The sequence below is a fragment of the Macaca mulatta genome, chromosome 1, assembly GCF_049350105.2.
Source record: "Macaca mulatta isolate MMU2019108-1 chromosome 1, T2T-MMU8v2.0, whole genome shotgun sequence".
Classification (NCBI taxonomy): domain Eukaryota; kingdom Metazoa; phylum Chordata; class Mammalia; order Primates; family Cercopithecidae; genus Macaca; species Macaca mulatta.
The window spans coordinates 60,976,172-61,118,763 of record NC_133406.1 but is presented as its reverse complement, the minus strand read 5'-3'; the positions used below and the strand labels follow the sequence as shown (position 1 = coordinate 61,118,763).

Sequence of the window (142,592 nt, the reverse complement as noted above, 5' to 3'; positions counted from 1 at the left end):
ATGCTGTTCATATAGCCTGCCTGGAGGAACAGTGGGGTCCTAAAAAGAGTCTGTATGCTGTGGACTAAAGGATGCCTAGGCGCTAAGGAGGGAGTGATGAATGGAGAGCAGGAGGAAAGGCAGGGTCAGTATCAAGGAAGTTGCCAGCAGAGGAGACCAACCCCTGTGTAAGAAACCTATGTAAGACCCAAGAGAAGAAAGTCAGCTTTAAACACTGGCCACAGCCAGAAAACTCTGTACTATCCTACAACAGTACCAGCCAAGCAAGACCTTTCCTGCTCCTTGCATCTCCTCCCTCTCCCAGAGCAGCAGCCCCAGAAGACGAGAGGCAGCCTAGTGAGAAGGGGAGGAGGAAGAGATGCACACAGCCGGGAAACAGACGAAGTTCATCACCATCCATAATTCCCCACTGCAGCGCCTGGCCTGATGCAGACAAGGGCTGAGAGAGAGGAGAAGTTTAAATGTCCTAAGAAATTTGGAGTTTTGATTCACTGGAAAGGAAATAACTGACGTTTCAAGAGGGAGAGGGGATATCAGCAGGACCAAAGGTCCTAAGTAGACAGAAATAGATGGGATCGATCCAATGTTTAAGTGGGGGTGGGGGGTGGGGGAGCTGCCTCAATAGGAGTAGGGGCTGTTCGTCCACTGTAGCTGGGGATCGAGGGTGTGGATTGACTAGGGAAGTGTAGCTGGACTTACAGGCAGTTCTGAGCCTCGTTAGAGCCTAAATCTCCCATGATACGGCCTGGGCTTCTAAAGGGAGTGATTTTAACACTTGCACATTTATTCTCTAAGTAAAATCATCTTGTATTCAGGGTAGAATCAGTCCACACGGTTGTGGTTTTCCTCTGGCCACGTTTGCTTGCCTGGAATGGTACAGAATGAGCAGAGAGCTGGATCTACATAAGGTTAGGGTTTTGCTGGGAAAGTATGTCGGAGGAAGACCAGGATATGCCCAAAAGGGTGGTTATGAAGGGCCACAGAATCTATACTGGGTTGGAAAGGAAGTGAAGACAGGAGGAAAATTTCAGGGCTAGGGCAGCAAAGGTCTTAATAAGTAGGAAGAATTGTAGGTGTGATTGTGACTATAGGCAGCAATTACAGAACAACCCTAAAATGGGAGAAACAAATCTATCAACACCATTCACTCCCACTTTCCCACCCATTGACCTCTTCATTTCTGGTTATCTGTTGTTCTGACCCTCTGGTCCCTGGTGTGTCCTGTTCATCCTTCAGCAAACTAGTACAGCCGTAAACCCTCCCCCAGTTCTTGGCATTGCAACAACACTAAGAGGGTTTCCCCTCCAAGTTTCATTTCCTATTTTCCTTTGTCCTATAAATTTCCACTTCTGGACCTGTGTGCTTTTGATAAAGCTCAGTGATTTTTCAGAAGCTCAGAGGTCAGATGCGTAACTTTCCCTGACTCCAGTTGGGTAAAATGTTCTCTCTCTCATATAAGTGTTTTTCCCATGAGAGAGTTCTGGGAGACAAGAAATATCCCAACTCCTCTAGACGGGGTGTAGGAAATAATGGAAAATCTTATGCCCACAGACCCTCTGGCACCATCCTGCTAACCTGGTCAAGAGGCTGGAGCTCAAGACCTGGAAAATGCCAGGGAACTGCAGCCAGAGAACAATCCTTAGAGCACAAGGGTCCCAGAGGAACCAAGCTAGATGCTGCCAAGTTGTTTTGACTCTACAAGCTGAAGCATATACAGTCAGGAGCTACCCAGGCAAGGCAGAACCTGCGACTTGTGTGCCTTGTTGTCTTGGTCAAGTACACATGGTGGGTAGAACCAAAAAAAAAAAAAAAAGTTCATGGTGTTTTTCAACCTCTGTTCTTTCCCAAGCAGGTGTCTATTCCGCCTTCTGAAGACAGAATCTCCTTAAGGAAATAGAGCCCTCACTAAATCTCTCATGATACGGCCTGGGCTTCTAAAGGGAGTGATTTTAACACTTGCACATTTATTCTCTAAGTAAAAGAGGGACTCCAACAGCAGTGCTCCAGAGCCAGCCCATCCTGTCTCGCAAGAACTGACAGTGAAATTTTCCAGAACTCTGAGAGTCAGTTGTTAGAGGCATACGTCATTTGAAAATAAATTATATAAATTTAAAATTATACCACACTAAAAATAAAGGTAATAAATACTCAAAACTCATCACTTGCTAATTATTTTACTGTATTGATTAGTATCTTCCCTCTTGAGGTTACATACCCCCTACTGCATGTACATGGTAGAAATACTATGAAATGGGGTGCTCCTGGGCATCTCCTCCTACCCCCACACTCAGTGACTTCACTTAGGTAGTTCCAAACAGGTCATGGAAATCAGCAAACACTGCAAGGCAATGCCCCACCCCTACCTCCCAGACAGCTGATTGTTAAACCTTTACCAGCATATCACTGGACTCCAGGGGCCCAGAAGGGTCAGTTGGAATAACCACAGCTTCAGCCCACCCTAGGAGCCTGCCATTTTCCCTGTCCAGGGCATGCCCCCTCCTCTGTGCAGGGAGAGGGCAATACTACATTTACTCACTTGAAGGGCATCTTGGCCAGATGGTTTCCCTCAGACAGCAGTGCTAAGGAGCTGGCTAGGAAAATATTTTCCCAACCCTGCCTGGCTTCCTTTGAACAGGAATAAAACTGGTTCTCAGAAATGCAGCCAGTAGGTAAGTAAATAAAGCAGCTGTGCTGTGAGTTCCAGCTGAAATAAAGAAAACTTATGAGTCTGGTTTGCATAAAGCGAAAGCTTATGGATTCAGATTTTCCTCCCTTCCTGCCCTCCGGTCTCCCTCCTACAACAGGACCCCATCTGTGCCTGCATCGCCCTCCCCGCTTCCCCAGGGATGTGATCAGCACCTGGTGGTTCATTGGCTCTAGTACAGGATAAACTTGCAGCTTTCTGGACACTTGTTTCCAATGGTGGAGCTATTTATTTCTCTTTTCGTAGTAGACATTGCCTAGCCTCATGGACCCTGTCAAGGGCCCATGTTCAAGGATCTCCTGTTCTGAGCTGGAATAACCCCCACCCCTGAGTCCATTTGAAGTTAGGTCATTTCACTTGAGGGCCAAGGACAGAAGAAGGAGATGGGGAACCTAGCAGGTTTAGGAATTCAGCTAGATTTCTGACATGCCCTGAAAATAGGTGTTTGTCTACCCTAAAATCTGATGGTGAATTAACCACAAGCAAGATGCACTTTGCACATGCACTTCATGTTAGTATATGCCGGGGGACACCGTGGAAATAGCTCTATTCACTAGTTTCTATTTATTCACATTATGTGTTACAGTGTGGTGTGTATGCGTATGAACGTGTTAGGGTGCGGTCCGTTGTGAACCCAGATGCAGGTATACATGTACGTGTGTAGATGGGCATACGTGAGTGTCATTTTCTAGATGCCTGGTTTTAAACGTGTATGAAATTATGTGTGAGTAGCTGTGTATGTTTCTCTGTCTGTGTCTTTGTATAGGCAGATGTGATTGTGTGCGTGCAGGACTGAGCCTCGTGACTTCTCAAAACCTGGTTGAAATGCTGGGAGAATGTCATCGTCTTCTAAAAATAGAGGAGCTGAAATATTTTGAAGAGAGGATTGAACACACACACACATACACACACACCCAAACACATTTCTGTTTTGAGATTCCCTATGTTCCCTTAAGCCCTGTGTGTAATGGAAAAACACCAAATATTTGCAGTTTTCTGTCATGATAAGGATTGTTGACTTCATCCAGGGACAGAATTTTATCACTCAGTTGTCAGGGGAAGGGTGTAGGAGGGGGCCCTGAAGGGGACAGATTTAGACGAATCAAGTCTAACCTTGCTTCTCTGCAGCTGATTCCATCTGTCTTTAAAACATCTTGGCCTACTTCCCACTGTTCAAAGGGAAGGAGCTTGTCTCTAGCTGTGGATCCGTTTGGCATATAGGCGAGGGAACAGAGGGGCCGTGGTCATCTTCCTTTTGAGGACAAGAAGACACAAAGACATGAGATCCTGTTGTAGCATAATGGGATTAGAAACAACAGAAAATGTCTACTTCTTTATGGGTTGTGAGATATGATAAAGGCTTTCTGAAGTGTTTATGAAGTTTGTTCCAGGTGATTCTAAGAGAAGACTCTTAGTTCTCTGAGATGAATTAGAATCAGAATCATGGAGGTTCATACAATCATCAGAACAACCTCTGGAAGTTTGTTTGTTTGTTTATTTGTTTGTTTGAGACAGAGTCTCACTCTGTCACCCAGGCTGGAGTGCAGTGGCGCAATCTTGGCTCACTGCAATCTCTACCTCCCAGGTTCAAGCGAGTCTCCCGCCACAGCCTCCCAAGTAGCTGAGACTACAGGTGTGCGCCATCATGCCCAGCTAATTTTTGTATTTTTAGTAGAGATGGGGTTTTGTCATGTTGGCCAGGCTGGTCTTGAACTCCTGACCTCAAGTGATCCACCTGCCTCAGCCTCCCAAAGTGCTGGGATTACAGGTGTGAGCCACTGTGCCTGGCCAACCTCTGGAATTTGTAAGAATCTTATGTTTATTGGGGATTTATTATAATAGCATAGATCACTGGCTTTGTGTTCATCAACTTACTTAATTTCCACCACAATCATGTAAGGGTAATTATTATCCTATTCCACAGGTGAGAAAAATAGCACACAGAGGTGGAGACACTTGTCCAAGGCCACAAAGCTAGTAAATGATGAAATAATTTTTGAATTTTAAAACAAAATAAAGAGTTTAAGTAGAAGATTAAACATAGCTGAAGAGAAAATTAGTAAACCAGAAGATAAATCTGAAGAAATTATTAAGACTAACAGTTAGAATATGTAAAGGCATGAAGCAATAATGGAGGATGGAATGAGAAATTGAATAAACATCTAATCAGAATTCCAGAAGGAGAGAAGACAGTGAATATTTGAAGATAATTTCTCAGAGGAGAAACACAAGTCCATAGATAGAGGATACAACATATACCAAGCAGAATAAACAAAACTAAATTCATTACTAGACACATTTCAGAAAACCTGAAAAATAATAGAGTCAAAGAGATCTTATAACCAGTAAGACAGAAAAGAGAAATCACCTGCAAAATAATGGCATAGATTTATTGTATAATCCCCAGTAGTAATAATGGAAGCTCGAAGAAAGTGGAACCATATTAAGAGAAAGAAAAAACAAACCTCTCAACCTGAAATTGTGTACCTAGAAAAATCTGTTCTTTCTAAAAGAGGGTGAAATAAAGATATATTCATAACTCCAGGATTCCAGAACTCATGCTTTTTCCTCTACGTTATACTGTTGCTACCAGTTCTCAGATAGTTTAGATCTGAAGTTTTATAGTCAGTCATGCCTCATTTTATTGTACTTTGCTTTATTGCACTCTGCAGACATGACTTTTTTAAAAACTTGAAGCTTGGTGACAACCCTATGTCAAACAAATGTATTGGTGCCAATTTTCCAACAGCATGTTTTCCAACTTTCTGTCTCTGTGTCACATCTTAGTAATTCACACATGATTTCAAACATTTTTATTATTATCATACCTGTTACGGTGACCTGTGATCAACGATCTCTGATGCTACTACTGTAATTGTTTTGTGGTGTCATGAACCGCACCCATGTAAGATGGCAAACTCAGTTGATAAATGTGTGTGTTCTGACTGCCCCCACCAGCTTTCCCCCATCTCTCTTCTTCTCCTTTGCCTCCCTATTCCCTAAGACACACAACATTGAAATTAAGCCAACCAATAACCTTACGATGGCCTCTAAGTGTTCAAGAGTCACGTCTCTCACTTTACATGGAAAGCTAGAAACTGTTAAACTTAGTGAGGAAGGTGTGTCCAAAGCTGAGATAGGCCAAAAGCTAGGCCTCTTATGCCAAACAGTCAAGTTTTGAATGTAAAGGAAAAGTTCCTGAAGAAAATTAAAGGTGCTATTCCAGTGAACACATGAATGATAAGAAGGAAAACAGCCTTACTCCTGATAGAGAGAAAGTTTTAGTGGTCTGGATAGATCAAACCAGGCACAATACTCCCTTGAGCCAAAGCGTAATTCAGAGCAAGGCCCTAACTCTCTTCAACCCCATGGAAGAAGGCTGAGAGAGGTCAGAAAGCTGCAGAAGAAAAGTTTGAAGCTAGCAGAGGTTGGTTCATTACGTTTAAGGAAAGAAGTCATCTCCATAACATAGAATTACAAGATGCAGCAGCAAATGCTGATGTAGACACTGCAGCAAGTTATCTAGAAGATCTAGCTAAGATAACTTATGAAGGTGACTACACTAAACAACAGCTTTTCAATGTAGATAAAACAGCCTTCTTCTTTAAAGAAGAAGATGCCATCTAACACTTTCTTAGCTAGAGAGGAGAAGTCAATCCTGGCTTCAAAGTTTCAGAAGACAGGCTGACTCTCATGTTATGGGCTAATGCAGCTTGTGGCTTTAAGCTGCAGTCAATGCTCATTTACCATTTTGAAAACTCTAAGGAATTACGCGGCTAGGAGCAGTGGCTCACGCCTGTAATCCCAGGTCTTTGAGAAGTTGAGATGAGAGAATCACTTAAGCCCAGGAGTTCAAGACCAGCCTGGGCAATAGAGCGAGACCCCATCTCTACAAAATTAAAACAAACAAACAAACAAAAAACTTTAGCCAGGTGTTATGGTGTGTACCTGTAGTTGCAGCTATTTTGGAGGCTAAAGCAGGAGGATTGCTTGAGACCAGGAGTTCAAGGCTGTAGGGAGCTATGATTGTGCCACTGCACTCCAGCCTGGGCAGCGGAGTGAGACCCTGTATACTCTGTCTATGCTCTATAAATGGGGCAACAAAGCCTGGATGACAGCACATCCGTTTCCAATGTGGTTTATGAACTGTTTTAAGTCCACTGTTAAGACATACTGTTCAGAAAAAAAGGTTCCTTTCAAAATATTACTGCTTGTTGACAGTAAACCTGGCTACCCAAGAGCTCTGATGGAGATGCACAAGGAGGTGAATATTGTCATGCCTGCTAACACAATATCCATTCTACAACCCATGGATTAAGGAATAATTTCAACTTTCAAGTCTTATGATATAAGAAATACATTTTGTAATGCTATAGCTGCCATAGATAATGATTCCTCTGATGAATCTGGGCAAAGTTAGTTGAAAACCTTCCGGAAGGGATTCACCATTCTAGATGCCATTAAGAACAATCAAGGTCAAAATATCAGCATTAATAGGAATTTGGAAGAAGTTTATTCTCACCCTCATGGATTACTTTGAGGGGTTCGAGACTTCAGTAGGGGAAGTCATTGCAGATGTGGTGGAAATAGCAAGAGAACTAGAAGCAGAGCCTGAAGATGGGACCAAACTGCTGAAATCTCATGATGAGGAGTTGCAGCTTCTGGATGAGCAAAGAAAGTGGCTTCTTAAGATAGAATCTACTCCTGGTGAAGATGCTGTGAACGTTGTTGAAGTGACAACAAAAGATTTAGAATATTCCGTAAACTTAGTTGATAAAGCAGTGGCAGAGTTTGAAGACTGACTCCAATTTTGAAACAAGTTCCACTCTGGGTAAAATGCTCTCAAACAGCATCACATGCTACAGAGAAATCTTTCATGGAAGGAAGAGTCAATCAATGTGGTAAACTTCATTATCATCTTGTTTTAAGAAATTGCCACAGCCACTTCAGTCTTCAGTGACCACCACCCTGATCAGTCAGCAGCCATCAACATTAGGCCAGACCTTCCTCTTGCAAAAAGGTTATGACTTGCTGAAGGCTCAGATGTTCATTAGCATTTTTAGCAACAAAGTGTTTTTAAATTAAGATATGTACAATGTTTTTTAGACATAATGCTATTGCACACTTAATAGACCCTAGTATAGTATAGACATAATTTTTATATGCACTAGGGAACCAAAAAATTCATGTGACTCACTTGATTGAGATATTCACTGTTGCAGCGGTCTGGAACGAAACCTGCAATATCTCTGAAGTATGCTTATATTACAATAATTATCTTCCAGGAAATTCTTCTTGCTTCCTCTGTTTCCTCCTGCCTCCACTATTCCTTTTAAGGTCACAGCATTTCTAGGGGAAAAAAAAATGCCATTTTCATTGGCTTGTATTTAAGGGAGCTCCAGGGTCTAATCCTTTGGAAGTTCTCCTTCATAAAAGGCTCTGGGGAGTCAAAACAGCACTGCAGACTGTCGCTGGACCCCAGTGACAGTCTACAGACAAGAGAGGTGGTGGGAGCAAGCACGGAGCATACCATGAAGGCCCTGGAACCCTTTCTAGAAATCTTTTGCACTCCCTTAGAGACCATAACTTGGTAAACACTGCACCTTTAAATATCATTTTATTAGAGTGAACAGAGCCTGCAGGCATAGCATTAATCAACTCAGCGTTCCCTTCAGGCCTGGGGGCTGGCAGAGTCTTGCCTTCCCTTTGTCCCAAGGTCAGAAATTACTTTGCAGTTCACTTGGCTCAATTTCCCTTTGGATTAGCACTAAGATAGCTTTTAACTAAAGGTTTTCTCCCCCTTGAAATGCACCAAACTCTCAGCTAAGACTGCTGGCCTCAGATCACAAATTCCTCTTCCGTTCCCTCCCCTGAGAACTAACCCTGAAGGGTGATTGATTTACTTAACCTTTGTTGGTACAAATATGAAAGGCAGCTGCCTCTCTTCAGCTAACATTTGAACCAGTTTATGTTATTTTGCTCTGAGAGCTGGCATTTCTTGAAGGTCTTCTCTGACCTTACTCCAGAAAAGTGGTAAGGCCCTCGTCTTGGCAGAAAATGGGAGGAAATACAGAAGGGAAAAGGGGGCCAACGTGGAGAGGTTGTGAAGAGGAGGAAGGGGAGTGGTCAGCAGTGTTGGCATTCAGGAGACCAGAGACGCCAGTAGAAGAGCTGCGGAGTCCCTCCTGGAGTCTGTGCCTCAGCCTCCCCAGCGGTCCCCTTTCCTTCTTCCCTTTCTCCTCCCCACTCCAGGATGGCCTATGCCTCCACTCTGCCCCCAGTCCTCTTCTTTTCCTGGACCTCAGGACAAGAGAGGACTTTCTTCCTGGGGTCTAAAACTGCCATATTGTCCCCCCTCCAACCTTAATCAAGGTTTCTCAGCCATGGGCCTCTGCAAGCCCTACCCTTCCACCTTGTATTAGTTAAGACAACACTAACTGCTATGATAAACCTAAAACTCTCTATGGATCAAATATGATAGAAATCTAGTTTTTGGCCAGGCATGGTGGTTCACGCCTGTAATCCCAACACTTTGGGAGGCTGAGGTGGGAGGATCTCTCAAGCCCAGGAATTTGAGACCAGCTTAGGCAACATAGTGAGAGAAAGGAAGGAAGGAAGGAAGGAAGGAAGGAAGGAAGGAAGGAAGGAAGGAAGGAAGGAAGGAAGGAAGGAAGGAAGGAAGGAGAGGAAAGAGAGAAAGAAAGAGAGAAAGAGAGAAAGAGAGAGAGAGAGAGAGAAAGAGAGAAAGAGAGAAAGAAATGCATTTATTGCTCCCATAAAGTCCAAAATGGGTTTTCCTGACTGGCAGGCAGCTATCCTCTGAACCGTGATCTGTATCTGGGTTCCTTCTATTCTATGGTTCCACCCTCTTCATCCACTGGCTCCCAGAGTGGGAGGGGAAAATGGCAAAGGACTGTGTGGGGGAGACTTATGCACCAGGCCTGGAAGAGGCTCGTGGCTTCTCCTCACATTCCATTGGCTGAAGTCCAGTCAAATGGCCACAAGGGAGGCTGGGAAATGTAGGGTAGCTGTGTTCCCAGGAAGAAGAGGAGCCAGTCTCTGCTCACCCCTGCCCCTTTCTTACTTTCCTATTTTGCCCGTGGTGAAGATATCTTCACCAGGTGTCTGTTAGGGCTGGTTTTTTACTATTTGGTGAAGTTCAGCTGCTTCACTTATTTTTCTACACAGGGATGCCCACTAAGTGTTACCTTCACATCAATCCCCAAACATGGTGGTGGCTCCCTCAGGCACTCCATTGAGAAGCATTTGCAGCTGCCCTGGGTCTTGAGTGCCAGGATTGACTGATGCAGAGTGGATGTGGTGGCAAGGGTACCATTTTTTGGCCATCTTGCTCCAACAGCCCTTTGGGGGTTTATTTCCCCAGCAGTTGTGTGGTCCCAATGGTTGGGACCATCAGCCCAGAGGCCCATCACTTTTTTTTTTTTTTTTTTTGAGACGGAATCTTCATCTTGTCGCCCAGGCTGGAGTGCGATGGCGTGATCTTGGCTCACCACAACCTCCGTCTCCCAGGTTCAGGCGATTCTTTTGCCTCAGCCTCCCAAGTAGCTGGGATTACAGGCACCAGCCACCACGCACGGCTAATTTTTGTATTTTTAGTAGAGATGGGGTTTCACCATGTTGGCTAGGCTGGTCTCGAACTCCTGACCTCAGGTAATCCGCCTGCCTTGGCTTCCCAAAGCCTGGCCAGCTCATCACTTTTTTTTCCCCCTCGAGACAGAATTTTGCTCTGTTGCCCAGGCTGAAGTGCAGTGGCGCGATCTCAGCTCACTGCAACCTCCGCCTCCTGGGTTCAAGCGATTCTCCTGCCTCAGCTTCACAAGTAGCTAGGATTACAGGCATGCGCCACCATGCCTGGCTAATTTTTTGTATTTTTAGTAGAGACGGGGTTTCTCCATATTGGCCAGGCTGGACTCAAACTCCTGACCTCATGATCCACACACTTTGGTCTCCCAAAGTGCTGGAATTACAGGTGTGAGCCACCATGCCTGGCCCTATCACTTTTATATCACTTCCTTTCAATGCCCCCAGGATGATACACCCTCCTTTTCATTTTGCACCTTTAACTTCTCTGGGCCAGTCTGTGTTCTAGTTAACCTCAGCCACTTGCAGAGCAGAACTGACTTGTATAAGGCTAATCGGAGAGAAGGAGCAGATTATGAAAGGCCTTCAGAGACAGCCCTGTGGCCCAGGAGACATGGAGAAATGCCGTGGATGGCATGATGCAGGAAGCCACCTGCTGGGGTGAATGAGGAAGACTGTGGACCTGTGGCAGAGGCTGAGGGCAAAGACGGCAGCCAAAGCCCTGGGCCAGAAGGTGGTGCAGGTGTTGCCAAAGTGACAAAGAAATTTGGCCCTGAGGTCCCTTCTCTATACCCTGCCCTCCCTCAGTTCCACTGTAGCTAGAGTGCTGGAAGCTGAGTTGCAGTGTCAAGCACATGTGTGCGTTTGTGCCTGTCCACCTGCTCACACCCCTATGGGGATCTTCATCATTGGCACTGACCCCCTCTCCATTATACCAGATTGTCCACATCCCTTCCTGATGGCTAACAAGATGCGAATACATTCACATCCCTCCCCCAGGTGTGCTTCTCTAAGGTAACAAAGTCCCTCAATTAATCCAGCCCTGAGGGACAGGAGAGATAGGGGAAGATCTTCAAGTCCCTAAATCTGAAAAGGAAACAAATGGCCCAACATTGCAGTCCTTGGTGTTCATGAGAAAGATCCGGGGAGACTTAAAATTACAGACTCCTAGGCCCCTATGCAGAACCACTGAATGCGAATCTCCAGAGGCTGAGTCTCCTTGGCTGCCTCAGTGGCACCACAGGGAATCCAGATGCACACCAAAGTTTGGGAACTACTGGCTTCAGGAGCCAGTTCTGTAGAGTCTGAAATAAGAGATGCTCCAGAGAGAATCCGAGGTATCATAATTCTGTAACATTAGCCATCAAAATGGGATTAGTAAAGACCGCTAGCACTTACTAACCATTTCCGATATGCAAGTGCTATTCCTATGTGCTGTACATGGATTATTTCCTTCTCACAGTAAACTTACGAAGTAGGTTCTGCTGTTGTCTTCGTTATACAGATTAGGAAACAGAGGCACAGAGCGGGTGTTCTAAGATCACATAGCTAGTAAGTATGAAAGCCTAATTTGATCTCAGGAAGTCTTACTCCAAAGTCTCTGCTCTTAACCATTATGCCGCACTGTCACCCTTTTTCCTCTTTTAATAGGTGTGAGAGTTGAAAGGGGAGAGGTGGTCTAGAGAAGAACTGAGAGGAGGATAGGTTAGCTGAGCTCCATCTTTCGCACTTACCACCCATCCCCTCCACGCTAAAAGGAAGATAATGAAGGGGTTCAGAGAAGAGATTATGAGAAAGAAAGGCATCTGCCATTTGCATTTCAGTCTGGTCACTTAGTTAATAACTTCCCGTGGGTGCCTCCACGCTTCTCAGGAATGAGAAAATCTGTTCCCTTTGTCTGCCATAATTCTTTCTCTTCATTAACACCTGACAAGGTCCTACTGACCCTTCAGGTCTCCCTGGGAAGCCTTAGATAACTCTCCACCCTAACAGAGTCTATCATGACTTTTGATCTTCTTCTGCAATTATGGGTGTTCACATCTTCCTCTAGTCATCGTTCCTTGAAATCAGGGACTCCACAGCCCTTTTTGTCATTGTAGTCCCCATGCTTGGCACAGAGAGGCACTCAATAAATCTTGTGGGAAAAAATGAATGAAGGAACGAAACATTTATTGAGCACATACTGTGTGTCAGACACTACAAGATCTTATGGATCTTTGAAGATGTATGGACATAGTTCCCACTCACAACGAATGTACAATCTTGTTAGGAGGAACAGATGTACCCCCAAGAGCAGTGAGACCCAGAGGCATCACTGGCCTCCCATGTCACTGTAGGTCAGTCACTGCCCTGCTTCCTCTTTTCCTCCTGGTACAAAGGGTTTATAAATCCTCTGAGGACACTCCCTATTCTCTTGTCTATTTCTACATAGAGACATCATTAAATGGACCCTGTGTACTTGTGGTTTGGAAGGTGGAGGAGCCAGGGAGAAGGACCTGGAAAGGCCACTTCTCACTGGTACTGGGACAGAATAGTGGTTGCACAGTGAGCAGGAGAGGAAAAATGACAAAGGTCCTGGGACCCTGGGGAAGAAATAAGAGGCTTCTCTGAGTGCCAGCCTGGGAAGATGAAATGCTCCTAGGGGGTTGATTTGTATGTCTTGGGCACCAGTCAAAGGTCACTTTCCACAGTCCTGTTATTTGAGGGGAGTGGGAGGGTGGAAGGGGCTGCCTCCTTATTGCTTCCTCTCCTTAGCCAGTTCTGCTCAGAGCCCCAAAACCCAAGACCAGATTGTCAACCCCAGCCTGCTGCGCAAGATTTGTTTAGGCCTTGCATACTAATTGGCTCCACTCTGGTGCTCCAGGAACTTAATTGTGAGCCCATCACGACCTCTTCTGTCCTCAGATAGGAATGTGCACAGGCTTGTAGCAGAAACTGGGATTGCACAAGCGACAGGACGTTGGAGGGTGGGGTGGGAAATCCTGGGTGTTAAGCTTTGCCTGAGTTGATGCAAGGTCATCTTCTGAAGGATGAGATGAAGCAACAAAGTCAGGATCCCCAGCCAGGGCCACAGAGGTCAAGGAGGCAGAGGCATCCTATGAATTTCCCTAATGAAAAATCAGGTGTCAGGACACCGGGTGGAAAAGTTAATGGATCTCCCAGATCCTTGCTATTTTCTTTTTCTTCTGATTGCAGACACTTCCGAAATGACTTGTCCAGGCCTGGCCAGTCCCTCAGCAGAGGCTGGATGGAAGAGGTTAGGGGGGAGAGGTCAGCATTGCCAACAGGACTCTGGAGCCCCAAGGAACCCAATCTGTGTTCTTTCCAGAATGAGTCAGAATAGGCTGCCACAGCGGGCAGCCTTGCCTGGTCACCATTCCAGGTGACCAGGGGCCACAGCACAGTCCTTGCATCCCCATCCTGGTCCTGTGCGGGAGGGATTGAAGCTGCTCAGGCCCAGTGCTCTGGGACTGTGTGTCACATGCCCTAGCTGTTCATGCCCCTCTCACTGCAGGCCCCAGGCCTGATAACTGGCTTTTTTCTGTTTTGTTCTTGAGCCCCAGTTCCTTATCCTATCAGGACTTAGACTTCTCCACCAGCCTTATAGTGAAGGCTCCATCTGTTGAACCTGTTTCTGGAAGCTGTTTCATCTCCTGGCCCTCCTGCTCCTCCCCAGGGACAGAAAATCCCAATTAGACATCCATGGTAGCCATTCTTAATTGATCACATCACTCTTTCCTATTTTCTTCTGCTAAAGCAAGTCTTAAAATCCCCCTTGACACAGAGCTCCAGACAGCCACAACCAATCCATTACACCCAGCATGGGAACTGAATCCTATTTGCCGTCTCTGCTTTTTCCATTTGGACCCCTCCCAGGCCCTGCAGCTGGGACCTCTAGCAAGGACTGCCCTCATTTTCCCTGCCCCCCACCCCTGCGCCTTGCCCCATTTCACCAGGCTGTGCCCCAAATATGGCCAGAAGCTCAAAGATGCTAATTATGATTTAAATTCATTTTTCCTTCTAATCTCAAAGACTTGCACTACTCTATCCATTTTAGGAAGAGGGAAATTTTGAGAAGCCAAGAAGGTACAGGACTCTTATTTGACTCTTGGTCCAAAGTTGGGGAAATAATCCCCTGATAGGCTGAGCAAAGTCACAGAGTATAACCAGAACCCCCAGCTACATCTCATTTCTCACCTACTAAAAAAGCAAAGCACATAATCTCCATCTACTTTAGGGGCAGTCCCAGTTTTCACTCAGCAATAAACCCTCATTTCACACTTCTTTCCTGCTGCTTGCTGCTAAGTACAGAGATGTCTCTCTATATATATATAACTTCCCTTGCCCTAAATGGGCCCAAAGTCCACCTCCTGACTACCCCCTGAGTGTATCTTTGGGACACACTGACTTAATGCAGATCACAGGCACTGGTTTCTTACACCTTGTGTTTCAGAATCACCCGCAAGCTTCATAACATATAGATTCCTAGGCCCCATCCAATTCAAACCAAGAGTCTCCTGGATAAGGGCCTGAGACTCTGTGTAATATAACTCCCTGGATCAGTAGTCCTTAAAGTGTGATCCCCAGCAGCAGCCACACCTGCGAACTTACTAGAACTGCACTAACAACTCCTCAGGTGATTCTGATGCAATTCCAGTCTGAGAACCCGCTGTCCTCGGTGGTCCTGGGTAGATTCAAGTTTGGGAGCCATTGATCCAAGGGACCCTGTCGATTTCTGACTCCAGCTGTGGTCCCTTGGCCCCATCCAGTGCAGCCTAAATGGTAGGGAGCAAACCCTGGGACATCTTTAGTCTTCTCTAGGTGACTGGCCTGTTGAAAGGAAAAGGCTGGAACAGACAACTTCTCCAAGGCTGTTGATATACCTGGCAGCAGTTTCTGCTGGCCGCCAGAGAGCCAGCCAAGCAAAGGCCCTTCTGAAAGGCTCTATTCAAAGCTGTTAAATGAGCAAACACCACCGCTTTTTTCCTTTCCCCTGCACCTGGAGCTGTGACCAGAACTGTTGGCAACCGCAGCTGTGGCCCCATGAAAGGGCCAGGGCAAAAGAAGATCAATCCTTACCTGCTGGAGAGCTAGGCCCCTGAGAAGGAGCTGGCCAGAGGGTTCAGAAAAGGGAATGTCCCCCAGATACAGGGCCAACTCCTCAGAGTGGGAAAACCCGTTCCTCCTCTGCGTCCCTAGCACAGTGCTTACATTCAGACAGTGCCTGGGAAGTGGGCTGTGCTGCGTGCCCAGCAGAGGGAAGCTCTGGGGGTCTCTCAGACTGTAGAGGACAGGTGGACAGGCCGACCACCCACAGACAATTCAAGATGGGAACCTATTCATGCCCAGTCGGGGTCAAGGCACTGTAGGGTTGCAGCTGTGCACCACTTCAGTTGCAGAGAGAGCACAGATTTGAAACCGCCCTGTCCTTCAAGGTCCACATCACATGTCCAGAGCAGGGCTCTGTGCTGCACTGGCCACTGCCCAGAGGGAATGACATAGTCGTGCACCCTGTCGTCAGGACTCTAGCAGTCTGAGCCATTTCCCCAAGGCCAGTACAAGTCTTGGTTTCTGGTTTCAACAACAGTTTATTTAATCTCCCATCTTCTGATTCACTTGCGGACCAAGAATCAACCCTCTGGTATTTTATGAAACCATAAGGCTTTCACTATGTCAAACTTGAAATCCAGATGGACTCAAACCCATCACCACTCACGTTCCAGGAAACCTTTCTTTTTTTTTTTTTTTTTTTTTTTGAGACGGAGTCTCGCTCTGTCGCCCAGGCTGGAGTGCAGTGGCCGGATCTCAGCTCACTGCAAGCTCCGCCTCCCGGGTTCACGCCATTCTCCCCAGGAAACCTTTCTTACCAGCCGTATGCTTGCGTAGCCTTTGCGCCCCTTCCTGGATCAATCTCCTTATCTGTAAAATAGAAGGATACCACCAACTTCACAATACCCTTCCATCATATTGCAGTCACTTAACAAAGCTTAATTGCCTACTTACTTTCTCCTTTAAGTTGAGAAGCCAGTACGCAAGGCCACAAAATGGTAGAAGTGGGGTCTGAGTCTGGATTTTCTGTCATCCTACATAGAATACCATGGTAGTAAGTTGAATTGTGTGCCCCAGAAAGATAGGCTGAAGTCCTAGCCCCCTGTGAATGTGACCATAATTGGAAATAGGGTCTTTGCAGATGTGATCAAGTTAAGATGAAGTCATACTAGATTAGGGTGTGGTGTCTATAAAGAAAAAAGAGGCAGGTTTGGGTACAAAGATACACAAAGAAGGCTATGCGAAGACAGAGGCAGAGGTCGGAGTGACGCAGCCACAGGCCCAGGAATGCCAAGGATTGTTGGGAGCCACGGGGTGCTAGGAAGAAGCAAGTAAGGATTCCTCTCTGGAGGCTTAGAGAAAGTGACTCTGCCCGTATCTTGATTTCAGACTTCTAGCCTCTCGAACAGTGAAAAAATAGATTTTTGCTTTAAACTACCCAGTTTGTGGTAATTTGTTCCAGCAGCTCTAGGAAACTAACACTAACGTTCTCCCCCAGACCTAAAGCACCGCTGCTGACCTTTCTGTGGCTGGCCCCATTCCCATCGGCAGCCTTTACTCTCCTGCTGATCCCCAACTTTACCTGGCTCTCCATAAAATAACATCATATTTCACATGTGAACCATGCTTTCGTTGGTTTTCTAGAGACAGAGTCTTGCTCTGTCACCCAGGCTGGAGTACAGTGGTACCATCCTAGCTCACTGCAGCCTTGAACTTCTGGGCTCAAGCAAGCCTCCCACTTCAGCCTCCCAAAGCACTAGGATTACAGGCATGAGCCATGGCACATGGTCAGAGTTTCAAGGCTTTTGATCTCATTTTATGATGTGAAAATTGAGGATCACGGAGATTAAGGTGATTATCCTGTGATACCATGACAAATAAGTGGAACAGCCAAGACTGAACCCAAATACTCTGACTCTTAAGCCAAAGTTCTTTTTCTTTAAATTTTTTATTGTGAGGTATAATAACACACATATAGCAATGCACAAACACAAATGTATAGCTCAAGCAAAGCAGCACAACCCATATAAACACCATCTATGTCAAGGAATAGAATACTGCCTGCCTCCCAGGTGCCCCCTGGCAATCACTCTCCCTTTCCTCCTCCCCAAGGTTACTGCTGCCCTATGCCAGGCCAGTGATTGGACCACGCATCCCATTTCAACCTCGGTGTCACTAAGAATCATTGGAGGCAGCAGTAAAAAGATGGAAGCCTGTATATGTACTGGGGGAAACCCCTGCGCTCCTTTCTCTAAGGCTCAGGATTTCCCTGAAGCTAAGCCTCTCTAGGGCTCTTCCCCATGGCTTTCTTTAGAGACGTCAAAACAAAACACAACACACAGCTCTTAACTGGTCTTGACACTTTCAGAATCCTAAAAGCTGGGAGTGGCTGACACATTTTTTTTTTAAGCAGTAAAACCATAGACTTTGAACAAGAAGGGAGGGAGAAGGGGAGATCAGAAGGTACACCCAAGGGCTGGGATCATGGATGGTTAAGGAAACAAAGCAATAATTATCAAGTCCCTGAGAACAGCCTGCCCACCACATCCCCCTCCCTTCCTCCTACCAGAGACATCTCTGCTATACCAGCAGGGGTAAGCAAGACCCACAGGAGTTTAGCCTAATCTTGCCTAGAGGCAGGCACAAGCCACATGGCTTCTCGTCGCGCCTTCCTGTCTGAGTTTGTGATCCCTCTCTTCGCCAGGAGTCTGCACGCCTGCTGTCAGTATCAGAGGATAGATAGGGCAGGAACAGGGGAGAGTAAGAGAACAGGGACTAGTCAGAAGGCTCCAGCCAGGAAATTGAGCCATCATTCCCTTTCCTGACTTCTGGAAAGTCACTTAACGCCTCTGGGCTGCAGATCCTGCCCTCTGAAGCAAGGGCAATGGGTCAAGACCTTGTGGCAACACTGATGCAGACATGAGATGCTCCCCAGGCTCCCAGATGAAGACAGACAAACAGAAGGATCCTTTTGTAGTGGCGAGGCTTCAGCTCACACCGCCCAGGCTGCCGCAGGGGAGACTTGATGCAGCTACTTCTGCAGATGCACCTGCAAGGCAGGAAAGTGAGGGGCTCTGGAGGGAGGACAGGAGCTGGAGGGAGTGACAGCTCAACAGCTGTCGGTTACAATCAATGCCTCAATGCCACTCTCTATCTGCTGGCAGGCCTGCAGCGGCCAAGGCACTGGAAAAAGGCAAGATCATTACAGGACTGGATGGAAGGGCTATCTCTGCTCAGTTGTCCTGTCTGTTTTCCTTAAGCCAGAGTGGGTTAGATCTCTAAGCCCATGGGGAAATTCATACTACTAGGGCTGTTTTCTGGAAAAAAAAAATTATGGCCTGAGTTCCAAGAAGACTGGCCTTATGGACTAGGAATTGGAAGCTTTCCATTTAGTTCTGATATCTGCTACTTAGAGTGTGCTTGAGCAAGTCACTTCCATTCTTAGTCTCAGTTTCTGCATCTGACGATAGTAACAATTTTTAATTTATTGAGCACATATTATGTGCTAGGTGATGAGCTGGATGCTTAATATGCATTCTCTGTAATATCGGTCCTTTCTACCTCATGGAGATGCTGTGAGGATCAAATAAAAAATATACTTCCTCAAAAACTTAACAGAATTACCAACGAACCAGCAATGCTACTCTGAGGTATACACCCCCAAATAATTGAAACAAAACAAGCCACTCAATAAAACACTTGTTTATGAATGCTCATAGCAACTTGATTCAAGTAGCCAAAAGGTGGAAACAACCCAAATGTCCACAACTGTAAGCAAGCCATAGTATATACACACAATGGAATATTACTCAGCCATAAAAAGGAATGGAGTACCGATACATGCTAAAACCTGCGCGTCCCTTAAAGACATTATGCTAAGTGAAAGAAGCCAGACACGGAATCCCATGTTTTATGACTTATTTTATATAAAATATTCAGAATAGGTAAACCCATAGAGACAGAATAGATTAATGATTACCAGAGAATCATGGGGTGTACTTCTGGAGTTACAAAAAAAAATTGAAAATAGAGACTGGTGGTGGCTGCACAACATTGGGAATACACTAAATGCCACTGAATTGTACACTCTAAAATTGCTAATTGTATATTATGTGGATTTCACCTCAGTAAAAGATAGAAACATCTGTGTCTGTGGAAGTCTGTGCACTGTTTAAAGTCGTGGCTCAGGAGCACAGTTTCCATGTGGAGCACCCTCTGCAGGTTGTTTAGCTTTTTTGGTTTTTGATTATTTACAAATAAATAACCGCCCGCTAACTCATTCCTCTAAAATGAGAAGAAATGGGGGCAGCTTGCCTTAACTTTCCCACACAAGCATATTGCAGCCATGCTCCACTACATATGGTTGAATTCAGCCTCCTGGGTCAGTGTTGTTGCCAAACTGCAGAGGCATATGTTACCCATGCATACACTGATGTGCCCACAGGCTGTGGTGCTCGGGAGCACGCATTTCCCACATGGAGCCCCCTCTACAGTAAGCAAATGTGCCTGAGAGCTCCTAATTGGCCCATCTCAGGCAATGGAGGATTATCAGTGAACATGATGAGTTTCTATTAGCACCGAGCCACTTCCTACACAGCAATGCTTCATCAGGGCTCCGATAAAGGCGAGACAGGCTCCAGAGACAATAGCAAGCAACAGGCCAGTGGAGAGTGGGAGGCTGCAGAGGCAGCCGCCATAATGCATTATACAGGAGGGATTTGCTTTCAGCTAATTAATAGTGTGCCACACTCCCTGGCTCCTTCTCCCTAGCTGATCTCCAAGCTGATCTCCACTCCTGCCTCCCTTCAGGAGGGTCCCTGGAGAAGCAGGGATAAGAAGGGGAGCCAGGGCCCGGTAGGGATGGATATGCACCATGGGAAGAGGGGTGGCTGAATCATTGCTGCTCTCAGCACTCTGGGACTGGTGTCCAGGCCTCCTCCACTGATTGCACTGGGTTTTATACTTTACATAAAGATCCCAGCAGGGCTGAGCAGACAGGGCAGTGTTGTGGTGTTCCTGACTCATCAGGCAAAGGCTACTTTCTTAGACTGCCAAGGAGGAGGAGTCATCAGCTCTCCTACATGCATCTCCCGTCCCTCCTCAGGACACAGAGGTCTAGCAGGCACCTGGTCACCAACCTCTGGATCAGCTGCCCTGCTGCTTCTGAGGTCACAGACCCTAATGACCCTAGATAAATTGAACCAGGTGACCCCTTTGAATTGCAAAGTTGAGACAGGATATAAGTGCATGCCACTGGGCTCCTTTGCCCTGGGTTGGCGCTGCAGTTACCACATGAACTGCCAGAGGCCCTGCCAGCAGCACTCAAGGTTCCCTCGACCTGGTGGCCAAGCCTACTCAACTCCCGGATGCCATGGGCCTTAGATGATGGCTCCTTCGTGTCTCCTTGCATTTCCTCCAGGCCTGGGAGGTACTGAGGCTTCATGAGAAGCTGCTGGCAGCTGACGGCTGTGCCAAACTCAATGGCTGCCATGTGGTTGCCTCGATCATGGCACAGACAGGGGTCTGGATGAGGTTTTGTGGGAAAGGAGAGAGAGCCAGTACAAGCCGGTCAAACTGCTTGACCCATCGCCCTCCCCTACACATGTGAAAAGACACACACATACGCGCGCACACACACTCATCTCTGTATACAGAATACAGAAGAGAGGAGAGGGTTTGTCAGAGGTGGTCCTCTGTAGTTGGAGTGCCATCCAGCTTAAAGCCAGGAGAGGGAAGAAGACAGGAGGAAAAAAAAAGAAGAAAGAGGAGGAGGGAGGGGAAGTAAACATGAAAGAAACAAGAAAAAATAGGAACACAATCTGACTTGCCTTTACCTACAGCCAGCTGGTGCTCCTTCCCATCCCTTCATCTATGTTACATTAGAAGAGGGTCTCACACAGCAGAGAGGCCACTAGTTAAAGCATCAGCTTTGTGCCTGCACCCCAGTCACTTCTTCCACTTACTTAAAATGCTGGCTGATGTTATCCCCACACATCTCTGAGCCTCCACAGGGTTCCAAGTCTAGGGTTGCAGACACAGGTCTCTAAGGATAACAGTATGATTAGACAAGCACATCTCCCAGCTAACCTTTCAATTCTTTATTTCCTTCCAAATAACAGCACTTGTTCATGTCAAATCCCACTAATTGGTGATGCTAGCTCCTCTCCTTCTACAAATCCACAGTAACCAGCTACAGACCAAGGCCTTTCCGACTTAGAGGACCGCCTCCTGCTCCCTGCTTCCTCCCACTCCTCACTGCCTCCTCCTCGGCTCCCTTCCTAGTCATGCCTGCGGCTCTCTTCCCTCCTGTTGAGGCAAGATGGTATGTCTGGCAGCTGTTAACTCATTGCAGTTTATCAAACTGCTATCTACAATGTCCTAGGCATGGGTGCAGAGCTGGGGGAGCTGTTCCTTCAGTAATGTCAGTACAAACCAGGACCAAAGTCAAAGAATTGGGCAAGGATACAGAAAGAAAGAAAAGGTTAAAAAGGAAAAGCCCTCCTCTTATGTACCCTCCATGTTTGGTTTTCATGGAAACCTGGTTCTGGCGGACAGAGAGGACAGGCTAAGACAGGCCCATTGCAGTAGATAGGGTGGGTCCTGGTATGGCCCACCACGATCTGGCAGGAAGCTGGACGCCACATGGAGACCCCAGGGGCAGATCTTTTGGAGTTGAGGCTTTCTGGGAGAGCTCTTTTTCAACTCGCATTCCCAGGTGGGGAGAGCTGACTCTTTCAGACAAGTATGAGTGGTAATGCAGGTCTCAGGGCAAATGCTGAGTGCCTCAGCGGCCACTCCTTTCCACCACTGGTGAGGAGGGAGCCTTGGCAGTAAGAGAAGCATGGATGGTGAGGGGTTGGCAGTGGCTGTGAGAAGCCCAGGATAATCTTTCTGTATATTTCTCTGAGAAGGATCACTGACAATAGCTCCTGGTGGCCCTCAGGCAGGTGTTGTAGTCAAAAGAACCCTGACTTTGGTCCCAATTAACTCCATCCATTCATTTGTTCATCCATTCATTCATTCATTGGTACTATATGCCAGGTACTGGGCTTGTGCTGAAATCTCAGTTCATCGAAGATTCAAATGATTAATTGAGGCTGGACACAGAGGCTCACGCCTATAATACCAGCACTTTGGGAGGCCAAGGCGGGCGGATCCCTAGGTAGAGAGATCGAGAACATCCTGGCCAACATGGCGAAACCCCATCTCTACTAAAAATACAAAAAATTAGCTGGGTGTGGTGGCACACACCTGTAATCCCAGTTACTCCAGAGGCTGAGGCAGGAGGATCACTTGAACCCGGGAGGTGGAGGTTGCAGTGAGCCGAGATTGCACCACTGCACTCCATCCTGGTGACAGAGCAAGACTGCATCTCAAAATACAAAACAAAACAAAAACAAATGATGAATTGATTCAAAAGATTGAAATGATGTAGGTAGAGGACCTAGTCTAGAGTCTTAAAAAATATTCATTCCCTCTTAGTTCTCCAGAAAGAGGGCACCTCCTTCTAATCCTACACCCCACACCCCAGTGATCTCCTTAAACCAGAACGCATTTGCTCCTAGAAGATGCTATTTCATTGAAGCTGATGAAATGGGGAGCTGGAGAAAGAGGTGCCAATGGAGAGAGGGGTAGGTCTGAAAAAATGTAACAGGCCAGATAGAAATGCCTTAAAGTGGTGAAGTTTGAGAACTTCTCATGAGGCTGGTTGCTGGCAGGCAGATGGGGGAGAAGCAAATTCTCCCATAGGGTGTGTTTCTTAAAGTGATTGGAAATTTAAGAAGTAGGAGATGGGAGAGGGAGCGAATCTTTCTGTATCTTGATTGAAGATCAAAACAATTTCTCTTCTTGCAAATTCCCTTAGAAATACAGCCTCATAGGGATTGGGAAAGGAATTTATTTCTTCACAAAGCTTACCAAGCAGCCTGGCTGGGAGCCATCTGGCAGTTTTCCCAGCAGGAAAGTTATAGAAGAAGCAACAGTGCCCCCCAAGAAGCTGCAGCAAAAGACATAGGGACATAGGGAGATGGGTATGTGAGTTCCTGCCCCAAGGAACCCTATAGCCAAGGTGCTTTCCCAAGACGCAAACAGGCAGCTCTCGGAGCTCTCCCTCCAGTGGCTGAGGACCTGACCAGTCAAGGAGAATGGCCTAAAACTGTGCCACTCAAGTTGGGACAGCTAGGAGTTCATAAAACCCCAGAGAAGCATGGTGGGTCTAGAGAACCATTTTTATTCAAGGAGCTTTGGGGAGGCAGGAAAATTCTATTGAAATGAACATGAATGTTTGGTAAGATAAAACGCAAACTTTGCATGATTTGTTAACATCAAATGTGAGATTTTTGTCTTGAGTGGGCTGCTTTAGATTATGCCCCTTGATCACCAGGAGGTACACAATCATCCTTCTATCCCTTTCTGGTTATTTCTTAAAGAAAAATTTGAACAACCCCTCTTTTCAGAGCTAGACGTTTAAAGATTATTTTAGAGGTCATTGTGTCCATCCCTCACCTCTGGATAGCACTCTCAAACCTGACTACACACTAAAATCATCAAATAAAATCATCAATAAAAAGGATGCCAGGCACCGTCTGCAGAGATTCTGACCTGGAGGGGAGCCTGATGTGGGTGTTTTCCAAAGCTCCTCGGTGGTTCTGATGTGTGGCCAGGGCTAAGAACCATTCCTCCTTTATTTAACTGAGTGTGGTGGCATGAACCTATAGTCCTAGTTACTTGGGAGACTGAGGTGGGAGGATCACCTGAGCCTTGGAGGTTGAGGCTATAGTGAGCCATGATTGTGCTACTGCACTCCAACCTGGGAGATAGAGAGAGACCCTTTCTCAAAAAAATAAAATAAAATAAATAAAAGAGGGGGAGCGAGAGAACCATCCCTCTTAAATGAAGGGCTGTACTGTCAGAAGCTTAGAGGTTTCGGGTCTGCTAAATCCCTACTTCTGTTTTGTCTCACAAATGTCAGGTATGTCCTCTCTTTTCTTTCCAAGCTGCCACCACCAACATTCCTACTAAAATAATCTTCCCTTCGATTTTTTGATAGATTAGGACATAGGGTCCTCCTTTCTACCCACCAACTAGTCTCTGGACAAACACCCAAGACAAGCACTTTCTAAGCATCTAGCATATGCCAGATATATGCTGGATACTTACAATTGTTTCAAAACCACCCACTGAGATAGGTGTTAGTCATCCCCACTCTACACATAAGGAATCTGAGGACCAAAAAAAATTAAGGAAATGTTCTAGATTTCTAGAATTCCAAACCATTCCGTCCGACCCAAAATTCACTCCCTTTCCAAGACAACAATGATACATTGGCTTTCCGAAATAGATCCTTCTTTTTAAGAGGTTTTCTTTATCTTAAAAATTGTCTAACTATTGCTTTACCATAAGGACTATACACAGGCAAACAGACAATGGAAGAAACTAGAGTTAAAGAAATCTCACACATTACTAGGGGTCATTATTCTGGGTCTTCACTGAACTCTGAACTCCAATGGAACTAGAATCCAAGTTCTTAGACCTTTGGATGGGCACATGGGGCATGTCATGCTTCTCACCTTGAAGAAATGTCGCCACCCATCCCAGGTAGGAGCTACCCTGTCTCCTTTGCTCAAGGGAATTCAAAATGATGCTACTGCTTAAGTGGCATTCTTGATCAACTCTTCCCCCAACTCCAAACTTGATTCTTAAACTGCTAAGACTCAGGACATCTCTTCTGGGACGCTCTGTACTTGGCTCTTGGATGCTGACCTTTTCCATGACCCACTGTGATATGGTCTGGCTCTGTGCCCCACCCAAATCTTATTTTGAATTGTAGCTCCCACAATCCCCATGTGTTGTGGGAGGTATTTCATGGGAGGTGATTAAATCATAGGGTCAGTCCTCCCGTGTTGTTCTTGTGACAGTGAGACAGTGAGTGAGTTCTCATGAGATCTGATAGTTTTATAAGGGCTTTTCCCCTTTTACTCAGGACTTCTCTCTCCTGCCACCACATGAAGAAGAACATGTTTGCTCCCTCTTTTGCCATGATTGTAAGTTTCCTGAGGCCTTCCCAGCCATGTGGAACTGTGAGCCAATTAAACTGTGAGTCTTTCCTTTATAAATTACCCAGTCTCAGGTATTTCTTCATAGCAGCATGAGAACAGACTAATATACCCTGTGTAAGTAAAATATTTTTGTATCTATCCCCTGAAGATATTTTTCCATAGCTGTAGACAGTTCTGCACCAAGCCTTCCCTGTTCTCTTGCTCTTCTTGGGGATTTGATGATTCCAGTCACCAAAAGTCCTGCTGTACCCTTGGCTAGCTTCTCTCTGGTTTAAGTTACCAAAGTAGATTTACTAGTCTTTGGTAAAATCTAACTTCTTCACCTTTCATTTAGTCAACTAAGGGTTAGAATGGGCCTACTACAGACCAGCACTTGGCCAAGCACTGTGCTAACTTTTGAAGGCACAACGTCATTGCCTCTTTCCTCAGGGAGCTTCCAATCTATTAAAATAACCAAGAGTGGCTGCTGCTGAAGGGCCATCACATGGCAGCCTCTCTACTAGGAGGCTTTATTCTTTGTCTCATTTCATCCTCCTGATGGCTAACAAGGTTATGGTTATTGTCCCCATTTTATGAATGAGGACACTGCGTCTCATTGATGCTTAAGCAATTAACCCAAAGTCACAGAGCTAGTCAGTGGTAGGGCTGGAATTTGAGCATATAACTACATTCCAAGCCCATGCTTTTTCCTCTACACTGGAGATTCTATATAGCATAGTGGTTAGAAACTCAAACTCTGGGAACAGCCAGACTTAAGTTTAGAATCCCAACTTGGCTATTTAATTACTATCCAATCTTGAACAAATTAATTAACTTTCTTTCCTGAACTTCGATTTCCTCATCTGTAAAAATAAGGTATGATAATACCTATCTCAGGGTTGTGGTGAGAATCTCAGAAATGGTAGCTGGTATTTTAGCTAACTTAGAGCTAAACTATTTTAGAGCTAATATCTAGGACTGGCATGTTAGAGCTAATATCTGGGTCTGTTCTCTCCTGCAGTCATGTAATTTCCTTAATAGCATCCTGGAAGCTGGTCTGTCTTATGTTGGTTTCTTCCAACAGCCCTCAGCACAGTCTGAGGGACACCATTAGTTCTTGGCTCATTTGCAGAACAAAGGTGAACATCACGTAGAGTCACTGAATGGTCAAATCCTCCAGCCTTCAGGTTTTAGGTTATCTCCTCTGCCTCCTTCCTTATTCAAGTATCTCTCCCCGAATGATCCTCGTTTCCTGACTCAAATACACTCATACCTTCTACAAAGAGGTCTTCTGGAATCCATCATGTCATCATCATGTTAACAATATCAAGCAAGCAGTAAACACACAGTAAAAATAAGAGATGCTATCCATTAAAAGAGAGAGGTTGTTCTCTGTCTTCTTTTTAAACAGCTTATTGCTAAAAGGAAATTCTAAAACCCTCAGGTATCTTCTAGAACTGGGAAGTTGAGGTCTTTCTCCTACTGCAGTTCAAAGAAAACAAGTATTTCTCCAGCTCCAACATCTTCATGGCTCTCATCCTTCTGGAAAGAGGCCACTCTCCATGATGAGGACTTCTAATGACCCTTTGGTGCCAAGGGAATAGAGAAAAACATCTCTCTTGGAAGCTTTGGGGCCCCATTGTTGGGTGCCAATGTAGCCAAGACTTTCCATTGAAACATCAGACTAGGAAAAACTCCCTCGCTGGCATCAAGAGTTTTCAGGATGGGCCAGCAGCAGGGTCTGGATTGTATAATATCGCCATGGTCATCTTTCTGCTGACCTCTGTATATTCAATTCAAGAAATCTGGTTGGGTGGATTTTCAGTCATACCCTCTTGCCCTCCACCTTCCCTAAGTTATCTGGGATCAGAGGCTGGGTCATGAAAACAACGGTTGTTGAGTCTTGTGGGGGATGAGGAGGAAGGAAGGGGTTGGTGGCCACAAGAACGTCACTGTGTCTTTGCTGGTAGGAATTTGAGTCAGAAGGGACTTCATTTCTCCCAGACAGGGTGGGTCCAGCATCAGAGGCAATGAACTTTGCCTAGTGATTGTGGCTTAACCTGTACTTTTCTGGGTAGGGAGGAAATAGCAGTGGCCTGAACCCCTGGAAAGTCTAAAGGTTTTCCTGGCCTGGTTGGTGGTGGTTTTTCCAACCAGCATTGAGTACTGAAGACAGACAGACTCTGTGGGGAGCCAAAAATACAATTCCTTTCATAACCCTTTACTGACTGCCTACTAAGTGCCAACACATTGTGTGCCCAGCTGGGACAAGGGCTACAGAAATGCATGATATTTTCTCTCTCTTTAGTCTAGTGACTGCATAGTGCTGGCTAGACACCCCCTAGAAGATACTGGTGTCCTCCTTCACATGTGGACTCCCTCAGCAAGCAATCTGGTGGACATCAATATCTCATTCTTGGCTTCCCATGTTGAAAACAAGCTCTGCGGGCCTAGATCCAGGAACCAGGCAAACAAAGCAGCAGTGGTCAAAATGGAGGTAAAAACCTCCACTAAAGATTAGAGAAAGGAACTTTTGAACAGTGGGTGGTTCCCTGGAACTCTGCCTCCTGAGCTGGTCCCAATCATCCCTTCCCATCCTTCCTTCATCCCAGGCCTGCCTTGAAACCAGATGGATAGCTAAAGACCTGGTGCACATCTTACCGCTTTAGAAATGGCCAAAAATCCCATGGAGATACTGCCTTTTTAGTGGTGACTGGTTGGGAAGAATCCTGTCACTATTTGGTTCCCAGACTTTACTAACTTTCATTGTTAGTAAATGCAGAATTAGTCAGCGTGCTGGAATTAAAAAAAATAAACATCTGTACCCAATGGTGAATCTGTCCAGGCTATCTAGGCTCATTTAAAAGTGTTTCCCAGGCTCGGTTGCCAAGATCAGTGTCCTCCATTGAAAAGTGACTGCTTTCTGGACTCAAAAATGACTAGAAAGTTATCCGTGCGTTATTCATAAGCATTTTCACAGTAAGGCCATTCTGCTTCACTCATGAGGGCAGAGTTTGCTGCATCCAGATCTGCTTTATTATAAGCAGGCGTTATTCTTTGTGTCTCCAACACTTAGGATCATGCTTGACACATAGTATATACTCAAATTTATTAAATGGAAATGAAATATGGGTGGGCTGAGGAAGAGAACCCCTATACCCCAGCCCCCTCTCACCTTTGAACTCCCCTGCCCCCGAATTCAGGCAGACTGGGCAACGGTAATTAATTGAGTTTCATCTTAGTTGAGGCCAGCCCAACAGCAAGGTAGTCATTGCTCCTCCACTCTGCCAGTCCTCTGTGCTAGAGTCAGAGGAAAGTATGTGTGCTTTGAAGTCATGTAGACCAAGGTTCAAATCCTTGTTTTGCCACTTACCAGCTGGTCACTTTATATCACTAAAACCCTAATTCCTTGGCTGAATGCAGGGTCAAAAAAAAAAAATTAATCCTGACAGAATGAGGTGACACAACAGAGGCAGGTCGGAGTCACTGCCGTCGCCATGAGCCGTGGTAACCAGCGTGAGCTTGCCGGCTAGAAGAATAGGAAAAAGCAGAGTGACTCAGTTAAGGGAAAACGCCGAGATGACGCACTTTCTGCTGCTGCCGCAAGCAAAGGGGCTCAGATACCAAGCAGTAGAAGCAGAAAAAGGCAAAGAAGAAGAAGGAGGAACCCGAGTAGCTTTGTGGCTTCATGTCCAACCCTCCTGCCCTTCGCCTGTGTGACTGGAGCCAGTCCCACCACGGTCATGTTTCCTCCTGCAATGCCCGCAGGTCACAGCACCCATGGCCTCTTTTTGCCCTGAGTCTGCAGCGGGTCCCTTTTGTGCTTCCTTCCTCTCCAGTAGCCTCTCTCCCCTTGGCCACTCCCAGAAGTGGCGGGTGGGGGGTTACTCCTTCCCAGTGTTTTTTTATTCCTGTGGGGCTCACCCCAAAGTATTAAAAGTAGCTTTGGAAAAAAAAAAAAAAAACCTAATTCTAATGCAAAATATCTACTGTTATCATTGATAACATAAGTAAACCACCTAGTCTATATTAGGTGGTCAGAAAAGACTCATTCATTAGGTTTCATCTTTTTGAAATCTCTTCTTAAATTCTGAGAAGGGTGGGTCCCTGACAAGGTCCTTTCTGACAGCTCTCATGCTAAGTCAACAGCTCAAACCTACTGGAGAAACCAAAAGCACCATCTGCCTCGACACCTCTAAATTCTTCAAATTCAAGTCATCTCAGGGTTTCTCAGTTGGTATTTTTTTAAGATAAAGGTGTTTCTTTGGTGTTGACGTAAGCCAGTTAACATACTTGAGGAGAGAACATTTAGGACACATGAGTTTATCTAAACTACCAAGATTCTGTGTGATCCACATTATAATGGTTCTCAAATGTTTTCTTCTAGCCTCTAAAGTCCAAATTCAGATTCATATGTCCAATGGTCTACATGCATCCCCAAGGGGATGCCTGGCAGGCATCTTTAACGGCATATCCAAAACATAACTTCGGTTTTCTACCCAACTCGGTCCCACGTCACCTTTCCCATGTCAAGAAATGTTACCACCACCCACCCAGTTGCTCAAACTAAAATTCTAGGAATCATCCTTGACTTTTTCTAACTCCTCAAGCCTTGTCAGTTCTTTGTCTAAAATATAAGATTTGCTCTTTCATTGCACCAGTCCAATCTGCCATTACCTCTTCTTGAGGCTGGGCTGGAGCCTCCCTGCTTCCACCCTGGCCTCCCTTCTCCACACAGCAGCCCCTCCTACATGCTTTTAAAATGTAAATTAGATCCCACGCAAATCAGTTCCCATGGCTTCTCCTGCTTGAAACATGTTGTTTTTAAAACATTTAGAATAGGCAGGGCAGGGTGGCTCACCCCTGTAATCCCAGCACTTTGAGGGGCCAAGGTAGGTGGATCACCTGAGTTAGGAGTTCAAGACCAATCTGACCAATATGATGAAACCCTGTCTCTATTAAAAATACAAAAAATTAGCTGGGCGTGGAGGCATGGTGGTATGCTCCTGTAGTCCCAGCTACCCAGGAGGCTGAGGCAGGAGAATGGCTTGAACTTGGGAGATGGAGGTAGCAGACAGCAGAGATCGTGCCACTGCACTACAGCCTGGGCAACACAGCGAGACTCCTTTTCGATCTCCCGACCTCGTGATCCGCCCACCTTGGCCTCCCAAAGTGCTGGGATTACAGGCATGAGCCACTGCACCCGGCCAGGATTCCTTCTCAAACAAATAAACCAACAAACAACGACGACAACAAAAATTTAGAATAAAAACCAAATCATTTCCATTGCCGGAAAGTCCTTTCATGTTACAGCTCCTGCCCAGCTCTCTGACCTTGTCTTTCCCTGGCTTAGGAACGCCATGGCTGTGAAATGGGTAGGACAGAGTGAGCATCAGCTCTGTGCCAGGTCAGGAGCCTCACGCACATCACCTGATACAGTCCTTGCTACAACCCAGCAAGGTAAGTGTTATTAACTCTGAACTCGTTGTGAGCATCAAGTGGAAGTGGATGATGCTAGTGCATAAGTAGTGATCAACAAATGTTGGAGTCTCTGCCTTTCTTTTTGTTCCAGTGGTGGAGGTGGGCAGGACCTGTAGCCCAGAAAAGTCTACACTGCTTAGGGGTAGAATTGGAACCAGAGCCGGCTGTCCCTTGTCATGCATGCTCCCTTATCCACGAGCCTGATGACCTGTCTATAGGCAGAGCTGAGAAGGGTGAGTTCTGGCTCTCTGGGGGGACTTGTGGGTTGCTGAAGGAGTTAAGATGCCTCTTACCAAACCCTGGCCCTCCCCATCCCTGCATCTGCCTTTGTGGCTTTAATGAGAAATCCAGGCGCTTCATAAGAGACTGTACAAATAACTTCTAGGGCGCCACTAACTCATTCAGCAGAAAGAGACCCAGGGCTGCCAATGTTTCAGGGAAGATAAGTGAGTGGAAAAAAGGTGATTTTTATAGCGTCAGGCGGACAGAAGGATTTGCGTGGTTGAGTGTGAGCTCCGCCCCTGCAGCAGTGCTGAAAAAACCAGGATCCGGGCTCCTCAGCCCCTCTTCACAATATTTGATTAGGAATTTGGGGCGGGACCCTGGTCTGGCACAGACGCGCACACTCTCAGTAGACTCTCTCACTCCTCTCTCTCTTCCTCTCTCACACATTCTCCAACCCAAGGAGGCCAGACTGAGGGACGTGGTCACTCTCTGAAAGGTTCAACTCAAGGTAAGTATAGTCGTTTTACTTCGGATTTGTCCCTAGCATTTTCTTAAAAAGAAATAAAGGAAAAGTGGTAGAGGATAGGGGAGATGGGGAGGCAGGGAGGGATCATTCCTCCTTCTCCACATCTGGACCATGACCCCAGGGATGCTGGAGAGTGGCAAAGAGGGTGTCTAAGGGAGGAGTTCCAGCCCTGTACATTTCTCTTACAGTTCCTTTATGGGTGCTGAGGGGACCTCCAATTCTCAGGCATGAAAAAGTGAAGGACCTTCTGTCTAGGCAAGCTTCTTCCCTGCTACTCATAAATCGCACCACGCTGGGAGTGTGGGCATTTTGAAGGGTATTTCAAGACCTGGATGTCCCTGCAATCTCTCTTATAGAGGGGTTTGGTACATAAATGCTATTATGGGAGAGGGGGAAGGTTTTGTGTAGAGTGTGTGTATGTGTATGTGTGTGTGTGTGTGTGTGTGTGTGTGTGTTTGGAGTGGAAGGGAGAGAATAAAAAGAAGTGTTGAGAACTGGCCATGTCCAGGGAGCTGTGGATTGAGGTGGGGATGCAATCCAGGTGAGGGGATGGCCTCTGGCTTGACCTTCTCCACTGATAGGAGGGAGAGCTCTTTCTCTAGAGTGGAGATATGAAAGAACAGCAGTAGCTCCTAAGTAAACTTCCCCCAACTGATAGAGTGGCAGTCCTGGAAACTTTTGACCTTACAGAAACTCTGAGCACAGGAGGACCTCTAGCATTATAGGAAACAATGTGAGAGTATGCAACCCTGAAGCAACATTGCCAAGAGATGGGGTGGGGTAAGGAGAGGCATAAGATCCCCATCAAACCCTTTCAGCAGCCATGGCTGTAAGAAGAGGCTGAAGTGGGAAGGGTGCACAGCCCCTAGAAAGCTGAGTCTGAAGGAGAAGGTGGCTCTTGTCTGCCAAGATGCCCAGTCTGAAAGAAGGAGAAATGGAGACAGAGGCTCACTGTGCCAGCCCTCCAGACAGCCACCTTGGTCCTGCAACAGCCCAGGGCTGTGCATGGAAAAATGCTCTGTTGGCAGCGGGCCGCTCCATTCGTCTTCTCTCCTGGCCAGAGCCAGGGACCAGCCAGCTTGCCCAGGCAGTGGGCAGTTGGGTCAGCTTCTCCAAAACACTGTGGCTCTTTGTCTGAGGCCTGAGGCTGCCTGTGGGTGAGCCAGGGTGCCTGCTTCTCTGCAGCCTAGGAACTGATGGGATGAAGTGGGCCCAAGGAAACCATTTTGAGGGGACAGAGAGGTCTGGGATGGATGGTGGTCAGAAGGTAACTCTGTTGAGTATCACAGTTGGGGTCTTTCCCATCAGTTCCCTGGATCTGATGACGTTGGCTTTTATACTCCTTTCTTTCTCCTATTTACAGTTGCCAACCCCAGTAGGCCCAACAGCAACGTGAGGGCTGTATGTGACTCTTCCAGGCCAAGAAAGGTTCTAAGGTTTCTCTGTCCAAGGGTGACACTCAGGAAGATGCCCACTGCCCACAAGAGTATGTCATGCATTGGCTATAGGTAACCAGGGTAGGGTACCCAGGCCACCCCTAGTCTCTTACCTTCCATACCTTTAGCTTCCCTCTCAGATGACATCAGACCCCACATTTCCTCTTCAGTCTGCCCTGTTCCTATCTCATTAGCATAACAGGCCCAAAAGGAACAGGCTACCAGCAATGTGGGGACATAGACACGGAGCCTGGTCATCTAGGTGTCATCGCTGGGAGCAGGTAGCTTGGGAAAGGAGAGGGGATTGTCAGGATCCCACCTCAAGTCGCTTTCCCTTGAGCATACACAAAATTTCCAATCTCTAGTTCTTCTTTTGGTGTACCTCATTCATTTCTCTTGGCCCCACATGGCTCTTGCATGATGCCCATGGTACAGCATGATAAGTGCTAACACCTTACTAGGCACTATGAAAGAGAGAAGCAGAATAACTCAGACTCCACACACTGAGTACCTGCTTTAGAAGACAAGTGCCACACCCAGTGCCAGGGTCCCCAGTCCGGAAAGGATTTGTAACTGCTGTGTGAAGACCTTGTCCCAGCCAAGTTGCATCTGTAGCCACAAACTGCTAACCAGTGAGTTTCCTCACTCAGCAGACTGTTACAGATGATGGCATTTCGGAGGGCAACCTGAGCCTTGTGGTGGCTGCAGAGGGACCACACTCCTCCCCAGACACTCAAGACCAAAAACTCCCAGCCTGCCCAAGAGACCAAACGATTTTCCAGATATAGTTCAGCTCTACCCCTTTGATGTGTCAAGTGGCTTCTGGAGGTCTCCCATAGACATGGAAAGGGCTTTCTCCTTGGACTCTTAGAAAAATACAATTTCCCTGGAACATCCAAACTGGATTTGGGTTCAGATCTGAAGAGCATCCCACTACTATCCTCACCACCACACCACAAACACAGGGATTGCTGTCGGCTTTTCAGCTTTCCCACAGGACTTTCAGGGTGCTAGAGGCGCCTAAGAATCTGCCCCTCCAAAAAACATGCAGCCCTTCCCACTCAAAGACTCTGTCTGTGACTCTATGACCAGGGGAAAATGCACTTAACTCACCCCAAATAGCCATGGTCCGGCTGGACCAAGTGCAGAACCAGCCTGGGAGGAGGCACCAAAGAAGCAAGAGCAAGGCTCCTGCTCTCAGATGTTTGACACTGAAGTCAGCTCTGCATAGCTCAAAGCCTAAGGCTTGCCTTCTCTGCCTCACTGCCTCTGTGGAGTCTCATTCATTCTGGCTTGCTCTGTTCTCTCCCTCTTCTTGCAGAGACAAAATGCAGTGGACCTCCCTCCTGCTGCTGGCAGGGCTCTTCTCCCTCTCCCAGGCCCAGTATGATGATGACCCTCATTGGTGGTTCCACTACCTCCGCAGCCAGCAGTCCACCTACTACGATCCCTATGACCCTTACCCATATGAGACCTACGAGCCTTACCCCTATGGGGTGGACGAAGGGCCAGCATACACCTATGGCTCTCCATCCCCTCCAGATCCCCGCGACTGCCCCCAGGAGTGCGACTGCCCACCCAACTTCCCCACAGCCATGTACTGTGACAATCGCAACCTCAAGTATCTGCCCTTCGTTCCCTCCCGCATGAAGTATGTGTACTTCCAGAACAACCAGATCACCTCCATCCAGGAAGGTGTCTTTGACAATGCCACAGGGCTGCTCTGGATTGCTCTCCATGGCAACCAGATCACCAGTGATAAGGTGGGCAAGAAGGTCTTCTCCAAGCTGAGGCACCTGGAGAGGCTGTACCTGGACCACAACAACCTGACCCGGATGCCTGGTCCCCTGCCTCGATCCCTGAGAGAGCTCCATCTCGACCATAACCAGATCTCACGGGTCCCTAACAATGCTCTGGAGGGGCTGGAGAACCTCACAGCCTTGTACCTCCACCACAATGAGATCCAGGAAGTGGGCAGTTCCATGAGGGGCCTCCGGTCACTAATCTTGCTGGACCTGAGTTATAACCACCTTCGGAGGGTGCCTGATGGGCTGCCCTCAGCTCTTGAGCAGCTGTACATGGAGCACAACAACGTCTACACCGTCCCCGATAGCTACTTCCGGGGGGCGCCCAAGCTGCTGTATGTGCGGCTGTCCCACAACAGTCTAACCAACAATGGCCTGGCCTCCAACACCTTCAATTCCAGCAGCCTCCTTGAGCTAGACCTCTCCTACAACCAGCTGCAGAAGATTCCCCCAGTCAACACCAACCTGGAGAACCTCTACCTCCAAGGCAATAGGATCAATGGTGAGACCTTGGCAAAGGGAGGCGGGGACTGGCTGTCTATTTCACTTGAAAGACACTATTCTGAGTGCTAGTGGCAAAACAAAAGAAATAGAAGTAGGGGAACCAGACAACACAAATGAAGCAACCTGACAACCAAGCCACACCCCTGTACAAAAGAGAATACACTTATACTAAATAGCAGTGCTAAGACAATTCAGTGGGGAGTGGGTTGGTACAGAAGAAGACTTTCCAGGAGAGGTAAGTTTCATTCCAGGTCTTCAGAGATAAGCGGGCATGGGTTGGAGGGATGCAGGATGAAGCCATTCTGGGACGGAGGCTTGCCACAAAGGAGCCAGCCATTTTCACAAGTCACCTGTCAATGTAGGGGACAGCTGGGAAATTGCATGTGTCTGAGAGGAAGGGGTCATGTGTCGAGGAGCAGTAAGAGATGAGTCTGGAGAAGTTTAGGAGGGAATAGTTCAAAGGGAGGGAGATTTAAGTTTCTGTCTTGGGAGAATGGTGAGTTGAAGGCTGTTACTTACTCACTGTCCCAGAAGAGGATGAGCTCTCTTTTTCCACTTGATCTACTATTGTGTCTACAGCCTGGTCTTGTGTTTTGGTGTTTATTTGTTTTTTAAACATAACAGTTGGTGGACAAAAATGTGCAGCCTTTCAGAGCCGAATGCGGCACTTGTTCTGGTCAGTTCTTCCTGGAGTACAAGGAGCCCCTGGTGGCAGGGCAGAGATCCTTCCTAGGGTAACATGAGCCTGACTAACACCAAGCCTAGGACACCGGGCTTCCTGTTTCATAAGCACTTCTCTGCAATGCCCAAAGGAAAAAAAAAAAAAAGACTGCCTCCCTGACTCTAAGAAATATTCATTTCAGATGGAATTATCTAGCTGATTTTCAGCTCCCTTTCGTCTTAGGATCTTGTATTCAGAACATGCTTACATTGCCCCAGGGCCTCTGATGTCTTAATCCCAGCTGGAAGGTACTGAGCCAGCACTTAACCTCCCTTCCTCTGTCAGCAAAGTCCTCTTCCTTCTGGTGAAGGGAGGACTCATTAGCGACCACTGGCAAAGGGCTTTGAAGTGGAGCCTGCTGAGATAGAACAGCACCATCAAAGCGCTGAGAAGGACTGAGTCGTCATCCTCTCCCTCTCATTCCTTTCTCCCCCTGTGCTCAGGGAACAGATCAGTCATTGAGCAAGATGTTAACAAGCTGGACAGCCCTCTGAGTGAAAGAGGCACCAACCCCAAAGTGCAGTTTGGGAGTTGACAGTTGGGTGGGCAAAGCAAAGAGGCATCTGTCTGGACCTTTAGTTTGAAGTGCCTGACACCATCGTGTACAGCCTAAACTCTTTTTTATTAAAACCTCTCTTTCTTTGGGGTCTTCTTATTCCCAAGGTGGGGGTTGAGGGGTCCTCTAAGACATCTTGAATATGTTGCATGCTGCAGACGTTTGACATTTCCTTGTGGCTGTCTATCATCACACCAGCGGTTACCGCTACTTACCTGCCACACACTCTGAATCCGGGAGCAGTCACATCAGAAATGTCATGCCGTATGCTGTGCTTCATCCAAGTTTGACCTTGAAACTGTGACAGCAAAGAGCAGCTGTCATGGGAAAGAATCTATTAGCACCTACCCATACAATCAGAGAAAGTTAGGGTGGAAAAGGCTTCATCACAACCTCTTATCATCGTTCTGCCTTCATGTAGAACCACATCTGCCACTCAAATGGGAGGTGGACCACCTCTTCCAGATGCTTGTCAGAAAATAAAATCAGTGCAATTTCCTAAGATCCTGCAAAAAAATTGTCTGTTCAGTCACACAACCCCAAAATTTTCAGTGTCTACTCCTAAATTAATTCTTGTGGAATTTAAGTCCAAGATCCATGACGAGGTGTTATTTAGTCTTTCTCAGCCTTCTTTTTAGACAAAATAACACCAATGCTTTGTTTTCCTTAAAGCAGTGAATTAATATATGTAAAGTGCTTTGTCCAGGGCCTGGCATAGAATTTAAAAATTAATGATAGCTATTATTATTAGCCTTTCTTCTCATTGCCACTTTAAAGTTAGACAGGCAGTTTTTGTTGTTGTTTTGGGGAAAGAGAGACGCAGAGAAGGTAAAGTCATCTCTAAAGGTCCCCCAGACAATGTAGATTAGAACCGTGACCTAAAGGGCCTAGAGCCAGGCATCTCTGACTGAGAATGGTGAGGAATATCTCTCTGGTGCAGCAGGAAAACAACTCCCCAAGCTCAGCCCTTTCTCCTACAGCAAATGTGAGGGACATCTCCCTGCAAACCAGTCAGGGACTTGGGGATGGGGGGGGTGGGTGGAGGTGGGATTGAAACACCTTCTGAGAGAGGAGCTAAAAGAAGAACAGGAGCTCAGGGGTGCACAGGGGAATCAGACGTGGTCCTCTCCTCCCCACTTCCCTCTTCCATCGGTATCTCCCTCAGTTTTTCCAGCCTGGCAAGAACACAGCTCGGAATGTTATTCGGAAGCTTTGAGATCCAGTGGAGTAGGGCGGGTGCACCAGTAGGAATTTGGAAAGACTTATGTCAGTATTTAATTTGAGCTAGAAAAATGTCCTCCAGTGCCTCCACGCAGAAGCCTGTCCTATTCATGGGATTGGGGAAGACAGTGAGAGGGGGAAAGAGGGAGGGGGTGGGGGAAAGGGGAGGGGGCAGGGAAGGGGAGGGGGAGGGGGCAGGGAAGGGGAGGGGGAGGGGGCGGGGGGAAGGGGGCGGGGTGTGGCTCACAGTACCCAGTGTGTGGCTAGAATCCATATACACTGTGTGTCTAGCTCCCCACAAGTATGTCCCATATTTACCTATCCACAACTGGGATCCGGAATTTTAGCAGACAGTCTGAGGGCTCCAGGCTGGGAGAGAATCTATCACAGAGCCTGCAGTTCCATCCTAAATAGGGCGGGAAGTGATACTTAAGCTGGGCCACTTTGCTTCTTCTCCTCACCCCACTGCTCTGCTTGTACACAGACAACATAGACCCACCCCGGTCTAGGCTCTGCCCCCAACCTGCCCACTCAGAGGCCACTTAGTCTAGTCCTTGGGACCAGAAAGGAAACATCCAAAAGCATTCCAGAAATTCTGCCCCACCGGGAGTATTTTCCAAAGACAGGTATTTCCCAGTTTCCGCTGCTTTTCTCAGTGTCTTAATTTTCTTTGGGCCTAGATTTTCTGTGTTATGTCTGCAGTAGAAGTTAATTTGCTGCAACCTCACCTCATCTCATCTTGGTCTGTGCTTAACAGAGACTGAAAACCATTGAAAACGCTGATTTAAAAACACTTTTTTCATCAGCTTCTTAAATTCTTCATACTGTCTTTCTTGGAACTGTCTTCTTCATAACTATAACCTCCCGCAATGGGAGCCCTCATGGTCACCCCTAAGAATAGAGTTAGAAAAGCCCCCTCCCTCTCCTGTTGCCTGGCCCCAGACTGACACACCTCCTGACCACTGCTGCAAGCCAAGGGACGCCTCTGATACAAAAACGGCATGCCCCAGCTCTGGGTCTACCCAAGTATTATAGCTGCTAGGGATGTGTCCATGGACAATCCTAACCTCAAGACCCAAAGGGTAACTTTATTCAAACCCCCTTTGCAGAGAATGACGACAGGAGCAAGTTTCCTGAAAGCCTCATTCACCATGGTAAAGACAGCCCTACAAGGCTTCCTCAGCTTTCAGTGGTGACTTTTGCTGTCTCTGCTGGAGTGTTAGCTGAGTTCTTGGCTTTTCCTTTCAAGTTACTGACCCAGTAGACTGGAGGCGGAGTGGTTGATTTGTCAAAGAGGACAACCAGAGGGAGAACAGGGTTAATAGCAACAGAAAGATTTATGCTAAAACCAAGCAAGCGGAACTGTTGTCTCTATTAGAATTCTGCAGTTTAGGGGAAAATCTTAGGGGACTTCTTCTGAGGTTTAAAAGAGGGAGTAGATTGTAATCATATTAAATGCAGGAGGCAGGGAAATTATTTATTTGACTTTTGAGGTCCCTAGCAGCCCCAGTGCTCTATGAGTGCCCAGCTTCCTTTAAACTCAGAGCCTTGCTCACTGTTCTGGCAGTATTTAGAATGGAGACGTGCAACCCCCTCAAAGCCCTGACACACAAAGACACTTGTCTCTCAGCCCAGGCTTTCTCTCTTTAATTTCCTGCCACTTTTTCTATCTGCAAAGTAGCAGGAGATATTTAAGATTTAAGTCCCTCCATTTCCCCAGTCTTCTTTCTCACAGCAATTCAGCAAATCCCTCCCTCTCCAAAAGCAATCAAGTACTTCAAGGTGTCTACAGTTGGTCTTGGCTACCCTCTGCTTCCCACCGCTGCCCACAGCTTCCCCCCCATGCCCCCCCACCCCGCCGAAAGAAAGAAAGAAAGAAAGAGAAAGAAAGAAAGAGAGAGAGAGAGAAAGAGAGAGAAAAAAGGTCCCGGAGGGAAGGACACTTAAGAACATTCCTGGGCTTGCAGAGTAAAGTTCAGGTTGGTGGTTAGGTGAGCTGCAGACGCAGGCACAGTCCTCACTCTGTCCCTAGTTCTGCCCCTAGTGGCGTCAGTCAGTATGACTCCAGTCCTGGAAAACATCGGCCCTCCTCCCGCACGTTCCACTCCTTTTATCTGAACTGCTTCACAGAGGCAAATCTCACAGAGGCAAATCTCACGGTGGCTTCGGGTTCGTAATCTGGGCTTCTCTCCCCGACCTGTGCTCCTCTTGTCCCCACAGAGTTCTCCATCAGCAGCTTCTGCACCGTGGTGGACGTCGTGAACTTCTCCAAGCTGCAGGTGCTGCGCCTGGACGGGAACGAGATCAAGCGCAGCGCCATGCCTGCCGACGCGCCCCTCTGCCTGCGCCTCGCCAGCCTCATCGAGATCTGAGCAGCCCTGGCACCGGGTACTGGGCAGACAGACAGCCCCCGTGGCATTTGGCTTGATGGTTTGGTTTGGCTTTTGCTGGAAGGTCCAGGATGGACCATGGGACGGAAGTCCACGGGCTCCCTCTGTAGTCTTCTTTCCTGTAGGTGGGGTTGCGGGGGGATCAGGGACAGGCAGCCTTCTGCTGAGGACATAGGCAGAAGCTCACTCTTTTCCAGGGACAGAAGTGATGGTAGATGGAAGGATCCCTGGATGTTCCGACCCCATAAATTTCACGACTCTTAAGTTCTTCCCAATGATCTGAGGTCATGGAACTTCAAAAGTGGAATGGGCAACAGTATATAACCATACTTTTCTAACAATTCCTGGCTGGCTGTGAGCAGCGCTTGACAGTTCTCCCTCTGTGCTGGGCTGGTCATGCAGTTACTCTGGGCTCCCATTTGTTGCTTCTCAAAATATACCTCTTGCCCAGCTGCCTCTTCTGAAATTCACTTCACCCACCCCACTTTCCTCCACAGATGCCTCTTCTGTGCCTTAAGCAGAGTCAGAGACCCCAAGGCATGTGAGCATCTGCCCAGCAACCTGTGGAGACAACCCACACTTTTGTCTGAGGGTGAAAGGACACCAGGAATCACTTCTATACCTCCCTAACCTCAGCCCTGGAAAGCCACCAGATTGGAGGTCACCAGCATGATGATAATATTCATGACCTGATGTGGGAGGAGACAGCCAACCTCAGGCTTAGATCAATGTATAGGGCTATATTTTGGCAGCTGGGTAGCTCTTTGAAGGTGGATAAGACCAGAAGAGGAAAGGCCAGACTTTGCTTATCATCAGCATCTGCAATGGGGCAAACACACCTCAAACTGGCTCAGTTAAGAAAGCAGCCCCAGGAGTTCCACTCTTGCCCAGCACTTTCTGCATTCCAAACAGCACCCTACCTGGGTTTTTATCCACAAAGGTAGAGGCCACATGGTTTTTAAAGCATGAGAAACATAGTTTGTCCTCTCCTTTTATCCAAGCAGGAAGATTCTACATCCTGATAGTAGAGACAGACTCCAGGCAGCCCTGGACTTGCTAGCCCAAAGAAGGAGGATGTGGTTAATCTGTATTACCTGGTTTGTCCTAATGCCATAGGTAAAGAGTACCAGCTCTGGCTGGGGTCCATGAAGCCCCGGCCAAGCAGCCAAATCTTGCCTGTGCTGGGCATAAAACCCTCCGCTTTCACATCTCTGAGCTATATCCCCATTAGTGAAGATGGCTTTTGCTTTAGAGTTTGGCTGGGGAGCACTTAGTTCTTCCCATTGCAAAAGGTAATGTTGCCTGGGGCTTAACCTACCTGCCCTTTTGGGCACTGTCGGGATGAAGCCATCTGGGCAGTCAGGGGCAAGGACTGGTGGAGGAGAGTTAGCCCAAGTCTGGGCTCTGCCCAGATGCCATCACATCCCTGATACTGTGTGTGCTTTGAATCGCCTTCCCTGAGAAAGGAAGAGGGGATCTTTGGACTATGTTCTTGGCTCCAGACCTGGAATCCACAAAAGCCAAACCAGCTCATTTCAACAAAGGAGCTCTGATGTGAGGGGTAAGGCTGCCCCCTGCCCCCGGGCTCTTCAGAAAGCATCTGCATGTGAACACCATCATGCCTTTATAAAGGATCCTTTTTACAGGAAAAGCATGAGTGGTGGCTAACCTGACCAATAAAGTTATTTTATGATTGCATCTGCAAGAGTGGAGTCATTTAAAGTAGACTGCAGGAGGGTTACTTTAGGAGGACCTGGTGAGGTCGCAGGTCACATAGACCTTGGACTGATGAGCCCTCTTTCTCATCTATTCTGTTCGGGCAGATGAAGCTAAGAGGGAAAAAAAAAGAAAAAAAAAAGTCACTTATATAAAAGCTCTACTTAGCAAACTGTGTTCTGGAAGTTCTTCTTTAAGTCTAACTTCAATCCTCTCTACACATTCCCTTCCATATGGTCCCCAAGAGATACAGAATAACTGGGGTTTTTTTTTGTTTTTTGTTTTTTTTTTTTTTTCAACCCTTCCCACCATCCTCTCTTGCCAAGCCGGTAATTCTAGATCTGGCTAGTCCTGGATATTGTTGTCTTAACTGCTCCTGCCCTCTAGTGGCAACTGTGCAGATCTGAGGGCAGCCAAACCTGCCAAAGCCCACTGGCCCTGGAAGAGGAAAACAAGCCTTTACCTTCTATTTGTTTTCTCATTCATCCTCTGTTCATATCTTGAAAGCCTTTAGGTGCCCGATGTTGTGATAAGTGCTTAGCAAATGTCGCATAAGTTAGGAGGGCAGACTAGGCTTGTGCCTTCGCAACAATCCACTATTTTCTGATAGGGAAATAACAACTGATACTTATTGGGCACTAAAATCTGTACCAAGCATATTGCAAATGTCACAACTCCATCTTAAGCCAAAGTAAACTAATTTGACTATAATTCTCTGACGTGAGAGTTAGGCAGGAATGCTAGTGTGTGAAACTACCAGAAAGAAGTCATAGCTCTAACCACAGTCCTCTCTTCAAGGAGAACAGATGAGGCCCCTCTGCCTTGGATCTCCCGTAGAGGAAGATGCCATGTGGAGGAGACAGAGACATGGCACATAGGGCAGGAATTATCCAACTATAAGGAGGAATCCTCTGCCTCTCCGTTTTTGCTTCTTAGCAGCTCCCATGAGCATCCCAACCAAGACAGAGCAGGAAGAGGAATGGGAGCCAGCCCTGCTGCAAGGCTTCCCTTGTTTCTAAACCCAGTGCTTTTCAAGAAACAGAGTAGCAAGAATAGACAGTCCCTCAGGCTCAGTTGACTCTTTTTCTTTAGGCTGCCATTTGATCAGTCTTATCATGTGCTGAGGGCTTTACTTGTTTAGTATTCTTCGCCATTCTCTACCATGGATATTATTATTTTCACTATTTTACAGAGGAGGAAACTGGAAACAAAGACGCAGAGGTCACCCAGGAAGGACACATCAAGGCCAGGATCTGACCCCTGCCGTCTGTCTCCCCAGCCTGTCAGTTTTGCAATATTATTTCCACTGTGCTGCCCTGAGGATCCCTGTATTGTTGGATTATTAGGTGTATGCGGGAGGCTTATGGGTCACTGGCTGTCATAAATGGAGAAAGATCATCTTACTTTTTTTGGAGATGGATCCAAATCCATTCTGCTAGCATTCACAGTTCCTTTATGAATTTCCTATTCAAAATTCACTTTTCATCAGTAAATGTTTAGTGAGTGCCACTGAGCAGGAACTGGCGATACTGCAGAGAACAAAAGCAAACAGCCCCTGCCCTTGGGGGCTTGTAGTCCAGTGCAGTGACAGTCCTTGAACAACAGCAACAAAAATCACACTGAGGATCATGCAGTTACAGACTGAGAAAGGGCTGTGACGATGAGCATAGGTCTGCATGAGGATTATCAAGGAGCCTGGCCTAGATACTCTGAGATACACAGGGAGAGCACAGTAATCCAGACAAAGAGATGGAAGGGCCGGTCCAGGCAAAGATAGCAGCATGCACAAGGAAGCTTCTGAGACACTAGACAGCGAAAATGGCTGCAGCACAGAGAGAAAGGGAGAGAATTTCAATTGATCACGCTGAAGCAGTAGGCAGGGGTCAACCACTTACTGCCTTTATTCTCTTATTTCAGACACAAGTACAAAGAAACTTAACTACCACGGCCTCAAAACCCATGTCCCAGGGCCGGCCCTACAAGCAGGCTCACAGTTCTGCCTTGTAGCCACTAGTGGGCAGCATCTCACCTCGCACCATCAGCCTTTTCCGAAACCTTTAAATTGCAGCCCACGTTTTCCCCAACTTGCTTTTTTTTTTTGAGGAGTCTGGCTGTGTCCCCCAGGCTGGAGTGCAGTGCCACAATCTCGGCTCACTGCAACCTCCGCCTCCCGGGTTCAATCGATTCTCCTGCCTCAGCCTCTTGAGTAGCTGGGATTACAGGCGCGCGCAATCACGCCCGGCTAAGTTTTATATTTTTAGTAGAGGTGGGATTTCACAATGTTGGTCAGACTGGTCTCGAACTCCTGACTTCGTGATCCGCCCGCCTCGGCCTCCTAAAGTGCTGGAATTACAGGCGTGATCCACCGCGCCTGGCCTTTTTTAAAAAAAAAACAAAAAACAAAAACAAAAAAACAAAACAAAACAAAACAGCATGTCACTCTCGCCCAGGCTGGAGGGCAGCGGCACGATCTCAGATCACTGCAACCTCCACCTCCTGGGTTCAAACAATCCTCCTGCTTCAGTCTCCCAAGTAGCTGGAACTGCAGGCATGCACCACCACGCCTAACTTTTGACTTTTTTGTAGAGATGGGGTTTCATCATGTTGCCCAAGCTGGTCTCCAACTCCCCGATGTAAGCAATCCTCCCGCCTAGACCACATGCCTAGGCTTACAAAGCCTTTGTAAAGGATTACAAAGGAAACCAATTACATTGAAATACAGTTACCAAAATACAAAACATATACATTTTTGATATAATAATATATACGTTTCTTTATTAATTCGATAAATAACAAGATCTAGCAACAGGTATAATTAATTATAGTCATTTCAAAGTATTGATGCATGTAAATGGCATATCAAACTATTTTAACAACTGTAATGTGATATAAAAACATCTTGGCCAGGCACGGTGGCTGGCCAGGCACGGTGGCTCACTCCTGTAATCCCAGTATTTTGAGAGGCCTAGGCGGGCGGATCACGAGGTCAGGAGATCGAGACCATCCTGGCTAACACGGTGAAACCCCGTCTCTACTAAAAAAAAAAAAATTAGCCGGGCGTGGTGGCGGGCGCCTGTAGTCCCAGCTACTCGGGAGGCTGAGTCAGGAGAATGGCGTGAACCCAGGAGGCGGAGCTTGCAGTGAGCCGAGGTCACTCCATTATACTCCAGCCTGAGCAACAGAGTGAGACTCCATCTCAAAAAAAAAAAAAAAAAAATCTGTGGGTCGGGCGCGCTGGCTCACACCTGTAATTCCAACACTTTGGGAGGCTCAGGAGCATGAATCACTTGAGGTCAGGAGTTCAAGACCAGCCTGGCCAACATAGTAAAACCCTGTCTCCACTAAAAATACAAAAATTAGCTGGGCATGGTGGCGCATGCCTGTAGTCCCAGCCACTCAGGAGGCTGAGGCAGGAGAATTGCTTGAACCCAGGAGGTGGAGTCTGCAGTGAGCCAAGATAGAGCCACTGTACTCCAGTCTGGGCAACAGCAAGACACCATCTCAAAAAAAAAAAAAAAAAATTGTGATTTCAGCTGGTGACAAAGCCTCAGGTACTGCTAATAATACTATGGTTTGTTACTTTCATAATTGAAGGGAATGCTACATTTCTGTTAGATGTATGAAAAACAAAGATAGGGCTTCTCATTTCTCTCTAAGTCAAGCCAAGGAAAGACAGGCAGAAACATGGATCGTAAAGGGAAGGCAAGAAAAATAGACAAATCATCGTCTTTTCTTTATGAACATAGCTCAATCACTCAACAAATTTTTACTGAATGCAAACCTTGAGCTAGATAATGTGTCGGTAGTTGCTGCATTTAATATATGAAAAATGAATGTAAAGTTCTCAAGGTCCTTGCCATGGCATTTGATAGAAATAATAATAAAGAACATTCGTTTTGAGTTAACCACTTAAAAAAAACACCTAGTTCATTCAAGAATCCATGAGGTAGTTTGCTATAAGTACCAATTAAGACATAGGGACAAAATGTTCATTTTTTTTTTTTTCCAAGGGTGGGGAATGATGAGGGGCGGGGTAGCCAGGAATGCTGCAGAACAGCCCCAAGCTCCCTCTCACTGGGGACCGGCAAGGCACTTCTTTGTTTGTTAGCTTTGTTTGCTAGCTCAGCCATTTATTCCACTAAGCACTCAGATGCAGGGTCCACAGTTGACATATATCATCAGGAGACTCAGTATCCTGTGTAGACCTCAAACTCTCCCAGAAATTATTCTGCCTCAGACAGATGGGAGCCAGTAGACATGACTCCTGTTGCCAGCTGAGCCTCTGGGTACCTAGGCTACCAAGTTGTGCCCAGACAGAGCAAACACATTGCTCAATCTTGTGGCAGCCCAAGTTTCCAGAGCAGGAAACTTTTCTGGAAACTAGGCCATGCCCATATGTGCTGCTAGAAGAAATGGCACAATAAATTGGACCTAATCCTTGCCTGGACCGTGTGGTCCAGTGAGCAGATGAAGGAGGAAATTAGTCCAGAAAGACTGGAATGGACAAAGGGACCAAGCAGACCCTGCCCAACCAGCAGACCAACCATGACGGGCTCCAACGGAAACTGCAAACACTAAAGATAAATGAGCTGTTTCCATTTATGTGTCCAGATTGTGAGCTACACGTAGGGTAGAAAGAACAAAATTACATTTGACCCAGTTTAAGAAATAAAAACAGGAAATGGGTCAGAGTTCCAAGAGGCAATAAGAAGACCTACCTACATAAGCAAGAACATTGGAAATCAGAGGGGTCAGTCTTGAACCTTCTTACAACCCACCAGAAACAGAGAATCAGCAGCTTTGTCCTTGTATTCTACCCCAATAATCCCCACATTTTCTCCACAGGTGTTCATCAGAGCCATGAGTCTTGGCAAAATAGGACTCTGGAGGCAGGCAGGGACAACAACAGAAGCATGCCATCGGTGCCAGGCTTAGCTGGCAGTCCCAGAGGTAGATCTGAGTCAGATACCAAGACCAACAATGGCAGTTTGCACAAGATGGTGTGGGGAAAGCTATTCCAAGGAAGGAGCCAGAAAACTCAAGTCCCAAAGAAGAAACAGATATATTCAATCAAGGTATATACACAGTCAAGGTGTCAGGGGCATAAGCAGTTCCAAGCCCTGTAGCAAGGGTAAGCCAGGAGCAGAGGGGATGTCCTTATGGCAGCAGGGGAGTGGACCCAGGATAGTCCTGATGGCTTTGGCCCAGTGCAAGTGTCAGGTGCTGTTTCCTGGCCCGTCCTCCCCTAAGGGGACTCTCAGCCCATAGGCACCTTAAAATTATGAAAAGCATTTCTCATTGGCCTCACTTATCGTGTTTTCTGAGCCAAAAATTATGACACATTTTAATAAATACTTATGTTTTCATAGAACCATAAAATCTTTTTTTTTTTTTTTTTGAGATAGAGTCATGCTCTGTCGCCCAGGCTGGAGTGCAGTGGCGGGATCTCAGCTCACTGCAAGCTCCTACTCCCGGGTTCACACCATTCTCCTGACTTAGCCTCCCGTGTAGCTGGGACTACAGGCACCCAACACTATGTCCAGCTAATTTTTTGTTTTAGTGTTTTTAGTAAAGACGGAGTTTCACCTTGTTAGCCAGGATGGTCTCGATCTCCTGACCTCATGATCTGCCCGCCTTGGCCCCCTAAAGTGCTGGGATTACAGGCGTGAGCCATCGCGCATCATCGTGCCCAGCCAAAACAGAATATTTTTAAACATTCATGTCCTAGAAGTCCAAGACATAATCATCAAGGACCATTTGGGGCCAGACCACCAACTAGAGGTGGAGTTGTGTCAGTCCCAGTTCTTAGTTTGCAAACAACAGAAACTGAAGTTAGCTGATTTAAACAGAACGAGAATTCATTTGTTTGTTCGTTTAAAGGGAGATGGCCTATCAGGTAGTTCTGGGAGGGCTCTAGACCAACCTTGAGGGCATGCAACCAGAAACAACACCCAAGGACCCAAGTTCATGCCCATAAAGACCCTCCACCCCACGCCGGCACAGACGCGGGAGCTCCATTTATGAGAACTGCTGCTGTTCCTGCCTATGGAATCTGGAGACCACTGCCATCACTGCCCTACCCTCACCAGAGTGGGTTCCACAGGGCCGTTGCTTTATCATGTCATTAACTTTCAATTCCAAGTCAAATTGGCAGAACCAAGTCAGGCGCTAGTGCTCTACCAGCAAGTGAGACTGGGAGGTGAGTATCTGACAATCTCATATTTAATAACAGGAGTCAGGCTCTGTCTCACATAGTGGGGAACTTCTCAAAATAAATAAAGGGCTCAGATGCCAAAGAGCCAAAAAATAGATTTTCCTTTCAAGAAATCTGTAGAAGGGGTCTGTGAGGTGTATTCATCTTTTTTTCTTTTTTTTTCCCCTTGATACAGATTATCGCTCTGTTACCCAGTCTAGAGTGCAGTGGTGCAATCACGGCTCACTGCAGCTTTGACTTCCAGACTCAGCAATCCTTCCACCTCAGCCTCCCAAGTAGCTAGGACCACGAGTGCCCACCACCATGACCGGCTAATTTGGTTTTTAATTTTTGTAGAGACAGGGTCTTGCTACGTTGCCCAGGCTGGTCTTAAGCTCTCGAGCTCAAGCCATCTTCCTGCCTCAGCCCTTTGAAGTGCTGGGATTACAGATGTGAACCTCCGTGCCTGGTCTTGCATTCATCCATATACCAGCCACCAAGACAACTCTGTGGAACTGGGTAAGAGAGACACCAACGGGGGTATAGAATGCCCTTATATAAATTAGGACTGCCACATACAAACACCTCCTTCTTCTTAATCCAGAAACATTTCATCCTGGTGAAAGCTAACACTGCTTTGAATCTGGCTTCAGATCCACATTACCCATGTCTATTTGTTCCCTAGGGCTGCCATAACTAAGTACCCACAAACTGAGTGGCTTAAAACAATTTTTAAGATGTATTTATTTTCTCATAGTTCCAGAGGCCAGAAGTCCCAAGTCAAGGGTTTGCAGAGCCATGCTTCTTCCAAAGGCTCTAGGACTCCTTCCTTGCCTCGTTCAGCTTCCAGTGGCTCCTGATGTGCCTTGGCTTGTCTTCACCTGCCTGCGTCCTCACATGGCCTCCTTCTCCCTGTCTCTCTATGTCTTCTGTTTCTTATAGATACACCAGTCATAGCCAGACACGGTGGCTCACACCTGTAATCCCAGCACTTTGGGAGGCCCAGCCAGGCAGATCACCTGAGGTCAGGAGTTCGAGACCAGCCTGGCCAACATGGTGAAACCCCATCTCTACTAAAAATGCAAAATTAGCCAGCTGTCGTGTCAGGTGCCTGTAATCCCAGTTACTCGGGAGGCTGAGGCAGGAGAACCGCTTGAACCCAGGAGGTGGAAGTAGCAGTGAGCTGAGATTGTGCCATTGTACTCCAGCCTGGGCAACAAGAGTGAAACTCCATCTCAAAAAGAAAAAAAAAAGAAGACACCACTCATCAAATTTCAGGCCCACCCTAATTCATTAGGATCTCATCTTTTAAATTATTTTTATTTTTAATTATTACAGACACATAATATTTGTACATATTTATCTTATGATCTCAACTTGACCCTTAATTAATTAAAACTGCAAAGACCTTGTTTCCAAATAAGTCATATTGTAAGGTTCTGGGTGGATATGGATCCTGGGGGAACACGATTCAACGCACTGTACCATCTAACAGGGACTTCCATAAGGCAGACAAAAGAGCTTCATCTAGGATGTCAGACAGATGTTTCCAGGGCCTTGGGAATGGAATACCAGCCAAGCACTAAGGCCCAGGTACCTGAGACCCAGACCTTGGTGTATGATACCCTGACAACAGCAAAAACAGCCCAAGGAAGGCATCGTCTATTCACCAAACTAAACAACAGAGAAAAAGAAAAGGGTTGGTGTATACAGGTGACAACTCACATTTATTTTTTCTTTTGTTTTGTTTTCTTTTCTTTTGTTTTCTTTTCTTTTCTAATAGAGATGGGGTCCTGCCATGCTGACCAGGCTGGTCTCGAACTCCTGGCCTCAAACCATCCTCCCATCTTGACCTCCCAAGATGTTGGGATTACAGTTGTGAGCCACCGTGCCCAGCTCACATTTATCCTTGAGTCTGTATCTTTCCTTACTTTGTTAATTATGAAACATTTAAAAACCTACAATGGGCCGGGCACTGTGGCTCATACTGTAATCCCAGCACTGTGGGAGGCTGAGGCGGGCAGATCATGAGGTCAGGAGTTCGAGACCAGCTTGTCCAACATGATGAAACCCCATCTCTGCTAAAAATACAAAAATTAGCCAGGTGTGGTGGAGCATGCCTGTAGTCCCAGCTACTCAGAAGGCTGAGACAGGAGAATCGCTTGAACCTCGGAAGCGAAGGTTGCAGTGAGCCAAGATCATGCCACTACACTCCAGCCTGGGCGACAGAGTGAGACTCTGTCTCAAGAGAAAAAAAAGGAAAGGAGCAGAGTCTGCTGGCCCAGCACTGGGAATCCGGAGCTGGGAGCTGCCTGCTGAGCATGCAGCAACAGAACTGGTCCTTTTGCCGACCCAGTCTAACACCCTCCACCAAGGAGGTGTGCTGTGGGAAAAGATGAGCTCCTTGCACCGTTTTCTTGTTTTGTTTTGTTTTGTTTTGTTTTTGAGACAAGGTCTCACTCTCTTGCCCAGGCTGGAGTGCAGTAGCACAATCACGGCTCACTGCAGCCCAGCTAGTTTAAAATTTTTTTTGTACAGACAAGTTTTCCCTATGTTGCCCAAGCTGCTCTCGAACTCCTAGGGCTCAAGCAATCTTCTCACTTTAGCCTCCCAAAGTTCTGGCATTAAAGGCATGTGCCACTGAACCTGGCTACCTTGCATCTTTTCTTGGTGACCTGGCCTAAGGAGCAAATGCCGAGATTAGAGGGCTACACTAGCACTCTTCTTCCTCTTGTAGAAGGGGGAAGAAAGATGGCCCTTTTATCCCAGGGTGGGAGAGGCAGGGACAACAGCACCCCCAAAGTCCCATCCAGGGTCCACCCCAGAGTAGCAGCTGCAGCTACAATGGCTGCATTGGCATTTGTGAAGAGTGGCAGTGGCAGGTGCAGGCGGGAAAGCATCAGGAACAGGCACTGCGTGACTGCAGGTGAAGGGCAGCATCAAGGGTGAGGAGGAGAGCAGGCTGAGTGAATGCACTATCATCCCAAGCCTAGGACTCAAAGCATCAGGCCATGGTTCATGAACACTGAAGGCAGCAGCAAGGATGGTTTGTAACACTGAAACGACAGAAAGGGAGAGGTAAGGGGCCAGCACTTGTGCTGGTTGGGGTGAGGTACATCCGCTGATTGGCTCTACTGTCACATCGCCAGATGATCCTTTCATTGCAGGACAGAACTGAATAGGTTGAGGAACCATTGTTAGAAACCACAGTAGTGCCGCACATCAATGTTTCATGTGTTAGTTAAGCAACCTGGTTAGACTGTAAATTCTTTAAAGATAGGGATCATATCATATGATTCCTGCTAATACTCCCCAACAGTTAACACAGAGCTGCATTCATAAGTTTTTAATGACACCTGTGGAATCATATTATTTGGGGACCAATGAAGAGTGGCATGAAATGGATTTAACAGCCCATTACACACCCACCCCTACCACACACATTTTTTATTTTATTTTTTTATGTTTTTGAGATGGAGTCTCACTCTTGTCACCCAGGCTGGAGCGCAGTGGCACAATACCTGCTCGCTGCAAGCTCCGCCTCCTGGGTTCACGCCATTCTCCTGCCTCAGCCTCCCAAGTAGCTGGGACTACCGGTGCCCACCACCACGCCCAGCTAATTTTTTGTATTTTTAGTAGAAACGGGGTTTCACCATGTTAGCCAGGATGGTCTCGATTTCCTGACCTCGTGATCTGCCCGCCTCAGCCTCCCAGAGTGCTGGGATTACAGGCGTGAGCCACCGCGCCCGGCGCCACGCCACACCTTTTTTTTTTTAACCCAGAAAATATAAAGTGCTTTCACTTCTATGACATTTCTTTCCCTGACACATCTATGCAGGAAGGAGACAGGTATGAGACACCCTACTTTACAGACAGGGTAACTGGGACCCAGCAAGCTTAATTGACTTGTCTCCCTAAAGGCCCAGACTCAAGACGGAACCCCAGTCTTACTGGCTCCCCATTGAACTGTATCCCGTCTCTCTGTGTTCCTTACCCTCCTCCCTGACCCCGCCGTCAGGCGTCACTGAAATGCCCCAGACGCATCACTGCTTTTGTTCTTAACAATGTGAAACATCAACCAAGCCCAGCAGGTGATAGAACTGGACAGCAGCCAGGGGTCTGTAAGCACTGAACAGCCAGTCTCCATGTTCACTGAAGATAATGTATGTATCAGCATGTGGTATGTTTCTGGCAGGCAAGAGAATGCAGAAGGGGTGAGTCTCCAGGTGACAAGAAAATACTTCAGGAAAGAGATTTGGGGAAAACATACAAGCCCATCTTAGTGTTAATGTGCATATACGGAGAGAACATTTATGGAATGCTCTACCTAACAAAAGCAGAAAGTTAAATCCTATTAAAAAGGGAGTTGTAAGTCCTTGCGTGATGCTGTTCTAAAAATTTTTGAGAGGTGGAAATTTGAAGAAAAGACCTTGAAGAAAATGGAAATTCAGTCTTGCCAAGAGATTTCTCCCTTAGCAAAAATCTAGGAGCTAAACGCAGGACCCATCCCAGGGCCTTGAAACCATACCACGTTGTATTCTGAGTCTCAAATTACTTTACTAATAGGACTTTAAATGTCCTTAGGATCTAGTGCTATCCCCAGCACCTAAATCAAGAATGGTGAGCTGAGGTAAAATATGAGAAAGAAATGCTCATTCATTTGTTATTAATACCTAAAATAATATCAGCATTTATTAGGCAATTATGAGGCATTTTGTCACAATAATGCTAGGAGATAGTGCCATTATTATCATTAGTATTTTTCATAGGAGAAAACTGAGACTCGGAGAGGTTAAGTAACTGCTCAAACTAACACAGCCAGAAAGTGGCAGAGGCTAGGGTCGATTCATGGTCACCTGTCTCTTGAGTCTAAATCTCGCTGCTACTGTGCCGAATTCTTTGAGTTTGTAGGTGTGTGTGTGCTTCTGCGTCCTGGGGCAAGGGAACAACATCATTCAAGATTCGTTAAACGAAGTTTACAATGTACGTGCTGGGGAACTGCATGCTGTCTTAGAGGCTGAGGCTGGCGCCCGTGGCCACAGTACAATGGAGGGGGTGGTTAATCTGGTTTTAGAGGATGGCCGATTGGCGATGGCAGACAGAGATCAAGTAACTGGGCCCACAGGAGGGCGCGAGCACGCAGAGGCACGAGAAGAAAATGAAGAGGGCCTGAGCCCGAACTTGGGGAAATCAATTCCCAAAGCCTGAGGGACTCTGGAGGGAGGACGGGAAAGGGCCAGAGGTTCACCCCCGAACTTCCAGATTGCTCAAGAAGCGCCGGGCGGGGCCCTGCAGTCGCTCAAGCTGCGAGGAGGGCCTGAGAAGCGGGGACGCCTTCGAGGTTTTAGGGACCTGAGCTCCGGCGGCAGGTGGCGAGAAGGCCCAAGCCCAGCGGTCGCCACGCCTCGCCTCTTCCCCGCCTCCCACTTCTCTGAAAGGCCCCATTCTCTACCGCCGCCGGGGGAGCAACTGCGCTGGGAAGCCACCTAGCGCCCGGCCCCACCTTTTTTTTTTCTTTCTTTCTTTTTTTTTTTTTTTTTCCTTAATACTTTTCGGCCAAACACCGCGGCTTCAGGCAGGGCTTGGATTGGCCCGCGCCGCCCCTGAGCCAGCCAATCAGCAGCTTGTTGCCAAGGTGGGGATTCGCCAGAGCGGGAGGAGGCTGCTGCGCGCCCGCTGTTGCCCGGCGAAGAAAGCAGACTTGTGAGGGCGTTTGGTGGCGCTTTCAGGTCCCAGCCAGCTGCTCGTGGGGATTGAGGGACGTGGGTGGGTGGCTGGGGGGTGAGAGGCCGAGGGCCCATATCCGGGAGGGAGGGAGCCAGTCACCTGCTTGCCTTCGCACGCCCAGCCGGCGCTGTCTCCCTCCTCCCCGAAGCTTCCTTGCCGGGCAGGTTTAACTCCAGGCAGCCGGTGTGGGATCGCCATGGCCGAAGCGGTCCCGGGTTGAAAGGCATTGCCGTTGTCCCCTTACCCTCACCACCAAGCATATTGAGGAAGAGGGACCTGCGAACGTGAGAAGGTGCAAAAAACACCCAACTAACTTCTGAGGCAGACCAGACTATGACCTGAAGACAGTGCTGTCTTGCAGTGTGTGCCCCAAAAGGGACCAGCTGACCTCGCAGGCCCGGAGGGGCTAATGAGAGAGTGAAAAGGGCCCCGGGAAGCCGAAGACGTAAATCGCATACCTTCTCCCCGTGTAACAATAATGCCCAAACCGCCACAAAGCAAGGGTCTGGACGGTAGGGTCTCACTTTTCCAACCATAACCCAGTTACACAAGGGAGAAAGGGCGGAGGCAAGTCTACCCCTCACACATTCTCCTTTGGCCTCATACTCAATTCCCCAATCCTGTTTCTCTCAGTTTCCATTGTGTAACCTAGATAAATGCCTCCTGTTCTAGTAATGGCCATAATAATATTTAATCACATTTATTGTGTACTAAGAGCTGGGTACCCTTCTGAGCACCTCACAAAAATCAATCCTCCCAACAATACCAACTAGGAACTACTTTTATCCGATCTTAAGGTTGAAAAAACAAGCAGTGAGAAGTTAGGTAACTTGCCTGTTGTCACAGAGCTAGCTGTATCTAGGTAGTCTGTTTCCACCTGGGAAACCCGTCTGACTTTGCTCTAGAAGATGTGGACTTTCCCGCTATATTGCCAAAGGAAAAGGCTAGGATGGTTGCCTTTTTGAAACACCACATGCCCCCCACCCAAGAGCAGGACTTTCAGTTAAGGTCCTTAGGACTCTCAAGACTTCTCCAGACTCCCGAGAGATTCCCCGTGTGGCTTCACCACTCAAAATGAACACAGATAAAATGCTGAATTTTATAGATGAATTTCACCACTATGCAAAAAAAAAAAAAAAAAAAAAAAAATGGAGCCAGAGAAAATCCTCCCATCTGTGCAGTGCTGATCCCCTGGACCAGCCTGGAGCGTGCCTCAGAGCCAGGAGAAAGGTGAACTATTCATCCCCCAAACTTCACAGCTTTGTTGTATGTTTTCAAAATGGATCTCGCTTAGGACAGACACCAACTTTGAAGCTGGGGAATGGTGTTAAGGGGTACAGGAAGAAGAGGCTGAGAACCTGCCCCCAGCTGGTGTTGGGAAAGGCTATTTTCAGGGCGCTGCTTGGGTCAGGAGGGCAGTCCGCTGTTTCACTTCCCATTCCCCCATGCTCTTACTCTCTGAGCCCTGCCTCTGGTTCAGTCTCCCCTACTCCCATCCTCCACCCCACCCTGCACCCTGCACCCGTTTCCCAGCTCCTGGGGCACACCATCTGCTTGTCCTCCCCCTTCCCAAGGGACTTAGCTCATAGAATAGAGACCTTTAAATAATGAAACGCCCCAAAGCCTCCCCACACTGATCCCCAGCCCCTGGCTGGGGTGTTTATTCAAAGACCAGGAGCTGGGCTGGAGGTCTGCCAACCCCACCGCCTCTATTCAGTTCCTTTCTTTTCCTGCCCAGCTGCCGGGCGGTGGCTAATGGGTCTTTTCTCTGGCTTTGGCCCCTCCGCCTGCCAGGCCTAGTGCACAGAAAAAAGCAAACATAAAGAACAGAACTGTAAGGAGGAAGCAGGACTTTGGATGTCAGCTCTTCCAGGCTAGGGGTGGGGAGGGAGGAGGACACCAGATCCAACTCACACTGGGAAAGGGACAGGGACGAGGGTGGAGAGAGAGGACCCAGAGGCTTGGCCTGCTCCTCATCCCAATGCAGGAGCCAGAGCATCTCCCTCTGACTCTGGGGAGCTGTGTGACCAAAGGAGGAGGGGGAGAGTTTGTGAAGTGGGGAGGGGGTGTCACTTGAGTGGTTTGGGGCTTGGGCAGCATCCTCATGCAAATTAACCTGGTGAGTCACTGAAAGTTTGGTCCAGACACAAAGAAGCTGCTTCTCTCACCCGCGGCCTCCCTCCACTACAGCAGCCCCCCTCCCCAGCCAACCAAACAAAAGGCCCAAGCCCAGCGGTGCGTGAAGGAGTGAATGGGCGAGACCTTCCCTGGTGACGTCCCACCAGACAGATGGCAACAGTTGCCCCACACCAGTTGCAAGCTTCCTTTCATCCTTCTCCCAAGTCATAAAGGAGAAAGACCCCAGTCCCTCTAGAGCCCATCAGCATCTCAGGGCCAACCCGAAGGCAGGATGGGGGCTAGAGGGTGGGTTGCTAGGGAGCGGGAGGTGAGAGGGGAACTGATGCTGCGTGTTTGGCTGGAAAACAAAAGTGTGTTGAAAGCACGGGCACTGCGGCCAGCCTGCCCATCTGTCCTCCTTTGGGGAAGCTCTGCCCCCACGCTCCTCCTCAGCTTCTGGCCAGCTCTGCGCAGAGCCGGGGCCCCTGGGAAGGAAGACTTCAGTTTGGGGCAGCAGCAGTAATTCGGGACTTTGTACTTTGAGGCTTTCATCAGGCAAACATCCCTGACCAGCATTGTTTCACCTCTTCAGAAATGGGTCTAAGTGGAAAATCCAAGGCCTCCGGGACAGGTGGGGAATGGTGGGATCTGGGTGCTCTGCAGTTTAATGATAAAGTTTGAGTTGTTCCAGAATGGGATTGTATTAAAATCATCCACACATTCCCACAAACATTAAGAAGCTAGGAATGGGCCAGGAGTCAGAAAACTCAGCTTCCAGTCTCAGCTCACCGTCTGCGTGTTGTGTAACTCTGGGCAAGTCATCTGGGTTTTCCGAGTTCTAGTTTCCTCTCTGTAAACTGGGGAGTTAAGAACCCCCACTGCCCTACCTCCTAGTGTGGTAGAGAGCAAGCTGATGCCCAATCCAGTGCCTGGTAAACAGGAGAAGCTGCGCAAGGCTCTCAAGTTCCCCACAGCCACATCTCCCAGGAAGTGGGGTGGGCATGGCACTTTAAACGTAGTTCAAAGTACTTCACATCTATTATTTCATGAGGCAACTGAGACTAGAAAGGTCTAAGGCTGTGCAGAGATCTTTTTTTAGAGAGTAGGGGTGGAGGCTGAGCTAAGGCTAGTGTCCTCCCTGCAACCTCCTGAATCTCAGATTTTTGTCTCCCTTCTCCCTCTGCCTTCCATCAATCTAGCCTGACTTGGGAGGATTTAAGGGGAACTCTGGGCTAAGGTGCTAAGAGTTTGTTTATTGAGGTCAATACATTCAGAATAAAAGGGAGTCATCCCTATGTCTTAATCAAAGGTTTAGTAAAGTCATGATTCTGAGGCCATAGGCATGCTTTCTTCTAGGCTAAATGCTGCTGCTGTTCTTTCTGCAGAGGGCTAAGCTGGTGATGCTGGTGTCAGGGGAGGATAGGAAGCATGGGGGAGCAAAGTGGCTACCCAGAGAACACAGGGAACAGCACTTGACCCTCTCCTAACTGGCCTCATGCCCTGCTCTTCTGCCCACCCACCTGACCTCCTGTTGTTTGTGTTGGCCAAAGTGCCAGTGCCCAGAAGTGGTTGGAATGTCTTCTCCTGGGCATAAATAAGGTAGTAAAGACATGCTAGCTGCAAAGGCATTTCTTGAAATATCTGTCTTTCCCAATCCTTGCTCAAGCTAACCTCACCCATCTCTGATCATTTCCACTTGTGTACCTAACATCCGAGCACTGATGTAGGTCATTCTATGTAATTCCATTAGTTTGCATTCAATCCCATGTAGTTAGTGTTTTAGGTACTTTGATATATAATTTTCCTGTCACCTCCTTTGGACTGGCAACACTGCAGACCAATCCCTGTTCTTTCTCCTCTGCTCTCCTCTCTCCCTGTGCTTCTCGAAGGGTCCTGTCTCTGCCCATAAGAGGGCACTTACTGCAGGACACTCATTACTTGCCTGCCAGACTGATGGCTGAAACCTCAAAACCATAAAAAATGGGTTTCAAGCTGCCAGTTGCAGCTGGCCCCATGCTAGACCCAGATAACAACCTTTGGACTCCAAGGCCAGCATGGATCCACATCAATCCCTCACATTCAAATAACACCATAATCTCAACAAGTGCTTTTACATCCTGTTCCACCCTCCTGGATATCTTTGAATCTCATCCTAGGAAACAATCAGTGCTCCATTTTCTTTCCCCTGGGGAGGTGTCACAGGAGAAGCCTATTGGTCAAGCAGTAATTATGACAGCGATTATTTTCCTTTTGTGAAAACAAGAGAAGCCACTGAGACCTAAGCCTCCACCCTGAGCAGGCTCCAGTAAGAAAGGAAGTGGGTCACAATGGATACAAGGAGTTCCTGTGTTTTGTACCAGGGCTGGGAAGTCAGCAGCTGAAATTCCTGATTAGGATGACGCAACCCATCTAGCTGGCCAGTCTGTATTGAACTGGGATTTCTCCAATTGGAGCGAGGCAAAGGTAAAAGAGAGGCTTCCCTAAAAAGTCTAGACTATCTGGTCTCCTCAGTCCCTCTGGCTTCAGCTTCATTCCCAGGTACTGTGTTAGATGCAGATGCTGTGTGAATGTTGGGCAACATCAGAGGTGATCTCTAGGACCTTATATTTTAGTTGAAATATGACATATGCACAAAAAAGAAACCCATGGAATACACACAGTGGGAGGGAGCAGTGGCTTCTTGCTATAAGAACTCAGCAGGTTTTTAAAACATCACTTAACATTAGGATGAATGGCAATGATTTCACAGGGGAGAGGTGATCTGAGCTTGGTCATAAGAGATGTGTAAGATTGGGATGCCAGACTACTCATCTTATGTAGGCTATCTGCAAAGTGAACTGTGGCTTTGTGTAAAAGTTTCTGGATTCCAGAAGACAAGAGAACTAAGTGTGACAAGAAGAAATAGAAGAAACCCTGGGTTTTTTGCTGTAATTTTTATTGTTTATTCAGTCAGTCTTGGATTCAAGCCTGACTGCCAGTTACAAGCACTGTGCCCATAGGTAATTTGCTTAACCTTCTGAGCCTGTTTCTTCATCTATAGTCTAAAGGTAATAATGTCAACACTATGGAACTGCTCTGAGGAGGCCAGGCATGGTGGCTCAAGCTTGTAATCCCAGCACTTTGGGAGGCCAAGGCAGGTGGATAGCATGAACTCAGGAGTTTAAGACCAGCCCGGGCAACATGATAAAATCCTGTCTCTATAAAAGAATACAAAGATTAGCTGGGTGTGGTGGTGCATGCCTATAGTCCCAGCTATTCCGGGGGCTGAGGCAAGAGAATTGCTTGAACCCGGGAATTTGAGGCTGCAGTGAGTCAAGATCATGCCATTGTATGCCAGCCTGGGTGACAGAGTGAGACCTTGTCCGGGAAAGAGAAAAGAGGAGGGGAGAGAAGGGGAGAGGAGAAGAGGGGAGAGGAGGGGAGAGGAGGGGAGGGGAGAGGAGGGGAGGAGGGGAGAGGAGAGAAGAGGAGAGGAGAAGAGGGGAGAGGAGGAGAGGAGAAGAGGGGAGAGTAGGAGAGGGAAGAGGATGGGAGAGGAGGGGAGAGGAGGGGAGGGGAGAGGAGGGGAGGGAAGAGGAGGGGAGAGGAGGGGAGGGGAGTGCAGGAGAAGGGAGGGGAGGGAACTGGAGGGGAGGAGACGAGGGAGGGAAGAAGAGAGGGAGGGAAGGAAAGAAGGGAAGGATCACACATACACAGACGAGTGTATCATTTCAACTGGACTGGAAAGACTGGAACCAAAAATACTGTCTTGCCTTCTTGGGAAGAGTGTCCAGGGGGAAACCCATGACAGTGTCTCTGCACCAAGCTGGCTGGATTTGGGGACCTCGGAGAAGATGGAGAATGTGTAGCTGTTTCAGGTCTCAGGTAAGGAAATGGAGGCTTTGCCAAGATCTTGCCGTCCCCTCCTGGCCTTTGCCTGGGGAGGCAGTGCCGTCCATTTCATGGCAGGTAGACAGCGGAGGTAGACCCAGTACTACCTGGGCTTCTCATGTAGGGATTAGAGTCCAGGGTGGCCCAAGGTCCTTGGGGTGACTGACACTTTAGGCCCTGACCCTACCCTTTTCCCCCTGGAAAGAATGGAGGTTGGGAGCTTATGAAATGACCTCCTCCAGCCTGACCCGACAGAAGTGTCTGCCCTGCTCAGGAGGCCTTCTTCCTCCCTGGTCCCCTAACTGTTTACATGCTCTCAGAAAGGCAGGTGTCAGGAGGCAGCTGCTGCTTGTGGTTAACTCCCCCTAGATACAGGAGCACCAGCCTTCCCCACACCCACTGCCATTGGCTAACAGGAAGCCAAAACAGACTCCCTCTCTCCGCCCTCTGCCACCCCAGCCAGTAAATAGAGAGTACAGGAAACACCTGGAGGAGCAGGCAGCTGGCAAGGGAACAGTCTGCCCACGAAGAAAGGGTTTGCAAGGGAGGAGCTAGGCTGGGGAGGAGCTGGGGGAGGGGGGTTAGGCGCTTAATTGCACTTCTCACAGCACCCACCAGCTGCTGGGAACTAACAGCTGAGTTGCTGAAATGATCCATCCCCCTCTCAGTCCCCCACTAACACATACACAGTAAAGGGATCATCCCTCTCTAGCACCAGCTTGCCTTGAGCAAGGACAAGAGCAGTCATACAAGACAGACTCTTCAGAAGGCTTTGCCTCCTCACCCTCAGCCAGAGCTTCTGAACCTCTGTGGACCATGTAAAAGTAAATCTGTGGTCCAGGCATGAAGACTGAATCATCAGTCTTCATCAGCCCACGTGATGTGAAAGCCCATGTAATGTGAAAGCTCATTCCAAAGATAAGTCTCCAGTTTTTTCCAAACTTACCTAGATCTCCATCTGTGTCTGCCTCGTTACTGCTTATGATTTCAGGTTGTTGAGGTTCAGGGTGGAACTGACCTCACCAAGATCGAATGAAGCCCTGCCATCAGCATCCACCCAAGAACGTGCTCACTAGTGTGTAGACCTTGTGCCGGGAACCATGTATGCAGGCTGGCTTAGCTTACAGAGCTCCTTCACTCCCTCTTAGGAGATTCCCAAATAGAGCACTTTTCCTTTTAGGTTTAGAGTGGGAGGATGGAGGGGTGGTGAGGAGGGAACACTTGCCCCATGGCTACCTGAGGACCATACTGTAGTTTGTTCAACCCGTATGTTTCATCCAGTAGTCAGTGTACTTAGGCCTGCTCTGTGCAGAGTGGTAGACAAGCACATGGAGGTGAAAAAGGAAATAGAACACAGTGGTTCCTGCCATGGAGGTGTGAGTGACGACAGTTGGAGAGGGGAGAAGGGCTTGCAGAGCCATCAGACATCAACTCAAAGCAATGTGCTGCCGGCCCGGTGGCTCACGCCTGTAATCCCAGCACTTTGGGAGGCCGAGGCCACCAGATCACTTGAGGTCAGGAGTTTGAGACCAACCTGGCCATCATGTGGAAGCCCTGTCTCTACTAAAAATACAAAGTTAGCCTGGTGTGGTGGCACGTGCCTGTAATCCCTGCTACTTGGGAGGCTGAGGCAGGAGAATGGCTTGAACCTGGGAGGTAGAGGTTGCAGTGAGCCGAGATCACACCACTGCACTCCAGCCTGGGTAAAGGAGTGAGATTCCATCACACACACACAAAGCAATGTGCTGTGTTTGCCATAAAAAGTGTGAACAGTAGTAAACTATGTGTGTACATCTTTAAGGGGTTCTGAAGTAAGAAATATGTCATAAAGATGTGAGCCATTTTAAACCATATGCATGAATGCTGGAAATCCCTGAGGTAAGAACGTATATAGAGGACAAGTGGAATTATTCAGGGAAGGCATCCTGAAGAGGCAGTGGTAAAGGAAAACAGCATCGATGCTGGAGACAGGCGCACGTAGGTTTTAAACCCATTTCCACCACTTCCCTCTTCTAGTTACTGGTGTCTTGCTTTCTTCATCTGTGAATCTGAGGTCATAAGATCTCAGAGACTGCATTAGAGATACTGTGTGTAAGGCACCAGGCAGAGTCCCTGGCAATAGTGAGTGTTCAGCACACAGTACTGCTCACATCCTAGAAGAAAGTGATTTGTGCCATGTCAATTGGCAGAGTACAGAAACTTGCAGATGTCGGCAGAGCTGCAAGGAAAGGTGAGCAGGAGACAATTTGGTAAGGGGTTCTGGCTGGTTGGGCTGCTGCACAAGGAGTTTGGGGTTGGAAAGACTGAAAGAGCCCTAGGATTCCCATCTTAGGGATACAGAATGGCAAAGAAAGTCAGCAGGAAGGGAATGGCATGATGAAAATAGAGTTTGCATGCTCGCTTCGGCAGCACATATACTAAAATTGGAACAATACGGAGATTAGCATGGCTCCTGCGCAAGGATGACACACAAATTTGTGAAGCATTCCATATTTTTATAAATTAAAAAAATTGGGGGAAAAAAGAAAATAGAGTTTGTGTTGTCCTAGGATGATGGTCAGTCCGGTGGTAGGGCAAGGAGGGCAGGGGGCTATTATATGAATGTTTAACAGAGGACAAGACCTGGGTTATGTGCTGGCAGGAAATAGAACAGAAGAAATAGATTTTTTTTTTTCTGTTCCATGTGGAAACGAAAATAGAATGGTAAGAGATCATTTAGCACAAGTGACTCATTTTACAGATGGGAAAACTGAGGCTTACGAAGGAGAAAAGGTGGTGCAATGATGTTATCTGCAGTCATTGTGGATTTTTCATGAGATGATTTATAAACTAAACACTTTCAAAGGAAGGAAAGAAGGAAGGAAACAAAACGCAAACTGAGGCTCAGAGTGCTAAAGGGACTTGTTCAAGATATCGAAGACTTCTATTACAAGTTATTGTCAGCCCTGAAGCTAGGCCCCCTATTTCCTAACAGCTCCTACCCCAGTGCCAGTTCCATCAGCCCCCAGTCAGCCTCCAAAGTAGAGATTGGGAAGGATTTCTTTGGATAGAATCAGCGTTTAGTAGCTGTGGAATCCATTCTCCCTCTCCTGCCGCCGAGGCCAGAGTCCTTTCCTGGCGTCAGCCCAGCTTTCTTCTCTCCAGGTGGTTACCTTTTGGGTAAATCCACTTAGGGAGTTAATTGATAACGAAGGCTCTCCCACATTATGATTTAAAGTGTGAACACCCACATCCAAGTGACATTTACATTTCACTGAGAGGTGCTTAAAGACCTAAAAGCCTGCAAGATTCAGAGGACCAAGTTTTCTTAAGGTGCAATCACAGGTTCCTAGTGAGTCCCAGCTCAAAATAGGTGAATGGGCTTAATTTTTTTTCTTCCACCCCTAATCTAAATTCCTATCATCCACTAGCCTCCACTCTTGGCAACTTTGACATTCATTTGTTCAACCAGTATTCACTAGTACACTGTTCAGGCAAGGTCTCTGGACTACATTCTGGCTATATATTCAGGGTTATAAAACCGAACATCATGGGAACTCAAGGGAAGGCCGCATAGCCCAGTCTGTGAAGGGGAGATGTCACTGAAAAATGTGAACTTGAAAGTGCGAACAGTGAACAGTGAACACTGGGAAAGTGTGAACTTGAAAACGTGAGTGAACCTGGCTAAAGTAGGTGGATAGGAAGGGGACAGGGCATTCCTTGAGCAAAGGCCTGGAGGCTGCAGTCCCAAGCGCAAGTTTAATGGGTACCACCAGTTGAAAGTGGAGAGAGCTGCTTTTTGTCTAATTTTATGGGTGAAGAGGCCCCTTGTGTGCCCTCATTTCTATCAGGAACATGCCAGAATGCTCCTTCCTAGAGATTGTGGCCATAGGGACAACCTTCCACTGAGGTCCCCAACGCAGAGATTCACTCCTAGCTTGGGGAGTAGGGTTGAAAACCCCTATATCCCATTCCCAGGTGCCCCAGGTACATCACAGGCCACAAGTTGGGAGCACACGCAGATATGTACTTTAAAAAAACAGCATTTAACACTTTCAAAAAATTAGTTGCCATCATTAGAGTTTAGGGAGATGTCAAATAAACATCTACATTTCAGGCTGCTCTTGAAAATTACAATCTCTGAAATCACTGGCCTCATGACTGGCCTCTCATGATTGCAGTGGACTGGAGTTAAGGAACAGGGGCTCTTTTCAGACAAGGTTTGAGCTCACTCCTCAAGTTTACCCTGGCTTTTGTCCAGCCAGCCTCACTTATCTGCTGCCTGGTTCCACCCTCACTCCCGTGCCCATCAAATTTTAAATGGCCCTTCCCTGATGGTGATGTTAAGTAAAGCAGCTCTTGCTCCAAACTCACCCAGCTATTACCTCTTCTTATCTGATGTGCCCCAGGCAACCTCTGCAGTTTACTGGACAAGGGTTGAATCAAGGGTCATTCTTGTTTATAGGAATGAGGGTGGAGAATGGAAGAACCACTGGGAACAAAATGGCTTGGAGCTGCTGGGGCCCAGAGATCTAGGCTCACATCAGGGGAATGGATTGGCTGCATATCCAGGGCACACTCGTTTGTATAAGATCCTTATCCAGGGCCCTGGTAGCCTCTTAGACTGAGCTCAAACATTTTTCTTGCCAAAGAAGTGGTGTGGAGAGAAAGCCAGAGAGCTCAGGCTTGCCCTTCTCAGCTTCCCCATTTATTTCTCTTCTGGGAAGGGAGAACCTGTGGTGTACTCCACAGTTGGGCCGAGTGGAGGTAAGTAAAGCTGCTACTAGAAAACTTTCCCCACCCACTTGTGTGTAAACGAGCACATAGCTCAGTTTGGTATTAATCCACAAGCAGACCAGTGGAGCCAATGGATCAAAGTTGCCCTGTGGCCCACCAATGACGTCAGATGCCTTGCAAGGATACTGTACATTTCTACAAGAATGACAGAAGTCAGACATGAGTTCATTCAGTTATCAATCATTAATTCAGCAGGTACTTTTAGAGTCCCTACTGTGGGCTACATATGACCCTAGAAAGGGCTTTTGGATTGTGCATATTTTCTTTGCCACAGCCTGGGCTGTGCATGTTTTGTTTTATTTTATTTTATTTTATTTATTTATTTATTTATTTATTTATTTATTTATTAATGTAGAGATGTGGTCTCACTATGTTGCCCAGGTTGGTCTCAAACTCCTGGGCTCAAGTGATCTACCTGCCATGGCCTCCCAAAATGTTGGGATTATAGGCATGAGTCACCATGCCTGGCCTGTGCATGTTTTTGTTTTGTTTTGTTTTAATTTTTCTTTTTACGTTTTTTTTTTTTTTTTTTTTTTTTTTGAGATGGAGTCTTGCTCTGTCACCCAGGCTGGAGTGCAGTGGTACGATCACCGCAACCTCCACCTTCCTGGGTTCAAGCAATTCTCCTGCCTCAGCCTCCTGAGTAGCTGGGATTATAGGCATGCGCCACCACGCCCGGCTAATTTTTGTATTTTTAGTAGAGACAGGGTTTCGCCATTTTGGCCAGGCTGGTGTCAAACTCCTGAGCTTGTGAGCCACCCTCTTCAGCATCCCAAAGTGCTGGGATTACAGGCCTGAGTCACCACGCCCAGCCCTGTGCATGTTTTTAAACAAAGGATTGAAAATCATCTTTGTAGGGAAGAGGCCACAGGCTGCTCCTCGGATGGTGTTATCTGTAGCCATTCTTTTTTTTTTTTTTTTTTTTTTTTTGAGACGGAGTCTCGCTCCGTCGTCCAGGCTGGAGTGCACTGGGGCGGTCTCAGCCCACTGCAGCCTCCGCCTCCCAGGTCGAAGTGATTCTCCTGCTTCAGCCTCCTGAGTAGCTGGGATTACAGGTGCGTGCCACCATCCAGCTAATTTTTGTATTTTCAGTAGAGACGGGGTTTTACAGTGTTGGTCAGGCTGGTCTCGACCTCCTGACCTCGTGAGCCGTCAGCCTCAGTCTCCCAAAGTGCTAGGATTACAGGCGTGAGCCACCGCACCCAGTCAGCTGTAGCCATTCTTGAAGGTACTAGTAGGTGCTATGATTTTAATAATGATTTCCTTCTAGTTAGCAGTATGCCAGAGTGTTCTTCTTCATTTTAGTACCTTTCATTTTAGAACCCTCTTCAGAATCTTTAAGAAGATGTGAATTTCTATTTAGAGCAACTATTCTCAGGCTGGGCATGGTGGCTCACACCTGTAATCCTAGCACCTTGGGAGGCTGAGGTGGGTGGATTACTTGAGGTCAGGAGTTGGATTCCAGCTCTGGCCAACATGGTGAAACCCCATCTCTACTTAAAATATAAAAATTAGCTGGGCATAGTTGCAGCACCTGTAATCCCAGCTATTCAGGAGGCTGAGGCAGGAAAATCTCTTTTCTTTTCTTTTTTTTTTTTTTTTTTTAGGTTTTTTATTATTATACTTTAAGTTCTAGGGTACATGTGCACAACGTGCAGGTTTGTTACATAGGTATACATGTGCCACGTTGGTTTGCTGCACCCATCAACTCATCTTTTACATTAGGTATTTCTCCTAAATGCTATCCCTCCCCCAGTCCCCCACCGCCCGACAGGCCCCAGTGTGTGTTGTTCCCCACCCTGTGTCCAAGTGATCTCGTTGTTCAATTCCCACCTATGAGTGAGAACATGCGGTGTTTGATTTTCTGTCCAAAAAAACAAGTTTGCTGAGAATGATGGTTTCCAGCTTCATCCATGTCTCTGCAAAGGACATGAATTCATCCTTTTTTATGGCTGCATAGTATTCCATGATGTATATGTGCCACATTTTCTTAATCCAGTCTATCATTGATGGACATTTAGGTTGGTTCCAAGTCTTTGCTATTGTGAACGGTGCTGCAATAAACATACGTGTGCATGTGTCTTTATAGTAGCAGGATTTATAATCCTTTGGATATATACCCAGTAATGGGATGGCTGGGTCAAATGGTATTTCTAGTTCTAGATCCTTGAGGAATCGCCACATTGTCTTCCACAATGGTTGAACTAATTTACACTCCCACCAATAGTGTAAAAGCATTCCTACTTCTCCACATCCTCTCCAGCATCTGTTGTTTCCTGACTTTTTAATGATCACCATTCGTGAGATGGTATCTCATTGTGGTTTTGGTTTGCATGTCTCTGATGACCAGTGATGATGAGCATTTTTTCATGTGTCTGTTGGCTGCATAAATGTCTTCTTTTGAGAAGTGTCTGTTCATATCCTTTGCCCGCTTTTTAATGGGGTTGATTTTTTCTTGCAAATTTGTTTAAGTTCTTTGTAGATTCTGGATATTAGCCCTTTGTCAGATGGGTAGATTGCAAAACTCTTCTCCCATTCTGTAGGTTGCCTGTTCACTCTGATGGTAATTTCTTTCACTGTGCAGAAGCTCTTTAGTTTAATTAGATCCCATTTGTCAAGTTTGGCTTTTGTTGCCATTGCTTTTGGTGTTTTAGTCATGAAGTCATTGCCCATGTGAGGCAGGAGAATCTCTCGAACCAAGGTGGCAGAGGTTGCAGTGACTGGAGATCATTCCATTGCACTCCAGCCTGGGCAACAAGAATGAAACTCTGTTTCAAAAAAAAAAAAAAGAAAGAACAAGTATTCTCTTTTCGTTGAGTACTTAAATGTGCCAGGACAATTATAAGTAGCTTATGGATCTCATTTAATCTTCGTAACAACATTTTGAAGTGGGTTATATTCGGGGAAATTGAGGCCTGGTTGAAGTCACTAGCCACCAGGTTGCACAGTGGATAGGTGGGTGGTACAGCTGAGATTAAACCTCCCTAGGCAGCCTAACACCAGAGCCTGAGCTCCTAACCTCTTTGTAGTACTGCTTCACGGTGTTTGCAAACTGAAACCTTATCAGGCAAGAGTCTGACCCAAGCAAAAAGTTATTAATTACTGTACTTCGCAGCCCAAATTACCTTTCAGTTCAACTAACTGATAGTAATGACAATAATGATGCTAATTTGCCCCCCAGTGATTGGCAGTATAACGGGAAGGGATGATTTAGAATCAAAAGCTGAAAAAGACTGGGTGAGAACCGTAATCCCAGCAGTTTGGGAAGCTGAGACAGGAGGATTGCTCGAGGCCAGGAGTTTGAGACTGGCCCGGGCAATATAGCAAGACCCCATCTCTAAAAAAAAATAACAAAAAATTAGCCCACACCTGTAGTCCCAGCTACTCGGGAAGCTGAGGCAGGGGTATCACCTGAGACTAGAAGATGGAGGATGCAGTGAGCTGTGATCATACCACTGTACTCCAGCCTGGGCAACAGAGTGAAACCTTGTCTCAAGAAATAAATAAATAAATAAATAGCCAAAGAAAAGAACATAGGTCATTTAATCCAAAGCTCTAATTTTTTTTTTTTTTAGACGGAGTATGACTCTGTTGCCCAGGCTGGATTGAGTACAGTGGTGCAATCTCGGCTCACTGCAACCTCGGCCTCCCAGGTTCAAGCAATTCTCCTGCCTCAGCCTCCCAAGTAGCTGGAATTACAGGTGCCTGCCACTATACTCAGCTAACTTTTTGTATTTTTAGTAGAGATGGGGTTTCACCATATTGGCCAGGCTGGTCTCGAACTCTTGACCTTGTGATTCGCCTGCCTTGGCCTCCCAAAATGCTGAGAATACAAGCGTAAGCCACTGCTCCCAGCTTTTTTTTTTTTTTTTTGAGATAGAGTCTTGCTTTGTCGCCCAGGCTGGAGTGCAGTGACTCAATCTCGGCTACTGCAACCTCTGCCTCCCAGGTTCAAGTGATTCTCCTGCCTCAGCCTCCTGAGTAGCTGGAACTACAGGCACACGCCACCACACCTGACGAATTTTTGTATTTAGAGTAGAGATGGGGTTTCGCCATGTTGGCCAGGCTGGTCTTGAACTCTTGGCCTCAAGTGATCCATCCGCCTCGGCCTCCCAAACTGCTGGGATTACAGGCATGAGCCACTGCACCCAGCCAACCCCCTAATTTTTTAGACAGAAAAGCTGAGGAACTTGTCCAAACTCACACAGCTAAGTAGGAAGTACCAGGACCACAACCCATACATTCTTCCTCCCAGTCCAGAACTCTTTCTGTTGCACCAATCTTTGTTGGGCCAGGACACCGGAGTCCTCACCTTCCTTACCAAAGGCTCCTTACAGGAGTCAGGCCTACAGAAGTGGGTTTCTTCCTCCTGGGACTTGTTTGTTGCAGCACCAAGGACTCCCCCACCCAGAACTCCTTATCAGGATCCAGGATGGGCTCTTAATCTGCAGTGTGCAGAGCCTTGTCTGCACTCTCTGGGGAGGTGCATTATCATTCAAAAACAGCTGACTGACCACAGGTCTCCCAAGCTGGCACTGCTTACCAAGTGGAGAAGATGGAAGCAGAACAGACCAACCAGTGCCTAGTCCCTGAACACATGAAAGCCACGAACTGCAACTCTTCAAGCAATTTCAGGCCAGAGCCCCTGTACCCCCAGGTAGCCAAGGGGTGTGCTCCAGTTTTACTGAAATTGGTTCATATCTAAAAAGAAAACACATTGCTTGATCACAGAATGCTCTCACGTAAATTGAGGAACTACTAGTTTAGCAAGAGCCGAGACTGGCCCAAAGGCGAATCTGCCGTGCTGTGGCTCCCCTGACTTGAAGAGACAGAAGTGGGTGAAGGGTCCTCTCAGTCTCCAACCTTCCCTGAATTTCAGGCTTTCCACTAAACAAGGAAATATTCTTCATGAGCAAGGCTTTTTAGGAATCAGGAAGATAGATGCTGACTTTGTAGCAAACGCTCAAAAGAGGGTGGGCAAAAATCTCTCAACACTAACCCTGTCCTTACATCCAAAAAAGTAGGTCCTTTCAAGCAAGTGTCTAAGACATTTATTTCAGAAGCTACAAATAAAAGTGGGACTACTCCTTTCAATTAACAACCCCTTGATACAATGAATTTAACCAAATTCTATTTATGATACAAATGACCTGGCCTCCCCTAACCCCATCCCTGGCTCCCCTACCCTCCTCACTCAATACAGGCATAGCACACACAGTCTCCCTGGGCTACCTCCAACATAGCACACCTAGAGAAAACTATATGCTTGTTGATAAAGGTCATGGAGGTATGAAATGAAGTTGGGGGAGTTGTCATTTTATATGAAGCAACATGTGTAAAATTTAGTTTAAATACAGGTCACTGCCCGGTGCAGTGACTCACATCTGTAATCCCAGCACTTTGGGAGGCCAAGGCGGGCGGATCACCTCAGATCAGGAGTTCGAGACCATCCTGGCTAACATGGTGAAACCCTGTCTCTTATACTAAAAGTACAAAAATTAGCCAGGCATGGTGGCGGGCACCTGTAATCCCAGCTACTCCAGAGGCTGAGGCAGGACAATCGCTTGAACCCGGAAGGCGGAGGTTGCAGTGAGCCAAGATCATACCACTGCACTCCAGCCTAGGCGACAAGAGCGAGCGAGACTCCATCTCAAATAAATAAACAAATAAATAAATAAATACAGCTCACCTACAGCCAAGAAAAAACTAGACCAGGTCGGGAATGTACTTGCCCTCAGTGGGAAACTCGGCTTGTGTCAAAAATCTCATGGAAAGAACTCAAAAGTCAGGGAGGATAAAAACTGTTATTTCCTTGCATGTAGCCAAAGGGAGTTATAAATTGGTCACAAACTTTTGGCTCTCACTCCAGTGTTTGCTGTCAGAAGTAGCTGCTCTTTGGCTAACCTGCAGCATTGGCATTCAGCTCCAGTGCATAGATCCTGAGGACTAGCTGCTCTTGTCTAACAAGACAAGTATGGTGGGTAGCAAATGGCAGCCCCAGAGATGACAAGAGCACCTTTACTGGGAATTGCCAACAATCCTGCCTTAGCCTGGGAAGGAGTTCATTACCTGCTGCTTACCAAACCCTGATTATTGAGACAGGCTCTGTCTTAATCATTTTTAATATGTTCAGTGCCTAGCACTTACTGACAATACATGCTTGCTAAATGAATGACTGACTGAATGAATGAATGAAATGAAGGACTGTCAAAAACAAAAAAACAAGATGCATAAGATGGAGATCTGACTAGACTAGGGAATGTTCAGACTAGAACCCTGTTACTTCTAGCATCTTCACAGGGAAATTAGAATCCTCATTAAAGGTGGAAGTAGGCTGGGCATGGTGGCTCACGCCTGTAATCCCAGCACTTTGGGAGGCGAAGGCAGGGGGACCACTTGAGCTCAGGAGTTTGAGACCAGCCTGGGCAACATGGCAAAACCCCGTCCCTACAAAAATTACAAAAATCAGCCAGGTGTGGTGGCACATGCCTGCAGTCTCAGCTACTCAAGAGGCAGAGGTGGGAGAATTATCTGAGCCCAGGAGGCAGAGGTTGCAATGAGCTGAGATTGCACCACTGCACTCCAGCCTGAGCGACAGAACGAGACCCTGTCTCAAAAACAAAACAAAAACAAAAAATACACACACACACACACACACACACACACACACACACACACACACAAAACAAAAAAAACAACAAAAACAGGGAAGTAACGAGCTACTTTCCAGGGAAGAGGGGATGCTTGGAAATGGCCCAGCCATACAACCAGATTTTTCTTTTATGCCACCCACATGCTGTAGATTGAGTGCAACTGAGGAGAAATACTATTAAACGCAAAGAAAGGATTTGGATCTGAAAGGGAAACGCAAATGTACAATGTGAGAATTTTATCTTCTCTACGCCACACAAGTTTATCCTGCTACATTTTTATTAAAGTAACAAAAAGGTGTACATTTGTCCATAAGCTGTACATTCTTCCATATAAAAACACTATCATACAATTAGTAACCTTTGTCTTTTCTGTCAGAATAGCTTACAAACATGCTACTATTATTTATTTTTACTTAATAGGAGAGACAGGTCTGCTCAACAGTCCAGCTCGGGGGTTTCGTTGTTTTTAAAGTGAACATCATCAAGAAGAGAAGAGAGACAAGATTAAGCATGAGACCATGGGGCTGCTTCTAAAAAGGCAGGGACCTGTTTGCAGACAAGATGCAAGAACACAGCCTGCAGTGATTCACAGCTTTGTTTCAACCCACAAGCCAGAAAATTAGCTCTTGGGTCTGTGGGCCCAAAGTGAACTTTAAAGCAATAAAGACTGGAAGCAGGGTCTGGGAAGGCAATACAAAATGTGGAGAGTTGAAAAGGAGGCAGAGCTGGCAGGAATGGGTAGGGAGAGTGTTTGGTAAATAGCACCTTTGAGTCAAAATTGAGCAGTTAAGAAATCCAGGAAAGGGGACTGGCTGTGGGGAGGGGAACCTGGGGGTAGAGGAAGTGGGGGAAGATTCCTCACTAAGGGGCAACAGCAGGAGGGTGGCCATCCTGGCCAAATGCCCTAGCCCTGTCCTTCTTCAGGTGATTCGGTTTGGGAAACTTGAGGTCTTTTGAGGACCCCTCATCCATGTCACTGAGAAATTGAAGGAAGGGAGTTTCTTCCCAGTGTAGCTTTCCACTTTTCTCCAACCCACAACAGTAAATATTGCACAAGTCTACGACAAATTTGGATTGTACTGAGAGAGACAGCAACCTTTCCCACAGATGCTCTGAGCACCAGGGAGAAAAAACAGTGCCCAAGGTTTGGCTTTTATTTAGTGTCGGCCCTGCAAGAATACCAAGTAGTCTTGCAGAACATGGGGCACTCTCCCATTCAGCCAAGGAATACATGCAAGGCTGACCAGCCAGCCATCATCCCAAGGAGAGCAGGAGAGATGGTTCCCTAAGCCCACCAGGGCATCAGGAGGTTCCGAGAGCCAGTTTTCCTCCAGACCCTCCTGGGACCCAGGGGGCATATTGCACAGTGACTGAGAACTCTTGTCCTAGAAAATAGGGTAGCTCCACGGCCCGACTGGAAGGGAAGAGGGAGGAGAGGGTGAGAGGAGAGTTGTGCTTTTGAAAAGAAGGCAGTAATAGAGGACCTGGAGTTCCCTGTAGCTTTTGAGCCACCTCTCAAAGGGATCATGGCAGCAGCAACAAGACTTCCATGTGGTTCCAAAAAGAAGAGTTTGGCCAAAAAACATCCCCAGTGGATACTCTTTGGGTCCCAAAATTCCATTGCAAATCACCCCCAAATTATTTGCCACACATACACACAAAGCAGCACTAGCAAAGCAAAGGTTTTGTGCAGAGTTCCCTCCCATCCTAACCCCAGTAACTTCCAGTTCCCTCCTCCCCCCTCAGAAACAAAACAAAACAAAACAAAAACCCCCAAAGCTTTAGATTCCTGGCTGGAGAGCAACATCTATAGGCCCCTGAGGGTAGAATTAGAAACAAGTCATGATTTCAAGAAAAGCTGCTTAGGACAGTAGGAATCAGGAGAGGCCTTTTCACTCTCTGCCCAGGACCTCATTAGAAAATTAAAAGAAATATAAAGTATAATTAAAAAGAAAAAGGAAAAAAAAAAAGATAACATAGTATTATTTAAGTCTAGGCATGAATGCCCCTGAGTAATAGAGGAGCCAGGGATGCAGGTGTCTGGCTGGGGGAGACAGAGAGTTCTGAACTTGGCCTCTCTTCCTCCCCCAGGGCAAATCCCAACCTCTCTGTTCACAGTTGCTAATCTTGCTCGCTCCCTCTCCCATCTTCCTGGGGCGCTAGCCAAACGTCTCCCACTTCACCTTGGCTAGGTCTACCCCCTAACAGCTCCCCCTCCTATAGGCAGACACTGGCTCACAGACTCAAGCACACACAACAGTTCTCTCCAAAGGCACCTGGGGAGGCCACTTCCAAGCAGCTCCCTTGAAGGATTTTTTTTCTTAAAAAAAATCTTTTGGTTTTTTTCCTCCTCTTTTCTTAAAAAAAAAATAATATATATATAAATAGCTCTTCATTTAAAAATACAGTTCCCCAGGTTGAGGTATGTGGTGGCCTGTTGTCACGGCAGCATGAGCACGGCGGCGCCCAGGGCGGGGGCGGAGGGGTCTAGCTGGAGACCGCCATCACGTAGTTCTTGGAGGGGCTGCTCCGGCCCAGCAGCACTTGGTTCTTGCAGGTGAGGAGCCCACAGGAGGCGGCCACTGGGGCCTCCTCGTACAAGACGCAGATGGAGCCGTCCTCCCCAATGCGGTAGGACACCTCATAGGGGTCCACCCACAGGGTCAGCTCGCTGGGCAGCAGCTGGTGCAGCTGGGGCTGGCTGAGTCCGATCTGGCTGGCCACCCTGCTGATGATGGGGTCCATCTTGTGGTTGATGCGAATGCAGCGGTAGCCCGAGCCCTTGGACGGCTTTTCAGGAAACCAGTGGTGTTTGTAGTGCTCTGTGGAGACAGGACGGGGGGAGATGCCCTGGTTAGAGCAGCTGGGCCATGGATACTACCACAGAGCAGGGAGGAGGGTCAAGGAACAGGAGAGGAAGGGGCCCTTTAAGTAAGGGAGGTGGATTCCTCTGAGTTCCAGGACCCTCTTGCCACTTAGCAGAGAAAATTTTATGGAAGCGGGAGAGATCTGCTTTCCTGCTTCCAGAACGTGTGTGTGTGTGTGTGTGTGTGTGTGTATGTTGGGAGGGGATTCCAGAGCTCTGGGGTACTCTCCAGTGGCCAGTGTATTGCTTTTGGCACACCCCCAGTTTCAGGAGGGAAGGGTGTGACTGGGGCTGGCATGTCCAGGCAGGGCCTCTGGAGACCTGTGAGCTGAAGTTTCAGGGCCAGGAAGGCTGCCAACATTGTTGGGTCCACAGCAAGTAATTGGGCCTCCCACCCTGTGTTCCCTCTGCTTCCTTCAGAAGAGTCAGGGAACCTTCCTTAGCAGTGCCCAAGGGAGTGAAAACTGGGTTGTTTTGATGAAACATCTGTTTTTCTCAGAAGGCAGGGTCTGTGTGGGTGCGTTCCGAGATGGCTATCGCTTCCCCAAACTGACAGCAACCAGCTAGAAACAGCTGGGAGAGAGGTCTCTCCCCAGCCAGCGAGCGGGCTGCTTATCTCTTCACCTCCCAACTCGAAGGCCAGCAGGGCAGGGTCACCAGCTACCAGGCTCTCCTCCCTACCACAATAGGTGGCAGATGGCTAAGGGGAACCAAAGAGAACACAAAGGGGGCCCAAATTCCAACTTGAAGCGAGTCAGCAACCAGTGGACTGCCCCAGGCACAGCGCACCCCGACCGGCAGGAAGAACGGCACTGGGACTCCGAGTTGTTGAAAAGGCTCGACTGCACCTTCTTCCCTCATCGGGACCCCTCGGCCGACCGGGCGGCCCGCAACAACATCCATCGAGGGTCTTAAGATCTCGAGGGTCCAGCGAGGGAGACGAGCCCGTAATGAGACCGGGACATAAGCTGGGGACTCGGGCTGGCACTCCAGGACCAGGGTTTGCGCCTCCGAGAGCGTGGAGGGGCGCGCCCCATCAGAACAGCCACGGGCCGAGACCCGAGCACAGGGTTGGGGAGGAAGACCCAGGAAACTGGGGACTGCGGGCCGCCCCGGGGGTCGGAGGAGGGCCACCGAGTCCCAAAGCTGCTCCTGTGGGTGACCCTGCCGCAGGAGTAAAGGAAAGACGGCCCTGGCAGGGAGGGGGCCGACCCCCGGTGGCGCCAGGCCCCTCGGCACGCGCTCACCTGTGAGTGCCTCCTGGAGCGCCCCGCTGAAGACCTTAAGCCGCTGCTCGCTCACGCAGCCCCGGGTCCTCAGGAGGCTGGAGAGGAAGCCTACGGCGGCGGCGATCTCCGGGAGCATGTCGGTTCCCTTCCCGTGGCTCATGTCGCGCGCGGCTCGGGCTCAGTGAGAGGTCTCGGGCGGGAAGTACGGGTCCACAAGCCAGCGCTGCCCTGGCCACTGCTCGGGCTCTGCCCGGACTTTCCCCGGGCCGCCTTTTTCAGGAGGTCCAGGGAGGTGGGGACAACCGGTGGCGGCGCTCATTGGCCGCGGCCAACGGATGGGGGCGGGGCTCGGGCCCGCCCCGCCCCGCCCCGCGCTCCGCCGCTCTTCCCCGCCCCCGCCACCCCAGCCCCCGCCCTCGCAGCCTTGGCGGCGCTGAGGTCATCGCTCGCTGACGTCAGTGCTAGGAACCTGCGCCCAGCTGAGCTGAGCGAGACGAGAGGAGAAAGCGAGGCTCGGGGAGGAGGCTCCCGAGTACTCCGCGCCGGGCAGGCCCCGGCCTCGCCTCTCCTCCCATTTTTAAGGCTCGGGTTAGAGGCCACCTCCTCCGAGAAGCCTTCGGTGACACCACCAGAAGGCTTCCCAGAACCGTTCCCAGGTGGTTCCCCTTTCGGATTCCCACAGCATTTTCCAACCATACACGGTCAGAACCACTCACCAGGACGTGTTGTCACCATTTTACCTCTTTGCCTCGTCTCTTAACTAGATGAAATGGGTTCCTCTTGGCTCTTTGGAAAGGGAGGCTGTCTTCTGCTTATTTCCGTAGTAATCCCACCTCCCACAACAAGTTCCGTTCTGCAGCAATGCCTTTTCTCTTGCTGAGAAACATTCAAGTCTAAGTTTTATGGTGGATAGGGGTAGGGGGTGTGTTGCAAGACTTTTGTCTTCTTAACTTATTTTTCTAGTTCTCACTTTCCTTAAGTGCTAATTTTTTTGAATTAGTAGTCTGCTCTCAACTGTACATATTTTTCCGTCCACTCCCTCCTTCCCCAGCCGTCTTCCTTCCTTATTGTGGATTGGACCTTCTCGAGAAAGAATCCGGCCTCAGTCTCCCTCTTCCACACTCAGGGACCGCCACCATCACAGGCACTCGGTGGATGTCTTCCGAATGGGGATAACTTCTACCCAACACCCCGAAGCCTGGCCCAGGGTCTGGCATACAGATGCCCAGTGTTTGTAAGGTGACTCAAACCCAATGGCCTCTGTAAATTCTTATTTTCCTTGAACTCTGAACCCTCTGACCACCTTCTGGAAGCAGTGTCCCTGTCCTTTTTCCTTATGCCCCAGGCTTCTCCACCCCACTGCCTGGCTGTGCTGGCCCTGGATCCCTTCCTGCCCCGTTCCCCACACTATGTCTCCTCAGTCCTCCTCCCTTTTCTCTAGGCTGCCTTTCCTTGGAGAGGTCCTATGCATGTAGTCTGCCTTGATGTTTACTGTTTTACAGTGACTTTTCTCATCTGCACAGTCTGTCCTCCTGTCTTTCCATCCTGCTCCTGTTCCCACCAGCTCTGTCCTCTCCCTCAGATGTCCAGCCACCACCTCAATGTGAGCGGAAGCCCATTGTCTTCTCCAAAGCTAGCTCCCTCTTGATCTCCATTTCTGTCAGCCATACCATCATTTCCCAGTCACTCTGTACAGAAAGGTCAGCCTCTCCTTGTGCTTTGCTCCCCAGATCCAGTCCCCAAATCGGTTGCTTCTTTCTGTCTAGATGGTTGCAGTGGATTCCATCCAGTCCCATCCCCAGGCCACCCTTCCCACTGTTAGTGGAGTTCCCTTGGTAAAATACTTAATTCCCTAGCTCTTCTCTTGATCAGGTCATTCCGAAACATCCCCTCCCAGATTGGTCTACTAATTCCAGTCCAGACTCCTTTGCCTAATGTTTAAGACCCTTCATAATTTAGCCCCATCTGCTTTTTTAGGTTTCTGCTACTTTGTGTTCCAGGGTCACTCTTCTCACTGCCCTCTAAGTATCACAGCGAATCTACAGCCTGGATCCCTCAACAGTTTGCCCATGATCCCCATCTCTGCCCTGTAACGTGGTCCCCATTCCATGCATGCCTGAACATGCATGACCTTGCTGCTCCGTGGCTCATGTCCTTATCTCCTGCATACATCATTGTCTCTACCACGCCCCACCCCCACCTCAATCTCTCACACTGCTGAAGGTACAGTGTAATATTGGTCTTCCACCTTGAAAGCCTATGCTGACCATTCTCTCGAGGCTGAGTTAGTCATCCATACCATTCACTGGGCATTCACAATCTATCATTTGGCATTGTTAGTGATCTTTTTAGAGACTCAACCACAGTTTGCAAGTTACTTGAAAACAGGTTACTATGCTCACATGTCCCACATTTCTGGGACAATTCAGAATTCAAATATGCTGCTCTACTGCTTCATATAACAAAACGACCCCAAATTCTAATATTTTGGCATTAAACGTATCTCTTAGACGGCCTCTTTCACTGGCTTCTCCCCAAACGCTGGATCAGGCCAGATGAGGCCATTATTTCTCCTCACTGAGGGGAAAGAATTATTTGTTACAGGAAACAGGGCTGACCCTGGAAACAAGTTAACTTAAAGATATACCAAACCATACAGACCAGGTGTCAGCAAGGCCAGAACTGACCAAGGTCAACCACTAAGGAAGTCAGGGAAATAGGTCAAGATATAGACAGCTATATAGGGTCATTCAGCACCTAAATCTGAAAACACCAACCATCTTCCTGGGTATGTCTGTGACAGGGGTGAGTCGTAGGAGATGCCTAACATCTCTTGCAACTGCACTGCTGAAAAAAATATTGTGGTAGCCCCTCACCTGTTTTTTGCTTTAGAAAATAGAATTCTGTCCTTATGTAGATTTTTCTGTCACTCACCAGGCCACACAGTGAATTCTCAAGAGAACCAGGACTGGGACCAAATTTTCTGACTTCAAGTATGGGACCTTTTCATTAGACTGTGGTGCCCTTCTGCTGCTGTTGCATGGGCCGCCGTCCTACAGAGCTGTCATTGCAGATGATGTAGTGAATGGGACAGGAGCCGGGAGGCTGGAACCCTTTGTCTCCACCGTTACCCGGGGTGTGTCTTGGCCTCCTCATTGGTGATTAGTTTGTGAACTTTGTGTAGGGCAGATATGATCCATAAATACCAGAAGGCAGTGCCCCCGCTTTCTCCTCTTTTCTTTTTCTTTTTTTTTCTTTTTTTTTTTTTTTTTTGAGATGGGATCTCGCTCTGTCATCAGGCTGGAGTGCAGTGGCCTGATCTCAGCTCACTGCAACCTCCGCCTCCCGGGTTCAAGCAATTCTCCTGCCTTAGCCTCCCGAGTAGCTGGGACTACAAGCATGTGCCACCATGCCCAGCTATTTTTGTATTTTTAGTAGAGGTGGGGTTTTATCATATTGGCCAGGATGATCTCGATCTCTTGACCTCGTGATCCACCCACCTCGGCTTCCCAAAGTGCTGGGATTACAGGTGTGAGCCATTGTGCCCAGACTCTCCTCTTTTCTTTCTATACACAAGCCTAGGGAGAGGAAGCTTAATTTATCTCACATTCAAAGTTCCCAAGTCAATATACAGCGTAGCCGGGTGTGGTAGCTCATGCCTGTAATCCCAGGACTTTGGGAGGCTGAGACAGACTGATCATTTGAGGACAGGAGTTTGAGACCAGCCTGGCCAACATGGCGAAACCCAGTCTCTGCTAAAAATAAGTAATAATAATAATAATAATAATAATAATAAATTAGCTGGGTGTGGTGGCGGGCGCTGGTAAAGCCTACTCCAGAGGCTCAGGCAGCAGAATCGGTTGAACCCAGGAGGCAGAGTTTGCAGTGAGCCGAGATCACGACACTGCACTCCATCCTGGGCAACAGAGTGAGAATCCATCTCAAAACATAAAAAATAATTAATTAAAAATATACATATGCATACGGTGTAATTGTACTCAACTCTGGATTTAGGTTCTCAATCAATTTCTGAACAAATACATTATAGTAGTCCCAACTGTTTTTGAAATTTCCTGAAACTGCTCTTAAATTGCTAGGACTAGAATCCTTAGAAGCTCTAAAAGTCAAGCTGTCATCCCTGCTTTTTTTCTTTGCATGTTGCCTGTTGCTTCCCATTCCTTGGTATAATCAAGGTGCTGTTTGAGCAGCAAGATAAGGAGAATGGGTCGCCTCTCCCTCCCCACCTGTCCTTCCTGCTTCTCTTTCTCCATTCCTGCCCTTCCTCCTCCTCCTCTTCCTCCTCATTCTTCTCTCCCTCCCTCCACTCCCACCCAAGGGTCTTGGGTTGAATTTTGAACTTTAAATGTTGACATGTGCTGACCAGTGACTTCACCCACTGAAGAGGGGGAATGGGGTGGTAGAAGTGAGGGTGGACTTCATTTATGCCTCATCTGGACCAGAACTTCTGTCCCATTTGACCTCAGACCTATTGATTCCTCTAGTCCTGGTTGCTCACCTCGCCTACTTGCATGGCCCACCTGTGTGACCCACTCAGGAGTGACCCACCTGCTCTCTTCAGACCATATTCCCATTCAGAAGTGGGTCCCACTCCTCAGGCCTCTGTGCTGGCGCTGTTTGTGGGGTTAGCATGCAGCCCTGCTCTCCATTTCCAGCTCAGAAGCAACTGGATCTTTGTAAGTAATTTCTGTCTTTCCCAGAGCCCTGTTGGGCCTGTGGGGACTTGGCTTGGTTGCCTCAATTTTCTGAGCACAGGTAGAAACCTGAGGTTGAGTGAGGCAGGCAGAGGCTGGGCTGAGATATTCTAGGAGGATAACATCAGGTCATTTCTACACCATGCAGAGTGTATTTTTTGTTGGTCTGTGTGTGTGTGTCAGTGTGGTTAGGGAGTTATTAGTATATATATTTGAGTGAGCATACATACTTAGATTGCACTTGGGCTCTGATGTGTGTGGGTAGCAGGGAATATGGATATGTGTTCGCTATGTTAATAAGCACATACAATGGTATCTGTTGAAGAAGGACGTCTTGTGAAATGTTATGATAGAGTGTACATTTTGGTGGAGTATGTCTGAGTATAGCTGGTGCAAATACTAATTTGATCTTTCCTCTTAACAGACCTCATTGGTGACAACTTGACTGTGCTGACCAGAGCTGATAAGAAACATCACCCGGGGAAGACCAGCTGCCTCTTCCTCACTTCCTAATCAGGGTGGAAATACTGCTAAATATATCACAACTCTTTGCAAGCATCATTGGGTAACGATCAGGACATCTTTGGGGGTTCACTATCAGTTTCTCACAAAGTTGAACCTTTCAAGGTCAGTTCTAGGCCAGCCAGTCTGGGAGTCATTCTTTAGAATCAGAAGAGAATTTAAGAAGAGGAGAAAATGACATTGTCTCTAAAACCTGCTAATGAGAACTACAGGAAGGTAGCTATTTTTAATATTTCTGGTTTGAACCCCTTCCTCCACCCCAGAATGAACTGAGAGTAGGGACAGAAATAGATAATGCAAAGATGATTAGGGTTGAGGGTAAGCAGAAAACTACCCATCTAGACTGAAGGAAGGCTTGCTAACACATCAGTAAGCAAACAGCTTTCTAATCTGCAGGTAACAAGTTTTACATCCCTGAGGACACTTTTTGAGATGGGACTTTGTTGTTTTTTGTTTTTTTGAGGCAGAGTCTCGCTCTGTCACCCAGGCTGGAGTGCAGTGGTGCGGTCTTGGCTCACTGCAACTTCTGCCTTCCGGGTTCAAACGATTCTCCTGTCTCCAGCCTCCCAAGTAGCTGGGATTACAGATGCACACCACCACCCCAGCTAATTTTTTTTGTTGTTGTATTTTTAGTAGAGATAGGGTTTCATCATGTTGGTCAGGCGGGTCTTGAACTCCTGACCTTGTGATCTGCCCTCCTTGGCCTCCCAAAGTGCTAGGATTACAGGCGTGAGCCACCGTGCCCAGCCTGGGGCTTTTTGAGACCCTACTGAAGGCTGAAGAAGAGTGTGGAAGCTAAAGAGTAACCCATTCCACCACTTGTTCTGAAGATAGAAGCAGCAAAAAAAGATTAAATTGTACAAAAAGCACTTAAATTAGACAACAGAAGAATGTCCTGATACAAAGTAAGTGTCTAAGATGTGTTAAACAAGATGCCCACTCCAGCCAGGACTCAGACACTCCTGGGTAGAGAGCATCTTCACAGTTTGGGATGAAAGTGACTACACGGAGTGGTGGAGTGAAGGCTGCAGGCCCCTCCCCAAGGTGGCATCTAACCCCGGAGGTATCAGGACCTCAGAGGCTACCCACATGATTTCCAGCTGATGAGCAGAAATAGCCGTGGCAGGTGCAGGCTTCACTTGCTGCCACCAACTTGGGAGCTCACCAAACACCCAGTGGCCAAAAGCACCAGGGTCTCTCTAAGCCCTGGGCTCACCGCCAGGCAAGCTTGGGTGCTTGGGAGGGCCATGGTTCTTCACAGTGCAGCCCCTGGATTTCTTCTCAATTCACTCAACTCTCTCTCCTGAATCCCATCTGTGCAGCTCGGAAGTCACAAATTGGAACCCCTCAAGGCAAAGCTGAACATAGATACAAATGGTTTTGTCTGTGTAGTGTTTAAGCACTTAAAAAATTCGTTGTGAACATTTAATAATTAGGAAGTGTCAAAATGAAAACATCTAGAATTTCTCTGTAAAAACCAGAAGATCTGTTAACACTGATCCCACACTTCTATTTGGCAATGACTGGCCCCTAAGACAGGGAGTATGTCCTCTAGCTCACCACAGTCTCCACCATTACCTACTGCATCCCTGCTGAGACAAAGTGGTACTTGCCATTTAGTAAGGATGAATGCTGTTTTTTTTTTTTTTTAATTATACTTAATCCTCATTTACATTACCTGCCTTGATTCTGGAGGTATTTGAATTTACATCTCCTCATAAAGAATAAATCTCAAAATCGTCATCTCTAATTTCACCTTTATTACAGAGCTTCCAATTCATTTTTTTTCCAATTGAGAGGTGGACACCTTTGGAGCATTTTTCTGGTGTTTCAGTCTCAACATGTAACAGATCAAAGATACTTCTCTCCCTTCTTCCTTGTTTCTTAGTTCTTTCTCTCTCTCCATAGTATTACCCTTCTTTTTTCTGCTTTAAAAACCTTCAATAGCGTCCCATTGCCTGGGGTACTAATGAAAAATGTCTCATCTGACATTCAAATGGCTGCGTACCAAGGGGCCTTAGGATACCCATTCAGATCACCCGGGAAGTCTGATAAAAATTCAGTTCATGCAGCCTCTCCCTGAGATTCCGGACCCCACCCACCTCAAACTACTGAATCAGATATTCACTATGTGTGTATATATGTATATATTTATATAACTACGTGTGTGTGTGTGTATATATTATATATATATATATATATTTTTTTTTTTTTTTGAGACGAAGTCTCACTCTGTCACCCAGGTTGGAGTGCAATGGCGAGATCTCAGCTCACTGCAACCTCTGCCCACCCGGGTTCAAGTGATTCTCCTGCCTCAGACTCCCGAGTAGCTGGGATTACAGGCACCTGCCACCACGCCTGGCTAATTTTTGTATTTTAAGTAGAGATGGGGTTTCACCATCTTGGCCAGGCCGGTCTTGAACTCCTGACCTCGTGATCCACCCACCTCAGCCTCCCAAAGTGCTAGATTACAAGTGTGAGCCACCTCGCCTGGCCTTTAGTTATTAGGTATATGAGAGGTAAGTTATAGGAAGCACCTAGCATAGTACCTAAATATTACAGATGCTCAGCAAACCATATCTCATAATTGCCAACTGTCAGAAGCAGGCTTTTCAGAAATCATCTACACAAAAATTTTAATTCTTCAGATGAAGAAAAGAAAGCTGTGAGATGAAAAAAAAAATGTCCAAAGTCACACAGCTACTAGTGGCGAGGCTAGGACTAGAACCTAGATCTCCCACCCAGTCCAGGGCCCTTTCCATTAGGCCAGACTCCCATCATGTGACCCTGGCTTTATTCATGTATTTACTTACTCAAGGAATATTTATTGGGTTCCCCTGGGAGCCAGCGGCGGACTGTTGTGGGTTTGAGAGTTGGTGTTAGCATTCCAGGTGTCTATCTGGGGGCGAGGGCTGGAGGCTGAGTGCATGAGATGGTCACTTGGAGACACACGGAGCCCAGGAGCAGGATGAGTTCAGCTACTCACATAGAAGTTGATATTTCCTCAGGTGGCAGCAGGAATTTAGAGTACAGAGAAAGGCCCTGAGCCTCGCAGCGGCCAAGAGGGCCCATGATGATGAGACAGTGGGGTAAATGAACTTCGGAGAAAGGCACGAGGAATGACGGCAGGGAAAGGCTAACACAGAGCAAGAAAGCATTGGTCCCTGCCGCCTCATCCTGAGGGGTGTTGGGTAAGGCAGAAAAACAGGTTTCTCTTGACACAGCCTGTTTGAGGGAATGCCAGGAGATGGAGAAAATGCTTGGAGGGGATGAGGATATAGGGGACTTTTCTGGGCCCAAAGGGGGCTCAATGAAAGGGTTTGGAAAGGAGGGTGGTGAGAGTCAGACTAGCACAGAGCACGCCCACAGTGGAATGGGGATGAGAACATGTGCCCTTCGGACAGTGACCAGCATCCAAAGAGGGAGAGTGAGGATGTTAGGCTTGGCTGGGCCTTGGAGGTGGCAACCAAACACAGGGTTCCAGGAGAGAGGCCTGGCAACTGAGATATGAGACCCAGAGTGCTGGACAGGGCAGAGAAAGACAATCTCCAGGGAACTGCCACTTCTGCTCTCAGAGGCCAGCCACTGCCTTGACGACTGCAGAGTGGTCTCCGTGTCTTGCAGGGACAGGGCCTCCAGGGTCCTGGATGCAGGCTGTGTGCTCCCCTAACTCACCTCTTTATCCTGCACTACTCTGCATCGCATTGGCCCACACAGGCCCACTCTACCGCTTCTGGGAGGGAGGGGCTGGAAACTGTTAGGAATTCATCAAGCTTATAACTAAAGCTGACTCCATGCCAGGCCCCATCTGGGGAAGGAATCTGCTCCCCCAAAGGCATGTATTCCCCTGAGGGTTGCTCCTCAGCTGCTGTGCCCTACTAACCCACTAGTGTCTGTGGGAAGAGGAATGATCTGGACTTCTCACCCTCCTTTGCCAGCCTGGCTGTGTGGTCAGGGAAGAGTGAAGACAAGAAGGATGGCTGGGGGTACAGGAGAGAGAGTGAAGAGAGGATGAGGCGGGAGCTGGGGAGAGGGGGGAGACGTGGACAGATGGCCAGACCAATATTTGGCTGGAAAGGTCCCTAGTGATGTGTTTTTGTTTCTGCGACTCCCTCGGTGTATCAGGAGCAAAAGGATGGGAATGATCTGCTAACAGTCTGTTGTCCTGGAGGTCCCCCCAAGAATGTGACCTCCCACACCTTCTCCCTCTAGGCCTTCTCCTATGATAGGAGAAGGTGTGACTGAAAGTGCCGGAAACTCACAGGGGAACACATGGACTTGGGACAGAAGCAGATCTGAAGCTGAATTTATTGCCTCTTTCCCAAATTTAGAAGACAGACATGTTGTAAACCCTCCTCATCCTCACTCCCAGGGGCCCAGGATAAATCCCCTTTATCTCCAGACGAAAAACAAGAGAAGAGGCCCTGGACCTATTGGAGCTTCCCCAGATGTTGTTTTGGCAGAGCCGTAATGGGGCTGGGCCTCCTGGGGCTGAGTGTCTGGGGCAAGCAGGAAGCTGGCATCACAGCTGTGACAGCCAGAGACCACCCGGGGGGTAGGGGCTGAAGGGTGGAGGAAGACAGATTCAGAAAGGAGGACATGAGAAAGAGTCTAAAGAAGAGGTACTGCAGCTTCTCACCTGCGGCCTCCTGGCTCTCGGCCTGAGGTGCTTCTCTCCTGCACCATGGACTCAGGTCCGGGGCAGGTCAAGCATTTTTCCATCCATGTGGTTTGGAGGAAGGGACCAGGAGAAAGGGAGAGATGGTTGGACTTCTATAAGCCTTAGTTTGCTTATATGTAACAAACGAGTATTGGGCTAGGAGACCTACCCTGCCTCTTAATCTGTCATCTATGGTTCACATTGACAACTCCTTGGGTCCTAGTGGAATACGTGATCACCTGCCAGCAAGAGAGGATTTTCCTGATTAGGTGACAGATATCCTGGAGCCCTACTTCCTGAGCGGATCCCATATCCAATTACTGGCCCAGTCCTGTCAGTCATCCTTTTGAAATACCTTCTACTCAGCATCACCGAAACCACCAACCGTTAGATGTTCTTGGATAGTTTCAGCAGTTCCCTAAGTGGTCTCTTTGCCCGAAGCGCTTCCCTTCCTGCCCTTCCCTCAGTCCACACTCTGCTGTCAGAGCTCCTAAACTACAGGTATGTCTTGTCTCTTTCATGCTTAACAGCTTTGAAGGCTCTCTACAGTTGAAAGTTTAATTCTTGGTTTGGCCTTCAAGGCCTTTACAATCTGGCCCAACCTCTAAGCTCAGTTAACCCATTCTCAGTGTTTCTCAAATACATACTTTGCACTTTCATACCATTGTGCCTTTGTAGTTTTAACAGTGAGGTCTTGCCATGTTGCCCAGGCTCCGGAGTGCAGTGCTTCTTCACAGGCATGACCATAGCTCCCTACAGCATCAAACTCCTCACCTCAAGCGATCAACCTGCCTCTGCCTCCTGAGTAGCTGAGTGCCCAGCTCATTGTACCTTTACTCATGTTATTTGCTCTGCCTGAAATTCTCTCTGTTCAGCTCATTGTCCATCAAAAAGCTGACTGATTATTCAAGACTGGCTTCTATATTGTCTCCTGTGTGAAGTCTTCCTGGATTCACCATCACTCCATCTCCCTACTGGAATGAATCACTTCCTCCTCTGTGCACACATATATAAATATATATATACACACACACACATATGTATATACTCATATCCCAGTGTTACAGTTCATTGTGTAGACTTGTGAGATTGTGATTTCTTGAAGGCAAACACTGGGTTATACATTTATACTTCAGTGTCTGGCACATACTTTGGCCTCCAGCACACAGTGGGTACTCAGTGAAAACAGTATTCTTCCCACATTATTGAAGAAAAAAGTAAGGCACATATAGGGCAATGGACATGTCAGGAAAGTCTCTAAAAAGGAGGCTGGGGTGGTGGGGGGTAGTGGGCTAGGGAAGGGTGGGAAAGGATTCTAAATCCTACTTCTTCCATCCCTTCCACTGAGAATAAGTTTGGGGAGGAGTGGAGAGGAATCTTTATTTAGATTATGAATGGGTGGTCTGAGCTGCTTGTTATGATATATTAGTCTTTTTTTTTTTTTTTTTGTGACAGGATCTCACTCTGTTGCTTAGGCTGGAGTACAGTGGTGCAGTCTCGGCTCACTGCAACCTCCATCTCCCATATTCAAGTTATTCTCCTGCCTCAGCTTCCTGAGTAGCTGGGATTACAGTTGTGCACCACCACACCTGGCTAATTTTTGTTATTTTTAGTAGAGATGGGGTTTCACCATGTTGGCCAGGCTGGTCTCGAACTCCTGACCTCGAGTGATCTGCCCACTTCGGCATCCCAAAGTGCTAGGATTATAGGCACCTGGCCTTATATCAGGCTTGTTTTGATGATGACTGGCCCTGATGGCATATAATTATGCTTTTTTATTTTGGTGTCCCCAGATGGGCTAATTAAATTTTTGAACTGACATATTCCTTCTAGTGTGGTGGGCAGAGCACATCCCTTGGAGCCACACTGGCTAGGTTCAAAGATAGCACACTTCCTAGCTGTGCTATCTTAGGCAAGTTATTGAAGCTCTCTGTGCCTTAATTTTTTATCTGTAAAATGAGATTAATAGTAATTCTTACCTCTTAGAGTTGTTGGGAGATTCAAATGAGTTTACAATACTTAGAATAGTGTCTGGCATATAATAGTGGTCAGTACATGTTAACTATTATTACTTATCACTTATACTTTGCTTACTTCCAAGAAGAATTTGAGATAGCTTAAAATATTAAACCACATAGAGGATAATTATATGTGTGTATTCGTATTATATTAAAGATCAGAAGTGAATTGGTAGTAGGAGGGAGAAAGAGAAAGATAAATTGTTTCAAACTTGTTTGAATCAGTTACTTCTTTGACACCTAAATTTATCTTTGAACTTCCGGGAAGCCAAGGTAAAAAGGGAAATACCTGCATTATATAGTTTTCATTGTGAAATATAAGAAAGCATTCAAGTTAGCCTGTTAAAACCCACCCCCAGCAGCCCGCTCCATCCACACATTCCTCAAGAAGAAATTTATGATATGAATCCCTATATTGGAATAATTGGAGCCAAGGAATCTGAAGTTGTTCTCAGCTGGCATTTAGTATCGTCCTCAATTGGGTTTACCTTTAATAAAAGAGCCCATAATGACAACAGAAGTAATCAGGATAATGGCTGGGATAGTAGCAACCAATATCATCTCTACATTTCTTTCTATCCTTATTTCAGGATTTCCTTCCTTCTCTCTTGGCTCAGGAACTCTCTGAGGTCAGGGGTTGAGCCTCGCTCGGTCAAACAGTCAGGTGGCCCCAGGTGATTTCAGCTGCCTCCGTGCAGCATTAGAGTTATGTAGAAGCAAGGTGGAACCCATGGCAAAAACTCTTGAGGTGAATGGAGACAGGAAGGTTATAAGGTATGTCTAAGAGAACTTTGAGACGATTGAGCTCCCAACATGTAACAGAATGATTATTTCGGTGGGAATGGGTAAGCTCCTAGAAAGATAACAACTCTCTGTCTCCTACCATTTGAATTCAGAGGACTCTATTGTAAGTCAATATCCTTATATAAAAACATTGCATAAGTCCAGGAAGACCACCACCATGATCCTCCAACCTGACCTGCCAGGCTTAAAAACAGCGGCTCTGCGGGGCAAGGTGGCTCAAACCTGTAATCCCAGCACTTTGGGAGGCTGAGGCGGGTAGATCTTCTGAGGTCAGAAGTTCAAGACCAGCCTGACCAACATGGAGAAACCCCGTCTCTACTAAAATTACAAAATTAGCAGGGTGTGGTGGTGCTTGCCTGTAATCCCAGCTACTCAGGAGGCTGAAGCAGAAGAATCGCTTGAACCCAGGAGGCGGAGGTTGCAGGGAGCCGAGATCGTGCCATTGCACTCCAGCCTGGGCAACAAGAGTGAAACTCCATCTCAAAAAAAAAAATATGGCTCTTTGCCTAAGAACTTACACACTCAGAAGCTTTGGACCTATCTCGTTGAATTCTTCACGTTCAGAGGTGTGGGTGGGGATTAGAGCTGAAATACTCTGCAGAAGAAAACAAGAGAAATCTCTATTTTTGTTCCTGAGAGAGAGGAGCAAAAAAAAGGGGGTTGAGTAACCTTAAAATGGTGTTGGGAGGGCCTAGAGCCTGTGTGAGAGAGGAAGCTGAGGGAAGTTTAAAAACAGAAATGCCCAATGTTTCCTTTCTGAGCTGTTTACATTTTTGTGAAATTAACCCCCTCAGGAGACCCCAATCTTCACTAACGCCCATGATGCACGTACAGACCTTGTAAGGAGTTCGTATGAAGAAGCAAGAGACAGGGCTGACACGGATCACAACAGTGAGTGCTCAGGCTCAGCAGGATTACTCCTAAATGGAACTGGCTTGAGATCCCAAAGCCAGAGGCATTGATGAGAAGGAATATCTTCCCCACCCTCCATCCCCACTTCCAGGGGAATCTGGAATATTTTGAGGAAGACTGTTGGGTCACTCATCGATCTTCAAATAAAACATGAAACCAATCTTGCCCAGCGCCTAAAGAGCAGTTGGCCACAGCTGACAAACAGTTTACCCAGCGGGAGCATGGAATTAGGTGTCACCTTCAATGCCTGATGTTTAATGAGGACAACCATCTCCAAAGGGAGGTTACCTGCCTGCCCACTGTGCAGTCTACTTCTAGGCAACCTAGCACAGTCCTCCCTGAGAGGGGGTTCCATGGGGCTCATTGAAGACAGTGAGTGGGCAGGAAAATCCTGCAGAAATTTACCATGTCTGGCTGGCCCTATGGCCCACTGCCATTTACATATGGGTCACAAATCAATCACTTGACCTCATGATCTGAATACCTTTTGTCCTCTTTGTCCTAGAGTGATCAAAGGAAGGAGATTTAGTCCCCACCCTCAGAGATAGAGAGTGTGGGCTCTTCATTCTGACTGGGGGGAAATGGTTCCTGCCCGCAGGACACTCCGAGTTCCCAAGGAGGGAGAAGTGTCCACATCGAGGACACAGATCAAAGCTGCCAGTAGACAGGCGAATGTGGGCAGAGCCGCACTGCACAATTAACCAAGGAGTTGGAGTGAAGGTGCCAGCAGGAAATAGCTTGTTGGGCCTGGGAGTTTTGAGCTGAGCTGGATTTGGAGGGAGAGAGTTCTTACTAGCAGCAACAGAAGACAGTCATGTGCTGCACGGTGTCCAGTACAGTGCGAGGCGTTTGCACAATGACCGCTCACCCGCAGTTCCCCTCCCTGCTGGAAGGGTAATCTCAAGCATGCTCACCACTTGCTTACTAATAGAGGCCCCAAACAGCTCGCCACAATGCACACAAGAGGCAGACTCCGGATGACTTTATTTACACAGCTTAAGCTTTTCAACAGGGTCGAAGGGCATTCTCAGAGCACACGGGTGTGGCCCGGGACAGGCAGGTTCTGGAGGGGGCACCTGAACAGGTTTCTCCTCTGTGGCACCAAGTGACCATCTGTAAGTCTGAATAGCACTTTACAGTTCGCAAAGCTGTTTTACACCAAGCAGAACACTCATCTAGTCCTTACTAGGCTCGAGGCCAGTATCCTCTATATTTTATGGAGAAGGAAGCTGGGGCCTGAGGAATTATAAGACAAGTTTAAGGCCCCACGGCAGAAGCGAGGACGTGGTTTCTACCACCCAACCCTGGCCTAGCATCACAGCGTTCTGGCCGTTGACTTTGGGATGCAGAGCATTCAGAGACTATCAGAGTGCATCTATGAAAGGCCACCTGGTCATCTGCATTTCAATCTAGCTCTGCACATTTCATGAGAAACCCACAGAGGGAGGATGCAGAGCAGCAGCATCTGGGAAGGCTGCCCGCCTGGGCTCTGGCTCTCGGGAGGAGACGGGGAAGCCAGCGTCCCTTTTCCAAATGCGGGTCACCTTTGCCCCGGCCTGGGCATTGTTTGGGAGAGGAGAGCCTGGCCCTTGATGGCTGGCAGCTGTTGCCCTCCCCACGAGCGCCCCTGCCCTGCCGGCCCCTCCGGAGTCTGTGCCCATATAAGGGAAGCACTTCCCCGCGGCCGAGGTAGAGGCTGTGACGCCCCCGGTCCACGTCAGCGGCCGGCGGGAGGCGGGAAAGCCCGGCAGAAAAACAAGTGACGCGGCGCAGAAGGGAGGAGGCGGGTGGCGGGAGGGAGCGGCCACACCTAGCTGGGTTAACCCCTGCCCAGGCGGCCAGAGCCAAGGACTGAGTGTGGCCAGCCAAGGTCGTGGACTGTCTTTGAGCTTCTGTGTGAATGGGGGGCGTGGAGCCGGGGAAGTCGGAGGCCAGGGATTGCGCTGGTGACACCTGCCTGAGCACTTCTGTCCTGGGGTGGGCACAGGTATTTGTGCTCTGGAGGATCTGCTCTTTGGACGTCCAAATGTGTTTCACAGCCTGCGCATTTTGCCTGGTGGTGTCAAAGACGCATATGACATACTGCAGAGCCTAGGGATTTTCCCATGGGTGTTTAAATACAATCACATCTCCTATTGAAACTCAATCTCTTCTGTCCTGAAACAAGCAAACAAAAAGAACAACTGGCATCTGTGTCTCCAGAGACCCCCAGAAAGTCTCAGAAGAGGTGCTGCTGTAAGGGGACTGGCTTCTCATCAGCCAAGCAGCCTCCCCATCTCTTCCTCAGACCAGTCAAATAAAAAGGTCTGGCCTAGGGGCTGATGGAGAAGCAGCCTGAAAAATGAGGGTTTCCGGAGGCCTCTTGTCAGGCAGAGGCCAAGAAAAAAAACAGAAAAGGAAGAGAAACTGCAATGAGAACTCAGGGCTCATTCATGGAGCCTTCATTTTCCGGGGGCACTTCATTGTGGGGGGCACTCTGATTTCTGAGTCCAGCTGTGCACTCAGATAAATCCTGTTGGAGTGCTGTTCTCAGAGGCCTGCCCCGTCTCGCCTGAAATTGTGGGTGTGCGTGCCTGCCTGTGGTGGGTTGGGGAGTAAATTGGCTATCTCAGCCTCCGGGGAAAGTCCCCAGGGCCTCCCAACCATCCCTTCACACCCACAGTGCTTAGCCACCCACATTCGCTCCTCTATCTAAGACCTACTTCCTCTCTCTGCTTCCCCTGGCCCAGTCTCTCCCTGGTGGAGAGTTGTCTGGGTGGAAAACTCACCCCATCCCCAAGCTCTGGGTGCTGCAATAGAGTGGGAGTTTGAGGCATGAAAAACAGCTAGTGGCCCTCCTTGGCAGGGCATTGGCCAAGGATGTGGCAAGTTTGCCTTGGCCAATGTCCCTGTCTCTGAGGCTTGGCCACAGTCCCTGTCTCTGAGGCTTATCCTCAGGGTGGCTGGTGAACATGGTTTTTCATGCCTGGGAATTTTAAAGCCTGCTGGAGGTGCCTTCCTTCCTCAGGAGCCAGTGTCCTGGGACTGGATGATACCAAAGTTGCTGAAGAATAAAAACAATGGAGTAGTGTTTGTGTGTCTGCCTGGACAGTACTGCTTAGTGGTTATGGGTGTGGGCTTTGGGGTCAGATGGGAGCTTAGCTGTGCCACTTGCTGGTAGGTCTTCTGGCAAGTTCCCAACCTCTTTGAGCCTCAATTTCCTTGTTTGCAAAATAGAAGTAAAAGTATTAATCGTATTGATTTTTTTTTTTTTTTTTTTTTTTTTTTGTGGCAGGGTCTCACTCTGTCACCCAAGCTGGAGTGCAGTGGCAGGATCACAGCTTACTGCAGCCTTGACCTCCTGGGCTCAAATGATTCTCCCACCTTAACCTCTGGAGTAGCTGGGACCACAGGCATGTAACACCATGCCTGGCTAATTTTTTGGGTATTTTTTGTAGAGACGGGGTTTTGCCATGTTGCCCAGGCTGGTCTCCAACTCCTTGAGCTCAAGCAATCCATCTGCCTTGGCCTCCCAAAGTGCTGGAATTATAGGCATGAGCCACCGCACCTGGCCTGCATTGTTCTTTTGAAGATAAAAAGAGATCACGTTTATTAAGCATTCTGCACATATGTTCACTCTTTCCACAATATTTGCGCACCCAACACATAGTAAACACATTAAATAGTAACTTTTATTACTATTAGCAGTGGTAGCAGTATCAGAAAAGTCCTCTTGGACACCACATGGAGAGGTAGCCGGAGTCACCAGGTGTTCCAGGTTTGCCTTTGGTGGTCCCCTGCTTCTCACCTTTCTTCGAGGTTGCTCTGGTACCTCATCACCTCCACCACCTCCTCTACCATCCTGACCTCAGCCTGGCCTGGAAGAAAGTGCAGTGAGTGTGGAAGCACAAGACCAATGCTTCCACCCCAGCTTCGCCCTGCCCTGGGCCACTCCACCCTTCTGAGCCTCAATTTCCTTATCACTGAAATAGGGGGAATACTTTCTGGCTGGCTTCATTTATTGTGAGAGTCAAGAGAATAAACGTTTGTGAAAATACTTTGAAAACAGCCCCTAGCTATCAGTTTTCCACCAGGCGAATTCTCCCTTCTCATCCTCGGCACAAGCTCCTACCCCATTCCTCCCCTTCAAGTCTCTGTCGATTTTCATGGCTTTGGGCATTTTGTTCACAGTTCTGTTGACGTTCCCTTGACCTCAGAATTCTGGAGGTGGCTTAATTCCGACTTCCCCTATGGACACCTCCTCAGGGCAGGAAATATGCCTTATTCATTCATCCTGTGATACCAGTGCCAGGCCCAGGAAGTGCACATAGTAGGAGCTCAGTCAACGCTGGTTCCCTTTCTTCTACCGGCAAATCCCAGGGATGGAGGCCTGAAAAAGGCCCCAGTAGAATTTAAGGGAGCAGACTCTGTCCGAGAGAGAGAGAGAGAGAGAGAGAGAGAGAGAGAGAGAGAGAGAGGTTAGGGAAGAAGGGAGGACAGGAGGAAAGGAGGGGAGCGGCCCTGCGCTGCGCAGGCCAAAGGATGCCCACTGTCGCCACACATAGACGCAAGGTAATACCAGTCTCCACAGGGGGACGTTGTGCTGACTGGTTTTACTCAGCGTTCCCAAGGCTGGGAGAACCTCTGAGAGCCTCAGCAGAGAGCCAAGCCACTCTTCCTGGTAGGAAAGCAAACATTCTAAAAGGGAAGTCCTTGGGTAACAAGTTCCACTTCCTCACAGCCAGAGCACTAACCTACAACCCCGCCCTCCCTTCCTCCCCCACCACACAGGCAAACCGTTTCCTCTTCTGCTGAGCTCATGGAAACAAAGAACAGCTGTCCTCTCATTGATTGGTTTAAACATAAGAGACTCTTGCTTTACCTCCCCAACCCCTCACCCCAACCTCTGATGACCAAAATCTCAGCACAGGCCGGCTCCCCTCAGGCCTCCACCCACTCCCCTGGGCATAGAGGGGCAGCCCCTGGGCCGCCCACAGGCTCCCTCCTCCTCCCTGTGGTGACCAGTCTCTGCCTGCCACTGAGACACACCTGTCCACCCTCGGTGGGGTGACTGCAGCTGCCTGGCCACTGGCTCTCACCAGTGTGGCTTTGGCGTTCACACTTTTGCCACCATGATTTTGTCTCTGCAGCGGGCCTTGCGCAAGGCTGGGAGGAAACAGCCTCTGTAGAAATCAAGTTTCCTGCTTTGTAAGGGCGGATGCGCTGCCATGGAGATATCTCCTATGACTTCGCCAGGCAAACTGCAGGCCAAAGGAAGAATCGGGAGTGTGAAGTCCTGAGTTCACAGCTACTCAGAAACCCCTCTAAGCCTCAGTGTTTTCATTTGAAAAACGACAGTGGCAAACTGCTTATAGAGTGACTGTCAGGATCAAAAGAGATGTGGTTATGAAGGTGCATTGAAAATGGTGCCACCATGGACACACGAGTTGCTATTTCTGCCTGCCACCTCCACAGACCCCAGGTCACCACCAGCTGCCATCTCTACAAGTGGCCCTGCCTTCCTGAAAACCCCAAACCAAGACTTGCCTCCCTGGGCATCTGAATCCACCCCATCCTGTCTCCTTTGGCTTACTTACTCAATCTACACCACAGGGAAATGCATCCATTGCTTAAGAAGTGTGGAAAGTTTCCTCCAGTTTTTTCCATGGTTTGTGTGCTTGTCTTACCTGTTCTGCCTCCTTCCTAGCACCATGGGAGTATAAGCTGGCTCCTCTGCAATGCATCCGTGGCCAGTACCTCTGTTCCGTCACAGCACAGGATAACAATAAGTGTGCCAAATGGAAGTGTGGGGGGGGGGAGGGCATACAGCCAGATGGCTCCTTGGGGCAAAGCCTTATTTCTACCACATAGGACTTTGTAGACATTGCTCTCTGGCTATAGAGGAGTTTTGTGCTCATTTTCTCTTGTGAATCAAGCTAATTTTGGATTCACTGGGATACAATAGTGAACCGAAAGACAGCTGCCTGCAAGAGGAGCTCAGAGAACCCAGCAGAATCAAGCCCTGGGAAGCCTTTTAGAGAATGATTTGCAGAGAAGGAGTGGGACAGTCATAAAGGTCCCATGCTCTCAGTCCTCAGCAGGCTGTCCCTCCCAGTCCCAGGCTCACCTTGCAGAGGTGTGGTGGAGGACAAGCACACCTAGAAGCTTCCAGTCTGAAAGCTGACTGGCACAGCCCACCTCCATGCCACCCACGTTTCTGCGGCCAATGAGCCTCTGAGCTGGGATGTCCTAGGCAAACAACTGCCCTCCTGCCTCAAGGAGCAGAAAGTTCCAGAAGATCCAGGGTAGCTTTATCCCTGACTTAGCAAGCAGACCTAGAAGTGGGATGGAGAAGGGCTTTGAATCTCCCTCCAAAGGTCCAGAGAAATCTCCTTGGAAATTTGATTGATTATTGATTATTGATTATTGTAACAAGAGTTCCTCCTCCCCCAGGAAACTCTCCAGAGTGGTCTTCTAATAGAGGCAGAACTGTGGGATGGGTGGTCGGAGGTTCCAGCCACTGTGCTAGACCTCTTGGGTTCAAATCTTTTCTTCAACAAGTTACCTAATATTCGCTGTGCTTCAGTTTCCTTATCCATAACGTGGAAATTACAACGATATCTATCACATAGGATTGTTTTTGATTAATGAGTTACTATGTACAAAACACTTAGGGCTCAGTATTGTTATTATAAGAAAGGACTTTACTTAAGAGGCCTCCTAGTTTAATTTCTCTACCATTACAAAAAGATATTCTCTCCCTGATTCTCACACCTTTGTTTCTTTCTTTTCTTTTCTTTTCTTTTCTTTTTAAGAGAAGGGGTCTCACCATGTTGCCCATGCTAGTCTCAAACTCCTGGGCTCAGCCATCCACTCACCTCAGCCTCCCAAAGTGCTAGGGTAATAAGCATGATCAATATATAATATATATGACATTATATATAATATATTATGTTGCTCCTGGCCTCTAAACTCCAGGTTCAGTGAGAGGAGAATGCTCAGTTCCTTCCTGTGGACTATGAAAGCCACAGGAGCCATTCATCAACAGCAATGGGGTGATGAGAGCCATTTGGGAGTATTAGGAAGTGGAAGGTCTGAGAACCTTTTCAAACTAAGAAATCCACCTGGGCAAAGTGTGCCTGACTTGATTCATTCAGTGCCTGTCCTGCCATATATTTATTATAACTATATTATATCCCAGAACTTTCACATTTATTGTGTTATTTAATCTTCATGATGATCCCACAGAATAGGCTATAAAGATCTTATCAGAGAAACTGACTGGGACCCTGGGATGGCTGTCCCACCTCCTGTCCTACTGAGAAGGATCCCATCCATCTTCGCTGCAGGCCATTCCACTGAGGAAGCTGCAAAGTGGTTCCATGGAGGACCAGTTCAGAGTCCATAATAGCAGGATGACTTAATGACAGGTTGAATCAGTTTGTTATTTGGAGCAGGCACTGCAGGGAAAGGGCTGGCCATGTCAGACGTGGCTCATCCTCTTCCTTCTTCAAAAACACTCCCACTTAATGCTTGACCTCCCAGAGTCAAGGAAGTATGTGATACTATTGCTAGAGCCAAAATTTGCAAAGTCAAGCGCACATCCAGCCTGCTAACAAGAAATTCCAGGTGCCCCGAGGACAGTGGTGCTGGCCTCAAAGTCACAAGAGCTTTCTGGGTTTAGGCTCACCCTGCACTGACTCTGGGGAGCTGGGAGTAAGCCACCATGCACCTGGCCTGGGAGGATCATCCTGCCCTGCTTACAGGGGAGAGGGACAGAGCCTGTCAGTCACAGCCCCAGCTCTCCGGCATGATGCCAGAAGTCAGGAGCCTGGTGAACTCTCTCGCTCAGCCACCGCCTCTCTGGATCTCAGACCCCTTCATTATAATGTGAGGATATCGGACTAACCATACCTAAGATAGCTATGAGCTTGGACAGCCTGGATGACCTTCTCTGTGCCAAATTACTCTCATTCCTTCCATCTTGTGTCATTTGCCTTCCACTTATTGGTCTCATATATATCTTTTTAAAGGCTTTTATCAGTTTAGTTCAATTCAGCGTTCCCCAAGCAGCTGGTATACACCCGACATTGACCCGGTACTGGAAAATCAATGGTGCTAAGATATCTGTTTTCAGGGTGCTTCCAGTCTAGCAGAGGAAGGCAGGCAAGGGAACAGACAATGAGACCAGGGTCTCTGGAAGCTGTGGGAAGGAGAAGAACAGGGAAAAGATCCCAACAGGCCAGAAAGGGTCTTCCTGAGGAGACTTGGGTCTGAGAAGAAACTCACCCTTTCCAGGAGAAGTAGGGGCAAGGGAGAAGGGGACTAACATTTTTTGTTTGTTTTGTTTTAAGATGGGGTTTCACTATGTTGCCCAAGCTGGAGTGAATGACTATTCACAGATGCAATAATAATGCACTGTAGCCTCGAACTTTGGGCTCAAGGGATCCTCTCATCTCAGCCTCCTGAATAGCTGAGACTATAGGTGTAAGCCATTGCAACTGGCTGGGGGGACTAACTTGTAAGTTATTATTATTATTATTAATTTATTCATTTATTTTTGATACAACGTCTGGCTATATCGCCCAGGCTGGAGTGCAGTGGCGTGATCTCAGCTCACTGCAGCCTCCATCTCCCAGGCTCAAGTGATCCTCTCACCTCAGCCTCCCGAGTAGCTGAAACTACATGCACGCACCACTACACTTGGCTAATTTTTGTATTTTTTGTAGAGGTGGGGTTTCACCGTGTTGCCCAAGCTGGTTGCAAACTCCTGAGCTCAAGCCTCGCCTCCCAGAGTCTTGGGATTACAGGCATGAGCCACCGTGCCTAGCCTTAAGTAATTATTTCTAATAGACCAAACACCATACTAGACAACTTACATGTATTATTTCACTTCATTCTTATAACCTTTTGAGTAAGTATTAAGCCCATTTTACAGATGAACAAACTAAGGTTCAGGGTGCCTAAACCCATACTATAGGGTCAAGCTGAGACTCAAATTCAAATCTGCCTGATTCTAGAACCCACTCTCTTTCCACCCAACTAACAGAGTGTGAAGGGCACAAATAGCTGAGACTTTGAATACTGGGCAGGGCCTGGGCCTGCTGGCCTTTTCTGAATCCTCCTGGCATCTTCCCCAGCCAACAGGAGAACTGCCACTTTAAGAGGCACAGCCCCTTAGAAGGGTTGGTTTCCATTCATTTTTAATGGCCCAGCTGCCGTGGTCTCCCTGCCTCCCCATGGACTAGTCCAGGAGTTTCTCTGCAACTGAGCACTCACCACACTGTGGCCTGTCAATGTTTAATGGCAGCAAGGATCTTATCTCGGTTACCCAAGTCGTTTAGATTACTCCTGCACAGGGTACCTGGAGCATGAGGGAAGGCAGCAGATGGCAGACCCGTCAGTCCAGTCACCCCTCTGCTCTGCGGAGGGAGGAGGGATTATTGGAGCAGAAAGGTTGAGAGGGTGGGAAAAACCGAGGGTGGCAGGGAGACACACTGTAACAGGACAGAACGCCTCGCTGCACATTTGCATGGCCCTGGCTGTGTTCTCCACCCTGCCTATTCTCGGTCCCTCCCATAGGGACTGCCCAGTGCACACACTCTTAAGGGCCTCCTGGGAGACCCAAAACACAGGGGAGCGAGTGGTTGAATTTCTGTGGAGCTTGACCACAGAAAGTGACCTTTGAGCCCACTCTGGTGTTCCCTGGGCATCAGAATCTCTGCTTATTTTCAGGGAGAAAACACAGCACTACTTGTCTCTCTTACGAACTGTTGAAAACTCTGACCTCAGGTGCTCCAAGGACATGGGCGTGTTGCAAAGGTCACACAAACCATACCTTCAGTACAACCTCACAGATTCGTAGATGTGTGAGCTGGGTGGTGGGGGCCGGGGCTGGGGAGGCGTCCTGGGTCCTGGCTCTAGAGTACCCTGAAGGGGAGGGATAGGTTCTTGCTGCTCCCCCAGGCCCAGGGAATGCCTGGATCAGATAGTCAAGTTCTATTTGGGGAGTAGAACGTCACAGTTCAAACACAGAACCAGAGGCCACTGTGATGTTATTTACAGACCTTGTCTAAAGATCTAGCCTCCAAGCTGGAAGGGAGGGCAGTGGGCTTGCTGCCTTCTCCAATTTCTCCTGCTCTCTGAATTTCTTATATCCTGTCACCATCCGTCACCCTCCTACCTTGCCTCCATCCACGAGCACCCTGTGCTGCCAGATCTGATGTGTCACTCACAGTTGGGAGCCTGGAGAAAGTGTTCTCAGGACAGAGGGAGGGGACTGGGAGCAGAACAGAGGCCCCACCACCAGTGCCAGAGGACCCAGAGAGGTTCCTAGACATGGGGCTGGGGAACTGGGAGGGGGAGAGGGGCAAGGAGGGCCCAGGGAGGCCTCATTGGGTCGGGTGAACATTTCCCTGCCCGGCGTTCCGGGGCTTTCTGCCTGATGGGAGTTACAGTGAAAAACAGCAGGATGCTTTTCTAGGAAGACTTCGGCAGGTTGGGGGTGGGGGGCAGTAAGGGTGGTTTCATAATTATTTCACTGCTAGTTCAAATGGGAAGAAAGCTGGCTGACTGGACCAATAATAGGCAGCACATCAGACAAATGTTCACAGGGCTGGGACCCTTGACTCCTAGGGTGGGCTTTTGAAGTTTGAACTTCCAGGGACTGGGGAATCCTGAAGGATGTTTCTGAGACCCTGTGCAGCTTGATACCAATGGTGTTAGGATTGAAGGCACCAGGCTTGTCTGCTCTGAAAAGCACGTGCTACCTCATGTGTCACTTGCTGAGGTTTCCATGTCGATGAAGTCCCTCTTCCTGACTCCTCCCTTTACCTTCAACATACATGCGTGGCGTCTGCGCCAACTGCTTCATAGCCTTTACCCCCGCAAACAGCACAGCCCCTGATATGCACGTGATATGTGTAACAACAGTCCCTACCTCAACATGCTATGAGAATTAAGTGAGATACTCTGTGGAATGCCTAGACCAACACTTAGCCCACAGTTAACTTAGTAAGTCAGCTCGTGTTACAGAGGCAGCTCGTGTTACGCAGGCAGGCAGCTGGGCTCCAACCTCAAGGCATGTTGCTGTGTAGTCCTCCCATCCATGGCTAATCCCCGTATCATAGATCTTCACTTTAAGGAAAACTCACTGGTTAACCCCTCTCCAGCTTCTAGCACACACCAAGCCCTGAGCATAATTGTGTTCCATGTGCTTTTCCTTAAAGCCATAAAAACTTACTGAGCAACTACCATGCTCTAAAGTACTGGCAAACGAAGGTGAATAAAACAGGGTCTGTGCTGTCAGCAAATGCTCAGTTTATCTGGAGAGACAAGACGGATGCTTCCTGAGTAGTGAGGACTACAGGTGCACGCTACCCCATGCCCCACTAATTTATTTTATTTTATTTTATTTTATTTTATTTTATTTTATTTTAATTATGTGTGGAGACGGGATCTCCCTATGATTCCCTGTCTAGTCTCGAACTCCTGGGCTCAGGTGATTCTCTCCTGCCTTGGCCTTCCAAAGTGCCGGGATTACAGGCGTGAGCTACCATGCCCAGCGAAGAGCATTGCTTTCTTGGAAAACCAAGTCCAAGGAGGATGGCGTTGATTTTTTTTCCCTAGGAAGGCCCTGTGGGAATCCCAAGAAAACTGAATGAAAGCCAGCTAGCAGCCGTTCAGCTGTGGGTCATCTTCACCTGCCACTGCCTCTTCCAAGGGTGGAGGCCCAGTGCTCATCCTTTCCAGAGAAAAGGACAAGCTTGAAGTTCCCAGCCAAGCCCTCTACTGGAGGCAGCTGGGCTGGGCTGGAAGGAGGGGAAAATCCAGTCTGAGGCAGAAGCACGCTTTGGGGTTCTGCCTCCTGAGTCAGTTCTGACTGCCCAGGGGCAAGGAGGAGTGACCGAGCCCCACCCAGATCTCTGGGATGCTACGTTTTCGTATTTTACATCAGTATAAGCTCTCCTCTTCACAGTCTCAGGGCACCAAATTCTTGTAAACAGAGGGAAATATACTCTAGCAAAACTTCCCAGATCTGATCTACTTATTCAACAAAGTATTTACTGAGTACTCATTCATGCCGGACTGTTCTACATGCTAGGGATACGGCAACGAACATGGACAGGCAAAAACCCCTGCTCCCTTGAAGTTTATATGCTACTAGGGAAGACAGACGGTAAATAAGGAAATACCTAAAACATTAATGATATTTACTATTGATAGATATTAATGGTATTTATTAATGATAAATACTATTAGTGATAAAGGCTAATGTGAAATAATCCAGCAGCAAAGTGGGATAGAAGGTGCCAATAGTGAGGCCAGGTGTGATGGCTTATGCCTGTAAGAAGCACTTTGGAAGGCCAAAGCAGGTGGATTGCTTGAGGTCAGGAGTTCAAGACAAGCCTAACCAACATCATGAAACCCCATCTCTACTAAAAATGCAAAAAAGTATCTGGGCATGGTGGCACATGCCTATAGTCCAAGCTACTCGGGAGGCTGAGGCAGAAGAATCGCTTGAACCTGGGAGGCGGAGGCTGCAGTGAACTGAGATCCCACCACTGCACTCCAGCCTGGGCAACAAGAGCGAGACTCCATCTCAAAAAAAAAAAAAAAAAAAAGAAGGTGGTGTCAACAGCGAGCATATGATTGAAAGTTTAGATTGGACAGCCAGGGAGGGCCTCATGGAGAAAGTAGCCTTTGAGGGAGGCATGAGGATTCTGAAGGAATAGAATTCCAAGCTGAGGAATGGCACATAGAAAGGCACTGGGGCAGAGTGGCATGCGGCTGGAGACAGGAGAGCAGGGGAGAAAGCAAAGAGGTGGAGTCAGAGGTGGTGGGGGACACCACCTTAAAGGGCGTCATAGGCCATGATGAGAATGATGAGGACCTGGGCTTTTCCTCTTAGCGAGAAGGAGCGGCCGAGGAGAATTTTGGCAGAGGAGTCAGATGATGTGACATATTTTTAAGAGACTGTTTCTGACAGCTGTGCTGGAAATAAGTGAGAGCTGGGTGTCAGTGGGAAACGGTGGTGGTTTGGTTTGGGTTGTTGGCAGTTGGAAGGTAAGAAGAGACTGGACATTTTAAAGGAGGAATCTACAGGGTTGGCTGACAAAATGTGGGTTGTGAGAAAAACCTATGTGTGCCAGGCACTATGTGAATAACTATGTGAATATGTAATGTCGTTAAAATTTTACGTTAATCACATAAGCAAGGTTCTACTGCATTTTTCTTTTTTCTTTTTTTTTTTTTTTTTGAGATGGAGTCTCACTCTGTAGCCCAGGCTGGAGTGCAGTGGCGCGATCTGGGCTCACTGCAACCTCCGCCTCCTGGGTTCACGCCATTCTCCTGCCTCGGCCTCCGAGTAGCTGGGACTACAGGCGTCTGCCACCGTGCCTGACTAATTTTTTATATTTTTAGTAGAGACAGGGTTTCACCGTGTTAGGCAGGACGGTCTCAATCTCCTGATCTTGTGATTCGCCCGCCTCTGCCTCCCAAAGTGCTGGGATTCGTCGTGAGTCACTGCACCGGGCCTTTGCAAGGTTCTATTGTTATAGCCCACTTTATAGACGTGGAATCACTTAGAGAGGCCAAGTGACTGGAAAAATCACACAGCTAGCAAGAGACAGAGCTCTGGCATTTATTTATTTATTTTTGGTTTTTGTTTTGTTTTGTTTTCTAATTCCAGGTTAAGTTCACATAGAGCTGGTATTTAAACCAAATCTTCCACTGAACACGGACCTTGAACTCTTAGCAGCTACGCTGTAAAAATCTCATCTATTCATTCAACAATTCTCCATTGCTCATCAGCTCTGCTTCAGGAACTGGTCTACATGTTGAGGATGCAAAGATGAGTAAGAGAAAGTCCTTGACTTTGAGGAATTTACGGTTTGGAGGCGGAGACAGAGGTAAATAGAAATAACAACAGCGGGCCGGGCGTGGTGGCTCACGCCTGTAATCCCAGCACTTTGGGAGGCTGAGGTGGGCGGATCACAAGGTCAGGAGATCGAGACCATGGTGAAACCCCGTCTCTACTAAAAATAGAAAAAATTAGCCGGGCGCAGGGGCGGGCGCCTGTAGTCCCAGCTACTCGGGAGTCTGAGGCAGGAGAATGGCGTGAAACCGGGAGGCGGAGCTTGCAGTGAGCCGAGATTGCGCCACTGCACTCCAGCCTGGGCGACAGAGCGAGACTCCGTCTCAAAAAAAAAAAAAAAAAAAAAAAGAAAGAAATAACAACAGCGATATAACCGTGCAAAGTCCTAAGCTCTCAGAGGAGAGGTGAGAAAAGACCCCTCAGAGGAGGTGACGTGTGGGCAGATGATGAGCAGGGCTTTGCCAGAAGGGTAGGAATGGATGGAAAAGCATTCCTGGCAGACGGAGCTGTGTGTGCAAAGGCCAGGAGGGGCAGAGGCAAGGCCCCAAGAAGGGCAAGCACTGGTGCAGTGTCTTGTTGCGGGAGCAGCTCGAGGAGGCCTGGGAGGTGAGATGAGACAGAGAAATGAGCAGGGCAGTCAGGAATGCCTGGAAAGGGCTTCCCCAGGCCAGGGGCAGTCGCTGCAGTTACCAAGGGGGAGTGGAGCCAATCAGATCTCTCCTGTGGAGGGTGGACACCAGACAGCGGACACAGTTTTCCCTATTTCAGCATGACACTCCCTCGGAAATCTGGTAGGACTGAGAGAACAGTCCACGTTTCCAGGAAACAAACCGTACTCCGTCCCTGCGTGTGTGTCTCTCTGTGTGTCCGTCTATAAATATCCTCAGACACAGCACTTGGCTGCAGTCTCCCCCGGGCCCCCGCGGCATCTTGCTCACACTGCCCAGCTGCCTCTGCCCCTCCTCCTCTCTCCTGGCCAGGACCGCCCCGGCAAACACCAGTTTCACTGGCCGCAGGCAAGGCTGGGTGGGGGCCAGGACTGTGACCTCTGCCTTATCATTACTCCCCACAGGACACCAAAGCAAGTGTCCAAACGGCAGCAGGAAGGGTGAGAATTTGGCTCAAGGAGGAAATTTGGAGACTGTTAAACCCAAGCTGAGCATGAACTGATGCCCCAGTGGGGCGGAAAGGGGAAGTTTGTTTCAAAACCTAACCCACATCCAATGGTTCACAGACCATCTTGATAAAAGGCTGTGAATGGATGAGATGGTGACCCTTGTCCCATCCAGCTCTGTGATCCTTCAGATCAGATTGGTCAGGGGAGAGATAGCAACAGAGAAAGACAGAATATATATATATATGTGTGTATATATATACACACACACACATACACATATATGTATTTGTACACACACACACGTAGAGACAAAGACAGACACAGGAAATGGGCAGAGACAGAGGGAGGCAGAGGCAGATAGACAGTCAGAGACAGAGATGGAGCCCCCAAGTATGGGTTCGAACCATGACAATTTTTTTTTTCTATTTTTCGAGACAGAGTCTCACTCTGTCGCCCAGGCTAGAGTGCAGTGATGCGATTTTGGCTCACTGCAAACTCCACCTCCCAGGTTCAAGCGATTCTCCTGCCTCAGCCTCCCGAGTAGCTGGGATTACAGGCACACGCCACCATGCCTGGCTGAATTTTGTATTTTTAGTAGAGATGAGGTTTGGTTTCACCATGTTGGCCAGGCTGGTCTTGAACTCCTGACCTCAGGTGATCCACCCACCTTGGCTAGCCATGACAATTTTCAAAGACACAGCACGGGCAGATCTGTGAGAAATGTTACACAGGATTAATGTGATACACATCAGAGTCTAGCTCAGTTCCCCTTCCAGATTTCCAGCTCAGAAATTCATACCACTGCCTCCCCTTTTATTGTCAGCCCTGGAGAAAAAGAAAAAGAAAACCAAAAACAAAGTAACGCAAAAACCCAGAGGGACAAGGAAACAGAGGGAAACCCCAGACTCCCACAGGTAAGTACTGAGGGCAGGTTCTTCCCCAAGTGCTTCCAAACCCTTCCATTCCTAGCCAAGGGGGAACTTAGGTTTCCAGCAGCTCTTCCTGAGTCTGAGCCCCATCCAGCAGGTCAGGGCCTGGCTGGGGGCGGCCAGGGTGCTGTTTCCAGGCACTGGCTGTCTCCCACCCTTCTAAAGTACTAGGACTTGGTACATCTCACCAGGCAGCTGAACTGAGCACTCGAGTCAGCCAAACCCCTCCTGGGCCCTCGGCTCATCAGGGGCCACCCTGGGAGACACAAGTCCTGTTCTCCATGTACTCTAGTGTGAAGGATAGGCCGTGTGACCTCAGCAGGCCCCTTCCTTCCTGGGACCCAGTTCCCTGGTCTGTAAAATGGGAATAGAAACATTTGCTCTGCTAACCCACAGGATGGTGATGAGCAGGGATGGAAATGGCAGCTGTGAAGGACATCCGTGAGCTGTGTGTGCAGCACAGTTTGGGGGATCCTGATGTTCTAAGGCTGGTTCGTGTTCATGTCATCCACAGCAGGCTTCCAACCAGAGCATGGATAGAGTTGGCTTTCTTAGGAGTGTGCTTTCTTGGAGGGTGAACCTGAATTGGGGTATCTTCAAGAAGACCAGTTTGGGGGCTGCCTCTCTCCTTCAGAGGATTGTGTAGAGAGTGTGGGCAGGGTAGAGGTTAGGAAGGGGCCATCTGGGGGGAAGAAAGGCTCTTCCAAAAGGCTTCCATCCTCCTGGCCCAAGCAGCACCCCACACCCTCTTCTCCACCCACCAACCCCAAATCTTCAGATTCCTCTGGGCAGCTCTGGCCTCAGTTCCTTGGTCCCTCAGGTCTCCAGGTAAGAAACCAGTCTGCAGGAAATGGGGGAAGCAGATCACTCTGGGAGCGTCCTCCTCCATCTCCCCCTTCTCCACCAGCAGTTCATACTAGCGGGATCAGAGACAGAGCTGAGGCCAAGGAGCGGAGGGACTCAGCCAACCTGCTTCAGACGCCTGCGGGGAACCTGCCCCATAGCCCTGTTTGTGAAGTTGATCTTTCTCTCCCATGGGCTCAGTAAAATCTCTAAATTTGAAACTTTATAAAACCCAGCATCAGTGTCATGACTATGAGACAATTATCACTTACCGAGTCCCTCCTCACACTGGGCCAGGCATTAGACACTTTAACGCTGGGATCCTCTCCCAGTTCTGTGGCTGAATGTGCCCCGATTGACACATAAGGAATCTGGGATTCCATAAGGGCAAAAAACATGCCCAAGGTCACATACTGTGGCAAGTGGCAGTATCAGGCTGTTGTCTCAGGTCCCCCAGACTTGGAAACCTGTCACCTGGGAAACGTGTCACTCAGGGAAGGCATGTGGCTGAGGGAAGTGAGATATAGTATTTTCAAATCCACTCTAAGAACCAGAAAACATCTCCCTCGAGTTGAGCGCTCTGCACCCTTAGGGTAAGAATGGCACTCAGTTGGCGGGGCACGGTGTTCACGCTTGTAATCCCAGCACTTTGAGAGGCCAAGGCGGGTAGATCGCTTGAGCCCAGGAGTTTGAGAAACCAGCCTGGGCAACACAGTGAGACCTCGTCTCTACAAAAAATACAAAAATTAGCCACGAATGATGGTGTGTGCCTGTAGTCCCAGGAGGTGGAGGTTGCAGTGAGTCAAGATCATGCCACTGCACTCCAGCTTGGGCGACAGAGCTAGACTCTATCTCAGAAAAAAAGAAAAGAAAAGAAAAAAGAATGTCACTGAATCAAATTGTAGCCCAATGGATTATTTGGCACCTGCCTGACTGGAGAGACACTGTGATAATGGAAGGGCTTGAGGAATAGCAAGGGCTTGTGAGAGGACCCAGGGCTGACCGGGGTGAAGAAGAAGAGCACGAAGACAGTGGCCATTGTAAATATGCCTTCTGTAGACAGGGAAGTCACCCAGCTGCCCAGTAATAGCAAGAGCTACTGTTTATGTTGCATCTGCCTGGACCTAGTCATTGCACAGCACATCATCTGTATGCTCCTCCCAGCAACTCTCTGGATTGTTCTATGATCATCTCCATGTATCAGATGAACAGGCCAGGGCTTAAGCGACCTGCCAAGGACATGTTGTTAAGAACTGGTAGAGCTAAGATTACAATCCAGGTCACTCCTGAGCCACACTTTCCCTGACACTTCCCGGCACGTCACGCATTTCTGTAGCCCAGTCTGACAGATTGAGGAATCCTTCGAGAAAGGCTGGCTCCATTTGCTCTGGTTCTGCATTTGCCCAGCATCACCAGGAGGGAATGGATGACTTGAGCCAGTTCCTGACACCAGCCTTCTAAATGGACTGGAGCTCACTGTAAGCGGTCACAGTGGCGTTCTGTTTATCCATTCACCCACCTACTGTATGTTTGGTTGGGTGAGCCAGGCCTGTAGGTGTTAACCAATTCTGGTCACCTGAAAAATAAAACAAAGACAAGTTCTAGAACTGTCAAAACAAGACGGGCCCTGCCACTCTAACCGAGGTTCTGCTTCAGGGAGTTGGGGTGGTGGGAGGGGCAGAGGCTACCTAAGGAGCCAGTTCAGGCTACAGCTTGGGATATACAGGCAAAAGTCCTGGCTGTGTGTCCTGGGACAAGTTACGTAACCTCTCTGAGCTTCATTTTTCTACCAACCTCACAGAATAAGCGTTTGTAAAATAACTCAGCCTTCTAGTCTGCCCGAAGTTACCACAGCTGCTGTGGGTGCCTGCCTAGCCCACTGGCCCCTCCACAGCAGGCATTGCCGTGGGGCCTCACTCCTGTCACCTGATAAGATGACGCCTCTGGCTCCTTAAGACTCAGCGTGCCTCGCCTCCTTCAGGGTCTTGGAAGCCTTTGTTGGTGCCCCGCCCCCTCGGCCACCTACCACCATCAGGAGCCTTCCCCAGGGTTCATGATCCTGTAGTAGTTGCCCAGCACCCTCCCTGCTCTGCCAGCTCCTGTCTGTATCCTCAGCCTGGGAAGGATGATCACATGGTGGTCATCTATGTGTAAGTGTCTATGAAAAGGGTGATTCTGGGAAGTGGCGAAGCAAAAAGGGGATGCTGACAGGGCAGATGGGAGGGGCCTCCGCTAGCCCTGTCTACTTCACAATTTGAGTTCGCTTTCTCCACCCTGTGTGGCCACAGGCTGCCTCCCAGACCAGCCTGACTATCCTGGGGAGTATCATCCTGCAAACAGTTGTCTCTTGGGGTGAGGATGCATTGCCCCCTCAGGCTGGGAGTCCCAGGCAGAGGCCATGCTAACCCCCTTCCCCTGTGCATGGGCCTCACCTGGCCTGGCAGGTATCAGAGCCCAGGCTGGCTGATCCGACCTGAGCAATCACCTGCGTCTGGGTAAGACAGTGATCTCACCAGGCTTTTGGTTTGGTTTGGTTTTGTCTTCTTGTCCAAGAACCTAAGTTTGGTTTGGTTTTGTCTTCTTGTCCAAGAACCTAAGGCCTATTTTACAATCCCCTGACTCCTTTCCTCTGAACAGAGAAACAAGCAGGGCTTCCTCCGTCCGGACCTCACACTGACTTGGCTAGCAGGAGCACCGGAGAGACGGCTCTGTTGCAGGGGTCATCGGCCAAGGAGGTGGTCTACCTGGTGGGTCCTTCCCGCTGCAGGGCACACAGAGTGGCTCCCGTAGGGCTGAGCACGAGGCAGTGGCTCCTGACCCTCCTGCAGCATCGGCACCGCCCCTGCCGGCCGCTGCCGGGAGCCCAGGACCTGGCGGACAGGAGAAGCCCCACCCCTGGCTCAGCACAAAACCCACAGCACCTTCCCCGGTGCACAGACGCGGTCACACGCACGCCCGTCCACACACACCCAGAGGAAGTCAGACGGGTGAGCAATGGTGACTGGCTTTGAATAAACACAATCGGCGATTTCAGACCTCTGGGGACCAGGTACCTTTTCTGGGCCTCGAGGCTCAAGCACCAAGCGGAGGCCTGGCGCCCTCTGCCGGTGAGCTTGGGCGCGCACACCCGGTCTGTGGTTAATAAGCTGGGGGAGCCGCCTCCTCTGTGCTGGGTCCTGTGGGATGGCAGAAATTCTCTCGCTCCTTCCTCTCCGTCTAGGGGGTCAGAGTGATTTACTTCAACTCATTCTCCCAAAGGTAAGATCGTTTCCCTATCGTGTGGAAGGAAAGATGAGGCTCAGAGAGTTTAAGCAAATGTCCCAGGATCACACAGCAAGTTGGGGGCCGCCCTGGAATTGGTCTACTTCACTGGAGAACCAGAACTGACCTCACTGGGCCCACCCAGACCCCCGCAGGAGTCCGCGCCTGGGTCTCCCCCTCACCCTGTTCTCCCCGGTCAAAGGCCAACGCTGGACCGTTTCTATATCCTGGGCCTGCTCAGGGAGGGTTCTGGGCTAAAGGATCGCGATGCTGGGCAAATGCTCTGTCAGCCACTTAGTGGGGAAGCGTAACTGGGGGACCACTGCAGGAACTGAGGTCCAGAAGGGGCCTGCAACAGCCCTCCCCTCGGGGAGCTCCCACTCCTGGGGGAGACAGGCCAGATGAGACTACCAAGAAGTCACACCCCTGCCTTCCCCCAGGGAGCAGTGCCGGATGTAGGTGGAGGTCAAGTGGCTTGAGGGTGAAGGTTGGAGGGCTCCTGAAGCCAGGCCAGGGTGGGTTCTCCGGCAGGGAGTGGGCGCCCAAGCCCAGGATCACTGCCTTCTTGGTGGGAGTCTCCTATGCCATCCTTCCCCTGTACTCAGCCCCTCCAGGATCATAGGGGCCACCCATTTGTCTTGCTAGTAGGGGCCCTCTTTATCCTTGAGAACGTACAGGTTGAGACAGTGTTCGTGTCTTGCTTTTTTTGGGCTGGGCCACCTTGGTCCCATTCTCCTGGATGCTCCTGGGATTCAGGAAGTGAGGTCTTTGAAATGAACGTTCAGGCTGCAATTAACCCTAAGGATTTACTGCAGCTTACGAAGAAGCTTTTTCTTTTCAGAGCTGTTGGCCAGGGTCCAGGGCTGTCCCCACTCCCATCTGGTCCTGGCGGTCTGCCCTTGAGGCTGGGGCAATATGAGGAGTGTGCAGGCAAGTCCAAGGCTATGACTCACATCATGTCTCCAGGCTCCAGGCATCTTCCTAGGTTGCCTGCCTGGTAACAACTGTAATCAGCATCTCACAGGCCCCAAAGCTCAGCTGACTCTCCTCACCGGGGAAAAGGCTTCCTTCATGGGCCCACTCCTCCCTGAGATCTTTTAACAATAGGTTCCATCAACGGGCAGTGAGTAGACACTTCAAACAGGGAAATCCTTCACTACTGTACCATGATGATTACAGGACAAGGACTTGGAGCCAAATAGACGGGATCTGATCCTAGTTCAGCCAGTTACTATCTATGTCACCTTGGGCAAGCTGCTTAACCTCTCTGAACCTCAGTTTCCAAATCTGTCAGTCAGGATAATAGTTCCTATGGCCTGGGGTTGTGCAGGAATGGAATGGGATAATGCATGGACTCCAGGGGGTAAATAGTTTGTGTGATAGTGGCATTATTTCTTCTTTAAATGTCACTGAGAGTTACTCTACTACCCTGAGGTCTGGTTCAGAAGTTCTGGTAAGAAGTTTCAGCGTGATCCTGTGAGTTTGCAGAGACAAAGCACTCAGACACGGGTTGCAGGTGCTGTGGCCACATTTGAGAGCATGCGAGCTACTGCCACACATTCCAGAATATCTGGAGGCAGAAACAGGGAAGGGGAGGTTGTGTATAGTACATTCCAGGCTCTGTGCTAGATCCTTTGCATCGGAGACTTCAGTTAATACAACTTGTTTGTGGTAAGATAGCGTTATCTCCAAGCCTAGAGAGGCCATGAGACTTTCCCAAGGCCACAATCTAGTCTGGTAGGAGCTGCTAGTCTCCAATAACTTGCTACTGTTTTATCAGGGTAAGAAAAGTTATGGCAGGAAACATGGCTGCCCAGAATGAAGACTGCATTTCCCAGTCTCCTGTGTGGGTAGGTGTGGTTACATGACTGACTTCAGGCCAAAGAGAAGTAAGTGGACACGTCACGCAGCAGTGTCTGGGAACCTTTCTTAAGACACAGGTTGTGCATCTGCTGTCTGCTCCTTCTTCTTTGTCCCTCCCTCTATTTTGCTGCTTGGTAGGCAGGTGCTACCTTGAACCACGAGGGCAAGGGCCACTCAATAACAACACAATAGCTGCTGTTGTGAATTTTCTGTTGCTCTCATTTCTACCTCATCTTAACTGAGATGCCCTGTGATAGAGTGGGGGATTCGCACCTGAGTCAGTGAGCTCTTTCCCAACACAATGCGAGGTTTCTGGGTCCCCTGTGTGCTCCTGCTGTACCTCATCAGCTCTTAGGTGTGACGCATCCCTTGGAACGCTGATGAGGTGGCGTTGGAGGAGGGGAGCCACTCTAATGCAGCTTTTCGAACTCATCCATTCCAAAGATTGCTCGGGGCCTTTGCTAGATCCAGAGGCAGCTTGAGTGCAAAAGCCCAGGGTCCTGAGAGGGTGGAAGAGGTGACACTTCTAAGATCCAGGAAACCCCAGCCTCTGCCACAAGACTGGCTGCATAGCTACCCCTGTGGCAGGTGAAAGCAGCACTCAGGTAGTCCTGGGACTCTTTCTAAACTTCTCTGGCCTGGCCCTCAATGTCCTCTGACAGACTCTAGCTTGCTGGGACACCTCTAAGGAGACTGCCAAGGGAAACTGTCGAAGCAGGAGCAGGTGAGAAGTGCCCCAGGTGTCCTCTTTCCATGGGGGAATTTGGAGAAGCATTCTGAGCCCAGCAAAGTGTCAGGCAGGCAAGGCAAGGCCCCACCTGATAGGAGGTGTGTCCTCGTACCTAGTCTCAGCTTCACGGTTGCCAGCTTCACGGCTGTGTTGGATTCAGTCTGAGTTAAAAGGGCTATAAGAGCCTTGGTAAATGACCAGAGTGTGAATGTCACAGGGAAGAGGCTGTACTGGGACCCAAGACAGCTGGCTATGTATCTGGGAAGATGCTATTTACAAACAGAGAAGATATTTACCGACCGGACAATCCTGGGGAAGTCTCCCACCCTCCCACTCTCGTTCATAAAGTGAGGATCATGATCACTACCTCTCAAGGTTACTGCAACATTGAATGAGGTAATGAATATGAAAACACTCAGAATCTATAAAGCACCTACAAACCTGGAAGATTATAATTCTGCATTTGTACAGTAGAAATAACAGTACCATGGTTGCTATTAGTGCCCAACCAAACCCCCTTTACTGGTCTGGTACAACCCTCCATCCGTGCCCGCTGGCTGCTGTGAGGTTTGGCTGGTAACAGTTCACAGTTATTCCCTCTGCAGAGACTTCCCCGGGAATGGAGGCTGCCTTGCTTGGGGCTTGCAGCCGATGCTTGTCTGATACAGGGGCAGGAAAGTCCAGTCCCTGACCTCAAGACCAGATGAACTCTGGTGTAGCACATGCTCCAGGGCTCCCCGTGAAATCAGGCCACGCCTCAGCCACAGCTGACACCACAGCCTGGCTCCCTCCTTCCCCACCCCTCTCTCCTTCCTTTTCTTTCTTCTGAGGGTTCTTCCCCAGTAGAAGAATTTGTGCACTATCTGTCCAGGCTGTCCCAGGCTGTGCTTTTAATGAACCTGGCCCAACCGTCTGCTTTACGAAGTTGCTATGAGGCTTAAATAATATAATATAGATAAAGAAATTAGCCCAGTGCCTGGCATATATAGTGCATATCCAATTAATGTCAGAGATTGCCATCATCCATGAGACTGGAGCATCAGGAACGTCTTAGTGTAATAGTGAGGTGTGGAAATCTGGTAAGTAAGTCAGCGGATTGAATTTTACATGCTTAGGGATTGGGGTGGGCAGAGAGAAGGGCAGTTGGGTTTTCTTGGGTATCACTGGTTCTCTCTGCTTTCGGCAGTAAGGGGCCGGTACACAGCTAGGGAAAAGTTCCAGTCATTCCATATTTCTATCAGCAGAGGACGCCATTTCCATACAAATAAGTGGTGTCCTCTGCTATCTGATGCAGCTTTCATCAAAGCAGTCTAGGTTGGCAGGAAAGATCAGGTACATGACAGAGCAGAAAGTGCCTTCAGATTTGCACAGATAATAGGAAAGGGCAGAACAGGGAGAAACAGTGAGTTAAGCTGTTCAGGAAGCTTCCTGGGAGGTGAGGTCTTGAGCAGGGCACTCAAGCACCAGAAGGAGTATTGAGTGGAGATGGCATTCCCAGGGAAGCCACTGCCCTAGGCAAGGTGACCAGGGCCTGAGCCAGGGCTGTGGCAGTGAGACAGCCAAGAGAGGGTATGAAGGACACCAAAGACAGGGACAGGACTGATTTCAGCTGAGAGGTCTAGGAGGAGATCATGGGCCCATCGACATGGGGTAGAAGTCAGGAAGAAGCACGTTTTTATAGGACAGAGCACACTTCTCCAACTGGTCTGACTGCCCTGACATTGTAACATGTCCTCCGCAAGCGGGATTCCTGTTTTGTGTGGATTCTAGAAAGCAGCAAAATATTCAGAGGTGTTAATAGCATCAAGATTTCATTGGTTCTTTCCATTCTTTTTATTTTTATTTTTTGAGACGGGGTCTCAGTCCCTGCCCCAGGCTGGAGTGCAGTGGCACCATTACGGCTCACAACAGCCTCAACACCCCAGGGTTCAGGCGATCCTCCTGCCTCAGCCTCCTGAGTAGCTGAGACCATAGGTACGCACCACCATGCCTGGCTAATTTAAAATATATATATATATTTTATATTATATATATTTTACATATATATATGTGTGTGTGTATATATATTTGTAGAGACAGAGTCTCCTTATGTTGTCCAGACTGATCTTGAACTCCTGGGCTCAAGCGATCCTCCTGTCTCAGCCTCCCAAAGTGCTGGGATTACAGGCGTGAGCCACCACGCCTGGCCAGCTTTTTCCGTTTTGAGTAGGGACGGCAAGAAGCACCCCACAGCTTGCCCTTGCTTCAGAACTCAGCGTTGTGAATCAGTCAGGATAGAAATTAATGGTGTAGTGGGAATAAACAGGAATGTCAGATGATCTCCCAGGGATGGGGGAGAATCCAAAAAGAAGGAACGAACTTGAAGAAGGCTGGCTCTCCGAGACTTGGGTTCAGTCCTTACTGGAGAAAGTGAAGTTCTCTGGGTTGTCCCTGGAGAGAACCGGGCCACAGAGAGGGAACATTGTGGGGAAGAGAACCCCAGGCCACGGTTGGAGGGCTGGAAGCCTCCTGCTGGGGTGCCCACAAAATTCCCCCGTAAGTTGCTCTTAGGGGATGCGCTGAACTCATGGCAAAGCCACCTAGGACTCACGCAGAACTTGCTGGGAAGCTGCCCCCGGGGGAGTGCGCATGTGGGACTTCGCAGGAAACTGGCTGGGTGACGTTTGCCCCACCAGCAATCCGCCCAAGACGGTGCGGCTGAACTCACCACTGGGAAACTAGGTGGGACACCCACAGAACTAGCCGTGAAGATGCCTGCGGAAGTGCCCTGAAACTGAGCTGAGAACCCCCGGGGGTTCAGAGTCTCAAAAGCAAGTAGGAAGGAAAGCTTAAAGAAACCGCAAGAGGTCTCTTCTTCTGTCTGTCCTCTAGCGCCCTCTACTGACACAGTTTAACATTGTGCCCGCAGGCAAGGGAGAAACGTTCCAGGCATCTGTGAAGGGTGGATTTGGAGCCAGACGGTAATAAATTGATAACTGGTACAGGATGTTAGCCAACTCCATTGGGGGTGGGAGAGCTCTTCCATAAACCCTTTTTGAAAAATAGTACTTGAGGACATAGTCCTGCCAGCTAAGAAACGAATCAAAATAAATAATTCAACAGAAAAAAATATAAAAGAAAAGGCAAAAAATCAATAAAACCAAATGAAACTACATAAACGAAATAATTATAATTAATATAATATGAAACAACGCTAATCATTATTAAAATTATATATAATAAATATTTCATGATTATAAATTGGGGTTATTTTATCACAATTTACTTTGACAAAAACTGGGAGGTATCAAAGAAAGAGTATACTATTTATAAAAATGAGAGGTGGCAAAATAGTATGCATATATCTTAGAACATATTGGTCGATATGGTCTAATTGTTGATGTTAAGAAATTTAGGCGGGGCACGGTGGTTCATAACCTGTAATCTCAGCACTTTGGGAGGCCGAGGCGGCGGATTGCCTGAGCTCAGGAGTTCGAGACGAGCCTGCCCCACACCGTGAAACCCCGTCTCTACTAAACTACAAAAAAGTAGCCGGGCGTGACAGCGTGCGCCTGTAATCCCAGCTACTCAGGAGGCTGAGACAGGAGAATCACTTGAACCCGGGAGGCAAAGGTTGCAGTGAGCTGAAATTGCGCCACTGCACTCCAGCCTGGGCGACAGAGTGAGACTCCGTCTCAAAAAAAAAAAAAAGGAATTTAAGTTAAGATATTTTAAAAATAAAGGTATCAGCCAGGTGCAGTGGCTTAGCCCTGTAATCCCAGCATTTTGGAAGGCCAAGGTGGGAGGATTGCTTGAGCCCAGGAGTTTAAGACCAGCCTGGGCAACATATTGAGAACCACCCTCTACCCCCCTCATCTTTACAAAAAAGATAACTTGCCGGGCAAGGTGGTGTGTGCCAAGCTGGTAGTCCCGGTTCCTTGGAGGTTTAAGCCCAGGAAGTCAAGGCTACAGTGAGCCAAAATTGAGTCACTGCACTCCAGCCTGGGCAACAGGGAAAGAACCTGTCTCAAAAATAAAACGATAAAAATAAATAAAAGGTATCCATCCACTAGTAGAATAAAAGCTGAATGGAAAATTCCCAAGAACCTAGAGAGAAAGAGTAAGGAAAAAAGGGATTAATATAGCAAAAGACAAGAAAATAATAAAAAGGAATAAAATATATATAATGTGTAACATAAAATTACAGTAGATAAATCATGCTAGTAATGATAATGTGAATGTTTTTATAACACAGGCTTAAAGCAAAATGTTTTTGAGTGGTTACAAAATAGTGATATAGGCAAAGATATACAAAGTAAATGAAATTTACACAAAAAACAGAATGTAAAATTTAAGGCAAAAAAGCAATGGCTGGGAAATAGAGGCCATAAAATATTCACCATGTGTTTATAACCATTATAAACCTTAAGACATTAAATAATGCTACCTCAAAAGATATAATGTGAAATATATCAAAAATTCAGAAGTTGCCTAAACCACAAATCATATAAGAGACGAGAAATTTTTAAATACTGCTCTCAGCTGTTGAAGATTGAGTTTTTGAAAGAATCAACTAAGATACAGAGATGGCAGCTTCTGGTAATAGCAAATTAGCTAATTTGGACCAACCCTCCTGCTAACAACAGTGAGGTGAGTTGAACGCTTGCTTGAAAGCATAGGAGGCCTGACAGAATAGTGTAGAATCATGGGCAGGCCGGGCACGGTGGCTCACGCCTGTAATCCCAGCACTGTGGGAGGCCGAGGCGGGTGGATCACGAGGTTAGGAGATCGAGACCATCCTGGCTAACATGGTGAAACCCCGTCTCTACTAAAATTACAGAAAATTAGCTGGGCGTGGTGGCGGGTGCCTGTAGTCCCAGCTACTTGGGAGGCTGAGGCAGGAGAATGGCGTGAACCTGGGAGGCGGAGCTTGCAGTTAGCCAAGATCACACCACTGCACTCCAGCCTGGGCCACAGAGCGAGATTCCGTCTCAAAAAAATAAAAATAAAAATAAAAGTAGAATCATGGGCCAAGATCTGGAAGAAAACAAGTGTCCTGACAGGTGAGTCTGCGTTTGTACCACTTTTGCCCTAACGATATTTGCCAATCAAGAAAAGGCAGCTGAGAGGCTGAACATTACTCGTGAGAGCCTCATGGGGTTAGGGGATAAAAGTTGGTGTCACCTGCGTGTTGGCTCATGCCTGTAATCCCAGCACTTTAGGAGGCTGAGGCGGGTGGATCACTAGTCAGGAGTTGGAGACCAGACTGACCAACATGGTGAAACCCTGTCTCTACTAAAAATACAAAAATTAGCCGGGTGTGGTGGCACATGCCTGTAATCCCAGCTACTCATGAGGCTGAGGCAGGAGAACAGCTGGAACCTGGGAGGCGGAGATTACAGTGAGCCAAGATCACACCACTGCATTCCAGCCTGGGTGACAGAGCAAGACTCTGTCTCAAAAAAAAAAAAAAAAATTGGAGTCTAGAACCCATCAAGGTGGGGACCCTGATAACACCCCACACCCCACCCTGACATATACTTTGGATTGGAACCCAAAACAGCTGCATCCCACGAACAGGTCATCTATTCCCTGCATGCTGCAGTCCAGCTTCCAGTCATCTGGGCGACCCAGAAAAACCTCAGTTTTTAAAACTGGATTAACGTTACTCCAGACTGCCAACTGCCAGCACTCCTAGGCTTGCTAGGCTTGGAAGAAGCAAATAAAAATAATCTCTGGAAGAAAATGACATCATCCCAGGCGTCAATTATTCCTACAGTTTTGCAAGCACAATGTCCCGAACATAATAAAAAAACAACCGGGGGCGTTCTGCTCCCACTTAAAAAATCCTGCGAGAACATGGCTCCCGTTATAACATCACATGACAGCTGGAACACCTACAGCAGCGTAGAGTTTAGAAGCCATCAGAGAGCAGAAGTGAGGCTGCAAACAGAACAAAGCAAAACAAAAATAAGTTAATTAAAATTCCAGAAAGTAATAAGCCATTCCCAAGAGATAAGAGTCCCACAGCCACTTTCAGAGGAGGGAAAGGAGGCCACCCTTGATCAGGGTGAAAAGAAACCAGTGTGGGCTAGCATAATGGGCCAGGGTCTCAACGAGCCCCAGCCACGAAGAGAGTCTGCACCTGCTCACCAAGCTGCACAACAGACCTTCCCAGGGTGTGAAGGCTGAGGGCAGAGGATCGAGAGACTCTGTCCTCAGGAGGACACACACAGGGCCTGCTGAGGACAGGGTCGTGAACTGAGAGAAACCCTCTGAAAAACAGGGCCCTCTCGGAGGCTGCCTGAGATGGGAAAGGACAGGACAGGAGAGCTGAGAAAGACCTTTCTGGGGAAAGGCACGCAGAGTCTGCTCAAGCTGGGAACAGGAAAGGAGAACTGAGCAAGCTGCTCACAGACACTGGTCTTTCAGTGAATATACTGTCTTGGTGCTCCACCACCAGGGCCAGGAATCAGGGAGGAGAGAGATCTCCCAAAAGCACAGAAGGTCAGGGGTTGGATTGCATAGCAAAAAAAAATCTTCCCGAAGATCCAAAAGCTAGCAGCCAATCTTTAGAGTCAGGTGGCATATTCCCACAGTTCAAAAAGCTAGCAGCTGGACTGTACAGCATAAAGAAATTTCTGAGGCCAGGCACGGTGGCTCGTGTCTGTAATCCCAGCACTTTGGGAGGCCAAATCGGTTGGATCACAAGGTCAGGAGTTTGAGACCAACCTGACCAACATAGTGAAACCCCGTCTCTATTAAAAATACAAAATTAGCCAGGCGTGGTAGTGCATGCCTGTAATCCCAGCTACTCAGGAGGCTAAGGCAGGAGAATTGCTTGAACTTGGGAGGTGGAGGTTGCAGTGAGCTAAGATCATGCCACTGTACTTCCGCCTGGACGACAGAGTGAGACTCCATCTAAAAAAAAAGAAAAGAAAAGAATCTCCCTGCTCCCTGCTGAAGGAAAGGTTCTCATCCTGCCCTCAAATCATTTGAAACCATTGGTAAGCAGAATCAAACTAAAGCTGCAACAAGACAAGTCCGAGCTCAATATCAAATTGACTCAGTCCACCACTCTAAAAGCCTAACAGAGGAAGGGATGTGTGTTTTTCTACGTATATATCGTATTTACTTCAGTCTCTACTGTTCTTTTACACACAATGTCTGGCATTTAATAAAAAAATTATAAGCCAATCAAAGAAGAAAGCAAATTAACCTGTCATTGGGAGAGAAAATAGTCAATAGAAACAGATCCCAAAGATGGCAAAGATGTTGGAATTATGAGATGGCAACATTGAAATAACTATTATAAGCATGTTAAAGGGTCTAGTAGAAAATGCAGGCAATATGCACAAACATATGGGGAATTTCAACGGAGGCATAAAAACTGTGAAAAAGAGCACAGCCCTGGTGGCTCACACCTATAATCCCAATGCTTTGGGAGGCCAATGTGGGAGGATTATTGAGGCCAGGAGTTCGAAACCAGCCTGGGCAACATAGTGAGACCCCCCCATTTCTATAAAAAATAAAAAAGAATTAGTGGGGCATGGGGGCATGCACCTGTAGACTTAAATACTTGGGAGGCTGAGGCAGGAGGATGGCTTGAACCCAGGAGTTTGAGGCTGTAGCAAGCTATGATCATCACTGCACTCCAGCCTTGGTGACAGAGTAAGACCCCATCTCTAAAAAATTAAAAGTTGAGAAGTTTTTTAAATAAAAATTTAAAATACAGCATAAAGAAAAATGCTAGAAATTATAAATATTGTATCAGAGATAAATCATTTGATGGGCTTATCAGCAGACTGAAAACATGTGAATTTGAAGGTAGGTCCATGGAAGTCCAAACTAAATTACAAAGATGAAAAAACTTTTACCTTTGTTATCTTTGTTAAGAAATGGAAAAGTGCGCTCAAGGTCTGGGATATTATTAAGTGATCTAACAAATGTATCACATTACATACTACATACATACATCGCATAACAAAAGAGAGGAGAGACAGAATGAGCGGAAGAAATATCTGAAGAGGTAATAGCTGAAAATTTTTCTAAATTGATGAAACCCATCAACCTATAGATCTAAGAAGTTCAGCAAATCCCAAGCAAAATAAATACAAAGAAAACTATCATAGGCTCAGGGCCAGGCACATGGCTCCTGCTTGTAATCCCAGCACTTTGGGAGGCCGAGGTGGGTGAATCACTTGAGGCCAGGAGTTCGAGACTGGCCTGGCCAACATGGTAAAACCCTGTCACTCCTAAAAATACAAAAATTAGCTGGGCGTACCACAGTTCAAGAATCATTTGAACCCGGGAGGTAGAGGTTGCAGTGAGCCAAGATCATGCCACTACACTCCAGCTTGGGCAACAGAGCAAGACTGTGTCTCACAAAAAAGAAAAAGGAAAAGAAAAGAAAACTACCATAAGCATAGGCTCATAATAGTTATACTGTTTAAAATAAAATATAAAGAACAAAACTTAAAGCAGTCAGAGAAAAAAGACACATTTCGTATAGGGGAAACACTTTAAGAAAAATTACTGAGTTCTCTTTAGAAACAATGGAAGCCAGGAGACAAATGGAATGATTTCTTAAAATTCTGAAAGAAAACAGAAACTCTCGACCTAGGATTCGATATTCAGTGACAATATCCTTCAAAATAAAAATGACATAAAGATATTTCATACATACAAACATTGGAATATTTATATCAAACAAATCTACGCTATAAGATTTGCTAAAAAAAATTCTTCAAACTGAAGGACTATAATGCCTGATACAAGTATGAATCTTTAAAAAGAAATAAAGGATAAATATATTGGTAAATATAAAGGACTACCTTATCTCTAGCATATCTGTCTATTTATTTATTTTTTTAAAGAAGAGATCTCGCCATGTTGCCCAGGCTGGCATGCAGTGGCTCTTCACAGGCACAATACTAATGCCCTGTGAGCTCAAATACTCCTGGCCTCAAGTGATCTTCCCACCTCAGCCTCCTAAGCAGCTGGGTTTACAGGTACCTGCCACCATCTAAAATATCTCTTTATGAGACAATCAACCATTTAAAGTAAAAATAGTAACACTAGATTTTGTGATTTACATCCAGAAGTAAAATATAAAATACATGACAAGACCATAAAGGGTGGGAGGGGTTGAATGTAAACACAGTGTCACAAGGTTCTTATGCCATTCACAAAGTAGAGGAACATTTTTTGATGATGGACTATTGTAACTTAATATGCATATCATAATCTCTCAAGCAACTACTAAAAGATGAAGAGACACTAAAAAAGTTAATAGATGAGATAAAATGGAATACGAAGAAATAGCCACATCAATCGAAAGTGGAAAGAAGAAAGAACAAAAGAAGAGATGCAACAAATAGAAAACAAACATAGAGGCTGGGTGCAGTGGCTCACGCTTGTAATAACAGCACCTGAGGAGGCCGAGGTGTGTGGATCATTTGAGGCCAGGAGTTTGAGAACAGCCTGGCCAACATAGTGAAACTCTGTCCCTGCTAAAAATACAAAAATTAGCCACGCCATGGTGGTGGGCACCTGCAATTCCAGCTACTCAAGAGACTGAGGTGGGAGAATCGCTTGAACCTGGGAGGTGGAGGTTGCAGTGAGTTGAGATGGTGCCCCTGCACTCCAGCCTGGGTGACAGAGCAAGACTCCATCAAAAAAAAAAAAAAAAAAAGAAAAGAAAAGAAAAGAAAAGAAAGAAAGAAAGAAAGAAAGAGAGAGAGAGAGAAAGAAAATAAACATAGATATAAACATATCAGTAAATACATTAAATGTAAATGAACTAATGCTCCAAATAAAAAGCAGTGATTGTAAGACTGGATGACAAATCAAGATCTAACTATATGCTGCTGATAGAAACACACATTAAGCATAAAGACACAGACAGGTTAAAAGAGTGGAAATAGAAATACCATGCACATCCTAAATGTGTTAAAAGGCAGTGTAGCAACATTAACACCAGATAAAATAGACTTTAAGCCAAAGAGTTTCATCAGAGACAAAGAGGCATATGTCTTAGTGTACTTAGGCTGTAACAACTAAAATAGCATAGACTGGGTGGCTTAAATAACAATCATTGTCACAGTTTTGAAGGCTGGGAAGTCCAGGATGGTTCAGTGTCTTGTGAGGGCCTGCTTCCTGGCTCATAGACAGCTATCTTCTCCTAGTATCCTCACATGGCAAAAAGGGAGTGGGTGTGTGTTCTGGGGTCTTCTTTATAAGGGCACTAATTCCATTCATGAAGGCTCCACCCTCATGACCTAATTACATCCTGCAGACCCCACCTCCTGATACCATCATAATGGGGGTTAGGGTTTCAATATATGAATTTGGGGTGGACAGATTTAGTCCCTAACAGTATGTTCTGTAATAATAAAAAGGCCAAAGTTTTTGAGAACTTTTAACAATCTTAAATGTTTATACACCTCATAATAAAGCTTCAAAATACCTGAATAAAAAATAGATAAAGCAAAAAGATATATAGAAACTGCTACAATCATAAGTGGAGAAATTTTCAGGATCTGGCTGTCTGTAGTTAACAAAACAAGTTAACAGAAAATCAGTATGACACAGAAGACTTAAGCAATACTATAAGCCCACCGACCTAGTTTTCATTTATAGAACAATTACAGAATACCATTTTTTCCTCAAGTACACATGGAGCATTAATCAAAATAGACTATGTACTGGTTCATAAAATAAGAATCAATAAGTTTCAAATGACTGAAATCATACAGAGTATGTTCTCATGCAGTGACATAATTAAATAGAAACCAATAGCAATGTAGCTAAAAAATTTCTAGGTATTTGGAAATTAAACAACACAGTACTAAATAAAACACAGGTCCAAAAACCAATGACAGGAGACATTTTAAAATATATCAAACTGAATAATAAAAAGCAAAATAAAATACAAGCATATCTTGAAGATAGTGCAGATTTGGTTCCAGATCACCACAATGTAGCAAATATCACAGTAAAGTAAGACACACAAATTTTCTGGTTTCCCAGTGCATATAAAAGTTGTGTTTACACTATACTGTAGTCTATTGAGTGTACCATAGCAGTATGTCGAAAACATCAATGTATATACCTTAACTTAATTTAAAATACTTTATCGCTAAAAATGCTAATGATTGTCTGAGTCTTCAGCAAGTTGTAATCTTTTTGCTGATGAGTTTTGCACTGATGTTGATGGTTGCTGACTGATCAGGGTGGTGGTTTTAAGTATGTATGGAATGTTATGATAGGATATAGAATAGCATTGGTCAGATATGGAAATGGTGGGGAGACAAAAATATACACGTGAAATAAAACTCAGTATTAAAAAAAAAAAAAAAAAAAACCTGAATGGATGAAGTATCCTTAAAACCAAGCAAAGGGTGGAGTTCCATCTTTAAAAACTGAACAGGCATTTTGGACAACACATTCTTGGCAATGGAATCTGGACAACAGTTATCAAACACAGGAGGGAGTGTTTTCACTTTACATTATAAAAAGGATAGTCAGATATCAACTGTCACAGAAATGAAATAAGGTGAAAATTTTTTAACAAATTGTTTAAACTATTTTCTTAAAGAGGCTTCCTCCACTGCCAGAGATCTTAAATAACGTCCTGGTCAGTCATCCAGAAGCAATTCTTCACATAATTGATGAGCTTGGCTTCCACTTTGGGAAGAGAACCACCTTTTTCTATACCTGCTTGCATTTTTGCTTTTTTTTTTATTATTATACTTTAAGTTCTAAGGTACATGTGCACAATGTGCAGGTTTGTTACATAGGTACACATGTGCCATGTTGGTTTGCTGCACCCATTAACTTGCCATTTACATTAGGTATTTCTCTGAATGCTATCCCCCCCATCCGACAACAGGCCCCCGTGTGTGATGTTCCCCCACCCTTTGTCCAAGTGTTCTCATTGCTCAATTCCCACCTATGAGTGAGAACATACAGTGTTTGGTTTTCTGTCCTTGTGATTGTTTGCTCAGAATGATGGTTTCCAGCTTCCTCCATGTCCCTGCAAAGGACATGAACTCATCCTTTTTATGGCTGCATAGTATTCCACGGTGTATATGTGCCACATTTTCTTAATCCAGTCTATCATTGATGGACATTTGGTTGGTTCCAAGTCTTTGCTATTGTGAATAGTGCCACAATAAACATACGTGTGCATGTGTCTTTATAATAGCATGATTTCTAATCTTTTGGGTATATACCCAGTAATGGGATCACTGGGTCAAATGGTATTTCTAGTTCTAGATCCTTGAAGAATCACCACACTGTCTCCCACAATGGTTGAACTAGTTTACACTCCCACTAACAGTGTAAAAGCGTTCCTATTTCTCCACAACCTCTCCAGCATCTGTTGTTTCCTGACTTTTTAATGATTACCATTCTAACTGGTGTGAGATGGTATCTCATTGTGGTTTTGATATACATTTCTCTGATGAGCAGTGATGATGAGCATTGTTTCATGTGTCTATTGGCTGCATAAATGTCTTCTTTTGAAGAAGGCAGGAATTCAGCAAGCTAGACGAGAGGGTGATTTAGAGGCTTGTCAGTTCCCTGTTAGGGTACACCCCCAAGATCAACAGGGAACTATTAGAGCTACATTTGAGCCTTTTCCTTTTAAATTACTCAAAGAATTTAAACAAGCTATTCATACTAAAAAAGAATGTGGAAAAAATCAGAGAGTCAGGCTGCCAGATAGGGGAGAAAAGAAAACTGCTGAGTCTGAAATATGTCCAATATGTAAAAAAGGAAAACATTGGGCTAACCAGTGTCACTCTAAGTTTGATAAAGAAGGGATCCCAATTTCGGGAAATGCCATGAGGGGCCTGTGTCAGGCCCCATTCCAAACTGGGGCATTTCCGGCTCAGGCGATTCCTTCACCCCTGTACGATATCTGTCGCCCACCACAGCCGGTAGTGCTGCAGTAAATTTATGCTGCACAAAAGCTGTGAGCCTTCTGCCTGGGGAACTCCCGCAAAAGGTCCCAACATGCCGAGTCTAGCTTGGTCAGGGAGACCCTAACCCAGTGGCGCTAGAGGAATTAAAGAGACACACACAGAAATATAGAGGTGTGAAGTGGGAAATCAGGGGTCTCACAGCCTTCAGAGCTGAAAGCCCCAAACAGAGATTTACCCATGTATTTATTAACAGCAAGCCAGTCATTAGCATTGTTTCTCTAGATATTAAATCAACTAGAAGTATCCCTTATAGGAAATGAAGGGATGGGCCAAATTAAAGGAATAGGTTGGGCTAGTTAACTGCAGCAGGAGCATGTCCTTAAGGCACAGATCGCTCATGCTATTGTTTGTGGCTTAAGAATGCCTTTAAGTGGTTTTCCACCCTGGGCGGTGCAGGTGTTCCTTGCCCTCATTCTGGTAAACCCACAACCCTTCAGCGGGCGTTACGGCCATCATGAACATGTCACAATGCTGCAGAGATTTTGTTTATGGCCAGTTTTGGGGTCAGTTTATGAGCAGATTTTGGGGGGCCTGTTCCCAACACCAACAGGAATCTGTGGACCCTTGCCAGCAGGGATGATAGTATTACTTCCAGGAAGGTCTAGTTTAAACGTAAAAGGGGTACAGATACATACAGGAGTCATTGATTCAGATTACAGTTGGGAAATTGACATTGTTATGTCTATTTCTGTTCCCTGGAAAGCAGAGCCAGGAAAGCGCACAGCACAACTCCTGATTGTGTCATATGTGGGAAAGGGGAAAAGTGAAATTAAATGAACAGGAAGATTTGGAAGCACAAATAAACAAGGTAAAGCAGCTTATTGGGTGAATCAAATTACTGATAAACATCCTACCTGTGAAATAACTATTCAGGGAAAGAAATTTAAAGGTTTGGTAGATACAGGAGTGGACATTTAAGTCATTTCTCTACTACACTGGCTGTCCACATGGCCAATTCAACCCACTCAATTTAACATAGTTGGAGTTGGTAAAGCCCCTGAAGTATATCAAAGTAGTTATATTTTGCATTGTGAAGGGCCCAATAGACAACCTGGGACTATTCAACCAATTATAACATCTGTAACTATAAATTTATGGGGGAGAGATTTATTACAACAATGGGGAGCACAAGTTCTAATTCCAGAACAATTATATAGCCCTCAAAGTCAACATATGATGCATGAAATGGGGTATGTCCCTGGTATGGGACTAGGAAAAAATTTGCAAGGTTTAAAGGAACTGCTTCAAGGGGAGAGACAAAGTTCATGCCAAGGTTTAGGATATCATTTTTGATGGTGGCCATTGTTAAGTCTCCAGAATCTATACCTTTAAAATGGTTAACAGATAAGCCAATTTGGATAGAACAATGGCCGCTAAGTAAAGAGAAACTGAAGGCTTTAGAGGAATTAGTTACAGAACAATTAGAAAATGGGCATGTAGCTCCAACATTTTCCCCTTGGAATCCTCCAGTTTTCGTAATTAAGAAAAAGTCAGGTAAATGGAGAATGTTAACTGACTTAAGAATCATCAATTCAGTTATACAACCTGTGGGAGCATTACAGCCAGGATTGCCTTCTCCTGCTATAATTCCAAAAAATTGGCCTTTACTAGTCATAGATGTAAAAGACTGTTTCTTTACTATCCCTTTAGCTGATCAAGACTGAGAATGGTTTGCACTTACAATTCCTGCAGTAAACAACCTGCAGCCTGCTAAGCATTTTCATTGTTTCACAGATGGGTCTAGTAATGGTAAAGCTTCTTATTCTGGATCAAAAGATAAAGTTCTCCAGACGCCCTCTACTTCAGTTGAAAAGCGGAGCTTGTAGCTGTAATTGAACTATTGACTGCTTTTAATATGCCTATTAATGTGATTTCTGATTCTTCATACGTGGTTCATTCCACACAGTTAATTAAAAATGCTCAGTTGTCATTTCATACAGATGAATAACTGGCAACAAAAACAAAAAAAGGGGAGAAGCAGGGATTATGGGACAGCAGATACACAATTGAATCTAGCATTATTAACTTTAAATTTTTCAAGCCTGCCCAAAGGCCAGATGTTATCAGCAGCTGAACAGTATCTACAGAAACCAACTGCAAAGACAGAAGCAGAACAACTGATTTGGTGGAAAGATCCAATGACAAAAAGTTAGGAAATAGGTAAAATAATAACTTGGGGTAGAGGTTATGCTTGTGTTTTTCCAGGACTGAATCAACAGGTGATTTGGATACCATCAAGACACCTGAAACCTTATCATGAGCCAAATGCTGAGGAAGAGATTCCAGGAGGATTCCGAGGACCCCTCAGTTGCAGCCATGTCGAGATTGACCCAACTGTCACAAGCAACACTTGTTGAACACAGCCACCCACCTGGGGACAGATCAAGATGCTGTCACTGATGGCGGAAGAAAACCTAGGGAAAGCAGGACAACCAGTCACAATGAGTAATTTAATGGTAGCTATGATAGCGATGATCACCACTGCAGTGAGTATTCCTTCAACAAGGGCTGACACAGAGAAGAATTATACTTATTGGGCATATTTATCAATCTTGGCTGGCAACAATCCCGGGCTGTAATCACCCTATGACACAGTTACACATGCTTTCCGATCTCAGTATTTGTCATAATAAATCTGCTCCTATAATTGAGGTATACTGCCCTCAAAAACCTGTTTGTAAACAGGATTGGACCCAGTTAGAAAAAATGAACATACTTCTTTAGGAAGATTGCATTGCAGAACAGGCAGAGGTGCTGCTCAATGATTCCTATGGAATCATTATTGATTGGACCCCTAAGGGGATGTTTAGCTTGAATTGCACCTCTTAGTCTGCCTGCCATGGCCACACTAGGTTCAGCTGGTCTGAACAAAATGGTCAGATGGTAGAAATAATAAGTACGGCAAAAGTTCCTATTATCTGGAACCATGGCAGTATAGTGGCACCTCAGCCTCAAATGATATGACCCTTCATAGGAGCTAAACGTAAGGATTTGTGGAAACTGTTAATAACTCTTAATAAGACCAAATTTGGGAAAGAATAAAAAAGCATCTAGAAGGACACTCTACAAGCTTGTTTTTGGATATTGCAAAATTAAAGAACAAATATTTAAAACATCCCAGGAACACCTGACATTAATGCCAGGAACTGGAGTGCTTGAGGAAGCTGCAGACAGATTAGCAGCTAGTAATCCATTAAAATGGATAGAAACACTTGGAAGCTCTGTGGTTTCAATAATAATTGTGCTTTTAATCTGTGTTGTTTGTCTTTGTATAGTCTGCAGATGTGGATCCTGACTCCTGCAAGAAGTAGCTCACCGTGACAAAGTTGCCTTTTCTTTTATCGCTTTGCAAATCAAAGAAGGGGGACATGTTGGGAACAGACCCCCTCAAAATCTGGCCATAAACTGGCCCCAAAACTGGCCATAAACAAAATCTCTGCAGCTCTCTGACATGTTCATGATGGTTATGACACCCAAGCTGGAAGGTTGTGGGTTTACCAGAATGAGGGCAAGGAACACTTGACCCAACCAGGGCAGAAAATCGCTTAAAGGCATTCTTAAACCACAAACAATAGCATGAGCAATCTGTGCCTTAAGGACATGCTGCTGCTGCAGATAACTAGCCAAACCCATCCCTTTATTTTGGCCTATCCCTTTGTTTCCTGTAAGGAATACTTTTAGTTAATCTATAATCTATACAAACAATGCTTATCATGGGTTTACTGTTAATAAATACATGGGTAAATCTCTGTTCGAGGCTCTCAGCTCTGAAGGCTGTGGGACCCCTGATTTCCCACTCCACACCTCTATATTTCTATGTGTGTGTCTTTAATTCCTCTAGTGCCACTGGGTTAGGGTCTCCCCAGCCTAGCTGGTCTTGGCAGTCTTTAATCAATCTTGAATTAATTTTTGTATAAGGAGCAAGGAAGGGATCCAGTTTCAGCTTTGTACCTATGGCTAGCCAGTTTTCTCAGCACCATTTATTAAATGGGGGAATCCTTTCCCATTGCTTGTTTTTGTCAGGTTTGTCAAAGATGGTTGTAGCTGTGTGATGTTATTTCTGAGGGCTCCGTTCTGTTCCATTGGTCTATCTCTCTGTTTTGGTACCAATACCATGCTGTTTTTGTTACTGTAGCCTTGTAGCATAGTTTGAAGTCAGGTAGTGTGATGCCTCCAGCTTTGTTCTTTTTGCTTAGAATTGTCTTGGCAATGTGGGTACTTTTTGGTTCCATATGAACTTTAAAGTAGGTTTTTCCAATTCTGTGAAGAAAGTCATTGGTAGCTTGATGGGGATGTCATTGAATCTATAAATTACCTTGGGCAGTATGGCCATTTTCACTATATTGATTCTTCCTATCCATGAGCATGGAATGTTCTTCCATTTGTTTGTGTCCTCTTTTATTTCATTGAGCAGTGGTTTGTGTTTCTCCTTGAAGAGGTCCTTCACATCCCTTGTAAGTTGGATTCCTAGGTATTTTATTCTCTTTGAAGCAATTGTGAATGGGAGTTCACTCATGACTTGGCTTGCTGTCTCTTATTGGTGTATAGGAATGCTTGTGATTTTTGCATATTGATTTTGTATCCTGAGATATTGCTGAAGTTGCTTATCAGCTTAAGGAGATTTTGGGCTGAGATAATGGGGTTTTCTAAATATGCAATCATGTCATCTGCAAACAGGGACAATTTGACTTCCTCTTTTCCTAAATGAATACCCTTTATTTCTTTCTCTTGCCTGATTGCCCTGGCCAGAACGTCCAACACCATCTTGAACAGGAGTGGTGAGAGAGGGCATCCCTGTCTTGTGCCAGTTTTCAAAGGGAGTGCTTCCAGTTTTTGCCCATTCAGTATGATATTGGCTGTGGGTTTGTCATAAATAGCTCTTATTATTTTGAGATATGTTACATCAATACCTAGTTTATTGAGAATTTTTAGCATGAAGAGCTGTTGAATTTTGTCAAAGGCCTTTTCTGCATCTATTGAGATAATCATGTGGTTTTTGTCCTTGGTTCTCTTTATGTGGTGGATTATGTTTACAGATTTGAGTATGTTGAACCAGCCTTGCATCCCAGGGATGAAGCTGACTTGATCATGTTGGATAAGCTTTTTGATGTGCTGCTGGATTCGGTTTGCCAGTGTTTTATTGAGGATTTTTGCACCAATGTTGATCAGGGATATTGGTCTAAAGCTCTCTTTTTTTTGTTGTGTCTCTGCCAGGCTTTGGTATCAGGATGACGCTGGACTCATAAAATGAGTTAGGGAGGATTCTCTCTTTTTCTATTGATTGGAATAGTTTCAGAAGAAATGGTATCAACTCCTCTGGTAGAATTCAGCTGTGAATCCGTCCAGTCCTAGACTTTTTTTGGTTGGTAGGCTATTAATTATTGCCTCAATTTCAGAGCCTGTTATTGGTCTATTCAGAGGTTCAACTTCTTCCTGGTTTAGTCTTGGGAGGGTGTATGTGTCCAGGAATTTATCCACTTCTTCTAGATTTTCCAGTTTATTTGCATAAAGGTGTTTATAGTATTCTCTGATGGTAGTTTGTATTTCTGTGGGATAAGTGGTGGTATCCCCTTTATCATTTTTTATTGTATCTATTTGATTCTTCTCTCTTTTCTTCTTTATTAGTCTTGCTAGCAGTCTATCAATTTTGTTGATCTTTTCAGTAAATCAGCTCCTGGATTCATTGATTTTTTGAAGGATTTTTTGTGTCTCTATCTCCTTCAGTTCTGCTCTGATCTTAGTTATTTCTTGCCTTCTGCTAGCTTTTGAATTTGTTTGCTCTTGTTTCTCTAGTTCTTTTAATTGTGATGTTAGGGTATTGATTTTAGATTTTTCCTGCTTTCTCTTGTTGGCTTTTAGTGCTATAAATTTCCCTCTACACACTGCTTTAAATGTGTCCCAGAGATTATGGTACGTTGTGTCTTTGTTCTCATTGGTTTCAAAGAATATCTTTATTTCTGCCTTCATTTTGTTATTTACCCAGTAGTCATTCAGGAGCAGGTTGTTCATTTCCCATTTAGTTGTGCAGTTTTGAGTGAGTTTCTTAATCCTAAGTTCTAATTTGATTGCACTGTGGTTTGAGAGACAGTTTGTTGTGATTTCTATTCTTTTACATTTGCTGAGAAGTGCTTTACTTCCAACTATGTGGTCAATTTTGGAATAAGTGCAATGTGGTGTTGAGAAGAATGTATATTCTCTTGATTTGGGGTGGAGAGTTCTGTAGATGTCTATGAGGTATGCTTGGTACAGAGCTGAGTTCAAGTCCTGCATATCCTTGTTAACCTTCTGTCTCATTGATCTGTCTAATGTTGACAGTGGGGTGTTAAAGTCTCCCATTATTATTGTGTGGGAGTCTAAGTCTCTTTGTAGGTCTCTAAGAACTTGCTTTATGAATCTCTGTGCTCCTGTATTGAGTGCATATGTATTTAGGATAGTTAGCTCTTCTTGTTGAATTGATCCCTTTACCATTACGTAACAGCCTTCTTTGTCTCTTTTGACCTTTGTTGGTTTAAAGTCTGTTTTACCAGAGACTAGGATTGCAACCCCTGCTTTTTTTTTTTGCTTTCCATTTGCTTGGTAGATCTTCCTCCATCCCTTTATTTTGAGCCTATGTGTGTCTCTGCTCATGAGATGGGTCTCCTGAATACTGCACACTAACAGGTCTTGACTCTTTATCCAGTTTGCCAGTCTGTGTCTTTTAATGGGAGCATTTAGCCCATTTACATTTAAGGTTAATACTCTTATGTGTGAATCTGATCCTGTCATTATGATGTTAGCTGGTTATTTTGCCTGTTAGTTGATGCAGTTTCTTGCTAACAAGGATGGTCTTTACAATTTGGCATGTTTTTGCAGTCGCTGGTCCTGGTTGTTCCTTTCTATCTTTAGTGCTTCTTTCAGGAGCTCTTGTAAGGCAGGCCTGGTGGTGACAAAATCTCTCAGCATTTGCTTTTCCATAAAGGAATTTATTTCTCCTTCATTTATGAAACTTAGTTTGGCTGGATATGAAATTCTGGGTTGAAAATTCTTTTTTTTACCAATGTTGAATATTGGCCCCCACTCTCTTCTGGCTTGTAGAGTTTCTGCCAAGAGATCTACTGTTAGTCTGATGGGCTTCCATTTGTGGGTAACCCAACCTTTCTCTCTGGCTGTGCTTAACACTTTTTCCTTCATTTCAACCTTGGTGAATCTGACAATTTTGTGTCTTGGGGTTGCTCTTCTAGAGGAGTATCTTTGTGGTATTCTTTGTATTTCCTGAATTTGAATGTTGGCTTGCCTTGCTAGGTTGGGGAAGTTCTCCTGGATAATACCCTGAAGAGTGTTTTCCAACTTGGTTCCATTCTCCCCATCACTTTCAGAAACACCGATCAAACATAGATTTGGCCTTTTCACATAGTCCCACGTTTCTTGGAGGCTTTGTTCATTTCTTTTTACTCTTTTTTCTCTAAACTTCTCCTCTCACTTAATTTCATTAAATTGATCTTCAATCACTGATACCCTTTCTTCCACTTGATCAAACTGGCTATTGAAGCTTTTGCATGCATCATGTAGTTCTTGTGCCATGGTTTTCAGCTCCATCAGGTCTTTTAAGGTCTTCTCTACACTGTTTATTCTAGTTAGCCATTTGTCTAATCTTTTTTCAATGTTTTTAGCTTCCTTCCAATGGCTCTGAATATCCTCCTTTAGCTCAGAGAAGTTTGTTATTGCCGACCTTCTGAAACCTACTTCTGTCAGCTCATCAAAGTCATTCTCCACCCAGCCTTTTTCTGTTGCTGGTGAGGAGCTGTGATCCTTTGGAGAAGAGGTGCTCTGGTTTGTAGAATTTTCAGCTTTTCTGCTCTGGTTTCTCCCCATCTTTGTGGTTTTATCTACCTTTGGTCTTTGATGCTGGTGACCTACAGATGGGGTTTTGATGTGGAAGTCTTTTCTGTTGATGTTGATGCTATTCCTTTCTGTTTGTTAGTTTTCCTTCTAAGAGTCAGGTCCCTCAGCTGCAGGTCTGTTGGAGTTTGCTGGGGGTCCACTCCAGACCCTGTTTGCCTGGGTATCACCAGTGGAGGCTGTGGAACAGCATATTGCAGAACAGCAATTATTGCTGCCTGATCCTTCCCCTGGAAGCTTCATCCCAGAGGGGCACCCTCCTGTATGAGGTGTCAGTTGGCCCCTACAGGGAGGTGTCTCCCAGTTAGGCTACATGGGGGTCAGGGACCCACTTCAGGAGGCAGTCTGTCCATTCTCAGAGCTCAAACACCATGCTGGGAGAACCACTGCTCTCTTCAGAGCTGTCAGATAGGGACATTTAAGTCTGCAGAAGTTTCTGCTGCCTTTTGTTCAGCTATGCCTTGCCCCCAGGGATGGGCTCTACAGAGGCAGCAGGCCTTGCAGAGCTGTGGTGGGCTCTGCCCAGTACCAGCTTCCCTGGCCACTTTGTCTACCTACCCAAGCCTCAGCAATGGTGGATGCCCCTCCCCCTGCCAGGCTGCTGACTCACAGGCCAATTTCAGAATGCTGTGCTAGCAGTGAGCAAGGCTCCATGGGTGTGGGACTCACTGAGCCAGGCATGGGATATAATCTCCTGGTGTGCCATTTGCTAAGACCATTGGAAAAGCACAGTATTTGGGCGGGAGTGTCCCGATTTTCCAGGTACAGTCTGTCACGGCTTCCCTCAGCTAGGAAAGGGAAATCCCCTGACCCCTTGCACTTCCTGAGTGAGGCAATGCCTCGTCCTGCTTTCATTCACCCTCTGTGGGCTGCACCCACTGTCTAACCAGTCCCAATGAGATGAACCAGGTACCTCAGTTGAAAACGCAGAAATCACCATCTTCTGCATTGATCCCGCTGGGAGCTGCAGACCAGAGCTATTCCTATTCAGCCATCTTGGAATGGGGACCCATATTTTTGCTTTAATGTCTTCTACAGAACTAGGCCCTTTTGGTGTTTTAGGAGTTTTTTTCTGTTTTTTGAAGGATTCTTTTCCTTTTGATCTTGGTGTTGATGATGGTTTTGAGTCCTTTCCATTCTGATTTAACTTCTGTGCATTTTTGGTTGGAGTATCTCATATAGATTTCTTCACTGGCACTTTTTCTTCAGTTTCCTTATCATCAAAATCATCATCATCATCTTCATCATCATCATCATTTGCATCAGCAGCAAGTTTTACTTTTTTCTGTGGAAACTTGCTACCACCTCCAGGGGCAGACTGCTTTCCAGATATGCTTAAGAGTTTCACATCCTCCTCCTCCTCTTCATCTTCTGACTCCGCATCTTACTCCTAAGTGTTGTCCACTAATATGCACTGGCCCTGAATCACACTTCAGCCATAAGACCACTGTTGGTGTGATTTCAAAGCCCCCAAAGGAAACCATTGGCTGTATAGACATTTTCAAAGTGACAGTGTCACTTTAACTGGACTGCCTTCATAATTCATTGCCTCTGCTTCAAAAATGTGCAATTCATCCTTTGCACCAGCCCCTAAACTGACCTTTATTAAAGATAGCTGGTGCTCATTTTCATCATTATCCACCTTAAAGTGATAATCGTGGTTGACCCTCACTTTACAACCAAAAAGATAGCTCTGGAGCCATAGGGGACTCATGTCCACATTCAGGTTTTAAAATGAGTTTACAGTAGTTCAGTTAGATCTTCAGGATCCACTTCTAATTCCAGTTATCTTGCTATTTCCACATATGAAGTCACTTCCTCCAATGAAGTCTTAAGTTCCTCACAGTCATTCATGAGGTTGAAAACAACGTTTTCCAAACTCCTGTTAATGTTGATATTCTAAGCTCTCATGAATCACAAATGTTCTTAATGGCATCAAGAATGGTGAATCCTTTCCAGAAGATTTGCATTTACTTTGCCCGGGTTCATCAGAAGAATCATTATCTATGGCAGCTATAGCCTAACAAAATTTATTTCTTAAATAATAAGACTTGAAAATTGAAATTATTTCTTGATCCATGAGCTGCAGAATGGATGTTGTGCTAGTGGGCATGAAAAGAACATTCTTCTCCTTGTACATCTCCATCGGAACTCTTGGGTGACCAGGCTTATTGTCAATGAGCAATAATATTTCGAAATGCATCTTTTTTTCTGAGTAGCATGTCTCAAGAGTGGGCTTAAAATATTCAGTAAACTGTGCTGTAAGGAGATGTTCTGTCGTTCAGGCTTTGTTGTTCTATTTATAGAGCACATCTGGAGCAGATTTAGCATAATTCTTAAAGACTCTAGAATTTCCAAAATGGTAAATGAGCATTGGCTTCAACTTAAAGCCACCAGCTGCATTAGCCCTTAACAAGAGAGTCACCCTGTCTTTTGAAGCTTTGAAGCCAGGCATTGACTTCTCCTCTCTAACTATGAAAGTCCCAGATGGCATCTCCTTTCAATAGAAGCCTGTTTTATCTACATTGAAAAGTTGTTGTTTAGTGTAGCCACCTTCATCAATGATCTTAGCTAGATGTTCTGGATAACTTGCTGCAGCTTCTACATCAACACTTGCTGTTGCACCTTGCACTTTTATGTTATGGAGATGGCTTCTTCCCCTAAACCTCATGAACCAACTTCTGCTAGCTTCAAACTCTTCTTCTGCAGCTTCCTGACCTCTCTTAGCCTTCCTCCATAGTACAGAAGAGAGTTAGCCTTGTTCTGAATTAGGCTTTGGCTTTGGGAATATCATGGCTGGTTTGAGCATCTGTTCAGACCACTCAAACTTTCTCCATATCAGCAATAAAGTGGTTTTGCTTTCATATTTGTGTGTTCACTGGAGTAGCACTTTTAATTTTCTTCGAGAAATTTTTCTCTGCATTTAAAACTTGACTGTTTGGTGCAAGAGGACCAGCTTTTAGCCCATCTCAGCCTTTGACATGTCTTCCTCACTAAACTTAATCATTTCTAGCATTTTATTTAAAGCAAGAGACATATGACTCTTCCTTTCACTAGAACACTTAGAGGCTACTATTGTAAGATTATCAATTGACCTAATTTCAATGTTTTCATGTCTCAGGGAATAAGGAGGCCCGAGGAAAAGAGAAATGGGGAACAGCCAGTTGGTGGAGGAATTAGAACACACACAAGATGGATCAATTAAGTTTGCTGTCTTTTCATGGCACCCCAAAACAATTACAATAGTAACATCAAAGATCACTGATCACAGATCACAATAACAGATATGCTACTACTAATAATAAAGTTTGAAATGTTTTAAGAATTATCAAAATGTGACGCAGAGACACAAAGTAAGCATGTGCTGTTAGAAAAATGGTGCCAAAAGATTTGCTTGACACAGGGTTGCCACACACCTTCAATTTGTATAAAATGTAACATCTGTGAAGCACAATAAAACAAAGTGCAATAAAATGAGATATGCCTGTGCTGGAAGAAAAAACCTGCCAACCAAGAATGCTAGATCCAACAAAACTGTCCTTCAAAAACAAAGATGAAATTACAACTTTCCCAGATAAATAAAATTTGAGGGAGTCTATCACCACTAGTCCTGACCTACAAGAAATGCTGAAGGGAGTCCTTGACGTTGAGGTAAAGGGATAAAATGCAATTCCAAAAAAAAAAAAAGAAAATATTAAATTCTCTGGTAAATATATAGATAAATATAGAATCTTGTAGTATTGTAATGTGTGTAAATCTCTTCTAAATCTGATATAGAATTCAAAAAACAAAAGCATAGAAAGTAATTATAAGTCTATGGTAATGGATATGCAATATAAAAAAGGTAATTTGAGTCATCAGTAACATAAAGGTGTGGTGGGTTGAGATGTAAAGAACCAGAGTTTTAGGTGCAATTGAAGCTAAGTTGTTAAATCAGCTTAAAACAGATTGTTATGATATTACCCATATTTTTCCAGTCTTCTGCCTAAAGATCTGAATCTACAATTGTCCCAATGGCACTGAATTACTTATTTGATGATTAAGAATGAAAGAGCAGTTTTGTTTGCAGTCCAAAGGCAAACGTCTATGGGGAATTCCAGCTAGGGAACGTGTTATACTCTCTTTTTATTAGTTTCCCCCAGGGAGGAAAGAGTGTGTTTATGGAGAAATCTAATTACAACTTTCTTTGCCCTTTTTGAAATACAAAGGACAGATTTTCTCCTAATTTATCTATGGAGACACACATATATAAGAGAACAGGCAAATAAGTAAGCCAGCAAGCAGGTTTTCTGAATTAAGAGGCTTTAATCAGGAAACCACCACATGGTACTCATTAAAAATACATTGGTAAAATATTAAGAGGTTTTATTTCAAGCAATTGCAATGGTTACCACAAAGACAATAACTATAGAATGCAAGTGTTATGATTTGAATATAGTTTATCCCCACTGAAACTCGTGTTGAGGCTTGTTCCCCATGTAATGGTGTTGAGAACTGGTGGGTCCTTTAAGAGGCATTTGGGTCATAAGCCATCTGTCCTCATGAAGGGATTAATGCCATTTCACAGGAGTGAATTATTGCTCTTCAGCAACTGGATTAGTTACCACAAGAGTGGGTTATTACAAAGTGAGGTCACCCCTCATGTTTTCTCTCTTGTGCGTGTACCCACTCAGTGCTCTCACATGCATTACCACCATGGGACTCCATCCTCCATGTTATGGCGCAGTATGAGGCCCTCGCCAGATGCAGTTGTTTGATCTTGAACTTCCTGGCATCAAGAACTGTGAGCTAAAGAAACCTCTTTTCTAAAAATAAATTACCTGGTCTCAGGTATTCTGTTATAGCAACAGAAAATGGACAAAGACTGTAAAGAAAAGGAAATGAGAGGGGAATCAAAATCTGTGACCACAAAAAAAATTAATGAAACACAAAAGAAATCATCAAAAGAAAAAAGCGGGGGGACAAAAAAAGCTGCAAGTGAAACAGAGCACAATGAACAAAATGGCAATAGTTAAGTCCTTCACTATCAGCAATTCCTTAAAATGTAAATGCCATTATTAACAAATGCCAGCAATTCGATTTGGCAATAATTCCTTGGATATGATACCAAAAGCACTGGCAGCAAAATAAAAAATAGACAAATAGTACTACATAAAACTTAAATTTTTTTACACATCAAAGTAACAGTGAACAGAGAGAAAAGGCAACCTACGGAATGGGAGAAAAGAGTTGCAAATCATGTATCTGATAAGGGGTCAATATCCAGAATACATAAGGAACTTGTACAACTGAACAAGAAAAACCCTGAAATAATCCAGTTTAAAAACGGGCAAAGGATTTAGATAAACATTTCTCCAAAGAAGATATACGAATGGTTATTAAGTACATGAAAAGATGCTCAACATCATTAATCACTAGGGAAATGTAAATAAAACTCACAATGAGATATCACCTCACACCCATCAGGATAGCCATTATAAAAATAACAGAAAATAACAAGTGTTGACAAGGATGCAGAGAAGTTGGAGTCCTCGTGCACCAGTGGTGGGAAAGTAAATTATACAGATGTTATGAAAAACAGGATGGAGTTTCTCAAAACATTAAAAATAGAATTATCATATGATCCGGCAATCTCCCTTTTGGGTATATATCCAAAAGGATTCAAAGCAGATCTCAGAGATATTTGCACACCCATGTTCATTGCAGCATTATTCATAACAGCCAACAGGAGGAAACAACAGATAACTGGATAAGGAAAATGTGGTATATGCACATAATGGAATTTTATGTGCCCTTAAAAAAGAAGGAAATCCTGTCACATGTTACAACATGAATGAAGCTTAAGGACATTATGCTAAGAGAAATAAGCCAGTCACAAATGGACAAATACTGAATGATTTGCTCATATAAAGTATCTAAATTAGTCAGAATCCTCGAAACATAAAGTAAAAAGGCAGTCGCCAAGAGCTTGCAGGAGGTAGGATGGGGAATTAATGCTTGGTAGGTATAGAGTTTCAGTGTTGCAAGAAGAAAAAATTCTAGAGACTTGTTGCACCAGTAAATATACTTAACAGTACTGAAATGTACATTTAGAAACATTTAGGATGGTTTAATGTTGTGTGGTTTTTACCACAATACAAAAAAGAGACTCAGCTAAGAAAATGAACAGGCAAAACCAATGGCTGGTAGAAAACATTCACAGTACATATATCTGAATATGGATTTCTACCCAGAATAATAAAGAACTTCTAACGCAATAAAAATGTGGATGACAGACTTGAGCAACATTTTCAGAAGCAAACAAAGACATATGAATGGACAAAGACATATAAAAAAGTGCTCGACATAATTACTCAGCAGGCAAAGACAAATTAAAGCCATAATGAATCACTACATGCCTACTAGAATGTCTAAAATTATAAAGACTGTCAACACCACATGTTGGCAAGTATTTGACATAACAAAAACTCTCACGTTGCTCTTGGATGTGTGAAATGGCACAACTACTTTGAAAAGTTGCTTGCTTGGTAGCTTCTTATAAAATTAAACATAAAGCTAGCTGATGACTCTAATTTTACACCTATGTATTTATTCAAAGTAAATGAAGACATATGTCCACAAAGAGACGTATACATAAATGTTCATAGAAGCTTTGCATTTCTGATAGCCAAAACTGGAAACAACTCAATGTTGATGAACAGATAAACAAACTGGGATATATTCATAAAATACAATACTTCTTGCAATTAAAAGAAACAAACTACTGATAACCACAAAATGGATGAGTCTCAAAAACGTTATGCTGACTGAAACAAGCCAATATTAAAGAGCTCTTTGTGGCCAAAGCTGGAACAATTTGAGCAGCAAAATAAATAATGTATTAATAGTATTTGATTGTAACTCAAAACATAAATAAATATCTATGAGTCCATATGGATATAAATAAATGATATAGTAAATAAATAAGAGAGAAGGGACAAATGTCCCGTACAGAATTATATAATAATAGTATGTAAATGCTTCTTCCCCAAGGAAGTGGAGCTTAACTCCTCACCCCTGGAGTGTGGGCTGCACCTAATGACTCCCTTCCAAAGAGTTGAATATGGAAGCCGGGTGGAGAAGTAGAAACCTGGCAAATAGTATCCTGGCCTGGTGATCAAGGCTAAAAAGATCAGTTATGTGGCGAATACCTACCTTTTAGTTTTAGTTTTAGTTTTTTGAGACAAGGTCTTGCTGTGTGACCAGGCTGGAGTGCAGTGGTGAGATCTCCGTTCACTGCAACCTCTGCCTCCTGGGTTCAAGTGATTCTCCTGCCTCAGCCTCCCGAGTAGCTGCGATTACAGGCATATGCCACCCTGCCTGGCTAATTTTTTTTTTCTTTTTTTCTTTTTTTTTTGAGACAGAGTCTCGCTCTGTCGCCTAGGCTAGAGGGCAGTGGCGCGATCATGGCTCACTGAAACCTCCGCCCCTCCAGGTTTAAGCAATTCTCTGCCTCAGCCTCTGGAGTAGCTGGGATTACAAGCGCGTGCCACCACGCCCGGCCAATTTTTTTGTATCTTTAGTAGAGACGGGGTTTCACCATCTTGGCCAGGCTGGTCTTGAACTCCTGACCTCGTGATCCACCCGCCTCGGCCTCCCAAAGTGCTGGAATCCCAGGCGTGAGCCACCGTGCCCGCTAATTTTTGTATTTTTAGTAGAGACAGGGTTTCACCGTATTGGCCAGGCTGGTCTCCAACTCTTGACCTCAAGCGATCCACCTGCCTTGGCCTCCCAAAGTGCTGGGATTACAGGCATGAGCCACCACACCCAGCCTGGGGTGAGATTTTTATTCTTCTATTCTTTAGAAGAATTTGAGAAAGTTTGGCATTTGGTAGAATTTGCCTATGAATCCACTTGGCCAGGCTGGTCTCGAACTCCTGACCTCAAGTGATCCCCCCAACCTTGGCCTCTTAAAGTACTAGGATTGCAGGTGTGAGTCATTGCGCCCAGCTGATAATACCTACATTTCTGATGAGATGTAAACCTCTGTGGTTTACCTCCCCAAAACATAGAACCCCTGTCTAACCATGGAGAAAACACTAGACAAGCCAAAATTGAAGGACATTCTATAAAATACCTGACTAATACTCATCAAAACTTTCAAAGTATTGGAAAAGGTAAAAAGGAAAGTCTGAGAAACTATCACAGACAAGAGGGGGCTAAAGGAGACACGACAACTAAATGTAATGTGGTAACCTAGATGGGACCCTGAATTTAAAAACATTAGGGAAAAAACAGTGAAATACAAGTAAAGCATGGAGTTTATTTAATTTAAAAAATGAATTGAACTGCAAGGAAATATAGATGCATCTACAATCATAATGGGAGTTTTTTGTTTGTTTTGTTTTGTTTTGCTTTTGGAATGGAGTTTTACTCTTTCGCCCAGGCTGAAGTGAAGTGGGGCAATCTTGGCTCACTGCAACATCCACCCCCTGGGTTTAAGAGATTCTCCTGCCTCAGCCTCCCAAGTAGCTGGGGTTATAGGTGTGTGCCACAAGGCCTGGCTAATTTTTGTAATTTTACTAGAGAGGAGTTTCACCATGTTGGCCAGGCTAGTCTTGAACTCCTGACCTCAGGTGATCCACCTGCCTTGCCATCCTAAAGTGCTGGGATTACAGGCATGAGCAGGGCCCATAATGGGAGATTTTAAACACCCTTCTTTCAATAATAAATGATTTAAGCAAGCATAAAAATTAGTAAGGATATAAAATATTAAATACCACTATTAACAAATGACCTAATTGACACATTCTTTCAGACATCCATGAAACACTTACAAAAATTTACTATACATTCATTGAGCCATAAAGCAAGTATGAACATAAAGGGCTGAAATTATGTGGAGAATGTTCTCTGACCACAAGTCAATTAAGCCAGGAATCACAACAGAAAAGATGATTAGAAGATCCTCATATGTTTGGAAATTAAGAAATACACTTCTAAAAAACTTTTAGATCGGAGAAGAAATCATAATGGAAATGAGAAAATATTTTGAAGTGAAATATTAGAAAAATGTTGGAAATCAAAACCTGTGGAGTGGAGCTAAACAGGGCTTAGAGAGGTATTGCTAACATATATTAGATAAAAGAAAGACACAAACAATCTAAGTTAGCAATATAAACAGGCACATCATTATAGATCATAAAGTCACCAAAAAGATAACAGAAGGATATTATATAAATTAATTATATACAAATATATTTGTAAATTTAGATGAAATGGACAAATTCCTTAATACAATACAACTTACACAGGAAGAAATAAAAATGATGACTAGTCCTGTAAGTAAAGTTAACTAAAGAATCTGTAATTTCCTCAACAAAGGTCCAAGTGGATTCATTGGCAAATTCTACCAAATGCCAAACTTTCTCAAATTCTTCTAAAGAATAGAAGAATAAAAATCTCACCCCAGGCTGGGTGCGGTGGCTCATGCCTGTAATCCCAGCACTTTGGGAGGCCAAGGCGGGTGGATCACCTGAGGTCAAGAGTTGGAGACCAGCCTGGCTAACATGGTGAAACCTCACCTCTCCTAAAAATACAAAAATTAGCCTGGTGTGGTGGCACGTGCCTGTAATCCCAGCTACTCGGGAGGCTAAGGCACGAGAATCACTTGAACCTGGAAGGCAGAGGTTGCGGTGAGCCAAGATCGCACTGCTGCACTCCAACCTGGGTGACAGAGTGTATTATAAGGAAAGAAATTATAGATTAATCTCACTGAAGAACAGAGAAGCAAATGTCCTAAACAAAATATTAGCAAAAGATCCAACAATGTGTATGCAAAGGACACATCATGACCAAGTTGGTGTATTGCTGTAATATATCCTTGGCTTAACAATAGAAAATCAATCAGTAGAAATCACCATATTAGCAGAGTATAGGATTGGTTGCTTACTTATGATTGGGTAAGGAAAAAAAAAATACACACACACACACAAAGAGTATAGGATAAACAAAACGTATGATAATCTCATTAGATGAGAAAATATATTTGATAAAATTCATTACCTATCATTTGAATTTAACAAACTAGGACAATAAGGCAACATTTTTGATATGAAAGAGTATCCCAGAACACT

The 142,592-nt window shown here is 46.6% G+C and overlaps 2 protein-coding genes, 4 long non-coding RNA genes, 1 other non-coding gene and 2 pseudogenes across 13 annotated transcripts; 5 read left to right on the top strand and 4 right to left on the bottom strand.

The window, feature by feature from the left end:
• Positions 1 to 28,889: 28,889 nt before the first annotated feature.
• Positions 28,890 to 29,068, top strand: LOC100425816 (small EDRK-rich factor 2 pseudogene; annotated as a pseudogene).
• A 2,464-nt stretch (positions 29,069 to 31,532) lies between these two features.
• Positions 31,533 to 41,955, top strand: FMOD (fibromodulin). Of its 5 annotated transcripts, none has more exons than XR_013403760.1 (4): positions 31,533 to 31,606; positions 34,382 to 35,604; positions 40,088 to 40,255; positions 40,755 to 41,955. XR_013403760.1 is itself a non-coding variant. In XM_015118591.3 (4 exons), exons 2-3 carry the CDS (start codon positions 34,389 to 34,391, stop codon positions 40,237 to 40,239), a joined length of 1,131 nt encoding a protein of 376 aa, XP_014974077.1. In that variant the 5' UTR covers positions 31,533 to 31,606; positions 34,382 to 34,388; the 3' UTR covers positions 40,240 to 40,255; positions 40,755 to 41,955.
• A 17,601-nt stretch (positions 41,956 to 59,556) lies between these two features.
• Positions 59,557 to 82,380, top strand: LOC144341202 (uncharacterized). Its single transcript, XR_013417988.1, has 2 exons — positions 59,557 to 59,875; positions 80,542 to 82,380. It is a non-coding gene; the product is annotated as an uncharacterized LOC144341202 (long non-coding RNA).
• Positions 61,831 to 73,282, top strand: LOC144341203 (uncharacterized). The gene is made up of 2 exons (XR_013417989.1): positions 61,831 to 62,111; positions 68,233 to 73,282. It is a non-coding gene; the product is annotated as an uncharacterized LOC144341203 (long non-coding RNA).
• On the top strand, positions 62,275 to 62,378 carry LOC114674842 (U6 spliceosomal RNA). The gene has a single exon (XR_003725925.2). It is a non-coding gene; the product is annotated as a U6 spliceosomal RNA (small nuclear RNA).
• BTG2 (BTG anti-proliferation factor 2) lies at positions 73,668 to 75,642 on the bottom strand. Its single transcript, NM_001266234.1, has 2 exons — positions 75,424 to 75,642; positions 73,668 to 74,132 (listed from the first exon to the last, which is right to left on the bottom strand). The coding sequence occupies exons 1-2, from the start codon at positions 75,563 to 75,565 to the stop codon at positions 73,798 to 73,800; spliced, it is 477 nt and encodes a 158-aa protein (NP_001253163.1). The 5' UTR covers positions 75,566 to 75,642; the 3' UTR covers positions 73,668 to 73,797.
• Positions 82,381 to 92,593: 10,213 nt separating the features above from the next.
• LOC106993963 (uncharacterized) lies at positions 92,594 to 95,332 on the bottom strand. 2 transcript variants are annotated; one of them, XR_001440334.3, is made up of 3 exons: positions 94,062 to 95,312; positions 93,145 to 93,439; positions 92,594 to 92,890 (listed from the first exon to the last, which is right to left on the bottom strand). It is a non-coding gene; the product is annotated as an uncharacterized LOC106993963 (long non-coding RNA). The 2 variants fall into 2 exon arrangements; XR_013417987.1 differs by having other exon boundaries at positions 92,594 to 93,439; positions 94,062 to 95,332.
• Positions 95,333 to 106,879: 11,547 nt separating this feature from the next.
• LOC144341201 (uncharacterized) lies at positions 106,880 to 108,823 on the bottom strand. Of its 2 annotated transcripts, none has more exons than XR_013417986.1 (2): positions 108,210 to 108,823; positions 106,880 to 107,353 (listed from the first exon to the last, which is right to left on the bottom strand). It is a non-coding gene; the product is annotated as an uncharacterized LOC144341201 (long non-coding RNA). The 2 variants fall into 2 exon arrangements; XR_013417985.1 differs by lacking the exon at positions 108,210 to 108,823 and adding an exon at positions 107,804 to 107,933.
• A 14,250-nt stretch (positions 108,824 to 123,073) lies between these two features.
• On the bottom strand, positions 123,074 to 134,206 carry LOC100425305 (nucleophosmin-like; annotated as a pseudogene).
• Positions 134,207 to 142,592: the final 8,386 nt, after the last annotated feature.

What these genes read in the sequence shown, in the direction of transcription:
- BTG2 (NM_001266234.1), bottom strand. Translation starts at nt 75,565, where the DNA reads ATGAGCCACGGGAAGGGAACCGACATGCTCCCGGAGATCGCCGCCGCC. An exon ending in GCTCCAGGAGGCACTCACAG is followed by an intron (nt 74,133 to 75,423) that starts GTGAGCGCGTGC and finishes CTGTCTCCACAG; the next exon opens with AGCACTACAAACACCACTGG.
- FMOD (XM_015118591.3), top strand. Translation starts at nt 34,389, where the DNA reads ATGCAGTGGACCTCCCTCCTGCTGCTGGCAGGGCTCTTCTCCCTCTCC. An exon ending in CCAAGGCAATAGGATCAATG is followed by an intron (nt 35,368 to 40,087) that starts GTGAGACCTTGG and finishes TTGTCCCCACAG; the next exon opens with AGTTCTCCATCAGCAGCTTC.